The sequence below is a fragment of the Drosophila sulfurigaster genome, chromosome 2L (genome assembly GCF_023558435.1).
Source record: "Drosophila sulfurigaster albostrigata strain 15112-1811.04 chromosome 2L, ASM2355843v2, whole genome shotgun sequence".
Taxonomy (NCBI): domain Eukaryota; kingdom Metazoa; phylum Arthropoda; class Insecta; order Diptera; family Drosophilidae; genus Drosophila; species Drosophila sulfurigaster.
This window is the reverse complement of record NC_084881.1, coordinates 20,330,166-20,474,344: the sequence shown is the minus strand read 5'-3', so window position 1 is coordinate 20,474,344 and position 144,179 is coordinate 20,330,166. Positions and strand designations below refer to the sequence as shown.

Below are 144,179 nucleotides of genomic sequence, written 5' to 3'. Positions count from 1 at the left end.
GCAGCTCAAAGATGGTGCCGCCCAGATTGAAACTGAGCACGGGCAGCGTGTCAATTGTGGAGCAGTCAACGTAGTAATCACCATCGATCAGCTGGCCACCAATGAGCTGATTCAAGGTGCTGTAAGAGCTGCCCGGACAGGCCAAGAGTGAGGTGCCCGTATCGGCAATTGCCTGACAATTATAGCACACCACGTAGCCACCCATGACGGCGCTGATCATCTCGAATTGCCAATAGCCTGGCTGGGAGACTGGCACATAGGTTAGATTGCCGCTAAACAGTTGATAGTCGATGCCACCGAGCACCAATTGCCCGCCATCCAGTGAGGACGCATTGCGTGCCAAATAGAATCCAAATGTGGCCTCATCGATCAGGCCCTGTTCGTAGAGATTGTAGAAGGGGGGGACGACCTCATCGACAGCGATCGTTTGGTAGCCCATGCCCAGAATGCCATCGAATGGGACGCCGGTGAAGCTGCCATTTGGCTGTGAGATCGCCTCGCCGAATGTTTGATTCACAATGCTGAGGCCGTTGATTGTAACCGTGTCGGTGGATAGAAAACCGGTTAGGCTGCCGGTGCCATATTGTATGGAGAAGCTGCTGCCATTTGCCACATACGTGCTGGATGCACTCGCATTGTATTGATTGTGATTTTGGCAGGCGACATCGCTGGCCAGGCACATCACCGATGGCACCCATAGATTCGAGGAGCCCGTATCGAAGACCACATTGAAGTATTGCGGCGGTGTGCCAATCGCAATCACGCCATAGTAATCCATATTTTGATTATTGCTCAGTGATTCGGATGTGTAATCGTTGTCGCTCTCCTGGCTTCCGTTCGAGTTCTCCTCGCTGTCATTGCTGCCATAGTCGGGTGCAGCATAGTCGGGCACCACATAGTCTTCGAGTTGAGCACCCGATGAATGATATTTCTGATGCAGCCAGCGGGTTGCCGCCTTCATATGTTGACGCTTGTGCGTCTTCTGCTGATGCCTCCGTATGGGAATGCGATGCAGCTCGGCGCTGACCAAAGCCACAAGCACCACAACAACTATCAGCCACTTGAGCATTTCTATGTTTCTATTTTGTGTTAAGTTTGCCTGTGCTGCAGTCATATTTATAGCAGTCCCAAAAACCAAAATGTTAAAGCTCTGCTCAGAATTGATCACTTTGGCGATTATTAGTTTCAAATTTATCGCAATTGATAAACATTTTGATTGATTCGCATTTATTTTTGTTGTGCTTCATTTTATGTACATACACCGCAAGAAATGCTGAATTGCCAAGCTTAAAAACTAACTGAACAAATATCAAACATCATTGCACTTACCTAATTCTATTCGTTTCATTATCTGCAATGAAAAAATGTGCCACAATTGATTAGTTCATTAAATAATATAGCTTTTATTGATGTAAATATTTTTTAATTCATTTTTTGAATAACAGAATTTATGATTTTTAAATCGTTTAAGTTTTAAAGAACAAAATGCTTATCATATTTGTATAACATTAAACAATAACTAAGTTGAAATATTTCTATGTATTTCAAAAGAAATCTTTAAGGTACACAAATGCTTTCCAGTGTAGCCATGAACCAATGTCGTGCCATTAAAGAAGTATTGGTCTTATCTTCAAAACACAACAAATTGTTTATTAAGCTATTCAACAGAATGAAAGTACGCAGCAAATTTAAGAAACACAATTGGAAACTAAGCTTTAAGGCAAATACATAAACAAATGGACTTTCAATAATTGATTGTCGAGGTCTAAAGAGCGTTGTTATCTAGACATTATTAATATATCATTGTGTTAAAATTTCTCTTTATAAAGTATTCCAAACTTATGTGATAAAAATAAATTTACAAAATTGTGTCATTTGTTATTTATTGATGAATAATGTTTGCTAAATTTATTTGTTTGGTTTCAAATTTGGTAGTATTTTATGTTTTATCAGCAAATAAACATAAACAGTAAGAATCAAAGAAATCAATATTTTCAATACATGATGAAATCGTATTTAATTTCATGCCTCATTCATTTATCATATTGAGATTTTTCGGGGAAGCACATTTCTCAAACGCAATTTGCAGAAAAGAGCGACAAAAAAAATGTGAGTACATATTTTTGCTTGTTTTGTTTTGCTTTCCATTCATGGAAAATTTTCGCTGTCATCAGCAATATGTCTTTGTGTATACATACGATGCGATAGACGACTTTATGTATACAACAAAAAGCACAAAATCGATAAGTGCTGCTGATATTTGCGACACAATACACAATGATAAACTTTAAGCCTATTCACACTAAGTGCATCTGCTTCTATGATGCGATTTTATGATGCAAGTACTTACACCAAAACTGCATTACGCGAAAAAGAAATTAAAGGCAATAGACAAATCAAACGAGAATGATAATGTACAAAATTATTCGACACTGAGAACATTCAGAAATTATATGCTTATATACATTTTATTTTTTTAACATCAATCAACTTTACTTATTTCCGTTTTAAATTATAAAAAGCAACTCGTCAAATTGATCATCGATTTTCTTTAAAAATTTTCTTTTGCCTCTGTCTATTTACTTTAATTTTATCGACATATTTATTTAATATTTTTTTTTAAAGAATTTCTAATTTTTTATAATCAGAAAGCGCCAATATTTGCAAGGGGAATAATCAGTTGACTTCCATCGATATCTCTTGACAATTTTCTTTCAATACTTTCTTACACAATTTGAAATAACTTTAATGTATTAATATTTGCAAGTTATTCCACTTTAGCTGATTTCCATCAATATCGCACATTTTTCGATAATATTACTTTAATATTAGCTAAAATACGGTCACATTTCCAGTATCATTAGCCATCTCTATCTTACTCACAGTCGCTAATGGAATGATGCAGGGTTAGAAGCTACATAGCGGAAATTTTCAATGCTAGCGTATAAATAAAGAAAATGCTTTTTGTATTTCACATATCCAGAATCATTAGCCATCTCTCTCTTACAAACAATCGCATATTGAAATATGAGGATTTTATGCTACTTAACGGAAATTTTCAATGCTGACGCATCAATAAAGAAAATGATTTTGGTATTTAGATATTTTGTATTTTATTTATTATTGACATTTTTGTGTAAAGAAAGAAGGTAAATTAGCTATTGGAGAATTGTGCTATGCAATTGATCGATAATATCTTTTTTATATCTTGGGCGCAATGCCAATGCGTTTGTAGCCCAAATCGAACTCCAGGTAAAAGGGACCCATGAACACATCGCCCAATACCCAAAGCGTGCTGTAGTCGGTGCCACGATCGTCAGACAACTCGGTGCTGCCATCATCGAGGCTGGTGAAACCAGAGACACAGGTGCTCTTGTATTGGACCACATAGTCGGATGCCTTCAGGGTGAAATCGTTGCGTCCAATGTTGAGTGTTAGACTGGGCAAGCTGGGAATCCGAGCGCAGTCAATGGTATAGACACCATCACGTTTATCCGCCTCGGTGATGCCGAGCAAAGCATTGATTCGCTTCAACGCTGGCAACGGGGCCACAATCAATGAGGTGCCCACATCGAGAATAGTTTCGCAATTGCTGCAAAGCTTGTTGCTGCTGCTTTCGCCTAGCTGAATGCTGCCGGTGGTGAATTGCCAATAGCCGACCACAGAGAGTGGCACATAAGTGAGGCAGCCACTGTACAATGTGGGATCACTTGGACCCAGCAAGAGTTTGCCGCCACTGGGATCGATTGTGCCCGTATTATTGCGATTCAAGTATATCGAGAATGTTGGCTGTGTGATCAAGTCCTGTTCAACCAGTTTGTACATCGGTGGCGTCACATCATCGATGGAGATTTCTTGGAAGCCCAGGCCAAAGATGCCATCGAAGTTGGCACGACTAAACACACCCGATGGCAGTGCGGTAATCTCGGCAAATGTTTGTTTCTTAATGGCGAGGCCAGCGATTGTCACCGTGTCCGTGGAGAGAAATCCCTCGAGTATCGTTGGCTGATTGTTATGCGATGCATATTGTATCTCAAAGGCGGTGCCATTTGCCTGATAGCTGCTCGACAAACTCGAATTGTAGCGCTCCATGTTGGTGCAATTGTTGGTCGGACATTTCACCGATGGCACCCACAGATTCGATGAGGCCGTGTCGAAGAGCACCTTGAATGTCTGTTGACTGCCAATCTGTATCGTGCCAAAGTATTCCGTATTATACGCATTGCCCAGCGGCACTCGTGGGGTGCTCACGCCATTCACCGACGTCGTCGATTGGCTTTGGGAAACGGTCTCGTTTGATTTCAGTTTTAGTTTTGTGCGTAGTGCCAACATTTCAAACTGCAGATTGGACAGAGATTTCTCGTGGTGTTCGTGATTATGTCGCTCCAACTTCACATGGTGTGCCTTGTGTCTGCGGCGTTTTTGACTCTTTGCCGCTGCCACGGATTCGTCGAGTTGCAACAGCAACAACAGCAGCAACGCTGTCATCCATAACATCCAGTTCTGCCTCCAATTGCACTGCATGATTTCGCTGCTCTGGTTATTTGTGCACCTCGACCTCGAGCCCACGTATTTATACGAATATTAATTGAACTGCACAATGTTGTAATTGTTATCTTGCGACATTCTAGAGGATGAACGTGCAGCATTTGGCAAATTCTTCAGTTCTTGTTATTTACACAAATTTTACAACAGTATTTTTAGCCTACAAAATTATATAAACTTTTGGTAGTTTCACATTCCAATTACAATTGAAAATTGATAACAAGCAACGATGAAGTTAAATTTGGAAAGTCACTTTTATACCATCTTCCAGACTGTTACTGTTTAATAAACTTCTTTAATTTCACAACTGATTATATATTTTATATTCATTTCAATTTTAATAATTAGCACTGGAATTTGTAACAGTTTTAATATGCTGATAAATAGAACGCATTTTAACAAGATTCTTTTGATTTTATTAGTTTAACTGGCGCCATCTAGGGCTGATTGTGTTAGGTTGACTTGCATGCAGCAGTTAAGTGGCGCCATCTGTTAACTCGCCGTAGCATTAAGCAAGCGTTCATTAGCCAAGACAACCACCCGAGTTGGTTCTTTAGTTCGTACGTAGAGCACAAAATAAAAAATATTTTAAAAAAGTTTAAAAATAAATTATAAACTTTAATGACATGTTGCAATAAGAAATTTAGATTGCAATAAAATGAGACATAGTTTGAAATATTATTTAAGGCTATTTAAAGTACATATTTATATGTTAAGCAAGGTATAAATAAGAGTAAAATTTTTGCAATGCAGATAAAGAAGATGAGTTGACTATAATCAATTTTTGGGTAATTAAATTGTAGTTTTAATTAGTACATATTTATATTTTTTAGTACTTTAATTTCCTTAAATGTACGTTTCAATATATAAATTTTCGATTTATTTATGCTTCATTGAGTCAAGTTAGCTATTTTGGAGGGCAGCACTTTGACTTACAAGTTGAGGACGCCCAAGAAGCTAAGCTTAGCTATTTTGGCCAATACGAAATGGTAAAATGAAAGTGATTGCAAAAGTTTGACGCAGTCAGCCGACGTCGCCTCATTGACGCTTTAAATATGCCAAGTTTTATTTGCTAATTGCAACGAAATGGGGCAAGGGATTCGTCTCAAGCTGTCCGGGTGAGTAAACAGCCGCAAGTACTAAACTTGCAGTTCCAATGCTGGCCAAATGCCATCCAACCAGACAGAGAGAGAGAGAGAGAGTGAGAGTGAGAGAGGCAGCAGCCGGAGGGCTGTGACAACATTTACAGAAATCACACAAAAAAACCGCCGCCGGTGGGCAAAAGTTTTCCACAGAAGAAGCCAATGGCAACGGCAACGTTTTTCCGCAAATTTCTTAGCAAGTTTTTGCCAGTTTCTTTTTTTTTTCTCCAGCAGCAGCAGCTTAAGGGAACAGAGAGAGGGGGGAGAAGTCGGGGTTACCAATGTTGTAATTGAATTTGCGTCAAGTTCTATTAAGTGGCGTAAACTTTTGTGGCCCCCCGGAATTGAACTTGGCGCGCCGCATGTGCATTTTTCATATGTTTATCGGCAGTGTTCAATACATTACCCCAACTCCCCGCGATTCCCTCTGCATTCATACATACCCCTTGATTTGTGTGTACTTTGCTTTGCTTTGTCTGAGGCTGCTCTTGTTGTCGCTTTTGTTGGGCCGCTTTTTCTGACAGTCTGCGAAATGAAAGTGAGTTGCAGAGTGAGAAGTTTGGGCAGCCACTTGGCTGACTTGGCTGAGTTGGGAACTGTTCTTATCGCCCAATTGCCTGTCATTTGCCAGCGACATGTGCGGTGGTTATCAACCAAGCATTAAATTGTTTTGCCATTTTAGAGTTTGAGAGTGCAGCGTCTCAATCTTGTGTCGTCTTCTAAAAAAGTAGACAAATCACTTCATTGCGACTCAACTCGTGCGCACCAGACAGATTCATTATATTCATTTGCAAACTGACCAAAATCATATACTACTTGACCAACCTCATTTCCCATGCAAAGCATTGTAAAGGAAGTTTTCTTTTTTTTTTGCATTAGATTTGCTAATGCCGAACATTTGTTAGCTCTTTGCATTTCCTTTTTATTCTGATTTTTTTTTGAAGTCTAGTAGGTCACGAGGCTCAACAATAAAGCGTTAACATGACTGTGTCTCGTAAAAAATAAAGGAAAAAGAGAAAAACTGGTCACAGCTGCTACAAGTCTGCGACGTGTGACATCAAATATTAAGATTGAAAACGGCAGATGGTGACACATTTTCAGTTTGAGTTTTGTACGAGTATTTTCACTCCACCTTCACACTGCCATAAAAAAACGCCTAAAACGTGCGAGTGTTTCCCAGTTATTATGGCATCATATTTATGTTTATTCGATCTCTAGGAGTTGCTAGTTGTGAATATCCAAATACGTGTATTATAAAAGCTATCAAAATTGGAGTTTTCTCAAAGTAACGAGTGCCCAAAAGTGTGCAAATAAAACTAACGAGTATCTGTAAAAAATGACGAGTAGATGAAACTTTTAAACAGCGAGTACACATATATGGTGAATTGGTGAATAAAGATAATGAACGAGTTATGTAAAATATAGAAAAGAGATACAGGTTAAAGAAAGAATCAAACGACGAGAACAAGTGACGAGAGTTGATGAAAGTAACGAGTACAAGAAACAAGCGAGAGCTTAGAAATAATTGGCGAATTAACAGAAAATACTTTAAAGTAATTAAGTGTAAATACAATATATAAAAATATGCTTTAGTATAATGTGAGCAAATCAGAAAAAGTTCCTTATATCTAAATATAGTCGTAATCAAGAGCTATAAGAATAATCTTTACTTTTTCAGTTTATTTTTTTTTTTCACTTTACGGACCTTTGCCATTTGATGAAAGTGACGATTTTCATGACATGAAAATGAGTTGGAAATAACTGTGAAATGAATTTAAGTTCATGGAAAAGCTTATTGTTATTTATTATCGTGCCATTCTAAAATATTAACTTTACGTTTAGAAATACCAAAATAACATAAAATAACTTTTGCCAGTTTGGCAAAATCGATGTAGAATTGTTAACTGAAAATAATAACAATTATTTACGCATGTCGATAATAGAATTATGAATGCAATTTGTGGCATGTTGAGCATGTGTTTATGATCTGAGAGATAACTTGGCAATTCCTGACGCAACGAAAGTGTGGATGGAACTTCTCGCATTCACAACATTTCCCTACGAGGTTTTGCCTGCCTCTGATTTGGGGTAACAACAATAACAAGTGGGCAAGGCCAATTAATTTGTATTTATGGGAATGGACGCCTTAACACAATTTGTTTACACTCGCATAGTTGAGGACAAGCAACGATAACAACGACAACTAAAATAACAATAACAGCAACTTGAAGCAGGCAAATGGAAAGACTTTCAGCCTACGTGTGTGTGTGCGTGTGTTGTTTGTGTGTATATAGTTCATTAAATTTTGTGAAATGCAACAGCTGCTGGCTTAATAACAGTACAAAAACCACAAGTGAGAGCGAGAGGGAGAGAGAGAGGTGAACTCACAATGAATGCGATGGCAAAACTGTTAAACGCAATTTTCAATTGAAAGCAACATTTTTGCTTTTGCTGTGTGTGAATTGTGCAAAATTGTGCAAAATATTTATGAGGTTGGCTTAGGCACAAGCCAATGCTTCGATAAGGATTTGCCATGGCCCACTGATGACCAGGATGGCCAGGACAATTGACAGGATAAACAAGGACTACTACGAAACTCGAGTTACATGTTGTTCTATACGAATGTATATGCTGACAACTATTTCGGTTTGGTTCACCGATATCCATTCAAATTGTCTCTTCACCTTCTCCACCCAACAGCCAGACGACAGTTATTTGCTGTTATGTGTGTGTGTGTAGTACTGTCGAGGACATGCATACGTCAGTTGGTCGTACAGTTTAGCCAGTATATAAACTTCAACAACACACTGAGAGCATACATCGAAATGCCCCTCTACAACTATTTCCGCACACTGCAAACAAATCCAGCTAGCAAAACATCAACAGCAACAGCAAAAGCAATGGCAGCAGCAGCAGCAGTAACAGCTAGCACAATGGCCGGTCTATGGCGCGTATACGCAATATTGGCACTGGCATATTATTGAGTTGGCAGCTATCGCATCCATTGAAACGATTTGAGAACTGACACACACAAACACACACACAGTAGTTGTGTGTAATACATAACTATACAAAAGGCTAAACAGCAAATGTCCTTAACCCCGTCTCATTAAATATGTTGACATGTTGATAAATCGATGTAATAGTCCACTCTGACTCGATTACGAAGACATAAGACTGGCATTTCGATGTGGGGTCACCAAAATAAAGACAATCGCTCGAGTTTTCTTTTCTTTTTTTTTGTAGTTGTTCAGAATTGAGTATGTAAGAGACATTTAACTTGCTTCAAGTTGGGGAAATGCTTGAAAAAGTAACAGCAAATTTATGCATTAAAGTAAATTTGAATAGTATAAATTATAAATAGGAAATTTATGTAAAAAATTAACTAAATTAACTGCCCAGTAAATAAATAAATGAATTTTCTTATTGAAAAGCTTGAAATTTTCTTATAAAATGAAAACTCATAAATAGAATATTTAAATGAAAATTGAACTATATTGAATTAATGTTAGCAAATAATTATTTTAAATGTTGATGTGACTTGCAAATAAATAAATAAAAGAATTTACTTTTTGAATAGTCTGAAAGGTTCTTACAAAATTATAAATATGAAATTTAATTGAACGTTAAACTAAATAAAAATTATTTTAAATATTGATATGACAGACAAATAAAGAAATAAATAAATTTACTTTTTGAATAGTTTGAAATTTTCTTATAAAATTAATAATTTTAAATAGGAAACATAAGTTAACGTTAAACTAAATTAAAATTATTTTAATATACAAGTATTTGAAATATTGATGCGACTAAGGTAACAAATTAAAAATCATGTAAAATTAATATAAGTTAAAGCGAATTATTGAAATAAGTAAATAAATAAATTTACTTTAATAAAAAATAGTTCTGAGCATTAAGTTTGTGCTTCGAAATGTTATTCGAATGTTATTTGAATTTTCAAATACTTTATTAAAATCTATGAAAATTTCTAACATATAAGTACTTGCATTTTTTGCTTCTCGTTAAAATATGAATGAAAATAATTCATTAAAGCATCTCATAATTAAATTGTTTTAATTTAAATACATTAAAAAATCAATTACTTAAACCGCGCATAATTCAACGATCAATTATGTTTGTTATATACTTTCCAATTTAAATCACAGCTGCCACTCAAAATCTAAACACTTTGCTACACATTTAAATCAAAAAAACATTCATGCAAATCTCTTAAAATACGAAATGTTTTTTATTTATAATTTTCAGCTGTCTGGCGAAATTTTGCTGAGAAAAGCAAGTTTTTGAAGTTATTGTTAATAGGTCTTAAGCGATTTAAGCACGTTAATCCAGCAGTTGAATCTGTATTGTCTATTGGCTTCATTTAGGGGATTCATCCATTGTCTCTCTCTCTCTCTCTCTCTGGGGAGAAGAGGCCGTCATTTTTGATTTTTCATTTTGTATTTCGATTTGTGTTACGTTTTGTTTTTCTAACTTGTCTGTCTGTCTGTCTGTCTGTCTGTCTGTCTGTCTTTGGACCCTCATCAAAATTGTGACAGAGCAAAAAGTTTTTTTGCTTTAAAAATAAATCAAAACTTTTGCATTCTCGTGCATTATTTCCCCAGATAAATGTGCTGATAATTTGTATGTGTTTTTGCATATGTCAACTTTTGTCAATGGGCCAAGAGTTTTCACGAAAACTTTCTGCCTTGCAGACGTTTGCCAAGTTTATGCAGCCGTTTATGTCTACGTATTCTTATTGCTCCAATGGCTTGAGATTCAGAGTTCTAGGGAACAACAGATAGAAGGAGGCAGGAGGGAGGGATGGCTTATCTCTATGGACCACACATACGTAGATACGAATCGAGAAAACTGAATGAAATTTCATTTATTTAAACAATGCTAAAATTGCAAAAAGAAGATTACGATATGGAAATTCAATGAAGCTAATGAATGAGAGGAAATCTTTTACAAAGTTGTACTTTATTACTTGATTTTAATACTTTTTGAAATATTATTAAATTTAAAATAATATTTGACAAGTTGTAAAAAAAAAAAAAATTAAAATAATAAATAAAATAAAAATTATAATATTGTAAGATGAAATTAACTTAATACGAATTTCACACAATAAAAACATCATTAGTGACTTCCTTTTAATCGGAAAATAATTTAAAAACTCAAAATAATATTAAGCAGCAAATAAGTTTATTCATAAATTGATAAATTTAACATTTTCAACTGTTGATTTATCAATTTGTCAAGCTCTTCTGTTTTTTCCCCACTTTAACCCGTAAAAACTCAAAGTGTAACTAAAATGAAATCAATCAAAGTATTTTCTACCACATGAAAGTGGCATAAAAACTGATAAAGTATACGACACGTTAGCAGAGCCATAAAAAAGTTTGCCGCAAATAAAAAAATATACCAAAAAAAATACGAAAATACGAAACTTTGAACCCTTCGCAAGCATTATTTTGATGTAAACAATTCAATTGTATAAATATGCGCAACTTTTGTGAAAAGTTGAGCGCAGAGGAAGATGGGGAAAAGGGAAACTCACAACATTTACACACTTTATTTCATAGCCGGGTAATGTCGGGTAATGTGCAAGAAATAATTTAACAATTTTATTCAATCAAAGTGTCGACTCGAATGTCGCATAACAAAAGGCAACTTGAGCAAAGAAATGCAAACTTTGCTGCCACAATATTCTTGCCTCCTCCTCCTTCTCCTCTCCTCTCCCTTGAATATTGATGTTGAATGTTTTGTCACCTATGTCTGCCTACTTACTTCGTCTCGCTTTCCTCATTTCTATTCTCTTCTCTTCTCTTCTCTTCTTCCCGTGCCGCACAAAACTTCGGAAGTTATTTAAAACATTTCCGTTCGGATTTTCGGTTTTCGTTTTGCCAAAAAGAAAAATGCGTTTTTCATGCTAATGTCAAAAACCTTAATAGATTCGACACACTCCCCCGCACTTATTTTCCGCCCGCTTCGTTTCCCCCATCACTTTCCATCCTCCATTTCTTAACCTTATCCTTCTTCAACATGTGTTCTGAGATTTTCTATATATTTTTTTTTTTTGGTTTGGGCATTTAATTGAAGTGCGGCAACATTCGAATTTTGTGGGCGTTTGCAATCCTGAGTTATTTCACTCTTGAGAATTTCAATTCGAGAAAGTTTCCTTTTTTGCTTTCTCATTCTCTCTCGCTCTATTGGATTGTGGGGGCGTGGCTGGCTGATAGAGCTCCTAAGTGGCTGAAAATGCAGGTACTTTGCCAAAGTTAGCCAACGAGATTGCATAAGTGTACTTTAAACTGCAGATTGTTCAATATTTAAATGCTTATTTTGTTATCTTTGACTTTATAAAATATATTTTAATTTCCAATAAATAAGAAATGAATCAAATGTTAAATAGATAAAGATGGTATTCTTTCATATTCGTGCTAAAACAAGTAAGAAAGCTGCAGTCGAGTGTGATCGACTGTGAGATACTACTTTTATTACTTACTATTACTTTCGAAATTTACCAAATTAATATACCACAATAATTCTAAAATATACCAATGGCAGTATTTGGTATATTGATATTGTGTTACATTCAAAAGCTACACTCGAGTGCTCAACTGTGCGATACCCGGTACCCATGTTGAATAAAAGCAAAACAGTGCGGTATTTATTTTAAAATATACCAAATTAATATACCACAAACATATTAAAAATATACCAAAGGAGATATATTACATATTAATATTGTATAACATTGAAAATATACCATAGTAAGTAGGTCAATTCTTGGTAAGATTAGTAAAAAAATCAGATAAATATTTTATTTGCTTACCTTATTACATAGTTGACACAATTCATTAATTGCTTGTAATAAATCATATTGTATTTAAAAATTAATTTAAGTACTCGTATACATATTTAATAATAAGTGCTTTATAAATACTTCTCCGTTCCATTTACTTTTTATTATTAATATTACAAACTAATAGAACCAGAAATAAACAAACATATTTAATTTACGATTTTTTAGTTGCCATATTTCTTCAATTGAATTTAATAAATTATATTCGCAAATGAACTTTACATCTGTAATAATAAACCTTCCATAAATACTTTTTCAATATATATTTTAAGCTATTTTCTTATTACCTCATATAAATAGTAAATAAAAAGATTGTACAAAAATAAGAAATAAGAATGTAAAAAATAAGTAATTATAAATGCAGTTTCCACTTAAACAAACATACAAAATTCTGTGGGCAACAACTTTCCATTCTCATTCTTAGTTATAATTATTTCGTAATTATTCTTTTTCAGAACTCACCTCATAAGATAATTTCTCTATCAGATAAAGCAGTTCTCCTGCAGCTGCATTTAAGTCTCTACGCCTTTTGTGGCGGGGCCAAATTTAAGCACAATTTAATTTGCCATTTGTTAATGACAACCTGGCTATATGCTCGGCAACAGCAACAGCAACTGCATGCCACACACGCACACACACACACACAGGAAGTAGCACACACTCATAACTTGCGCTAAATGCAAACAAATGAGCATCTCGCTGCAGAAGAGCGAGAGGGGGAAGGGAGACGGTGTCATTTGAAGTGTTGCAGCTTCTATGTGCGGTGTCGCCTCGCTGACAGCAAAAATAAAAATTTTCTCGCTGCCCAGACACCAACGAAGGGGAGAAACACGTCGAGGGGCATGGACAATAAACATATGTTTCAGTTTGTAATGCACGGCACCATAAAGTTTAGCACTTCAGTTCAGTTCCCTTCCTCCCTCTTGGCGAAATCTTCAAATGGTGCAAAAAAACAAGAAAAAAAAAGAAACGACAGCAAAAAAGAAAATAATGAAAATAAAAGAAAAGTACAATATAAATGTGAGGGCAGCCGAAAAGTATCTGTGTTTTGTGTTCTTTGGGCTTCACATACACACACATTACACACATGTATTTGCTCTCTACGCTCGAGTGTTTCGAGCCTATTGACAGTGGGATTATGTTTGACAAAGGCAGAGGTTTAAACTAGAGATTGTATGCCCATTGAGGTGTTGGCGTCGACAATGGCATTTATCTATTGAAATGTTTAGTTAGCTCTGCAATTCTCAGGAATTTATAATGAAAACCACAGCTGTGAAAAAATAATGCTTGCATTCTTAATAAGGATTATTCGATGGTATATTTTGACACCAACAAATTAGGCATTGCAAGCGAGGTGGATTTAGCCTTAATGAATAGGTTTAACTTGCCATTCTTTTAATAAGTTCTTTTCTGACGAATCTATAAACTATTTCATTTTATTTTTTTTTTATTTTTTTAGACAAACAAATTATACATTTTCTTTAAATTTTTAAATTTTCTTTGTATTATACTTTACAAGTGAAATGAAGTTAGCTTAAATGTATAATAATTGTAAATAATATACCATTTATAATGTAGTAGTTGGTATATTTTTTGGAATAATTTTTAATTATAATTTGTAATGTATACTTTATATAACATACAATATGCCACATAATACACCATTTTTATGTTGTATATTACATGGTATAAGGTATATTATTTGGTATATTATATGACATATGACATATTATCTTTTAATTATTAAATTTTGTTGTAATGCATTATAACATAAGTAAGATGCAATTTGCCTTAATGATTAGTTTTAATTTGCAATATTTTAAAGGACTTTTTTGCAGAATAAATTGATAGTTCCTTAATAAACTAATAATAAATTTTCTACTAGGACTACCTTAGTATAAATATACCTTAATCTTTGAAATTATCATCTTCATTTTTAATAAGAAATTTTAAAGAATAGATTTAACCTTTTTTTCAGACTTTTTGTTATGTCATACAAAAAGTTTCTCCATGATATAATATATTATTTTACTTTTCATTAATTTACATTTCAAGTAGTTACTTCTTAGGCTGAAGCGCATTGATAATCTCCCATTGCCGATGCAACCTTTTTTTGCAATGCAGCCAACAGGCAGACTCGAGTTGTATCTTTGTCGCTGCGTTGTCTGGTTGTCTGTGGGCCATAAACTGTGCTGGCTAATTATGGCCACTAATGAGCTTGAAATGGCACTTATACGAGCCCAAGCAAAACAACAGAACAAGAGAGAGAGAGAGGCAGAGAGAGAGAGTGAAGAGAAGTGAACTCGCACACAACTCGTATTACATCGTATTTAGACATCGTAAAAGGGGCAACAAAAGGCAACATCGCACCAATAGCCAAAATACCATGAATAGCACTTAGCAGCTGCTGCAAGTATATTCTATATTCCAACTACAACTTCACTCAGATTTACACACAACAACACTCTGCTTATTTATGAGCTGTGGCAACTGTAAACTTAAACCGTGTCCAACTATGTGCTGGGCGGCGTCAGCTATTCAAAAATAAAGCACTCGCGATTTGAAATTGTCTGCGCAATGTCATCCAAATTAGCACATTTTATGGGCCGCAATAAAGGAGCCAGGAATTTCACAAATTTCGCATGTGAAAACTGCCAAGGGAGTGGATGATGTTTACCCTGTACATTTTTAAAGAGCTACTGAGAATGCTGCATACAAACTTATTTAGTAAGTAGCATCAATAAAGAAACATTGCTGAATTATTTTGAAATAATACTTCTTAAAATTGAATTGCAGAATTTTAAACTATCAATCATAATTGTAAATATTTTCTTCTTAACTAGAACTTCATTGAATTTCCAGGATATTTTCCAGTCGAAAACTCCTTTGCTCTCACTTTTTATTGTGCTGTGCAACTGGGAAGTTGCATTTTGCACTTTTTGCCTCTTAAAGTTTCATTGAGATGTCGCTCTGTCTGTGCATGGAAAAACAGAAAAAAAACCTCTTTTCATTTTTGTTGCAAGTTATTAAAACATTTTCAATGTGTACGTCGGAGCATTACGAAACCAGACCAGACTTTTTGGCCCAGCAGCCAGCCGTTGCCTGTTATTGTAAATTTTAATTATTTTCTACAAATGATGATTAAATTGGCCTCAGGCATCACAGATATTAAATCAATAAATGCATTTATCCCTTCCCCTCGTTTGTATGTTCGCTTTTTTTTTGTCGTTGGTTGTTGCCTGTTGACTGCATTTAAATGGCAATAAACTGGAATTGGGCGACAGTTTACCGGTTTGCAGTTCATTATGCCACAAAATGACTTTTTGTCCTGGCGAATACGAATACTCACAGTATTCACAGCGTACACAGTTTATATAAACAAATGCTATTTATGGCTTACTCAAGTTAAGCAAAGTTTATGTGGCTGCAATACTCTCAGTGTATTATTTGATTTGACAACAATTCTTTGCCTTTAGCTATTTTATTATATACAAATTTGTAATGCAGTATTTTAGCTTGTAAATGCAAAAAATTTTAATCAAATGTTATAAAATTTTGGTGTCATCAAAAATTTGAATGTTAAAAAGACATTAAAATATGGCAAATAATAAATGAATATACAGAATACCATATTTTCCAAATAACCTTGTCAATATACGCTACCCATAGCCTATATTTTATGGAATATTATATCAATATACCAAATATAACCTCTGGTATATTTTTGCATTATATGGTATATTTTGAATGTAGTATTATGTCAATATACCAAATATACCCTTTGGTATATTTTAGTATTTTACGGTATATGTTAAATATAGTATTATATTAATATACCAAAAATAGTCTTTGCTATATCTCAGTATTTTTGCGGTATATTAATTTGATATATTTTTGGTTTCAATAAAAATAGGTAGCGTGTATCTCACAGTCGAGAACACTCGACTGTAGCTTTCTTACTTTTGTTTGAATATACATTTTGCAACCTTAGTATTTATAATTTAGTTTTAAATATTTATAAGTTAAATTGAGTACTAAGTTTATTGAATTAGTGAACATCATACTTTTTTATACTTAAGTCCTTTGAATGAGTTACAAAGTTTACTTTTACGTAGTATTTGCTATATATCATCTCTTGTTTGACCCACTTCCTAACAAAACTTCTGCTGTTACATACGCCTCTAATAAGTGCACATAGCTCGAATACGCAACAACTTTGTGCTAAACTAAAGGGGAAAAAATTCAATTAAATGCGTATTTCTAGCCTTGAGCTTTGCATGCAATTTGAGAACGAGCGGAGCGATATACCGGAGCGATGGATAGAGGGGAGGTAAAGAAGTAGAGTGAAATGTAGAGCTTACAATATTAACAAGCCATCAGATCCATGAAATGCCCACAACAAGAACAAGAATAGCAATTACAACAACAAGTTCGTATCATGCAAATTCCGAGTGCACATTATTAAATCAAAAGCCAATGAATTGACATGGATGCACATGTGTACAAGCATGTGAGTGTGTGTGTGTGTGAGTGTGTGTGTATTAATTGGAAAACTCTTACAATTGATGAACTTTTCAAATATTTCAATGGATGTCCTCTGGTAGTAGTCGGTATGTCAAAAACACAAGCCACAGATGGTTTTGAGCTGAGCGAATGACCATTGTGGCCAGGTTACAAAACACTCGAACGAGTAAATGGCTCAAATTGATTGAATTTTGCACTTTGCTATTCATGAGGCCAACAAATTTGCCTGCTGTAAAATTTATGACCCATGACAACCCAATCGCAATGCCAAATGAAATCTCCCACAAAATCAAAACAATCAAAATTAATGGCATATAAGAAATGATTCGATTTGCAAAACAAGAATTTGCAGTTAAATATTTATTATAATCGAATTCTTTGCGATTTTTCATTTTTGTATACAATTTTTCTGCAAATCTTTATCAATAGTTTCGAAAAGCGTATTTCCGAGTTTGTTTTGCGATACTGAATTTCAATTGAATTCATTAAGAAAAGTTTACGCAGACCAAGAGATGTATATAAGTAGTAGAAAAAGTAATCGAAAGAGTTGGGAAATTACACTTAATGGATTTTAATTATGCATTGCTGGGAAAAGTCGAAAAGGCACCAAAGCAGAAGGCGGAAAGCAGGCAATGGATGCTCCATCTTCGACTGGCTTTTGAATATTTGATTGAGCTCAATGAGTTGGCCCCAAAGTGAAAGTTGTTGCATACTTTCTGGCGTTATGTCTCGCTTTCGTTTCTAATGCCTTTTTCTGTTTCTCTTCGCTCAACGAAGCACATCATATCAGTCAGTTGCGGGCAAATAGGGGACGACTCCAGTGGATTGGGTTCGTCCTTGTCCAATTCAATTTACCCGCATTTCAATTTCCTTTCATTTTACGCTCTCTTACGCATCAATGTCCCGAGGCTCGCATTGAACTCATCAAAGCTCAACCGCAAAAAAAGTACAAAAATCAACATCAACATATGCCAATCTATCGACGACTTTTACGCCGAAAATAAAATACAATAAAATAAACAATAAGCATAAATTCGCCTTCTTATCTAGTGCAATTTATTTGCCTTATTTGTGTGGCGAGAGTTCATTGCACGCTGCTTTGGCTTTCCGCTTTGAGCTTTGGGCTTTGGCAAATGAGCCAATCGCCCACGGAGCTGCTGCTTATAAATATGATAAATTATTGCCGACTGTTGAGCGAACGCCAAGTCATTGGCGACAAATATGCTTTTAGATTTATGCATCTGCATTTTATAGCTGCCCAAAGCTAAAATGCATAACTAACTGTGACGCCAAATCCAGATAGATGCGTCTGCTCTGAATTTTGCGTTAGCGACTCCTTAATCTTCTGCACTTCAAGGGGCAATTGCTGCACAAATATTCAGAGCGAGGTTAAATCTTCAGACTCTTCAGGAAATTTGAGCATCCTAACTAAAATTGACAACTTAAAAGTTTTGCGCTTACAAATAACATATAACAATAAAAGTATTATTTTTATGAAGAGTAATATTTATATCTTATCTTATCTTATTTGATCTTTTTTTCCATTTTATAAAAACAATCTGCAGGCAATCAACTAACAAAAAGGAAATAAAGCAAATAAAACCTTAATGTAGTTATCACTGTCTCACTGCTATTTCAAAGTTGTCTTAATAAACATTTATCGGAAATCACAACAAAAATAAAAAGTGGAAATCTATCTATAACAAAATAGTATATGTAATAATAAGAATAATAAGAATTAAAGTATTATAATTATATAGCTTAATTTTAATTTTGGCTAATTGAGTTTTCCCACAGACTTACAAGCCATACATCTCAATAATTTACAGCTTGGCTTAGCTGCATTTCTACTCCCTTTCACATTTCGTTCCTCTTTCGCGTGTTGCCTTAAACTGTAAGTTAGAATTTAACAAATTGCAGTTAAAATCCCAGTAATTAGACAAGTAATTAGTGAAGAGATTTGCCATAGCAACAAGGCAAACACAATGTGAAAATAAATTACTTGGCTGACTAGACGGAAATCAAGTGCGAGTTTACTTCGAACAATGACAGTCAAGATATGCAAAGTTATCTAAAAAATAAAATGTTGGTAACATGTGTTGCCACATTTGTGTATGTGTGTGTGTGTGTGAGTGCCATTAACATGTGCCTTTGAGCTGCGCCACCCAAAATGCAAAACTGACTTGGCGAAATGTGAACGAATATCTTCAGTCTGACTTGACTGTCTGGCCCATAATACCGTTACTTTCTGCACCTTTGTCAGGCACACACACACACACACACACACATAATGCTAAAATATTATACCGATATTATGCAAATTTTTATTGTTTTGCCACATTGGGGGGCCAGAGAACGGCTCGACTAAAAGGGATTTGGGTGCGTGATGAAATTAGGATAATTTAATAGATTACGCTTGGCGTTGATTTTTCACCCCAGACTCGGCAGCACACATCATGCATTATACATTACGCATTATACGTTATACATTATATATGTATATATAACACATAATTCTCGAGCTCGTAATACCTGTTATGTGCCGTCTATGCGTATTGATTGCATTTGTCCTCTTCGCTTTGCACCTTATGCCAGCCATTGTTGTCTGTCTGAGGATTTGGGGTTTTGCCCCAACGAGCCATACTTAAGGACTTCCTCTTCCCCCTAAACTTGTCGGTAAGGGATTTACTTGTTTTTTTTTGGCATCCATTTTACTTCATTTTTAGACCCTTGCCAGGCATATCACGTAGCTTCAGAACGCATTTCGTCACCTGAGCGGAGAATTCTGTCTCTCTCTCCATCTAAATTGTTCTTGGATTTTTTTTGGCATTCCATTGAACATTAGCGTGTTCTTCAGCTGCATCTAGAATTTAGATGTTTATAATGCGAGTAACTTTGCTAAATGCTTCGATTTCACATTTGTATTCTTTACTTGTTTCATAAACTGGTTGATAAAAGTAATCAACAAGATTTTCAAATCAGTTGAAAATTGCTTTTAAAAGCAATTCGGACTAATAGAAGTATTCAAAGTAATGTAATTGCGTAAAATCTTATTCTTCATAAAATGTGTTCAATAAATATTAAATATGCACATACTTTATATTTGCTAATTGCATATAAAATGCATTTGAATGGCTATTTTTAGAATTCTTTATTACTTTTTTATTTAAAGCTTAGCTTTTTCAACTGCCGTCGTTTAGACTTAAGCACAAGTCTTTTATTTATGTGAGCTCCTTTTGAGTTTCTATAATAAACGATAGCTTCACCCACAGTTGCTCCCTAGTTGTACATTTTGAGCCACTTATTTACCTTTAATTGCTGTTGGCTTTTGGCTCAATGTTAAGCAAAATATTGGCGGTTTCCAATGAACAGCGGACATTACGATTCGTCGAGCGCGAAATTCGCATTGAATGCAGACAGAGTATTAGGATTATGTCCTACCGCCAAGAAGATTATACATTAATTAATTTGCTATCGATTGCCGTATTAATGCTCACATTGTCTTGCCTCCATTTGGCTGTATCTAAGAGGATGAATGAATAGTAGAGGTAGCAGCAATATTTAAAATAGAATTGCATATTGAATAAAGGTGGAAAGTTAAGCACACAATTTTAAGGAATTTAACGAATAATTTGGGACACTTACATATGTATGTGTGTTTATTCATTTTCTGAAAGTTAATCCAAGACTCACAACAGAAAGCCGTTTTAACATTAATAGCCACTAAGTTTTGGGATAGCCAAGTTGAAATAAAATTTAATTATACGAGTATTCGCTTATGTAGAATCATTTAAATGTTTTTATCGAATACTTATTAAACTTATATCGGTATTTGTATAATAAAAATGCTGTCTAGTATAAATGCCATATTTAAATTATTTCACTAAATCTTTGAAACGAGTCGAATGATTTATACGTAAGTTATTATCTATGAAGGCGATAAAATAAAATAATATATGAATTAATTGTCGACTTTGAGAAACCATTGAGGCTCCATGATTAAAGTGAAAAAAGAAACACATGTGAAAATTCTAGTTGGAAAAGAACAAATGAATATATTACAACTTTTCAATATGTCATAATATGTAAGTTGAGATTTATAAAAATCAATATGGGCGAATCTTCATAATTGCGGAGGTTCCAGCCCCGTAATACCAGACAAGGTCATTGTATTGTCGGTTTAGATTACTAAAAGATGATTAAATTAAATTATTTAAATTATGTAACATTAAACTAAACTCACCTAGAACCACAATTTCCTGGATACCACCAGCCGCCCATGCCATTTGCAGCACAATTTAAATAAGAATTATTTTTATCATATGTTGAAAATTTGTGATTGACATTCGCACGTAAGCCATCAAAAAAGTTGCCCGTATAGTTTCCTATTGATTCCAATTTATAAAGAGATTCTGCATTTCCAACTCTGAAGTCATCATATTTTGCCCAATAGCTATCCCATGCAAATGTTACTGAGATATATAACTCATGTCTTGATGACTTGGTAAGAAGATGCAGATTTTCCAATCCAATAAAAAACTCCCCTCCAAATCCATCCACGTATTCCTTCCAGTTTCTGTTAAAAACTTGTTGTCCATTAATACGTTGCTGAATGATAATCCAACCATCTTTATCACATAGCGCATTAAATAAATTTCCATTAGAAAGTTGTATCTCTTGAAGGCCAGCGTTCAAGCCTACACAAGAAGTTGGAAGACTTCTTGAGGGAGGCGTTGATGGAGACTTGCATTCATTTAATTCAACTTCCTTAGAATTGAGATTCTTCATAATTGCATCTTTTAATGAAATACATTTAGACAACTCGTGTTGGGAATGAGTCAGATTCCTTTCTAGTGCGAATGATCTCCTGTAAAAGTGGTCATAGCTGTTTTTATATCTATCTATAATTGAGAAGAGTGTAGAACTTATCATGAATAAATTTGTGTTGTTTAATTCATATTTCTTAAATCGTTAAGAAAAATTTAATGATTGATTTATTCAAATTCATTATTTAATGCTGCATACTTAGCTCCTCTTGTAGTGAATTCCTCTCCTCTTCCGCCTTTTGATTATCTGCAGCTTTGTTTTGCCATTCTCGAATAGTTGAATCCTTCATAGAGCAAGTTTCTACATATTTTTTCAAGTCGTTGTGACATTTTTCTTAAAGGGACAAAATTTAAGTAAAGAATTGAATTTCCAAGTGATTTTCTCACCTAATAAACTTTGCTGGTCTTTTTGATATTTCGTGAAGTTTTCAGCAAAATTTTTATAATTCAATTGGCATTTCTCTAAAAGAAAATTAATTTCCCGGTAGGTTTACTAAAAATAATAATTCAATGCTGCATACCTAATTCTGATTTTACTGAATTTCTCTCCAGTTCCACCTTTTGATTAACATCAGCCTTTTTCTGCCATTCTCTAATAGTTGAATCCTTGTTAGAGCAATCCGCTTTTTGTATTTTCAAGTCATTTTGACATATATCTAAGACAAAAGGTTTTTTTTTTTATGGGTTCATTAATATTAATAATTTAGTGTGTCGTACTTAGCTGCTGTTGGATTGATTGCTTTTCTTGTTCCACAATGTCCGTGTTGTTCTTTTGGCATTGATCTAGCAAAGTTCATAGAACTAATAACACTTCTTTGAATTTAATATGCTTCAAATATAACCTACCCAACAATTTCTGATTATTTTCAGCTTTTAATATCAACTCTTGAATAGTCGTATTGTTTTTAATAGACTCATTTTTTAGTGATTCTAAATTCCCTTGGCACGATTCTTTAAAAGAAGATATAATATGGAATATGTCATCTAGAAATGATCTTCTTACCTAAACTTATTTGAGCGTTTTGATATTTTTTAAAGTTTTCGTCCCTTGAATTGGCTAAATTTGTGTTATTCGATAGGGATTTATCTGAAAATTAAGTGAAGTTAAGAAGCTCGTTCTAGGTTTTGTTGTACTGAACTTACTTAGTTTAATTTTAAGCTCTTTTATTTCGTTAGTTTGTTTATTCGCTTCTGATTTCAGCTGTGTGATTTCCTGCTGTGATTTGTTATTGTAAGACGGGCAAGTTATTCGTGATATTGGTGTTGTGGCTCTCGGATTAACTAGTTTGTAAAGTATTTTTATTATTGAATTGCATTAACTATAATACTCTAAGCTTACTCTTCTCCGACTTTAATTTTGATATTTCAGCATTATTCTTATTGATGGTAGAGTTGTAAGATTTTATAGTTGACTCCAACTTTAATATTTTAGCACTGTTTATAATATTAGTATTATTCTGAGATCCGATAATTGATTGCAAATTCGATATCTGAGCTTTGTTGTTATTGATGGTATTATTGTAAGCTGATAAAGCTTTTTTCAATTTCTCTATTTCGAGACCTTTTTCTTTTATTTGACCCTGGTAATCTTTCAGCAGCGACTTCTTATCTTCAATCTGAGCTTTAAGACTCTTGATAAGATCATTTTGTTTAAATTCATTTTTATTGGTATCAGTGTTCGACTTGATTTCTTGAATAGCACTTATGATGTGAGATAATTGAGACTCTGATTGATTTTTGTTCTGTTCTTCACATTGCTTTAATTTGTCTTCCAAAGACGAGATGTAAACTTTTGTCGAATTTATGGCTTCGCCAAAGTTCAGGTATTTTTCATTGTCGTCAATTTCAGCTTGCAATTTTTGTATCTTTTTCTCGTTCTCTTCAATAGCTTTCTGATTTGAATCGTTTAATTGTATGCTTACTGTCCATCGTGTCGTAAGAATACAAAAAAATTGTCACCCATTTCAAATAACTTTGCATATTTTCTATATTACAATTGAGGCTAAGAAACACATCCGTTTGCCTCTTGACACAAATTACTACTAAATTTCATATACAGAGCGCGCAGCTCTGCTGAGCTATATTTTTGTATGATTTTAATGTTATCACGACTTGGAATAATCAGCACAATGACGTCAAAGAAATTATTATATACATAATTGTAGTATTTATAGTAAAAGATTACAGTTTTTTTTGTGATTTGAAGAAAGCATAACCGAAATTCAACTATTTTTATACCCGCTACCCATAGGGTAGAAGGGTATTATAACTATATGCCCCCCAGAAAATGTATGTAACATGCAGAAGAAGGCATCTCTAATCCCATAATGTATATATATTATTGATTAGGGTCAACAGCCGAGACGATTTTTAGTACTCTGTGGCATGTCCAAATACCGAATATAGCCTTTGTTATATTTTAGTATTTATGCGGTATACTAATTTGGTATGATTTAAGAATAATACCGCATTGTTTTGCTTTTATTCAGATGCGAAAAATCAAAACTAATTCTTATCATAACTTCCGCACAGTAAAATATTTTTAGAATTTCATTACTAGTTTGATTTTAATGAACCAGATGTTGATGTGCACTAATTGCCCTAATTGAATTTATATCTATTTTCGCATTGCAAATGCATTTTAACTTTCAAGTGGAATCTTGATGCTGATTATGCTGTTCTTTGCATCCGCCTTTTGGACTCCATTCATATATACATATATAGCATATGAAAGATAAGGCTGATTCTTTACGATTTGTTTGCTTTAATAAATGTTTGACAAATTGTGCGTTTTATGCTGCAAATGAGGCAGCAGCCACAGCAACGTTTGATGTTTAATGAGCTGTACAGTTTTATATTCAAGATGAAGAAGTAAGGAAATGAACAAAATAGTGCATATTATCAGCTAACTTCCAAAACTATATAGAATATTAAGTGCATTTAAAGACTTTATGCTTCACATGATAAAGTGAACATAGAGTCGCTATATTCGACAATATGAATTTTCTTTTGCATGGGCTTTTTAAAGCCAAGTGCTTACTCAGCCGTGACTTAATTTCATTTTACATATCGTCACTCCCCCCTCCCTTGCCATCATCCAGTTCTCTCAGTTTAGATTAATCCTCTCTGATGTCTGGCATGATGTCTGCGAGCAAAACTCTCAACTCTGACGATGATAATGTGCTCTGACTTGTGAGAGCAGGCAAAGTCAAAGTTTTTGGCCAAAATACGCTGCTAAAAGTTTTATGACTAGACAGTTTGTTGGGCTCGTCAATATGCTAATAATGTAAACGCACGACCGGAAATTGTTTAGCTATAAACTTTGTTTGTGGTTTTTTCCACATACTACTCCCGATGGATGTTCTTGTCAAGTGAGTGACGAGCATATTCCAAATCTTTGGCTTACTTCAACTTTAACCTATTTTTGTGAAAGAAATGAACATTATTGCTCAGGCTAAACTCTTCACCTGTTTCGGTATGCAGTACAGAATTGTGCAAAGGATTTATCTCACATGTTCAATGGCCATTTATCTTGATTTGTAGAGCACCTAAACGATGTTTAAATGCTTGCTTCAATCGTTTTGTGTGCAGCATTCGTTTACCACTTTTTTTTCGTTCTTGTCTCGTCAGTTCACTTGTTCGCTGGGTGGGTCGGTCGTCATGTTTATGCTTGAATAATGTTGACAAAATCGCTGAAGCGACCTGGTCAGCGAAGGGTGCTAAGAGCCACAGTGGCTCACTGTGCAATGCGGCAAAAGATACAAGCCAGTTACACGGCCATGGACATGCAACATGGCTAAAGCACTCACTTTTAGCTCCAACTACAGCTCCAGTTTCCAGCTACTGTCGCGTCGACATTGCACAGTGGAAAAATGTGCATCGCTCAATGGACATAGAATAACACGCGTAATTTTGGAGCTAGAGTCCGGATTTTTGGTATATAGTATAACATACAATCACAGCTAATGTCGATATGATTCATGAATTTGGTTACAATCAACAGCTTTGGTAATAATATGGTATATTTTGAAATAGTACAATATTGATATACCAAATATAGCCTTAAGTATGTTTTGGCATTTTTTAGTATTTTCTTTTTGTGTATTTTTAGATTAATTAAGAATTTGTTTGATATTATTAAAAATGGTTGACAATCTGGTATATTTTGAATGTAATAATATATTGATATACCAAATATAACCTTTAGTATGTTTTAGTATTTTAATTTGTTATATCTTAAGAATAATTCTGCATTGCTTTACTCTTTTTAAAAATTGTTGCTACTTTGGCTGACAACATGGTATATTTTGTATGGTATATGGTATATTTTGTAGCCTTTAGTATATTTCATTATTTTTTATTATTATTTTATTTTGCATATTTTAAGAATAATACTGCACTGTTTTGCTTTTTTTTTTGGAGTCGAGCGCACCCGACTGTAGCTTTCTTAGTATGATCTTTAGTATTATCCTTATTAGAGTCACTTGAACTTGAGTTGTCATTCTATTTGAATGGTTCGATCTCTCTCTATTTACTTCATTAAATAATAATTAACAAATTGTATTTATTTGCGCAAACATATGAAATTTTAAGTTTATTAAAAAACTTTTGTAGCATTTATAAATTATAGAAAAACTGCATTTATACAAATAGTTTTTTTTGACTCTTTTGATTCTGCGTTGGTAATCGTTATTATATTTTATATTATTAAAAAAAATATTAGAGGAAAATTACTAAAATTTCCATTGTGCCGGCGCAACAACTTGCAGACAAATTGTCGCTGCCTGCGTCGCGCCGTTTGGGTGTGAAAATGTTGGCAAAGTGGCAATGACAATGGTTAGCTCTGCTGGATCGTTGGTGCTGCCTCACTCATACCTTCTTCTGTTGGCCTCCCGGGCATCGCATCGCATCGCATGGCTGTTGCAGTTTTGTATCTTGTATCTTTTTCGTTTAAGCAAACTGGCAACTGCGAACTCACCGCTGTTATGACAAGTGGCTGCACCACCGTCGCCATTCCAAACCATAAAGCAAATTGATGATGAAAAACTTGCCGCCGCCGTCGACGTCAACGTTTCTGTGGCGGTGGCGTTGGCAGTGGCTGTGGCAGTGGCTGTGGCAGTGGCTGTGGCAGTGGCTGTGGCTTGGGCATGCTTCATGTTCGTGTCATGGCCTGTTAAATGCTGGCCATAAAAGTGAAAACGCGTTGTCATATTGCGGTGCCGTTAGTTTGCCACTTGCCACACGGTTGCCAACGGAATCATCAGCCATAAAGTGTTGAGTCTCCTTCGAGTTCTTTCTCAGCTCTCTCAAAACACCTCAATCTTATCGCTCTCTAGTAGATGATTTCGTCTTAAATGCAGCTGTGACCAAAAATCTTCGCTTTGTCATAAATTGTATATTGACAAAATGCCGTTTTTTATTGTAACCATAAACAAAAACAACAATAAACGCATATGCGAGAAATGCAAATACAATTTATGCTGGCTAGTAAAACACTTAAAAGTTCACGAAAATTAAAAAAATTAAAGATGTGCATAAATAAGAGAAAAGTTGGTTTAAATCTTACCATTTTCTTTACATTGTTAAAGGTGTTTTTCCTTCTTTTAATTAGATTTTGCTTTAAAAATAATTTGGAGAAAATTATTTAATCATTAAATAACATTTTTAAAGACTTTTGGTCTTCAAATATGTAGTATATATTTGTATTATATTTCATTATACTTACCTATTCACCAATTATTGAACACTTTATTTATTAACCACTCAAAGACACTAAGTTTCCTTTACAAACTGTTGCTAAATTCACACTTTGAGCAACATTTCAGCATTTAATGATAAATTGCCACTATGCTGAGCTCTGGATAAGCCCAAAAGTTGTGGCTGTAAATAATCGAAATCAACCGCAGAAGCCACGCGTCGTTGTCGTTGTACATCGCTCAAACGAATCGAGCGCGTTGATTGAAAAAAGTTGTAAATTTTTTTAATGTCAAATTGAAATGCAACAACGAAGGAAAAAGCTACCAGAGTCACAACAACAACGATAACAGCGTTGACAGTTAAGGGTGCGTTGAGCAATTGATAAATTTAATGGCGTTACGCATGTCAAACTGGCGAAATAAAAAAATTAAAAAAGGAAATGCTTAAGAGTGTCAAATTGGCAGCAATGGCTCTTCGCCACAGCAGTCTGTCACACACCTTGTCCTAAATAAATACAACACAGGCAACACAAAAAAAAAGGAAGAAAAATGAGCAAAAAGTTGGCAACAACATCGAAAGCCAGGAGCTGGAGCTGGAGCACGAGCAAAAAAGAAGGTAATGAGAACAACAAATACGCGTTTCGAACTAATGGAGAGATATGCAAAGTGCCAAAGCGCCAATGCGGCAAGTGGCAAGTGGCAAGTAGCAAGTGCCAAAGTGGCAACTGGCAGGTGACGTAAATAAATTGTGAAAAATACTTAAGAGCTCTATGATAGATGTATATAGTATGGAATATAGCGCAGTAACAACAAGAATTATCGGACTTGCCCTCAAAGTAATCCAAAAGTTTCACAAAAATCTTAGGCTCACTTTGCCAAAAGTTTTTCTGCAACAATCATTAATTTTTGTCAACGAATGGAATTGTTGATAAAATTCTTTATACAACAAAGAAAAAATGTCGTAAATAATGAAATGAGAAAATAAATTAATAGATTGAATTGTATTGTGTTTATTTCCGGATTGAAGTAAAAAGTAAGCTGAAAATGTTTGTATTAAGTGAAGTTTGGTAAGAATCGCTTTAGGGAATTTTATAAGCTTTGTATAATACCATTACGATGACTCAGACTAAATAAGATTCAAATTTTATTATTATAAAAATATTGTAGAATAATTAAAAATAATATGTATTTATCTGACATATATAAATCAGCTTACAAAGATCTTTGTTCTACATTCTTTGCTAGTTTACTCATAATTCAATTTAATAAACTCAAAAATATTTTCAAATCCAATTCATAAACCATCATTTTACACGTTTTACAGTGAAGGTAATTTTCATGTCTTCATTTAACGATTAACTCGTACCTATCAATTTCATCATAACAGCCAAGTAGCGATAATTTCATCAACGAGACTTGAAGTAAATTGAAAATGAAATTGAAATTGATTTATGTTCCCCTTAAGATATGCGTATATTGAGTTGGGGAAATTACAATTGCTGTTCTTAACATCTGAGATATGCAAATTGATGATGATGTTGTCTGTCACAAATTGGCAACATTTGATTTGCCATTTCAAAGATATGTGAGTACCCGTCCCCATACTCATACTCATACTCATAGTCAGACTGAGACTCGCACTCGTCTTCCGCCAAGTGATATGCAAATGGTCTAGAGGAGGCGCTTCAAGAGTCGACGATGGCACTCACAATTGTCACTCGAGTTGGTTGCATTGAATGCAAATGAATATGAATATGTCCAGAAAAGCGATGAGAGCAAAACAACAATGCGATCAAGCGAAATGATGGACTAACAAATACCCTGTAGGCAGTAAGTAAAAGTTTATGAGATTGCTTGAAGCAAAAATGTAATTCGATTATGTAAAGTAAAATATTAAAGTTTCGAACACCAAGATACCCTGTAAACTGTAAACAAGTCTAAATATTTAGAGAATTGGTGAATTTTGTTAACAAAAAGTGAAAATTGCAAAGTGATAAACTTTAAGATACCCTGTAAATTGTAAAATTGTCTAAATATTAAATGAATTGTTAAAATTCATGCTTGTAACTTGCATAATTTGTTGGTAAAATATGAAAATTGCTACGTGATGAACTTAAAGATACCCTGTAAATGGCAAATAATTGGGAAAACTGACGCTTGCGACTCCTATAATTTGATGACAAAACATGAAAATTGTAAAATAGTGAACTTTAATATACCCTGTAAAATGCAAAAATATCGAAGTATTGAAAGTACTGAAAGTAAAATTAGGTGTATAAGAGTAAAAGAAGAAAGAGTTGTAAGTGAATAGCATATATGACTGCAAATACCCTGTGAATAGAATAATGTCAATATTTCTAGTCGAACATACCCTATATGTGAACTACACGTGTCGACTGATCTAAAGATACAAATTGTTTATGCAAGTACAGCAAAAATATGCCTTTGTCTTGGCCTGACAGCTTTAAGAACTGCATGCCAGGAGGCCTCAAAGTGGGAGTGTCGGAGGGGAAGAGAGAGAGAGAGCATGAGGCTGCTGCTCATAAAAATATGATTCATTGTAAACACTCGGATTTGAAGAGACTTCCGCTACGCTGCACAGTGCATGAAATATTTATAAATGCATTCAAGCATTCAAATTGCATGACGATAACAGAGACGGGGTTGGCAAGCAGCTGGCAAAGGGGAACACAGGGAAAACAGGAGCTGTTTGCACGCTGCATGTGATCACTCATCATCGACAACTTCAAACGAAAAATATGAAACGTGTTGCCACTTTAACTGCCATTTAAATACAATACATACAATTTGCCGTGGCAAAGAAAGACATGAAAGAAGCAACCAGCTGAGTTAAGTGGAATGGCAGTCGCTTGTGACATTTATTGGCCACATTATTTCAGCGCCGTCAGTCAACACTCGAGGGATCTACAACTGCAAGCCAAGTGTCGCCCATTGTTTTTTTCTTTTGCTTTTTATTTTTGCATAAAATCTGAGCCAGGTTAAAGCCAAACAACGACAACGACAACGAAGGCGATGACATCGCTGCTCCACGGCAATTTATCAATGCTGCCAGCAGCCTACAACATCTCACAAAGTTTTCACTCTCAACTCTCCTCCCGCGCCTTTCGACCATAAAAAGTTTTTCGACTGTCGCCGCGGGCGTCGGACAGCTGCAGTCTCATCTCTGCTGAGAGATGCAGAGCCAACCCAAAGCCAAATCCAAGTGCCACCTTTTGGGCCATGGAACACGATGCGGCGCTAACGAGGACAAGCGTTTATGTCAAAATCCAATACGTGATGCATTTAGTGAGCTGATTCTCTCTCTCTGTCTCTCTCTCTGTCTTTATCTCTATTTCTTTCTCCCTCTCAACTTCCACCTTGGGGCCATTGAGTGGGCTGAATGGCTGGTTGTGCATATTTTAAATGCATTTCTCGCTGCTGCAAGTCAACGACAGGATTTACACGTTACGCCATTCTTGCTCTAATTGGATGCCTGCCTTCAGCTCATCCATTCCATTGCATTGCATTGCATTGGCATGTTTGGGGCGCACCTTGGAGCTTAAGTGCTTGCCAATGCTTTCTTCCTCAAAGTTATCAAAGAACCCTTTAAGCGTAAACAGAATAACTTACTAAAGCAACACTGCTAAATGCTTCTCGTGTCCATTTGCATTAATTGAACGCAGTTCTAGCTAATGGCTAAAGCGAAATACTTATTTTCTTGAATAGTTAAAGACTTCATGTGACAAAGGTTATATCTGTTAATAAGATTATTTTTATATTCAACATATTCAATGATAAAGTATTTGATTTGTATTGGAAATTTAATTAAGATCAAAGCAAAATAGTTTTAAACTTTCTACGTGTTACAATTACATTGTGATTTGTATTGTAAATATTAAAATAATAAATTATTATTATTAATAATATATAACTAAAAGTGTATGCATATTAGCTACTAAATATAAATAAATAATTAACAATAGATAACTAAAAGTATATACATATTACCTACTAGATGTAAATGAATAGATTAATCTATTCATTTGTTGTATTTTGGATACTTAGGATTCAAGGATTTATTTTAAAAAGATAAGGTAAAGACAATAAAATGTATAAAACTTATGAACAAAGTCAATTTCTTTAATTCTGGATTCAAAGATTCATTTTAAAAAGAGATAAAAACATATAAGGTTGGAAGAATAAAAAGTGGACAAATTAGATGTATGTTATTTATTGGATTATTATGATGATTACCTTAATACAAATTTACATTCCGGGCAGAAGTATCTTTGACACCCAAATTTTATTTCCTTTAATTAACATTACAGATCATCATCATACTTTTTTTTTACAAAAGACAGTTAATTGTCTAGAACTGATATGTATATAAAGTAAGCATATATATATATTTCTATTCTCTTTGCCCTTGTGCTTGTGTCAGGCTGACAAAAGACTAACAAACAAGTCGCATTTATTAGCGCATAAATTTTCGCAGAGTTGCCCTCGCATTGTGTAAATAATATGCGTCGCGTATTGTTGCCAAATATCGCTTATCACATTTATCATGTGCACACGGCGCGGCGCCTTTATTCATTCCTCTACTTCTACTTCTTTTGCACGCTGTTGTTTCATATATACAATACAATATTTTTTTATGATATTGAAAAAGCCAAGAAAAGATGGGGCAGTAAAAAAAAAGTATTTACGATAGGGCAAATTTGCATAATGTGCAAATCATAATACGAACTTCCTGAGCCGAGTGTGGGGCATAAATATTGCAACATTTGTAACAGACATCGCCCCAGTCGTAGATAAGTTATCAGCGGGTGAAGTGCACACACGGGGCACACACACACACACACACCCACACTCACGGTTTTGGATTCGATGTGGCATGTGGCTTGGCAAAGTTTATGCAAAAAGCTCGACAACAGGGGAGAAGGTCGGAGTCGGGGCTTTTGTTCGTTGCACATAATAGCTGCAGCTTTAAATAGTCCCCGAGATCTACGACAAGCTAACAAATGTAACTGTGTAAATACCCTGTATGCTTGACAACACAACTGAAGGGGTATACCAAGCAGTATAACTACTCAAAAAAGCTTAGAAGCAATAAATTTTATTTATAATTTTACAGCATTTGTGAACTATTCACATTGTCATTTAATTCTTTATAGGGTATCTTGAAGTCCTCACACCAACTTCTTGTCTACAGCAATTGTTGAATTTCAATTCACAACTTTGGAGCATGTTACAAGTGCAGCAAGTTGTTGCATTGTTGAAGGTAGTTACATGTGTTCTACGTTCCCAAAATGTGGCTATGACAAATTTGCAAGAGGCGAAAAATCAGCGAGCAATTAAACTTACAAGCTAAAGTCGAAGAGGGAGTGCACTTTAAATTAAGAAATTAATTTTATAGAATTTAAAGAATTTTTTAAATTTTGTTATTATTGTTTATAATACATATATAAGAAGCTACAACCGCTTAGAATTTTAGGAAATAGGAAATTGATTTTAAAGAAATTACGAACGTTTTAAATTTTATTATTTATTTATAATATATATTTGTTACTCAAATTGATCGTCTTTGTTCACTTCGTTGTTAAAATATGTTCAGTATTAAAACACCTATTATATTAATACTCATACATTTGCAATTTTATTTAATCTGTCCTCGCTCTTTCATTCTTTAACAATGTAAGCAACCCAACCAAGCCAAGTGTATTGTGAATGCAAATCCGAACATCGTCTACACTTTTGCCGTGCCATTTGTCACATGTGTGGCAGACAAAGCTATAGAAAACATTTGTCTAAAGCTTTAAGTGAATTCTCTAAGCGTTTTCAGCTCAAAGTTCCGGTGTGAACTACCTCGTTGCAGTCACCGCATCAATTCAAAACCAATAACTCAAAAACAAGAATCCAAGCAGAAGCCAGCCAAAAACCCAACAACAAACAACAAACAGCAATCATGTGGCTGCATTTCAGCTAACAACATTTACTATTTCTCTCCTTTTTTACCCAATTTTTCGTTGCTTTTTGACTTTTGCAATTTCATTTTCCCAGAATTCCATTTACACTACGGCGCTTTGTTCCAAAATCCGATTCCATTCCGTATTCCCCAAGTCACTATCACAAAATAGTAGAGAAGAAGAGGGGTGACAGGGAGGCGGGGGGTCAGCGATGTCACGACAACGCTGCTCCCCGAATTGGCAGTGATAAATGTAGCGCCAAGCCAAGCCTCAGAGCTCCGAGCTCAGAGCTCCGAGCGTCAGCATTCAGCTGCAGCTTCAAATCCAAAAAGTGTTTGCTATTTATGCACAGGTATGGAAAATTTAGTGCTATGCAAATTGAAGTCTGCTGGACTAGGAGATACTTCGTAGAAGTCAAGCGATTTGCTTTCAATGAATTTCGAACTATTTTTGTTCAGGTTAAGCTAAAATCCAATTTCGAATTTCATTATCTAGGTTATTCAACACATTCTTTATATTCTTTAGAGTTTTAATTTTTGATGCAATTTATAGATAGAAGTTTAGAAATATCATTGCTACATCTTACTACATATAATTATAATATATATATAGATAGATAGATTGAAATATAGAAATATCATTACTACATTTTTCTACATATACCTATAAAATATTAAAATTATTGAAATGCAATAGATTCACTTAGATTTTGTTGAACATAATTCTGTAAAGAGAAGAGGAAATATTAAACATTAGTTGAAGTTATTAATACAAAGAGAACAAAATAAATTTAGTAAATTTAAATATATAAATATTACAGCTGTTCTTATTTAAAATGATTAATTCAGAGATTAATTAATGGACCACAAAGCAAATAAAGTCATTGCATTCAGTTGCTTGTTAAAAAGAGACTCTAACTTCAAAAAGGATTGTATCGAACTATGGATACATATTGACAGTGTGCGCAGATAAACACAAGTAGGTATGTCAGATGCATATCCAACATTGTTAAAAGATGATTTAACCAAGACGAAAAAAATGAAAACCATAAAAGTGATCATTTTATGTAAATATATAAAAAATATATTAAAAAGACATAAAATACTCGTAAACCTATATAAAATTGTAAAATTGCAATATAAATTATAATTTAAAAATAAAGTACGATATATATTTCTTATATTTTGAATTAAAATTTGAAAATATGATACGCTTAAACTTTTATAATATATATTTTTAATATTGTGTTGTATTTAAAAATGAAATACGCTTAAATCTATAATGTTGTAATGTTGTATTTTGTAATTTAAAAATAAAATAAGATTAAACCTATGTATAAATGTTTTGAATAATGTGAATTATTATTTAACAGTGAAATACGCTTAATATTATTATTTGTTATTTAAAAATGAAATACGCTTTCAATATTCAATTTCAAACACAGTCAGTAACCAAATTAAGATACTCTGCATATTTTTTTTTGCAGACAGGGTGCTGGCAAATAGGAATGAAGAAGTAAAGCGAACAGTTCCAGCTCGCTTGACAAACTACTCAACTTGACGCTGTTGCTGTGACTGCGGCTGTGGCTGTTGCTGTGATGACTGCTGCAGGCATGGTAATAATTTTTTTTCTTTTTCTTCTTTTTTTTTGTTTTTGTTGTATGTATGAAATGCCAAAGTGAATGCCACAGACTGAATGCTCTGACGACCGACGAGCGACGCCTGATGCATGGATGTCGTCTGGTTTCCACTGCAAGACAAGGCTGTGAATGAGTGGTGTACAAGTGTGAGTGTGTATTGGTTGTATGTGTGTGTGTGACAAGTTCAAGGCAACCCTCTCTCATGTGCTGTTAAAAGTCAGAGGAACTTAACACACTCCCAGAGAAGAGCCTGCGGGCATTTGAAAATGCGCGCTATTGAAATTCAGCTACAGCGTTGCTAATTTGTATTTTAAAATATGCGCAATTATAACAGCAACAACAACAGTGACTACAACAATGAACGCAGTGGTGTGTAGTCTCCATGTTTAATAGGCCGAAAAGGGTGCAGACCGGATGAGGGCGATGTCATAACAGCAATGTCTCTACCTCTACCCTTAAGTGCAGTCTGTGCGTGGAACGCGTGCCAGCTTCGACCCCAAACTTCCCCCGTTTTACATTTATGAAAAATCATTAAAATTATTACATTTGGCTTGCTGACACCTCGTGCGCGGTGGTCGAGACAATTCATGACATTTGTGCGGGGATTAGACCAACAACTGTCACATATTCTGGACTCGAATTACCATTATTAGCATTACGCTTACATTTTTCGGATTATGCCAGCAGTAATTCAGACTTAGGAGCAGCATTCAAGACACCTGCAGTGCGCCTCCTTCCTCCTTTCCCCTCCATTCTAATGGCGAAGTTCTTACAAATTCTTCGACATTATGCAAATATTTGCGCCTACTAATGACAGCCGCTTGGCAAATCTGTTTGCCTTCTTCCTCAGCGAAAGCGAAAGGTGTTTCTTTCACTCTGTCTTGATTAAAATAACAAGAACAAAGCAAGTGTAAGTAAAGGTTGAGAAAAAGCTGTTTGCGGTGCTTCAGCCTAGGCCAAGAGCAACGTCATTGAAATTGAGGCGAAGCCCCTGATGAACAGCAGCTGTTAATGGTTGCTCTGTTGTTGTCTTAGAGCTGATGCCCATTTGGTCTTGTCAAGATTGTTACAACCTATTCAGCTTATAATATGTTTTCTTTCGCAATTTTAATAAGCGGCTGCAGACATTGAAAAATGGTCGAGCATGGTTGTAATTACTTTTGGAAAATGGCAAGTAACAGGCAAGTAAGGGGAATCCTTTATCGTCTACGCACTAGAATATGCAAGTTCAATATATCGCTGTACTCAAACTTATTAAGTCGCCTTAATAAACTTATTAAAATAAATAAGAAAATATAAAAGTAACATTACAAATTCATGATAAATAAGTAAATATAAAAATAATATTACAAATGCCTGATTATTGAAGAAATATGAAGATATATCTTTTTCATATATACTTTTCTTTATAAATATCTTTTTTTAGGCTACGCTTCTGTAATATCAGATTAAACAAGTAACATAAGAAAGCTACAGTCGAGGGTGATCGAGTTCGAGATACTCGGTTGCCATTTTCAATACAACCGTATTATTACAAATATACCAAAAATATACCACAAATATACCCAAATATACCGAATTATAGATTTCAATATATTGGTGTAGTATTAGTATATTGATATAGTATTGGTTCATTGGTATATTGATATAGTACTACATTAAAAATATACCGTAGGTTAATAAATATACCAGATTGGCATATATCCTCTCGGCTACTGATCAGAAATAACTATACTTTGTGGGGTAAGAGAAGATTTCTTCTACAAAGTTGTATCTTCGAGTATAAAAAGTATTTTTTTTATTATTTTATCAAACTTTGTTTACCTTTAATAAATATTCATTATATTTAAATCAAATCAAAAATGTGTTAAATTAATTCAAATTATTCATACAAAGTCTAAATTGCACTAACTTTGCATTTTCACACATAATTTTAAAATTAAAAGAAAAGAAGAACTAAATATATAAATGTTTATTATTGCTGAAGAACATAGAACCCAAAATATATTTTTGTAATACAAATTATAATGATTACGATTCGATATATTCATACCATTCATTGTTTATTATTTAATTTTGAAAATTTATATTTTCTGCTTCAATAGTTCAATTTTAAAACCTTATCGAATTTATTTAATTTATTTCCATTTTAGATTTACAAACTCTGTGATATTTTCTAAACTATATTTCATTCTATTCTGTATTTATTAGCTCTGTTAAACCCTATAAAGTTTATTCAATTTTATTTTGCATTTATTTCCATCAAAGTTGATTTAATTTATGACAGTTTCCCTTTACTAGCGACTAGAGAGTTTAGCATAATTGCATTCCATAAAATCAAACTTGAGTTGTGACTTTGCTTTTGACATAAATCTTCAGCAAGTTGAAGCTATTAATTTGCATATGGTGTGGGTAAACATACAAAAATTCGAATCGCGTCGAGTCGAAGTAAAGCTATTCCCTAGGGATAAGATTGGGCCACTTGAAACGTCGTACGCTGGCCAATTAAGTAGGCAGCTAGACTAGAATCAAAGAGCGGCGTGGCTGACAAAGCAAACTGGGAAAATACCTCGAAAAACAAAAAAAAAAAATGGTTCGGCGCCAGCGTTGTGCTGTTTTGCCTTGTGATGTGGCATTGTTTATTGAAATGCTTGCGATGATCGCAAAAGGGATGCGAAGGAGGGAATTGCGAAGCTCTTTGAATGAAATTGCGCGGAAGCACTTGCAGGCACAGTTTATTGGCTTCATTGTGCAACCCTTTTGAGAATATTCTTTGCTTTTTTTTTTAACATTTTGTGATTAGCTCGGGGCGTGTCCAGAGAGCGAGAGAGAGAACCATTCAAGCGGCAATAATTTGTTCGCTTTGCATTGTTTAAATTTTACAAATTTATTGCGTTATGCATTCATTACTTGTATTCGGTTTCGATTCATTCGCAAAAATTACTTTAGCCCCTGGCAAATGTGCGTGTCTGGTGAGCATTAAATCCTCAATGTTTCCCAAAATTGGCCAGGCTCCAGCGCCACTCGCTGGCTGCTCATCAAGATCGTTTCGCTTTCGTTAACCCGATCTCTCTTCACTACGCCCCTCTCCTTATTTCCTGGTCTGTCACTGCGAGTGCGTCTGGGACTGTGTGTGAGCTTTAATGATCGTTGAGCTGATGATTTTTTCAGAAGAGATAAGCACGACCACCACCGAAATTGCCAGAGTTCGAGTAATATTCAAAAATACTTATATACTAACTATACCCAGTGAGGAATATTGACTTTAAAGCTAAAAGTTCTTTGTGATGAAGTATTTAAAAAGTTCAAATTTTTTTTAGATAGTTTAATAAATACGAAATCACTTGTTTAATGAACAAAAATCTTTAGGTGTCTATGAATATATTTATAAATTTTTCCAATAAGTATTATTGACTTCCAAAAATTTCAACTTGTTTCCTTTTAGTAATAATGTTAATAAATAATCAAGCCATAGAACTCTATTAATATATTTCTGAACTTTAACTATGCCAGTTTTTATACCCGCTACCCATAGGGTAGAAGGGTATTATAACTTTGTGCCGGCAGGAAATGTATGTAACAGGTTGAAGGAGGCATCTCCGACCCTATAAAGTATATATATTCTTGATCAGCGTCAACAGCCGAGACGATATAGCCATGTCCGTCTGTCCGTCTGTCCGTCTGTGTGTCTGTGTGTCTGTGTGTCTGTCTGTCCGTCCGTATGAAACACTGGATCTCAGAGACTATAAGAGATAGAGCTATAATTTTTTTTCGACAGCATTTGTTGTGTTTGCACGCAGATCAAGTTTGTTTAAAATTTTTGCCACGCCCACTTCCGCCCCCGCAAATCAAAAAAATCGAATAACAAGCGTAATTTTAAAGCTAGAGTTACGAATTTTGGTATAGACAATAATTACTATAGTAGTTATGATTCCTGAACATTTGGTTGCGATCAGATAAAAATTGTCGAAGTTATTAAAGAAATTCTTTTGTATGGGCAAAAACGCCTACTTACTGGGGGTCTTAGTTACTTTGTCTGACAATTTGGTATATTGTGCCGTCTATGGTATATTTTGAATGAGGTACTATATCGATATACCACATATACCATTTGGTATATTTTTTAGTATTTTAGTAGTATATTTGGTATATTTTGAGAAATATACCGCAAAATATATTGCTTTTATTCAAAATGGGTAGCGGGTATCTCACAGTCGAGTACACTCGACTGTAGCTTTCTTACTTGTTAATAGTATTTTAAATATATTTTAATAGCTACAAAAATTGTAGAGTATATATTTCAAGTATTCTTAAATACAAAACTCAATAAGGACTTATGATTTCAATAGTTGATAAAGTTTATTTAAAAAAAACAAACATTAAAAAAAACGTATTTTCATGGAATCATAAACATTTTTTCACTCTAAGAAAACTCTTAAACTAAATTTGTAGTTCGAAATTCTCATAACTCATAAAATATATATAGGGTATTTTTTAGTCTATATATCATTTTCGTTACCCTTTGGCGGACTTTGCTCTCTGGTGGAATAATGCCATAAATGTCATTTATTTTTGTACTCGTAGTTGATTAATTACTTGGACAATCTTAAAAGACACAGCGACTACCAAAGCGAGCTGTTTGTTGGCTAGTCGAAGAAATCAATCAATCAGCTACTACGTCACGCATATGAAAAGATCAAAGAGAGAAGCTGAGAGGCAGCACTTCAAGGGAATTGAGGGAAAATGGTCTAATTAAAGTGGTGCAAACAAAATCTTGACTTGAAGGACGATCAATGGCCGCACAATGTTGACTCAGGTTCAGGACACATTTTGTGGCAGCCAAAAGAAAAACATCAGCATAAAGAGAATGTGACAAAGAATCGAGAGAGACAAGGAGACAAGTCGACTAAGTGACAGCGTGAATAAATTTGTCATTAGTAAATGTCAAAGATAAAAGTGTGCACAGAGTGTTGCAGCTGCTCCAAACAGAGGCAAGAGATAGAGAGAGAGAGAGAGAGAGTGTCTGCTCCAAAGGAAAAGAAAACAAGAGCCCATTGGATACTCTCCATATGTTGCTTATTTGCAAACGAAAAGACAATTTGCATATGCCGCCAGCTTTGGGATGGCAATCAGTTTGGTGTGCTAATTATGAAACTTAATGTGGCATTCAAGGCGAAGCTGTCTTGCAACTCATGTGGCACTCTTGGACTCTCTCCGAGTGCCAAATGCCGCGTGCAACACAATTAACCATGAAATTGAAAATGCCGCCGTCGACGACGACGACGATGGCGATGGCGACGATTTAAAGTCGCCTTCATCTATGCAAAGCAGGCAGCAGCTGAGTCAGGTTTTCGTATAGCTACTCATCCTCATCCCCCAACCATTAGGCTGCATTCGGATGATTTCCATCCCAATTCTCACTCACGTCCTGCGCCCATTTGTTCCACTTCTGTGGCCAGGCAGGCGCAAGGAAGTGCCAGAGCGTGCGCGTGCCCCCCAAAAAAAACGAGAGAGAACTGTAGCTGACATTACCCCTAGGGGGCAAGCAGAAGGCAGCAGGCAGCAGGCAACACACCAACAAAATCGCTCTATTACTTCAGGCATTCACCAGGGTCTACTTCCTCCCTCCTTCTTCTTCCCCGTCGGAGACCGAGTTCAAACGTTACGCTCTTGCGCCCGAAACAAAAACCCCATGACATGGCATTAGCCATGCCACTTGGCGGTTCTTTAGTTTGTGACCACAGAAATACGACTACGCACTTCTATAGACGAGAATGGGAGTATTCCAAACTGAGGACTGGCTTCCCATAATGCAACCGCATATTTAACTTCCTCAAATTGACGAGTTCAATGTGCGCTTTGCAGCGCTAGTTAAACTGCACTTCCTGAAAATAACTTATTTGTACGTTGCTTAAGTTGTAATTTTTTTTTAGCAATGTTGCAACTATTAAGAAGGTTCTGTTCTGGTTTTTAGTGTAATTTAATTGATCAACAAAAATGTTGAATTTATTATATGTTTGCCTGGCAATTTAGTTCTATCGGTATTATAATTATTTATAATGTTCTTCCCTTAACTTTGCAAGACCAAGGACCTTATCGATAATGTTGTAAATAATTATCAATATTGCACGTATACAAATAAAAAGTTCCTAATTTATTCGAACAAAGTATCTAGTTTCCATAGTTTTATGCTTACGCTTTATAACTCGAATAAAATTATTCAAGCAAATTAAATTTCAACAATTTTTATTCGAATATTGTATATTATATTTAAATATAAATCTCTATTTCCATTGCTTTCACGTAAAAAAAAAATTTTATTTGTAAATTCTTAGTTCTTTAAATATTTTATATATTAAATGTTTAAAATATTCTACTACTAAACTAATTCATTTTGTGTGTTGTTTGTTTGCAAAGTTATAAATGTTCTAAAATTGCCTTCTATCATTTTTTTTATTGTTTTCATGGCTAAAACCAAGTAAATAATGAAATGCAAAAACTGTGACAAAATAAATGTTCATAGAATGTAATCAATTAAATTGCAATTTCTTTTCAATTGTTTGAGTTTATAACCCTTACAATACATTCAAAGCATGTGAAGAGCATAAAATATTCATAGTGAAAATTTGCTGGCATCTTGAAATTTTAATTTAACATGCTTGCATTGCCGGCGGTGATAACAAATGAAATCATTTCATATTTGTAGCTCTCCTTATTGTTGTAATACTTATGTCTCTTACGTTGTTGCCATAGCTTTCATTTTTATTGGTGTTGTTGTTGCTGTTGTTGTTGCAGCCTGTGTTGTCTGTGTTGCTGTGGCGCCTGTTGCTGTTGTTGCTTTTTCTGCTCCCCAAAGAGCGATTAAGTTGTGGCTTTGACTTTGGGACTATTCAAGGCCGCAGACATCTGCCAGACAACTGATATGTGCACATGAGTACATGCGAATACAGATGTGAATACTATGTGACTATGGATGCCACTGTGAATGCCAAAGCCAAAATCCATTCCATTCAGATACCGATTCGGCGCCACAAAGGATGCAACAGCAGCTCTATGGCAGCTCCCAGACAGACAGACAGACAGACAGACAACGAGGTCCAAGCTCGAAAATTATGCGGGGAGTGGGAAAGGGTCAGAGGGTGAAGGGAGGAGGGAAACTGATGAGGACTGAGAGATGACGAACTGACGAGCTGGCATATGAAATGACGCTTACACACACCAGCAAGCAAATTAAAGACGAGCAATCAATACTCAAAGGGGTCAAGATAAGCTGAAGAATTATTAAGAATTAAAAATTATTAAATAATTATACAAAATTTAGAACCTTTAATTAATTTAAAATAAAATTAAAGTGATTTATAAGATCAACCAAAAAATATTGCTCTTTCTTTGTAATTAATTTACATGATTAAAATAAAAATTCATTCTTCTATGCAATTCATAATTTATAATTAGTTCAAATGATTTACACATTCTATTTGAATTGTATTCAGCTCAAAAATATTGTTTCTGGTTTGCTATTAATAAAAATGATTTATAAAGTCAATTTAAATAAAATTTAGCCTACAAAGCATTGCTTTTTGTTTGTAATTTATAATTTGTAATAAATTTTAATGATTTACAAATCCTTTTAATATTATAATCGGTTCGAAAATAATATTTCTTGTATGCAACTATTTCAAATTTGATTTAAATTATGGGCAGTTGAACAATTTTGTTTCTTGCTTGTTATTAATATTTTGTAAGTAATTGAAGAGATATACAAAATTAAGATCCAAAATGTTGTTTAATTATTTATAAATTAGATTTAAATTTATGCAATTAAAAATATGTTCTTTCTTGTTGTCGAGTGTAATAAAGAGACATGAATTTTTGCATTGAATTCAATTATAAAACACATTAAAGACAAAGGCAGCGACTGTCTGGAAATCTGTGCATATCCTTTGTGCATTAAATTTGCTGAAAATTGGTTAGTCGTGTCGTCGGCTAGATAAACTTGCCCCTCTCAACACACACACACACACATACACACAAACACCCACTATGGAAAAATACTCAAGGGATAAGCTTTGAATGCAGGTACAAGCATTGAAGGGGGGTTTGTTCGGAGCTAACAAGTTGTCGTTTTGTTCTGACGCTGAGCACTTTGTGAAAGTGATTTCATCTTTTCTGTTTATACCCACTTTCCAAAGGGTAGATGGGTGCTATAACTTTGTGATTCCAGCGAAATTTGGTTGCGATCGGATAACTAATTGTAGAAAATATTTAAGAAATACTTTTGTATGGCAAAGAAACGCATACTGCATTCGGGTCTTAGTGGCTTTAGTTGACAATCTGGTATATTATGGTATATTTGGAATGGAATAATATATCAATGTACTAAATAAAGCATTCGGTATATTTCAGTATTTTCAGCAACATTAATTAGGTATATTTTAAAAAAGAATATCATACGGTTTTACTTTTACTTAAAATGAGTAGATCGACAATCTGGTATATTGTGGTATATTTTGATTCTAAAAGGTTACCAAACATAATATTTGGTATTTTTAAGTATTTTTTAGTATACAATAATTTTTTATATTTCTTTGCTTTTATAGGAAACGGGTAGCGCGACAATCTGGTATATTATGGCTTATTTTGAATGTTATATTATATACAGTATATATACTAAGTATATAAAACATAGCCTCCGGTATATTTCAGTATATTCTTATCATATTCATTTGTTATATTTAAAAAAAATAATGTCACATTGTTTTGCTTTTATAGATAAAAGATAGCAGGTATCTCACAGTCGAGCACACTCGACTGTAGTTCTCTTTCTCTTTTGTTTTTTTGGTTCTTGGTTTTTTGTGCTCTCTGGGATTTGGGGAATACATTTAGAGGACTCAAGACGCAGTCGCATTAACTCTTTACCTTTTGCCTCGCACTCAGCTCACCAAGCACAAACTGAACGCATTAAAACTTTGCACTAAACGCGCTGCAAGTCCAGCTTTGAGTCCTTTGCGGCTACTCCCAGTCGCATTCGCATTCGTATTCGTATTCGTGTTCGAATAGCCGCAGCACATTCCACGAATTTCGAGTGTTTGGAGTGTACGTGTTTCGCTTAGGAATTTCGTTGACATATTGCCCACAGAGGGGCGAGCATATTAATATGACCAAAGTCTCCAAGCGAAATGTTCTTGAGGAAATGTTAATCAAGCGGTCAGTGTGGAATACGGAACACAACAACAACAACAACATCGACAACAACAAAAACAACAATAACAACAACGACAACATCATCAACACTCGACTTTTAGTTGCCGCCAGTCAAAAACAAAATAAAAGGCGTGGGAGATTTTCTCTGTGTTCTTTTTTTTTTGCCCATTTTGTTTTTCCCCTGTCCTGATGTTTACACTCACGTCGCACGTATTCAGACTATTAATGCCATTCGCCTGTTGGTTTTTCTTCTTCTTAACTTCTCTGCCAACTTCATTTCCATCTGCTTGGCCTTAAAGCTGGCCTAAAAACGGAAGTTTTCCCGTCAACTTTTGTCGTTTGGTTTGTCAGGTAGGCAGCAGGCAGCAAAGGCAGTCAGGTAAAATGCGGTAATGAAGGAAATGAATTGCCTGCGGCTAACTTAACTCCCAAGTGTTTGGCTAGCTGCATATTTTAGAATGCTAATTGTCTTCATTAGCAAAGTGAACACAATTCTTATACAGCCACGAAGACACACTTAATTTAAAAGCACTCAGATAATGTGCTCACAACATAAGACAACATTTATTTGTTTACAAGTTTGTAAATACGATTTTAGTATGCAAAAATGGATGAATATGCAATTGCTTTGTAATATATCCGATGCTTAATATTAAGCAAGATTATCAATAAGTCATAGAAGAATATTGCAAACAAGAAATAAACAATTATTGGTATTAGAATTATTTTCCAATTACAGCCTTTAGTTTTTATAAACAGAAAATAACGTGCAAACATCAAGAAAATCAATCAAAAGTGAGCCAAGAAGGTTTACTCTTAAATAAATATCAAAATTCTACAAAAATTCTAGATTGTCCAATCTTGAAATTCAATATTATAACCTTGTTTCAAGAAAGGAAAAATCTCAAAATTGAAGAAAGAAGGAAACATCTTAAATCAAGATCAAACATCTTCAATTTATATTGCTCAAAATAAAATAAGGAAATTGATGTGTGTGTTTTTTATGTTATGGAATTATTTTGTAGACATTGCGTATTTTCAGAATTCAAAGAGTTGCAAAATTAACTTCAATGATTATAACAAATTTTTTCAAGAAATAAACCCAAAGGAAAAACACGAAGTCAAGCTTCCGGTTAATAAGTATGATATGCTTTATTATCAAAATAATAATAACTTATGCTTTTTATCCCTTGGGAATATATGTTGTGCCCCTATATAATATGTAAGTTCATTAAGATTAGCAAATTGGCTTGATATCAAGTTTGAATGTACGTCATTTGTTGGAAAAAAAGATAAGAAAATTATTTAAAATTCTGCAATATTTATGTATTTTTATGAAGTCCAAATATATTGAAAATAGTTCCATTCCATACAAGTTCACTAAAGATAAAAATCGTTTTGTATTTTTTATTTGTTATTTTGATTAAATGCTTGAAATAAATTTAATATTCAGCAACATCCGCAGTCATGAGGCAATTTCCGTTCTATTAACGCAAATTGGGTTCAATCCCGTTTATTTTATTTTATTTTATTTTTTGCATCTGCTGTTGGGTGAAAGTGAATGAAAGTGAATCTGGCTGTGAATCAAGTGGATGTCACTCGAGGTCGAGGCTAAAGGGGAAGCGGAGACGGGTGGCTGTTAAACCCTTTTAACGTCAATTAATCACAAATTAAACTGTCGTCCCCAAGCAAACACCAACACTCACACACACACACACACACACAGTTACACATGTGGACTGTCAACGGCATCATCATAAAAACAAGCCAGGCTATTAAGGCTAAATAGGTAATAAATTTGTCGTTGTCTGGCACAAGGATATTCTCGTATGCCAAAACATGACAGGTTTTTGCATGTCCGTCTAGACACGAGAGCTAAAAACCTGGGGTATAGGTCAAGCGAGGAGGGTGAGGAGGAAGAGGTGGAGAAGGAGGAGTGTCACCCGCATTGCGCTGACAAATCAAGTGGCAAATATGAAATGCTATAAACAATTAACGACATGGCCCAGCCATGACCCAGTTCCAGCTTCGCTCAGCAGCGGAAACGGAGCAGATTGCCTTTTATTCCCAAGACGGAACTCGAACCCCGTTTCTGCCACCCCGCTTGGCAGCAGCTGTGCCTAAGCTTGTTCCCCTCTCTCTCTGCGAGTGTAACGAGTGCTGGACTAAAATCTACGTAATGCAATAAGAAATGGCAAAAAAAAAGTGAGTACACAAAAAAAAAACTCTTGGAACGGAAATGCTGATTGAAATCGTTTCGGCGTGAAATCAATCATCGTACAACGATGTCGACAAATACACACACACACATGCACACTGACACACACATCATGCCCCATGCCCCAGGATGCAGTAACTTTCATTAAGAGTCCTTAATGCGATTTGCAGCGCTGACGTTGATGCTGATGTTGATGTCGATGCTGATGCCGATGCTGATGCTGATGTCTTTGGAGTCAACTTTTTACTGCACAACACTCGGAGCTGTCTAAATAAGACAAATGCCTCGGCGTTTCAACTTTCACAGAGAGAGAGAGAGAGAGAGAGAGAGATAGAAAGAGAGAAAGATGTAGATGCAGAGATAAATAGAGAGAAAGAATAGAGAGAAATAGAGCAAAAGCTAGAGAGAAATTAAGGTAAAGACCCTTAGAGACAAAGACAGATTACTAGAGTGCGAAAAAATGAGTCAAACTAATGAACACTAGTCGCAAACTGTGAGTTGAAATTACTGGTCTCTTTGATTTTGAAAAAATAATTTAAATTGTAGAAAAGATAACATTAGGCTTGAGAAAAAAATGTTAAGTGCAGAAAAGATAACTTTAGGTTTGAGAAAAAAAAAACGCGGAAGAAACAATGAAACAATGATTCAATGAAAAATAAACAAATTATATAAAAATATTTTCATTTAAATTAGCAACAGCGAAAAGTTCACTCTTTAATTCAAATGAAATGAGATCTCAGATCCTAATAAAGTTTTATGTATTCTCGACATGTTTTCTTAAAATAGTTTTTTGAAAAGTTGTTATATAATTAAATTAGTAAGTACACAAAAAAACTGATAATGTTTAAGCTTAAATTATAATCAAGAACAGCATAGCATTCTGATAAAATATGTTAGGCAATCAAATTTTGTGGCCTTTTTTGTATTTAATTTTTTTCTATTTTTGGATAAATGTTACTTTCATATTTACATAATCGTTTCTTTCACACTTTCCATACAATTTAATGAGTTAATTAAATTATAACATTTTTCAGAGCATGTTATATCAAAGCCCTTATATCAATCTTAAAAGAGCTGTCACTCCAAATCCAAAGAGATTTGTTTAATCCCCTTTCTTCAACCTTTTCTCTCTCTTCCACGCCTTTGATCACCCTTTGCGTCATTTAACTTCCTCTCACTCTCTTCGTATTTTACATATATTGAATTGAACATTCCTAATTTCAAATAACCATCGATGGCTCAATTTCAATCTCATTTTGCATTTTCATGTTGCCGTTGCATGTCTTTTCCCACTCTCTTCTATCCTCATGTCTTTCCATCAATTTTTCGCTGTTTCTGTATCGCAGTTGTTGTTTTGTTGCTGTTGCCATTTTCGAAATCGAATCGAATTAACGGTGCAGCCTTTTTGCTGTAGTCGTAAAACAACAGCCGGCAATAGAAATATTGTAAACACAGCTCTGAATCTGTGCTCTGGGTACGCAAAATGTTACCCTGCATGTTCCACATACTTTAACCCTCCGCTGGTCGTTGGGCTGTAAAGTGCACATATGGCTGCAGGCAACATTATGCTGGCTATATCAATCAAAGATCAAACTAAAATTGAATGCATACTTTGGTAGTCTAAATGATATGTAAGAATGGAAAATTCTTTTCCAGCTGTTGCCAATAATTTTGTTGGATTTCTTCTCATTTTTTAATTTTAATTTTGAGCTATTTAAAAAAGTTGATTTGTTTTAAAAACATTGTAAAAAGAATATAGATTTTTTTAAATTGTTATATCTTAATAGATATCTTAATAAATATGTTATTTTTTAAATTTTTATTTTTAATTATTTAAAAGTCGTTCTCCTTAACAATCTAAGTAAATAGAAAATAGATTTAATTTTTAGTTTGTATAAAGATATAAGCTTTGTAATTGTATAACAAATAAAATAAGAACATATTTAAAATAAATTTATTATTATTATTATATTTATAAAAATTATATTATTTTAAAATAAGAAACGTGGCAATACTCTGTACTAAAGTAAGTTTTAAAAGTAAATTAAATAATGAAAATATGTACAACAATAAAGTTATTATATATATCTTATAAATTTCTTCTATATTTAAAAAAATATATTAAATAATACAAAATAAAATATAAAATAATAATATTAAATTAAATTATTATAGTTATCAATTACATTTCTTCGAAATTCCTAAAAATATATTAAATAATAGAAAAAGGGAGAACAAGTTACATAATTAAGTTATCCATTACATTTTGTACAACATTTTAAAATAGTTTCAAATATTTTAAATAGTAAAATAATGAACAGCAGTATTAATATTTCTACAGCATTTGAATTTTTCAAAATGATCCTACCTATGGGTTAAATTGCAATTGCAAAGTCAACTGGCGCACAAGTTTCAAGTGATTGTAATCAAGCAAACGCACTGAAGGGGCGGCTCTGTTAGGCAGCAGGGGGTCGCCAGCCACGCCCCCGAAACAGCCCTTTCCGTTAACTATGCGTGTGCATTTTTGACTCAATGTGGGGTAACAACAACAAGTACCACCAAGATGAGGGGATGGCGGGGGGAGGCTTCACTCTTCGAAACTTGTGCTGACTGTCCGTCCGCATCCTTTCGAGCGTTTAATTGTGAAAAACCTTTTGAGCAGAGCGACGTCAGCTTTCTTATTGTTTTTGACATTAAGTACTACGATGTAGTTGGAAGTCGGCTTCTGGGCCAAGTATTCATTTCCGCTGCCAGCTTCTTGAGGAGCTGCTTAAAGCCATAGTTAGTGCTGGCTACGCTTCTCTCTCTCCAATTAGGCATTGCGCATTAACCGCGCAACCAAGTGATTGACTGAGAAGTGGGAAGGAGAGGAGTAGAGACGAGGGGGGAGGAGAGGAGAGCAGACGAACGGTGGCAGCCGCAGCCACATAGCGGACATGTACCGCAAATCTTTGATGGATTATGATTTATTGGCCCGTTGATGGCTGGTAACGCATAATTAAAAGCAAAGACCCTGGAATCGGTCTCAATGTATATTCGTCTCTCTCTCTCTCTCTCTCTCTCTTGGTATGCATTAATCAATTATCTAGACACTGCAGAAAATATAACCAATATGCTGAGCATGTGTGTGTGAGTGTGTGTATGTGGGCAGCTACAATTAAACAAAAGACACGCGCGTTCATGTAAATCACTTTCAACTGGCGTTGCCAAAGGTTTCAATTTTGTGAGTTTACCGCTGCCGTTGCGTCTCTGATTGATGGCCTTCTGCAGCCGCCTTTTGTCTCGACTCGCACTCTCAGTGTCTGTCTCTCTGCCCCACACACTCAGTGTGTTCATGGTTCGAGTTGCAACAATGCAACGGCAGGGCAAATGATAACAAAACCAAATGCAGACAACGACTCAAACTCAATTTTCATTAGTTAATTGGGACATCGAGTAACCCTAGAATTGTGTTAGACAAGTAGACAAACAATCGAAGCTGATTTTAATATAATTACAGGCAACAGGATGTCTATGTAAAGTTGGTTTTAAATTACTAAGACAGCTTATGATATTATGATATTTGCAACTTTTCAATAAGAATATCTTTAACTTTATAGTACACAAATAACAAAGCTTTATATATACAAATTTAACATTTTGCTTTCTAAAGTGAGCGGAGCTTGAAAGTCAAAATAGCACAAATTATTGACTAAAGATTTAGGTTCTACAAGTTAAAGAGCAGCAATATTAAACAAAATTTCTTGATATGTTAACAGAAAATTATATCGAAGATTAAAAATATAAATAAACAGTACATAGTTAAATAAGATTTGTCTTATTTTTTTTTTTTTGATAGTAAATTAAATCTTTTCTCAAATTGTCATTTTTATTGCGAAAAAATCACACTAATAATTGAAAATATTATTATTTTTAATTTTATTGTACAAAAATTAACCAAATAGGTAAAATCTTAAATAAAGATTGAAATGCCACAAAAAATAATAATACACAATCAGGTAATCACTTTTCTAAATAATATATATTAATATTATTTATCTCTATTTACGTATATGCGCTCTAAAAAGCAATTAACGAAATACTTTACACACACTCTTGCATACGAGCGTCATCGTTCATATGTATGTATGCTTATCAAAACTAACGTCTAAGAGAAAATGTTCTGATTAACCTCACTTATTAGCGGCGTAAGCTAAACTAAATGGCAGCACTGGCAGTCAAATGGCAGTACTGCACTTTGGTGCGAAACCCGATTTGCACGCAAAACGACCAAAATTGGAGGCATGTTCGGCGTTTTCGCTCACTGTGCAAGCTCTTAGCATATCGCTCGCTCGCTCACCTCACTCGCTCTATCTCGCTCTTTCAATTTCGATATTTCCATACAAATTTGCCTTCTTTTCTGTTGTTACGCTAATTGTCAAATGCTTTCTTAGTACAAAGCGCTGCTTTGAGAGAGCTTACATTTAAAAGCTTTCTCACGAGCTTTCTACTACTGATCCACTGTTACTGCATATTTGCGACAAATTCGTGATGGACAACAACAAACACGTAAGCCTGCATTTCGCATCGCACTTCTTGAGCTTGACTTGCATGCTGTCTGTTGATATTTACACGGCTGGTCTTAGGTTAGCGCGGGCTTACGTGCATTAAAGTTCGTGTAATATTTATTGTTTTAATGAGAATTAAAATGAAGTTGATATGCAAAAACATTTGGTATTAAATGATACTCTAAATATAATATTCAAATGATTATACAAATTTAACAAAATTGTTTGTTTGAAAACATTTTCTTCTACTCAAAATAAGGTGAATTTTTCTTAGTTTTTATTTATTAATTGTCAGCCAAAGCAACTAAGACCTCTAGTATATAGTAGTGTTTCCTTAATAATTTTGACAATTTTTATCTGATCGGAACCAAATCTTCAGGAATCAGGAACAAAGTGATAATACCCTACTACCTCTTCTAGAATACTAAGTATCAAATTGAATTAACTTTTCAAACACTAAATACGTCAAACTGAATTTCCAACACACAAGTTCAATGACCCATAACAAAATAAATATATATAAACTTAGGCATTCACAAAGTTAATCAAAATTCTGTCAGATTTCTTATCAACTCGCAAAAAAAAACCAAAATCCACAAATCCTGATGAGTTTATTTGCTATAGTAACTGCAGCTCGAATCCCTGCAGTTAATTGGCATCAAATAACCAAAATCGCAACTAAAGATCAAAAAGTTGCAGGCATCATCAGGGGCTTCCATTTGACTCTCGAGCATGTGTGAGAACAGAGACGTAATTAAGCTTTGGCCAATAAGATAAAAAAAAAATGGAACTGGCAACCCCTATATGACAAATCTGATTCTCAGATTGCTGGCTGCTGCTTTGCTTGTTGTTAATCTTTTCGTTAAATAAAACCAACAGTGAAACACGCAAGATTTTGTGTAAGCCGCTTAGCGAAAACCCTCGAAAACGTTGAGCGTTGCCTCTTCAATTCCCAATCACAGAACTACAATTCCCATTTTTATGACAATTGCTTTTTATGTGGAAGAACAAAATATATACTATAAAAAGACAACTTTGCAGTCGCTGAAAAATTTTTAATTATTATTCTCAGACGCAATTCGAGGCTGAAAGATTTCTTCGCGAGCAAAACATTCACATGTTAAGCCCACGAAGTTGTCGTATCTGCAATGTCATTGTCATTGGCGATTACAACAGCAAAACACACACACACACACAAAACAAACAGACAGATGGATAGACAGCCAGAGAGAGAGACTGTGTGACAGTTCAACGGATTACAACTGCGCTGTGTTCCCAGTCGCTTGACCAAACTCTACAGTTGTTTCAATCCTCGGCACATGTTTGTGTTTAGCTCTCCTCTACTTACATACAATCACTATGGGGAGGGGGAAGGAAAGGGGAAGCCTTAAGCAAATCTCATGCAAACTACTTTGCCTGTCATCAATCATCGTGTCCATACTATAAATGTTGTTCCAATGTGCGTTTCATTATTGTGTTTAGCTCAAAGACGGCAGCGTTTAGTTTACGAGTATTTCGTGGGGGTAATAAGTCTAATATAGATTGATGTAGAAACAATCTTAAGCTAAAAGATTATAGCCTAAAAGCCTTGTATAATATTGAGCTAATTTGCACAATCATAACGTTGTGCTGTGACTAAATATGCGGAAATTAAATGAGGTGAAGCCAAGTGAAGTTGCTGGGAAATAAATTTACTTCAATTTTGGACTGTTATAGCAAATTTAAATAAATGATGAATGAAATATTTGAGAACGTGATAAATTCACAGAAAAAATATAAAGTCAATGAGGTTTAATAATTGCTTAAGTCTAGTTAAACAACTTCTTAGAGCATTCAACATTAAAAAATCAATTAAAAATAAAAGAAAAGAAATCAAATCAAATAAATTTAAGCAGATGCACTTAAGAAAATGATGTCAAACAAAAAAAAAAAATTAAAAATATGATAACAATAAAATTAATATACCGAAATAATACTAAAAATATACCAAAGGTTACAAAACTACTTAAACCTAAGAAAATTACGTTTACTTAGTTGAAAATACACACAAATAAAATGATTATATTTAAAAATGTCTTACTCAGTTATAAGGACTCTGATTTAAATGTATGTATCAAGTAAGAAAAAATCTTGTCTACTCTTTATGCAATTCTAATTATAAGTGCACTTTATACCTTTAAGTTTGAAAACCATCTCAAGCTCATCTCATGTTCATTTTTTTTAACCATTCAACTTGTGTCCCCTGTGCAACTTTGGCGAAAAACTCTACTGGCAAATAGAAACCGCAGCACGTTTGACTGCGGTTTGTGTGTTGCATACTTTGTAGCGTCGTTTATTTCGAAATCTTTTCATCGAGAGAGCACCTCGACTCGATTTGACGATGATTTGGCTAATTTCGCAAAACGCTGAGAAGAGCAACAATTGAGGCAGCCAAAACAGAGAAAAAAAAGCTATCAAATGTCCGAAGAGATTTTACAAAATACAAGTGTAACTTAAGTCTGTCAATATGTCAATAAATAAGTGCTAATTCTTAGCAAATATTTCCTGTTTTCTAGCGAACAAACTACACATGAGTTCATTCTGTACTGTGTGTTGCCAAATCTAGTTGCCAGCATCTCTACGGTGTGTGTACCTGTAATACCTGCAAGACAAGACACACAGACGGTTCCTGTTTGCTTTTTATGTTGGTTTTTATGCTGTGGTCCTTGGGTCTTTCGTTCGCTCTCTTTATCAAGCAGCGCATATCAAATAAATGCGGGATTATGTGAATATTTCGCTTAATGAGAATTTTCAGACCACACTGCTGCATTTTTTGTTTCTCTCGTTCTGTGTTTTGTTTTTGGGATGCCGAAAAGACATTAAAACCGAAAACTGACCAAAAGCAGGAGCTGCGTGCCACCGGATTCTCACCGACATTGACCTGAACTAAGGCTGAGGCTGAGGTCTTTTGCCCTCTTGGCATTAAGCGATGCCTATCGGTGACACCTGAACGAGACGAAGAAGAAGGTGAAATGCGATCCGATATGATGCCGATCCATGGCACTCATCGTCGTCGGCGCACTTTGCTAAAAAAATAAAATTATTACTCTCCTCGTACTCACACACTCTCCCTTCTCGGTAGCCAAAGACCAACATTTCTTCATCTCATCTCGAACTTCGGCTATAGAGAAACAGCTGGTATTGAGTTTCGTGGCAGTTTTGTTAGCCGTTGATTTTTACCTGTGTTTTATTTAGTCGACATTTATCTTTTCTTTTATTGGACTTAGATTACCCGGTACCCATAGGATAGAAGGGTATTATAACTATATTTATAATGTAGTATCAATATACTAAATGGAGAATTTGGTATATTTGTAGTATATTTAGAATGTAGTACTATATCAATATACCAAATATATAACTCGGTATATTTCAGTATTTTTAGATTCTAGTAATATATTTAGAATGTAGCGCCTATCAATAAACCAAGCATATAATTAGGTATATTTTTAGTATTTTTAATTTGGTATATTTGGTATATTTTTCGAATTCATAAAATGCAGAATATAGGACTATATCAATATACTAAATTGAGAATTTTATATATTTGTAGTATTTTACAAATCTTGTAGTATATTTAGAATGTAGTACTATATCAATATACCTAATATAGAATTCTGTGTATTTTTAGAGTGTATTAATGCCAAATATATAACTCGGTATATTTTCACTATTTTTAGAATGTAGTAATATATTTAGAATGTGGCGTTTATCAATAAAACAAAAAAATTAATTTGGTATATTTTTAGAATTTCTAAAATGCAGTTCTATATTTAGAATGTATGACTATATCAGTATATCAAATATTTTTGGGTATATTTTTTAGTATTTTTAGAATGCAGTACTATATTTATAATTATTGAATTATTAGCGCACTCTTTTGCTTTTATTCTAAATGGGTACCGGGTATTTCATAGTCGAGCACACTCGACCGTACTTGCTTTTCTTTGAGAGTGAATGTGAGTGCCATTGTGAATGTGAGTGCGAGTGTGGGTCTGTTTCGGTGCTGTGTTGTCGGTATCTCAATCGCTCTATCTGGCTTATTTTGTTAACTTCCTTTTTCCGTTTCTCGTGTGGCGTTGTCTTCGTCTTTTGTTGCGCTGCTTTTTACGCTCTATATAGATTGTTTTGTCTTGATATAATGGCATTTATTTATGCTAACGTAATTTATGCTCGCTGACATTCAAATAAATTGAAATAAAATATGTCCCCGTCCTTCAGAGAATGCGATACGATACCATTTACCATGCAACTCGACGACCTCATTTCCATTCCGAGTCGTGAAAGTTCTTCACCTTCTTAACGTTATCGAATGTCACAAATATTGAATCTACAAAATGAGTTCACTAATTGACTTGGGACTGGACAAGTTCTATATTTTTGGGCATTGTATGTTAATGAGGAAGTGTAAAATAAATTACAAAATAATTGGGAATAAGGAACTTGCGAGTAATATGCACAATTTGTGTTTCAATTTCACATATGATGTATGGATATAATTAGGGAATCCCACCTCGAATTAAGTGCTAAACGTTTTCCATTAGTCACGCTTAATCAAGGTCGATTTATAACTATTTTTAGCTGCAATATTCCTTCAGTTTTCTCAGCAATTTCCCTAAACTAAAGTGAGAATTACTCAGCGCAATTATGCAGCTCATTGCCCTTGAGTTATATGATGGTTATTGAAGCATATGTGCTATGCATATAGACCAATGTTATAAGGTAACATTGCCACAACATTTATGGTGTGCATTGCACACACATGTGCCCCAAGCACGCACTCGTAACTCGCAACTCGAATGCTTGAACTAAATTCGAGGCTCTCAACTATTTATAAATGTCAATTTATTAGACGATTTTCGGGGTTCGTTTCCCTCCAGACACATGTGATCGGCATGTTTTTTTTCTGTTTCGATCTGTTTCTGTCTCAGTTACTTTAACTCTGACTCTGCTCTCTATTCTCTGGGCATGCGCAACCGGGCGACCCGCTCTTATTTCGGGAACTGCCAAACCCATATAAACTCGAACATACTCATATTTATTTCTAATGCGCTGCCACGTCAGGTAGCCCAGAAAATGAGGTGTGCATGCGATGCATGTGCCCAGATGTGGGCTGCACAGTGTCTATTCAAATACCCTGTACTTGGAGAAATGTGACAAAGAGGGTAGCTCAATTTAGTTTCTCAGACAGTGATAGGTAAATATAATTAGTTATTAAATAAAGTTGTAATAAGTTGATTCAATTCCAGTCTCAATTTACAACAAAGGAGAAAGACATTAGAACATTGAACATTGCTTATTGAAATTACTTTCTAAAGATTGATACAGTTTGATATAATTTCCCATTTAATTTACAACAAATTAATGAAAGTATAATCAAATGAGGAAACGCAAATAAGCACTGAACACTGCTTAATGAAATTACTTTAAAAGATTTGATTTAATGCCAGTCTCAACTTACAACCAAATAATGAAAGTATAACTTAATGAAGAAATTCGAATAAACATTAAACATTTTTTTAATGAAATTACTTTTTAAAGATTGATGCAACTCTTATTTTGGCTCGATAATTTTATTGTTAAGCTTTTTATCAAGAACATGAAAAAATAAATATATGATGATACTTATAAATTTCTTATGAGGGACCAAAGTCAATAAATGCAACCAGCCTTAATTAAAGTTTGATTACGTGAACCAATTGATGTTCTCTCAATGTTCACTTAAATTCCAAGTCATATTTTATTTACTTAAATCTAATGAATTCCATATAACATATACTATTTTAGGTTAATATCAAAATTATCATGAAATCCTCTTAAATAAGTTTCAGTTGTCTTTTCTAGGTGCTAAGAACTTCGTCGATGAATTTTCTTTCAATATTAGTCAAAATGTGTTCCATGAATCATATATTCTATATCTGATTTCACAGGCTACAGGGTATCTTTGTTTGGAGCACGACTTTCACATTCGAATTAGTTTTTTTTAATGGAATATGTCATCGAGACGTAGCACACGACTGAGCCAGGGACTGAGTCGGCAACCCGATCCATTGACTGACTATAGAAATCGACCATCATCACATGCACACATGTCTGTATGTAAGAATGTATGTTTGTATGTTTAGATATTGACGTCCACATCTAAATCCACATACATTAGCTTTGTCCACATGACTTGGCACACTTGGCAGAAAAGTGCCTCATCATGCTTCAATGTAAATTCATCGAATTGAAGTTCACACACCGCAAAAGGCAAAACCTAAACCCGATGACGATGATGATCACGATGTTGATGAAAATAGGTTGATCATTATGATGTTAAAGTTGGAGCAAGAATTGGGAATTGCTGCCACGGTCTGGGCATGTGTTTTAATTAGAATATCGTGTGTTGTTTGGCTTTGGCAATATAACAAACAATGCTTTTTAGATACGTAGTATGCAGTACGAAATGTGTGCCGTGGGTGGCATTCTCGATGAGTCGACATAAAAATGAATTCAAGTTATGGAGAGCCATAATTATTACTATCAGCAGTTGCCGTTGTCCTCTTAATGAAGTAATCAACAAATACAAAAACAAAACCAAGAGAAGTACGCGTCTACCAACATTAAGAACTTCTCCCATGGGGTGAGAGCTCCTCTGTGAAGTATTCATCAGATTGGTATTTAAACAGCTAACAAGTTGTTATTTCGGTGCCAAGATTTCTTCTTGACCTGCAGACAGAGAACTTGATATGTTTGCCTCATACTCGTACACGAGTCAAGGAGTTGGGAAAGCTGAAGTTCGCTAGAACGAAAACTTCCATAAAATAGAGATTGTTTTATAGTCTTTATCCATGTTTACTATATGCGGTATGAATCAGCTAAATGTAAATTTTATAGCTTCCTAATTATATTTATTTGCTTTTTTTTATGGCTTTTGATTAAAAGAATTGTTGAAATAACTTGGACAGCACAAAATTCATCAAGTATAATGTAGTAAAACAAAGAAGAACAATTTATAATAATAAAGAAATAATGAATAGAAGAAATCACAGAATTCCGAAAGCAGAAACCTAATCAAATATGGACAATTCTCATAAACACATTATAAATTATCAACTAAAGCAGCGGGTCCTCTGAAATAGAATTAGCAAAAATTGTTAGAATTTATCTTATACACTCTTGGTTATTAAACATTATTAAATACTATAAGATAATACTTGAAATGTTCAATCTAAATAAAATACATAATATATTTATGTGTAAATTTAAATAAAATGTTCATTATAAATAAAATAATATATTTATGTAAATGTAAAAAATATGAATTAAGCAAAAAAATTGATATTTTATAGAAATCTTGGGAGCCATGGTAGACAAATATTAAAGAATTTAAACAACTTTTAAGATTTCTGCATCATATTTTAACAAAATTCGGTAAAGAAACTTGTCGTTAAATAAATAAGACAATTTAGATTATACTTTCAGGAGTATTTAACATTATTAAATACTATATAAAATACTGCAACGTTTGCACCAACTAAAATACTGTGTTATAAAAATAATCGCTCAAACAAATAACATATATTTATATATTAAATATTTGTTAAATACGCAACTTTTTTCTCTACATAAAATACTAAGTTATAAATCGAAATTCAGACATAACACATAACAAAAGTCTTAACAGCTTCGTTTTAGCTCTGTGTTGTGTCTCGACTCATGTTGCTGATGACTCAAAACCTGTTGCCAGCTGGAAATGTTGCTAAGCATGCAACAGCACACGTGCTGCTATGAAACGTTTGGCAATGGAACACAGCTGTAAACGAAACGAGCTGAACTGAAACAAGTTCCACAAGTGCCGAAGGCACAACAAACGACGATGACGACGACGACTCTTCGTGAAACGAACTTCATTTACAGCCGGACAGCGAATGCGAAGCGTGGGAGGAGAAGACGGCAGCAGCAGCAGCAGCAGCGGTGGCGAGTCATGTTGATGTTGCACATGACCGTGGAAGTGAACTGAACTGTTGAGGACTGCCTGACAGAGTGGGAGGTGAAATGTGCCCAAAGGGAGGGAGGGAGGTAGGTAGGGAGCGTGAGTAACACCTCAGGTAGGACACAAACACACGAGCAGTTGACTTCATTAGAGGCGAAGGCTGGACACTTGAACGAGGTGACAAACAGCGAGCATAGTCGAGTGCAATGCGCCTAATGACACAGAGCTACAAGGCGACAGAGCGACAGACAAAGATAGAGAAACAGAGGAGGGACGAGGGAGGAGAAGGGGGGAGGCTTCAACTCTTTTTGGGGCTCAATGTTGTGTCATGTGCGTGCGTGATAATGATACGAGCTTAGGTCCTGCTGCTTGACACCAGCAGCACATCCTTTAAGCCCTTGCCACAGACTGTTGCACACAGCTGGATGACTCCCGATGACGGACGCTAGCCAAAGGCATCACGATGCACGATGAGCAGAAACAGTGGCCAACCATCCAGCGGACACCACAAAACAGAGAGAGAGAGAGTTAGGCGACGATATGGCGTGTCAAAAAGTTTCTGCTCACGTGCCTCACATGCAACTCCATTCGGTATGTTGCTCTTGCAAGTGGAACTGAGAATTGAACTTGGATTGAGTTTTTTTCTTTCTCCTTTGTGGGGGGAACAGAACATTGCGTGTTTGGGCTTATCGCCGATAGGGGCTTAAGGTAAAAGGCGTTAAAAATGCTAAATGCTCATTTGGTGCAATTTATTGGCAGAAAATGCCAAAGTCACTGTGTATTTATTTATAGCTGCCACACGTGTGGTGATTACTTCATTCCCATATCTCCCCTCCTTTCCTTACTCCAACTACCAATTCCCAATTGTGTGCTTGAATTTTAAAGCAAACCCACGTGCAAAAATACCTGAGCAAATAGTGAGATGGTCTAGTTGAATGTGGAAAGATAAAGATAGAGAGGGAAAAGGTGCAACTGCTGCTCTGCCTGCTCTGCTCAACAAAGTAACTCTTGCAGCAATGGGGCCAACGAGTTTTTATGCAAATGCAACAAAACATTAAAATAACATAAATATGCAGCATGAAAAATGTGCAACGGTTGCACATTGCACCATCCACCAAGTTGCCTCTGCCACAGGCTGCTTGCTGCTCGCTGCTTGCTTCAAACTGCCCACGTTACAGTTGATCCTTTTGGCCAACATCAAAAAACAAAAATAAAAAAAACAAACACAAATTTACTACAATTGCTAAGACAAGTAGGCGCGGTTTGGAATTTATTCAATATTATTCTATGATCTATGGCAAAAGTGGGCTGCAAAATTCGCGTGAAATTGTTTGAGAATTTATGCAAAAAGTGTCGTTGGCAAAATATATAAATCTTTAAGTTTCGAAGAGAAATTGTCTGAGATTGTAATGCATTTGCTTAAGATAAAAAAATGGATGAGCAACAAAGCCAATTATCTTTTAAATTTATTAAGAACAGTAGCAGTAAATAAGACTTTGACCAATTTTAAGTTTGATTGAAAGTGTTAAAGATGGAAATAAATACAAAAAATTAAAATAAACAATAAATTTATTGACTCTCTTCAAATTTTAAGTTTTAAAAATGAAATATGCATAAAAAATTTGGATTTGAATGAAATAAGATTGTAACTTTTATAAGAACTGCAACCAACTTTTTACGGTTTGTACAAATAAATCAAATACAAACTAATCAAGAGGAAAACTTTCAGACAAATGTTACATTAAAATTCTTATTCAACAAACATTAAATATTAATTTCTGTTTGAAGACTAATTGCTTAAACTTGAAGGGAAGTCACATTGTCATATGTGTATGAAATTCTTTAGATTAAAGATTAGGAGGCAGCCAGAGCGTCGCGTCTTCGAAGCTATAATTGGAGATTTTGCCGCCGGTCGACAACACTCTTACTCATCTTATTATTGCATTTTTGGATTGTTTAATAAAAAAACAAAATGTGCGACATTTTGAAAAGAATTCCATCGTAGGAAGTGACGAAATATGCCGTCGAGCAACGAAAAATGCAACAAATATAAAAAAGAGAATCTTGTGCTCCGCCCGGGATAATAAATTTCAAAAATTCAATCATAATTGGCAACAGACAGTGAAGAATGTTGTTGCTTTGCCCTTGAAGTGGCAACCTCCAGTTGCGCTACAAAGCGAGCCAATTAGATAGGAGAAGAGTGGAGAGAGAGAGAGCGAGGATGAGGAGAGAGAATGCTTCTACAAAAATATAAATGCCTCACTCAGCGTTTGGCTATCGAGGGTAATTAATAAGGCAATGGCATTGCAATTATTTCTTCAAGCTAATCGTGGCAAAACAAATTTGTGGCATGTGCGCGGCACACACGTTGCATGCAACTCGTACGATACAAGCATTCGATTACAAATTGCGAATTGCAAATGAACGCGAATCGATTAAGATGTTGTTGTTGTTGTCTCGACGCTGGCAAAGGAAAATATGAAATGAGCATGCAAATATGAGGGAAAAGTCTGTTAGGTAAATGTGCTTGCTGCACGTGCTGCAAGGCAAGCCAAGAAAAGACAAGACTTTGAAGCGTTTTTGTTCTAGTGTGGAGTGAAAGTTTGAAGGCAATTGTGTGGCATGCAACAGGAACAGCAACAGAGTTTAGCGAACAAAAGAACTGAAAAATGTTTATTTAAATGCGAATACAAAATGCGTTGCAGTCTCGAGACTCGCGACTCGAGAGTCAGAGTCAAAGTCTAGGCTTAGCTTATAGCTAACTAGCCAGCATGTTGGCATTCAAGCACTCTAAGGAGCGGGGGCAGAGGAGGCAGGCAAGCAGCCACTGATTGCCCAGGCCATTAAGTGCAGCAACCGTTGAGCATGCGCAGCACTCAGTTGCATGCCCCATTTGCAGAGGAGAGAGAGACAGAGAGAGGGGAGTTTGGCGCAGGTTCCTTGCCTGTTGCTGTTGCTGGCATCGTCATCGCCATCGCCATCGCCGTGTGTAAGCGCAGCATAATGAGCCGCGCAGTTACATTTATTTTAAATCTGATATACATATTTCTCGTTTCTCTTTCCTCGCTGCTGTTGTTGTTTTCTTCTGATTTCTGCTCGCATTGTTGTTATTGGGCCTTTGTTTTTGGGCAGGCTTCAACAAGAGTAGCAACAGCCAAGGCAACCGGCAACGGGCAACGGGCAACTCTCAACAGCGGCAACTGCGGCAACTCAATGGCCATTGTTGGCCGCCGTCGACGTTATTGCTGTTATTGTTGTTGTCGTTGCGCAGCCGCTGGCGACTTGCAACTTGCAACTTGCAGGCGAGACTCATGCAATTCTTTGCCTTTTGCTAGCTGCCTTTTTGATAGAGTTGCAGTGTATTTTAATTGGGCTTGTTAACAATCTTGTGAATTTGGTTTGGCTGAATGTATTGGGAGAAAATATACAAATATTATATTGCATACATTATTCTGGTAAAATATCTTATGAAACATGCAAACGCAACTTTATTTTAGTAATTCTAGATAAAAAAAAAGAAAGCTTCAGCATTTGGAAAAGAAAAATGATAAGGAGCTTAGCTGTCAACTAAAAAGGCTACAATCGATTGTAGGCGAAAATAAATATACCGAAATCTATATATGGTATATCGATAAATAATTGAATTTAAAACATACCATAGAGTACAAATTTGAATAATACGCTCACAATATACCTTAAGTACAAAATATTCCGAAGGCTATATTTGGTATATCGATATACTATTACGTTCAATTTATACCATTTATACTATTACACACAAAATATACCATGCAGTACAAATTACATATATCAAAGGGTGTCTATGGTATATTCATTTACTTTATTACTTTCAAAATATACCGTAGAGAACAAACTTTAATATTTCGCACAAAATATACCATATAACACAAAATATACTGATGGCTACAATAATTTTTTATAATGCTCAAAATATACCATAGAGTACAAATTATACTATTACGAACAGAATATACCATGAAGTAAAAAATATACTGAAGAAAATTGGTGTACTCTTACAGTATAAAATATATACTATTACGCACAGAATATACCATGAATTAAAAAATATACTAAAGACTATACATGGTAAATCGGTGTACTCTTACTTCATATAGGTATATATACCATACAGTTCCAAATATACCATATTGTCAACCAAAATTTCGCCAGCTATTCGATTTCTTCAATTTGCCAAGCGCACAGCCAGTCAGATGGATATGGCTATATAATAATATATATATATAACATACTTTATGTTGAATAAGCGTATTTGCAATTCGTTGTGCGCAATGCAATTTATTCGATCTTGTTTCGGCTTGAATGTACTTAGTTGTATTGTGTGGCCATTCAGAGGCTACGCATGGCTGGCTAAACGCAAATGTATGCAAAGCAAAGAGCCATTGAATTTGCAAAGAGCCAGAGCCAGAGCCACAGTTGAATGCATGTGGTAGGGGGCAGCAAGATGTTTTGGGGCTATGCGGATTGGTAGCGCATTTTGAGCCTAAAGAATGGTTGCAGATTCTTGCGTCTAGATTTTGTTTATTTTTATTTTTATTTTTTTTTGTGTGCGATGCAGCCGAACAATGCACATGAATAATGTGTGAATCGCGTATTGAAACCAACGAAAAAAAAATAAGGAAACCTGTGCAGATCTTGTGAATTGTGCAGAGTTTGGCATTAATCAAAGCTCAGTTCGCCGCCTCGTAATGGCCAAAAAGCAAAGCAAAGCAAAGTTAACCAAACTAGAGACGGAGGCGAAGGCGGAGATCTGGAGACGGGCTCTCTACAAAGAGCCACACTAAATGCAAAGGTAAATACCGCTGCCATTGGCATTTCACACTTTTATAGCTGAATGCTCGAGCTGGAGTCGAAGCTGGAGTTGGAGTCGGAGTTGGAGTTGGGAGTCCAAGTCAAAGTCGGCTGGTTATTGATTTAAACAATTTTTTTTTCGGTTTTGTTTTTGTTTTTTTGGAAAGCGTAAACTTTGTTTTTGAAATTACAATTTTTGAGCAAACTTCAACATCAACTCGGGGGAAACGAGACTCGCATTTGTATTTGCCTCCAGCAGCCAAATCAAACGCTGATGCTTAGAGCTGTTGTATGCCACTTCAAGGTGGTCGCTTGGCTCTCGAGATTTCGTTTTGGAAATGGAAAGGGGGGAACGAAGCAAACAAAAATTGAAAACCAAAATCAAAACCGTAGCCAAAGCCAAAGCCAATGCTGAGACGGAGTCGGATACGTAGTCAGAGATAGACAGACTGAAAAGCCTTCAGAGTGCATTTGTTTGGCCTGAGATTCAATAAACCCAACGAAATGCATTTGATGTGCGGACTCGACAGACCCTGTCGGGTTTTGTTTGCTTCTCTGCAAGTCAAAGTCGCAGTCACAGTCCAAGCAACAACAACAACGAGAGCCAACTGCCTGCAGTTCTAATATGTATCGATTTCACTCAACTTGCAACTGGCAACTTGTTGCAGTTTGCAGCTATTCGTTTACCGTTCGCCTTCATTATCATTTCCCATAGACTCTGGGCAACAACTGCATTTTAATGGTCTCAAATATTATCCGTTGTACTGTTTTTGGCCCCCTATCCTATCCATGGCCAAAATCCAAGGCGGTGTTAACATTGCCCCCAAAACTCGTGACCGTTGTTGCAGTTGCAGTTGCTGCTGCCGTTGCCGTTGCCAGCTTTGCAGCTTTCCAGTGGCGAGTGCCACATCGAAATCCACATCCACAGAGAAAGAGAGAAACATGCACATTAAATCAGCTGCCGTTGGAATCATCATAAAGAAATGCATAATAAATACAAATACAATTGTATATGCGATTAAATGCAGCTATGTGTACATTGTACAGTAGAACTTGCCTATGACCAAGCCCTCTTTTGTGCCACATTTTAAAGATTCTGTCATGATTTCTCATCGCTTAGAGCTTGCATAATAAATAAACACATCCCTAAATATACATATGTTAAATGTGTTGTCGAAGGAACTCAACTTACTTTATACTAACTTTCTAGTCATATATATAAATTTATAAATTCTAATCGAAAATTAAATCTCATAATTTACCTACAATCTTTATTTATCCGTAGATATAAAAGCAAATTAAATTTGCAAACGTTTTAAATTTAATTGATGGTGAAAAATATTTGAAAACATTATTCAAAAATAAACTTTTAATTAATATTATTTCTTTTAAGATTGGATTGAAATACTCGAAAAAATATTTTCTTCAAGAAGTTCAACGGCCTGACGATTATTATAATCTTAAATTGATCGTAAATTTAATTTAGGTTAAGAACTACTTTTAGACATTATTAAAATAAAATTAATATCACTTATATTATTTGTTGTCAAGATTTGTAATTAGAAATACTTGAAAACAAGAACAATATAAAAAAGGAATATATTATTGCATACTAAAATAAAAATTATTACATATATAATTTCTGCAAAGATTGGACGATTCGTCAAACTTAACAATCCGGAAGAATTGACTTCTTATTTGATGGTCTACAAATATATTCACAAACTTGTTATATTAGTATTTTTTTCTATTTCAATAAAACTATTTTTAATTTATTTTTTTTAAACGGGATTGAAAAATTGTGGCCTATTAAATATAAGGTAAAAAGCATATTTATTAAAATTAATTTTTGTTATGATATAATTTAATGTGATTTTTGTCTGCCATAAATTGCTATAAAAAATAACTAATATATAATTAGTATATTCTTGCAAAAATTAAATTAAATTCTCTCTTGGCTGGATGGATGTTAAGATATCTTTTATATAATATAATTTTGATATTAACAAAGTCTGTAAACAATCAACTTTACTTCACTCTTCATGCCATATTTAATGTGGATTTCAAATTGGCTCAGTGCGTAAAATTCTAAGATTAACTTTACTTATTTCTCATAACATACACTTGTCATTAAATTAGTCAGAGAACAAACTTAAATGCTCTATGCGAAAAATTGTAGCGCCCGCACTTGCCACTATTTTACGGTTGCCACAGCTGCTGTCGTTGCAGCGAGTGGTGCAAGAAGCTAAGAGTCAATAGTAACAACAACAACAACAACAATAAGGACAACAAAACCAACTGGCAACTGAAGAATGCAACAAGAAGCATTGATTTCAAATAAATTTCGCTGCCGGCCAAATTGTATGCCGGCTGCCAGTTGGAAATACAAAAAAAAAAAGAAAAGAAAAAAAATAGAAACCAAACCCCGAATCCGAATTCGAATCTGAATCCAAATCTGAATCCAAAGCGAAAAAAACCCAGCCCCAAAATGCAGACAGCGGCTTCAGATGCATTTTGCATCGTGCCACAAGGCAGCTGTGGGTGTGTGTTTATGTGTGTGTGTGAGTTTTGGGCGCGCACAGCGACAGTTGAAGGTGAAGCAAGAGAGAAAGGGGAGAGGGGGAGCAGTCAAAGGCGAGCTTATGGACACACGCCCCGATGAAGGCGCTCTGATATCGATACGGATGCATGTAAATGCAATCGTATCTTGCGGCTCTCTCGCTCTCCACTTTCTCGCCACAAGTTCAAGTTGCGCGACGCGATGCGATGCGATGCGGCGCGTTGCATTGTTTGTTCTTCATTGTGTTTTTTTTTTTCATTCGTGTTGTTGTTGCTGTTATTGTTGTTGTTAGTGTGCGGCGCTTTCTGCTCCTGTTATTCTACTAAGTTGATAACCATGTTCAAATAAATCACCTTTTGCGTGGCTGCAAGCGAAAGGCAAACGTTGTTGCAGCAGCAGCAGCCGCAGCAGCAGCGGCAGCAGCAACCGTGCCCCATGTACCACACACAGCAACAACAACTACTAGTAGTAGTAGTAGAGTACTATTATGCGGACAGGAGGCAGGGGGCAAGGTAGCGGTTGTCGGTTGCATTCGGCTTTTATCTTTTGTTTGCAATATTCAGATGCATCTTGCAGATAATTTTGTTTTGGTTTTTTTGTTGTCTACTATGTCCGATTATTTTAGCATAATAAAAATATATCAGCTTCAGCCGCAACGCTTGCGGCATCTCCTACACACACAAAAGTCGCAGTCTAAATTCGAGCCAGAGTTGGAGTTGGAGCTGGAGTCGGAGTCGGATTCAATGTAAAGTACCCCAAAGCTGCATAATGGTACAATAGTATATGGAATGCCACATGCCACATGCCTCATGCGGCACATTTGCTTGTTGCTCTGCAGCTGCTGTGCTGTGCTGTGGAGCTGTAGCTGGGGTTGGTCTGCACTTTTCGCCGACGGCTGTTGCTCTCATTAGCCGCCAACGAAACCGTACTGAGCGTGTGTGTGTGTGTGTGTGTGTGCTACAACTTGCGAGTCAAGTTTTTGCTACGTGACAAAGCCGCAACACTTGACAATGTCTCGCACACACACACACACACACACATATATATTCTTGGGGAAACAACAAATTAGCGAAAGACTCGTACTTGACCTTTTCTTTAGCCGCTGATTAAGCTGCTAGTCTTTGACTCCCTTCGTAATTGCTTCTTGTGGAATCAAAATACATTTATATGTACAGTGAAACTCTAATTGGAGAACTCTTTTAACCACACGACTCCTTAAGTCAGCTACACTTTATGCAACATTCGTTTTGGTTTGATGACCAGCCATGGAAAGTTCGCCAAATGGATATTTTACTGTATTTAAAGTACGAACAACAGATTATAATTTCGATATGCAACATTTAATATACTTTGTACTAAACGACTATTTGATTTTTATCATTGTCTATATGTTTTTATAATATTTAATACAATTTATTGTATTCGCACATTCTTTTACTCGAAAATATTCCTAATCAAATGAATTGGGAAGCTAGCTTTACTTTTTCCTTTTTCCGTTTATCTGACCTTTCATAAATCTCAAAAACTATATCACTTCAAAACAATGCAAAAACATATATAAAATAAATATTCTAAAAAATTCCTAAAATATAACATAAGTTATATTTGATATACGCATATACTTTTCCATTTAAAATATATCATATCATCATCGATTGGTGTAGTTAAGTAATTGTATTGTATTGCAAGTGAGAATTGCTAATTTACTTTAAGAATATATATTAATATCTCAAATGAATTAAGTACATTGCTATTTCGAGACTATAAATTATATTCTACCATAAAAGGTGTGGAAATTATAATTAATTTATCTTTCGTTTTTTTAGGACACACAACGAACTTGTTGTTGTATAGCTCAAGAATAGCTCCCGGAAATTCCAGTTTTTTTTTGTTTAGCAAAAAAATATGTTAAATATCGAGCGCTCCTCTAAAATGTTGATTATGTTGCTACTGATAGCATTAAGTTGCTCATTCTTATACTTATGTTATTCAACTTAGCTTCGACTTGGCTGCTCGCTATTCACAAAATCTAGTAGTCATTGGTCACAAGCGGCAAGCGGTTATAAAATTGTGGACTCTCTTTAAAAAAATGAAGATCCAATCGTATCCCAAACTATTCGCTGTTTTTCTAATAATTGTGCAGATATGGACAGTGAAATCACAATCAGAAATAAAACTTAATGCAACTACTAATTCCCCTAAACGAAGGCAAAATCAAGCCTGTGAATTTTAAGGATGTAATATCAAATTTGGAAGAGCAATTATCGCATTGTCGAGCTCAAAATGAAACTCAAACCGAATCTCCACTATCAACTATATTAAGTGGGATACAACAACTCAAGTTGAAGAACTGTGACAACGATTTGAAATTAAAGGAAAAAGATCAGATCATCGCATCTCAAAAATCTCAGATAGAAGACAAAGCAAAACTCCTGGATAATGAAATAAATGAAACTATTAAATCTAGACAGGAAGTTTTCGATTACATTGAGCAAATAAAGATATTGCAATCAATTATAGCATCTTTCAATACATCAATTAATCAACACAATGCGACAAAATCCAACTTGACATTGGAACACAAACGTGGTAAGCTTAACATCTTCGAGCTACTTCAATTATTGCAATTTAATAATTATGAAAACTCTATTGTAGTAAGTCATGTTCAATATAACGAAATAATTGAGCTGAGAAATGAAATAAGTAAGTTTAGTCATCTTATGATAAGCAAGTCGAATGTAACATAATTCATATTTTGTTTAGATCAAATTGAATTAAATCACACAAGTTGTATCAAACAGATTGATGATGACTTCAAGAAATGTGAGAGTGACAAAGAAGAATTGCAAGGTAAGAAGAATGCATCCAAATATCCAATGAGAATCATTAAATTATTATTCATGGCTAATTTTAAAATTGTTCAACTTTAGATGAAGTGCGAAGAAGCTTGTCAAATTTAAATGGTCGACGTGGGTCATACGAATATGAAATAGAGCGTGCAGAAGCTAGTATTAAAGAATGCAAAGCTTTGAATGCTGATATTACGAAAAAACTCAACTCCAAGGAAAATAAATTAAATGAATGCTTTATAAAGAAGAATCAGTTACCAACTGTGCCTCCGAAACTTTCAAGTTCTTGTTTAAATTTAACTGCTGGAGTTCATGAGATACAAATTGAAAATGGAAAACATTTCAATGTGGCTTGCGATGGTGATGGCTGGTTGATCATTCAGCAACGATCAAATGGAAGTCAAGACTTTAACAAGACCTGGAAGGAATACATGGATGGATTTGGCAATTTGCAAAACGAGTTTTTCATTGGATTGGAAAATCTTCATCTTATTACAAGCTTGAAACGATTCGAGTTACATATTGGTGTAACATTTGAGTGGGGTAAACGTTTTGCACATTATGATAACTTTAGGATTGGAGATGCAGAATCTCAGTACGAATTGGAAGAAATCGGCCACTACGAAGGCGATGAATTCAATGCTTTAGCTGAGATTCTTAAAACAAAATTTACAACATTTGATCTAAATAATATTGTACATTCCGTCGAAAATTGCGCTGAAGATGGCATGGGCGGCTGGTGGTATTCGAAATACTGTGGTAATAGGTGAGTTAAAATAAACAATAAATTAAAAGCAATAATTTAATACGATCTACTTTCAGTAATCTTAATGCGCGCTACGATGGCGAAATACGCTGGTATTTACCTAAAGTAAAGTCTACAATCATGAAGATTCGCCCCATCTCGAATGGAAATTAAATACTTTACTTGTTTAACGTGCCATTTTTATTCATTCTATATTACTTGCAATGTCTTTACCCAATACATATTCAAATATTAAAGTATGTATTATGCAATTGAACTGGTGTTATCTGTTTAAGAAAATAAAAGTTGAACAAAAAATGTAATGCCCTTAATCAGAGAGTATCTGAAGAAGTCCACACAAAAGAAAGGTTTTTTCAAGATTGAAAAATGTGAAAAATTGACTTAAAAACAGTTTCAATACTCCTAATAAGTATAACATTCTGCCGGCAGGAAATGTTCTTACAGCTGTGAACCTTGAAATAACAGTCATATATTCCTTATTATTGTTTAAATAAATCGATCTCGAGTCTTAATTTGTATGCATCAAAGGTAGCGTCCACTGACATAATTTGTATTTAATAGTTTTTTCGCGCACAATTTTGTGTTGTGCTCCTTAGCATTTTATACCCGTTACTTATAGAGAAGAAGGGTCGGCAGGAAATGTATCTAACAGGCAGAAGGAGGCTTCTCCGTCTTCATGGAGTATATACATACATATACATATACATATATTCTTAAACAGCTTCAACAACTGAGATCTATATACCAAAAATGTCCTCCGGTATATTTAAGTATTATTTCGGTATATATTTATTTGGAATACTTTTACAATAACTTCTCAATATTTTGCTAATATTGTAAATGAGTAATGGGTATCTTATAGTCCAGCTTTCTTACTTGTTTATTTTTAATACTTTGGACTAACAAATAAAATTTAAGATTTGCTCCCGGAAATTCCAGTTTTTTTTGTTAAGCAAAATTAAAAGTTGAATAATGTTGTCGCGCTCATTATGTTGATTGCTAAAAATGGATTATGTTGCCACTGATAGCATTAGGTTGTTCATTCTTATACTTATGTTATTCAACTTAGCTTCGACTTTGCTGCTCGCTATTCACAAAATCTAGTAGTCATTGGTCACAAGCGGCAAGCGGTTATGCAATTGTGGACTCTCTCGTAAAAAATGAAGATCCAAAAGTATAGCAAACTATTCGCTGTAGCTCTAACAATTGTGCAAATATGGACAGTGAAATCACAATCCATAAACGAAGACAAAATCAATTATGATGAGATGATATCAACTATGGAAAATCAATTATCGCAATGTCGAGCACAGAGTAAAACCCAGAAAAATTCCGAACTATGGACCATATTAAGTGATATTCAACAAATCAAGTCGAATATTTGCGATATCGATTCAAAGTTAAAGGGAAAAGATGAGATAATCGCATGTCAAGAAGTTCAGTTAGAGGATAAGACAAAACTTCTGAATTTTCAAATAAAAGAAACAAGTAAATTGAAACAGGAAGCATCTGATTACCAAGTCCAAATACAGAATTTACAATCAATTATAACATCTTACAATACTACCAACAATAAGAATAATGCTGAATTATCAAAGTTGACATTGGAATACAATCGCTGTAAGCTTAATATACAAAAGTTAGTACAATGTAATAATTATGTTAAATTTATTATAGTTAATCAGTATCGAGGTAACGAAATAATTGAGCTGAGGAATGAACTAAGTAAGTTCAGTTATGATTTGGATAAAGCACGCAGAATGTAACACTTATTTTTTTCAGAACAAAACAAATTGAATCACACAAGTTGTATGAAACTGTTGGATGACAACTTCAAAAAATGTGAGAGCGACAACAAAACTACAATAGGTAAGAAAATCAGATCTAAATGTCCATTGCGAATCATGAAATAATTTAATCATGGGAAATTCTTATATTTTTCAACTGAAGCTGAATTGAAGGAAAGATTCTTAAAGTTGCATGCTGAGGCTGACGCTGTCATGGAGAAACGGAATATTGCCGAATTTCAAGCTAATGAATGCAATTCATTGGGTGACGAATTAAGGAACAAAATAAACTCTAAAACAGATGAATTAAAAAAATGCATTATGAAGAATCAGTGGTTATCGACGCCCACTCTAAATCTTCCAAGCTCTTGCTTAAACCTTTCTGCTGGAGTTCACGAGATACAAATTGAAAATGGAAAACATTTTAATGTGGTTTGTGATGGTGATGGTTGGATAATCATTGTGAAACGATTTGATGGAAGACAAGACTTTAATAAGACCTGGAAGGAATACGTGGATGGATTCGGCGATTTGCAAAACGAGTTTTTCATTGGATTGGAAAAAATACATCTTATTACCACTTTGAGACGATACAAGTTACAAATTTTTGCAGAATATGAGGAGCTTACAGATTCCGCAGATTATGATAACTTTAGGATTGGAGATGCAGAATCTCAGTACGAATTGGAAGAAATCGGAAATCGCGAGAGTTATAGCTACTATCATGTCTTATATCACTATAAAAATCAGAAATTTACTACGTATGATAGAAATAATATTGGGAATTCAGATTTCAATTGCGCCGATGATGGCAGGGGCGGCTGGTGGTATACAAAAAATTGTCAATTTGAGTGGAAACTACATGGAGCAAAGTCCCAACTCATGAAGATTCGCCCGTACTTTAATTGAACGAACGAAGAAAATTGAAAAGAATAAATTTACTTCCTCAACAATATTGTACAAGAAGAAAAGTACACTCTTACTTCGAGGTTATTCATTTGAAATGGATTTAATATTTCTAACATATTACCTATTAAACACATTTCAATTTTGACAAACATTTTTATATTCATAAAATTCTTGTGTATATCGCAAACAATGAGCAAACAATGTTTATATCTAAGACAATCGAATAAATTAAATATGAAACAACTTATATAAGTACATATTGTGTCGTTGCCAAATTTATATTTGAATTACTTACTGAATAAAATTTTTCCGTTAACTATGCGTGTGAAATTTCTTGAATTCCATACTTAGTATACACTCAAGTAAAAGAATATTTAATCTATACAAACAAATTATATTTTCGACCACTGTTGACTTAATTATAGAGCTGCCTCTATGTAAATGGCAAGTTCATTGGACTATTTATTTATGTATATATGCTACAATCAAACATATACTAATATATCAACTAAAAAACGCATTTGGGTAACGTTTAATGAAGCTTAGATATGGGTATCAAAGTTAACTTATTTTTACAAACATTGGGAATCTAATTTTTTGTCGTTGTGAATTTCAGCATTTAAAGCAAGTTAAAAGATTGTATACCGGAACTTGTTCTACACATTTATTCATAATATGCTGATTGTTTAAATTTCGCCCCACATTTATATAATTTTTTTAGCTTCAACTAAGCTGCGAGCTATCCACAACATTTAGTAGTTGTTGGTCTCAAGTGGTAAACGGTCTTAAACTCCCTTTTAAGAATCCAATATGAAAAAGAGACTTCAATTATTTGCTATGTGCCTTTTATTTGTGCAAATATGGACAGTGAACTCAGAAGATAATGCAAGTTCGGGAAATATAATTGAATTTAAATTAAAGAAAAAAGATGCTATGATCGCATATCAAAAGGCTCAGTTAGAAAATAAATCAAAACTCTTGGATATTCAAATAGATAAAACCATTAAAGCTAAACAGGAAGCATCCGACTACAAATTACAAATTGAAAGCAAAGAACGCGAAATACAGAATCTGCAAACAACTCTCAATAATTATAATGCTGCAATATCAAAGTTGGAGTCAAAAAACGAAGAGAGTAAATGAATTAGAACAGTTTTGCAATTTTATATTTATGATAATTTTATTTTAGCTAACACGTTTAAAGATTTGTTAATATCTCGAGTTGAGACGCAATACGATGAAGTAAAAGAGCTGGAATGTGAAATATGTAAATATAGAATTAATTTAAATAAATAATTTAAAACATATACCATATTTCTTACTTTTAGATCAAATACAATTAAATCACTCTAGTTTGAGCGATGAAAGCTTCAAGAAATATCAACGCGAACAAAAAAGTTTATTAGGTAAGAAGTTCACTATGAAAATTCATTGTAAATTCAAGTGTGTTTTCTCTTCAAGAATATTGCCAAATGGATTTGGAATCACAGCACAATGAGAAAATTGATATTCTCTATAGCCAAAGTATGTAGAGTATTTGGCTTGTTAAACTGTTTATTCAATTTTTTTCTTTTCTTTAGTTGATTGTGAACGGAAATTTAGAGACAAGCAATATTTGAATACGGAGATATCGACTCTGAAAAAAGAACTAGGTATGCAACATTGAATGAATTTTTCCTAGTAAATTGTAAAACATTCTAATTTGTAGATGACTGTCAATATGCTAATGGAAAGATCAGATATAAGCAAAAGACCACTGACTTGACCTTAACGGAAGTAAGATCTGAGTGGGAAAAATGCGATTCTTCATTAGAAGAAATTACTAACACTCTCAAATGCTTGCAAGACACAAAAAAATACATAACAAATTAAACAGATTCAATTTACTTGCTCGATTTATCACAATATTTTATAAAAACAAAAGTAATACACATATTTACACGTATTTCGATTTTGACAAACCTTTTTCTATTTTCCTAAAAGTTGAGAATAGATTTTTATTAAAGGTGTATATCACAAACAATGAATTAAAGGCAATGTTTATTTAAGATAATTCAATAAATAAAATGTGCAGATTTAATATTATATTTCAAATACTTTATAATAAATAATGATCTTTAACTATGCTGCTATTTCTTTAATTCTTAACTATGTATAGATTCAAGTACAATTTATGTTATATTTACAAACACATTAAAAATAAACTTATGTCTCCGTTGATAACCGTCTTAATCATAGATCTGACTCTTTGTAACTGGAAAGTTCATTGGCCTGTGTATGTATAATACAATCAAACATATAAATTTTAAAGAAGGATTTAGTTAATAAATCTGAAGATTAGAATATGATATGGATATAAGAGCAAATTTATTACTACAAAAATTGGAAATCTAATTCTTTGTCTTTGAGAATTTCAGCATTTAAAGCACGTTATAAGATTATCAACAGGAACTTGTGCTGATTGTTCAAATTTCACCTCTTCAAGGCATAAGCTAAACTGATCGGTAATATTTTTAAACTATTATTAATATACTTAATATAGAAAAAATACTGAAATACACCAAAAACTATAATTGGTATATTCATATATTTCCCCATACAAAAAAAGTTCTTTAATAACTTTTACATTTTCTATCTGATCGCAATTAAGGGAATCATAAAGATTATAGATATTATTTTATGTACCCAAACTCGCAACTCTTGTTTCAAAATTACACTTGTTATTCGATTTTTGTCGATTACCCAAAGTTACCCTACCCTATAAGTTAATTATAGAGGGTATAATAAACTTATTTTATATTCTTGGCCGCAGTTGACTTTATCAGAGAGCTGCCACTATGTAAGCGGCGAGTTAATGTTATATAATATGAAGCTTAAAATGTGATAAATGTGATGAATAACAAAGTTAATTTATTTTTAGAAACATTGGGAATCAAATTTTTGTTGTTGTGAATTTCAGCATTTAAAGCATGTTAAGAGATTATTTACCGGAACTTGTTCTACGCATTTATTCATAATATGCTGATTGTTTAAATTTCGCCACTCATTTTATTTACTTGAGCTTCAAGTAGGCTGCAAGCTATCCATAACATTTAGTAGTTATTGGTCTTGAATGGTAAACGGTTGTGAATCGAAAATTCTCTTGTAAAAATCCAATATGCAAAAGAGACTTCATTTATTTGTTGTGTTCCTGTTATTTGTGCAAATATGGACAGAGAAGTTAGAAGTTAATGCAAGTTCGGGAAATTATGAGAGAGTGACATCAAATGTGGAAGTTCAGAAAACACCCGAAGTGATCCAAGAAAATAACGATTCTATCGAATTTAAATTAAAGCAAAAAGATGATACAATCGTAAATCAAGAGGCTCTCTTAAAACATAAATCAAAACTCTTGGATATTGAAATAAATGAAACCAGTAAAGCTAAGCAGGAAGCATCCGACTTCAAACTCCAAATTGAAGGCAAAGAACGCGAATTACAGAAGCTGCAAGCAACACTTAATAATTATAATTCTACAATATCAAAGTTGGAGTCAGAAAACAAACAGAGTAAATGAATTAGAACAGTTCGCGAATTTTGATAATTTTGATAATATTTTTATTCTAGTCAATCAGGAGAAAGATGAGTTAATATCACAATCTGATAGACTATTCAATGAAAGAAAAGAGTTGGAAAGTGAAATATGTAAATTAATGTAAATAATTTAAATAAAACAATCAAAACTAATACCACTTTTTCAGTTCAAACCCTTTTAAATCACTCGAGTTTAAGTGATGAAAACTTCAAGAAATATCAACGCGACCAAGAAAGTTTATTAGGTAAGAAGTTCACTTCCAAAAATAATATTAAATTAATTTGTATTTGATTTTAAAGAATCGTGTCAATTGGATTTGAAATCACAACAAAATGAGACAATTTATATTCGCCATAGACAGAGTATGTAGAGTACTTAGCTTGTTAAATTCTTTATATTCAATTATTTTACTTTTCTTTAGTTGAGTGTGAACAGAAACTTCAAAATAAACAATCTTTGAATACGGATATATCGACTCTGAAGAAGAAACTAGGTATGGCACATTGAATGGATTTTTCTGAGTAAAGTGTAAAGTGTTATAATTTGTAGATGACTGTCAAAATACTTACAAATCTATCAAAGAGCACGTAAGCGGAGATAGATTTTTACTAAGAGGCTACACAAGGTGGCTAAAGCGCTGCAATTCTTCAATAAATGAAATTACTAATAAAATCAATTGCTTGAAAGGCGAAAAATGTATTCCAGCAACTACAACATCTACTACTACTTTTATGCCAATAATAAAAAGTGAAGAGTTTAATTATGATTAGTATCCCTGACATTTCTACATAAAATTATATATCGAAATATTTTTTAAACATAAATAAATGTGCAAACAATATACATAAATTTAATAAATTGTATGAAAAATTATAATAATATTATTTTTGTTAAATGAGGATGTGTCTTTTAAGGATTAAACAAAGGTAGTGCTCGACGACATGACTCAAAAGTTGTCTAAGTATTTGAGATTTCAACCCACATCATTTGATTATAAATATTCTACAAACCTGCTTTAAAAATCAAATTTTTTTACCACACAAAAGTATTTCTTAAATAGCTTCGTCATTTTCTATCTGTTAGCATCCAAATTTTCAGGAATCTTAAAATAGTTGTTATTATATGTCCCAATCTCTAGCTTCAATGTTTGTTTTTTTTTCGAATTGCGTGAACGGAAGTGGGCGTGGCAAAAATATGAAACAAACTTGATCTGCAACTAACTTGATCGAAAAAATTATATCTCTATCTCTTATAGTCTCTGAGATCAAGAATATAAATATTTTATGAGGTCAAAAAAAGATTCCTTCTTTACATTATTACATACATTGTCTGCAGGCAAAACAGCATTCTACCCTAAAGGTAGAGGGTATATTAAACATTAAACGGTGAGTTCACTGGCCTATTTATGTATGTATATATACTACAAACAAGCATATAACTGCTAAAGAAGGAGTTTAGTTAATGTTATTTGAAGCTTAGGATGCGATATGGACATGAAAGTTAATTTATATTTAGAAACATTGGGAACTTAATTTTTGTCGTTGTGAATTTCAGCATTAAAAGCAAGTTAAAAGATTGGCTACCGGAACTTGATATATATATTTAAAAAGTGCTGATTGTTAAGCTTTCGCCACTCATTTATATTATTTACTTTAGCTTCATCTACGCTGCGAGCTATCCACATCATTTAGTAGTTATTGGTCTCGACTGGTGAACGGTTGCGAATCTTAAATTCAATATGAAAAAGAGACTTAAATTATTTGCTGTATTCCTTTTAATTGTGCAAATATGGACAGTAAACTCACAGCCAACAAATGGTGAATTTAGTTCAACTACTAATTTACCAAGCGAAGATACAACTAAGTTACCAAATGAAAAGGATGGTAATGCAAGTTCGGAGAATTATGAGAAAGTGACATCAAACAAGGAGCTTCAATCAACAACCGAAACGATCCAAACGAATAACGATAATATCGAATTTAAATCAAATTTAAAAGATGAGATAATCGAGTATCAAAAAGCTCAGCTAGAAAACAAATCAAAACTCCTGGATATTCAAATAAATGAAACCAGTAAAGCTAAGCAGGAAGCATCCGATTACAAGCACCAAACTGAACGTGAAATAAAGAATCTACAAACAACCATTAAAAACTATAATGCTACAATTTCAAAATTGAAGTCAGCAAACAAGCAGAGTAAACTACGATGATATACAAAAGTTTGCGCAATTTGATTTTAATAATATTTTTATTTTAGTTAACCTGGAAAATAATAAGTTAATATCTCAAGCTGCGACGCGATATGATAAAATAAAAGAGCTCGAAAGTGAACTATGTAAATTTATGAGAATAATTAGGATAAATCAAGCAAAACTAATACATCTTATTTTCAGATAAAACTCAATTGAATCACTCGAATTTGAGCGATGAAAACTTCAAGAAATATCAACGCGACCAAAAAAGTTTATTAGGTAAGAAGTTAACTTCCAAAAATGATATTGAAATTAAATTGTGTTTTCTGTTTAAGAATCGTGTCAAATGGATTTGAGTTTTCAATATCATGAGAGCATTGATGTTCGCCATAGCCATCGTATGTAGAGTATATGGATTGTTAAATTGTTAAGTTAATATTAATTTCTTTTAGATGAATGTGAAATCAAGCTTAAAAATAAAGATTCTTCGAATCCGGAGATATCGAATCTGAAGAAAGAATTAAGTATGGCACATAAGAAGGGATTTTCTTTGTAAATTATATAATTGTATTAAATTTGTAGATGACTGTCAATATTCGTATGGAGAGATCAGATATGAGCTTATGAGCAATGGATTTACCCTAAGGGACACAACAACTGAGCTGACAAAATGTAATTCTTCATTAAATGAAGTTACCAACAAACTCAATTGCTTGCAAGGAGACTCAAGCAAATGTCTTACAACAACTACGACAACTACGACTACAACAACTACTCCAAGCTCTCGAATTAAAGTACGTGAAAGGGAAGAAGATAAAGATGATTACTATGATTATAACATATAAATAAAAGTCTTCTGATTAAATCTAATAAGTGGATAAATTTGAAAATTAATATTGTTAGACAAATTTAACATTTACTTTAAAATTTAAATGTCTATTAAAATAAATGAAATAAATGTGTAAGCAATATATATATTATGTATTATTTTATAATTTAAATTTAATTTATTTTAATAATAATAAGGATATGTCTTTTAAGGATTAAAAAAAAGTGCTAAGGGATACGTTGCGTAAATACAAATTTTGATTTGATCAATGCCAAAAAAGTAGATATTCCTAGAGTAGTGTAAGAAAATAAATGAATTGAAGACAATTTTTAAAAATTTGGGCCAACTTTCATTTAAAGTAAGGAATTGAATAATTTGTTGACATTTGCTTGAATTGATTTGCAACTGCTTCAGAGTTTTTAAATTAAGCAATTTTAAACAACTTCAAATAATTTGCAATCAAAATTAAGAATTATTCATTTATAAATATACTTTAAATGAATATTAGGTGAAGTAGTTAAAGAGTTATCAAAGTTTATAATTACGTTAAGTGTCAATTAATTGCAATGCATAAAGCTCAACAGCATGACTAACAAATTGTCTAAATAGTTGATATTTCTACTCACACCAGTTGATTATGCATTTTGCACACAGCTGCAAGATTAATCTAATTTTTAATTGTTAGTTTCACCCAATGCCATTGTTAGTGCGCTTGTTTGACATTAACTAATTGCCAAGATGCGATGTCAAAGAACAGCAGATAGACAACAACAACGAAGACAACAACAATGACAACGACAAGTTGACAAATGTATGGCAAAAATGTCCTCCCCTTGGAAAAAGGCTTTCAGAGTGTCGTTAATGTGCGAATGTGTGTCAGACACCCACATGAGATGGAGATACGAGGGAGGAAAGCAACTCAGCTCTAATGACATTTGAAAGCAACTACAATAGCATTTGATGCTATTTATAAATTTACAATCGGCTTTACGTTTGCTAATCTCATAAGACCTGGTAACACTGTCAACCCCATTGTTATTGGGTGCCAGCTAAAGGCAACTTTTTATGCCATTTGATTTTGCTTCGACTCGGGCTCAGCTGCAAAGCTTCGACTCCAAACACACATCTCTATAACAGACAAGAAACGGACAAAGAAAGTTTTGCTTTCTAATAAAACTTTGCCAGAGCCAATTGCTGTGAGAATCACAAAGATACAGTTGTTCAGTGAGAAGAGCACCAGATGGGATTGTTCTGAGATTAAGGCAAAGAGTTGAAAGTCGAGTGCCAAAAGTGTTCTGGCAAGATAGTACATAGGCTGTATCCAAACAATAAAGTGTACAAATGATATTGATTTGAGGACTCAGCTGTGCGCCAAAGTTAAACAAATTAAAATGAAGCTGAAAAATTGAATTTTGTCCCAATTTGTCTAAGAAATACAGGAGAGCAATGAAATCATTTGTGATTTAGGAAATCATCAAACGTCAAACAACTAAAAAACTTTCGCCATGCCACAGAATTCCAGTTGGTTAAAATAGTTAAAATTTGTGATAATATTAGTTATTAATTTGTGATAATAAATGGTTTAAAAACGTCGATTAAAGTGCAATGCAATGAAACTTTAATAAAACAACATTTTAGTTAGCATAAAATCTTAAAATAAAACAGGTGTAAAATTCTCTCTTAACAAACAATCAGAGATTATTATTATTATTTCGACATCTTCAAATAACAACCATAATTAAATTAGTTTTGTAAAGATTTCACTTGATATTCTTACCTGAACAACATGATGAATCTGCAATATAAATAAAAATTAAAATAAATATTAATAACGTTGACAAACTCAGCCTAGCACTAATGTAAAATAATATGATTGTGCAATAATCTTTCAATTGAAATTTGAATGTTTTGACGTCATTTGGAAAGCAAATACATTGAAATAATAATATTTACAAATAATTAAACGCACTAGAAAAGTGGTCAAATACAATGATAATAATAGCAAAATGTCGTAACAATGATAAATCTAGCTTGCCACAATGCCACATGTTGCAACATTAATTAGCTTTGGGTACATTGAACAAGAGTCATATTTAACAGCGATTGCCATTGTAGCTACGACAAAACAGTAAATGCAAATGTGTGTGTGTTGCATGCAACAAACACATGCCTCAAACCTCAAAATCCCCTTCAAAACGAATGAACCTCTTCAAACTGAACCAAAATGCGAGTGCGTCGAGTTGGCAAAAGCAAAAGCTTTTGTAAACGTATTTAATTACATTTGGCAATTGTCTATGAATATGTTAGCAGCGTGTAAACACACACACACACAGTTGCCAACAAATACACATACGCAAATTAATAAATATGCATATGGCCAGGATACAACAGATCCTTCACTCTCTCTCTTTGGAAATGTGTTCTTGAAAACGGCGAAAGATAAACTTTGTATCTCTATCTGTGTATTTCTCTCTGTCTGTCTGTGTGTGCGGATTGTGTGTGGTTGTCTGTCTCTGTGTGTGTGTGTGTGAGTGCATAAATCTGCCTAAAGTGTTTGCTTTGAAATGCGTATACTGTTGATAAACCTGCCGCACATCCTGGACATCACAACATCCACACTCTCGCCGCTCTGATTGAATTTCCACCAAAACCGCCGAGCGAAGAGCCACATTGAGATTGTATCTAGAGCGCATGATTGCAGGGGAATGGGGGGAGTGGGAGTCACAAAGGGTTTCATTGTTACTCTAATGAAATTATGGCTGCAAATTAAATATCCTATTCCAGCCCAGTTCGGTTACTTTGCCATTTGTGGTGCTTCCATTTGCCAAGCGGATTTGGACCAGCCACAATTGGAATGATTCTCCGCACACGCTTTCCACTCGCATTGGCCATTTAGTGATGAATATAATGAGACAACTGTTTAGTAGGCGGCAGTTAGTATCCATTAAATAGGTCATTCAGTTTGAAAACAATACAAAATATACAATTAGAGTTCATTTAAAGAGCAAAAGAATACTGCATGTATTACAATTTACAATTTTTAAGTTTCTGAGAATAATAATAATAATGCAATATGCATATGAAGCATTTCAGACTCGTATTTTGTATTTAATTAATGTTGTAAAATATTTATTCACGTAAAAAAATTTTGATTAAAATAAATCTATTTTCTTTACCACAAAAAATGTTGCTTATATATATATTTTTGGAATATTGATAAATATATTATACATATACATATATATATATATAAATATATATCATATCACATCATCATCATATATCATATTATCGTCATACTATTATCATTTGGGAAGGTGGAAAAACCTTAAAGAACTTTCAACTTTCCCAAAGACTTAATATGGTATATTATATTATATCTAACTTAATAAAATAAATAAAATGTTATAATAGTATGATGGTAATATGAACTACTACTACATATATGTCAATATTCCAAAAATTTGAAGGCATTTATGAAATTAAATTAAATTAAAATTAATATAGTTAATAGTCTAAAACGAAGAACTGATAAAATGCTGGTAATATTTATTTTCAACTTTTGAAATTTGTATATCTTTTTTCTATTAGTTTCTTAATTTCTCAACTCAACTCAACTCATTTTCAATTTGGAACAAAAACTAATAATTTTTAACTTATGAAATTTGTATACATTTTTTTCTATTAGTTTCTGAATTTCTCAACTCAACTCAACTCATTTTTAATTTAGAACAAAATGTGCTATTATTTTCTTTTGGTTATACCAAGAAAAATGAAAAAGCTTAAGAAGAGAACACATCCCAAAATGGAGTAGGGAAAAACTATTAAATGCAAATTATGTCAGTGTGATTATTGTACACGCCTGGACGACAGACAACAAGACAACTGGAAGCTACTTTCGATGCATACAAATTAAGATTCGAGAACGATTCATTCAGCTTGGTACAAGCTGTATAATAATGATGGCCCAAAGCGTTTGGATTTTTTTCTTACGCTTACAGCTAATTAAATTGAATTCAATTGAAATTTAGAACGTTGCGCATGGCACGTGATTCCGCAAGAAGCACAGCGACTTCTTTGGCTCCATTGTTTGGATTTGGGATTCGAGTTTTGGGTTGTGGATTTGCTGCTTGTTTTTTGTTTTTTGTTTCTTGTGTTTTTTGTGTCTTTGGCCCTTTCTTGGCTTTAATATGAAACGTAATTAAACGCAGAGGCAACGGTAAATGCGTAATAATGAAAACTTTATGGCTTTTCGATAAACGTTTCAGATAATAAGGGGGGTATATAAGAGGTATACGACTTGACTATATCGAGAACAACGGAAACGTGTTCTGAAATTGAATGAAAAGTCGTGACGATTTTACCGACCAAAAGGTCCAAGTTTAAAGCACAAGAAATCTCATTGAATGTCCATTCCAGAGATTATATCGAATTTCGATTGATATGATTTCAATTCCATTCAGTGTAAACTACACACGCACAAACACACGCATGTTTTCCATTAAGTTGCATACGCAGTTGACTTTTCCCCACACAAATTGTTTACAATTGCCAACGAGTTTCGTTCCCATTCAGACTCGAACATATTTTTCGCTTTTTATTTTCGCTAGAACAACAAATAAAATTCCGAAAATACCAAAGAACTAAAAAAATGGAATATACCAAAAAACCAACGAGAAACCGAAATTCAAATTCAACCGGAAGCCAATGTAAATAAAGTGCAGGGCAATGTTTGTTTCTGTCAAAAAAAGAATGGGAATGGGAATGAGAAGAGGAGCAGCAGATGAAGAGTACAAAAAACTGAACACTTTGATCTATATACCCCCCGCCAGAATAGCCAAAGCATGTCCCTGTTACCCCTTTCATCAATCGGCTAAACAGTTGCCCAGCGCGCATCAGTCAAAGGCATTGAATGCAAAGGGTTTAATGTTACTTTTAGAACCGAAGAATTGTTTACACACACACACACACACACACACACACTCATACACATACTATTGCTGTGGCTGCAAGACACATTTGCGGGGGGTAGTTGCCACAGATAATTAGCGGATGCGCCACGCGTTCCTTGGTTTGCATTTCAAAGTGAAAACGAGAACGAAAATTCAAATTGAAAATGAAAACTGAAAACGAAAACGAAAAGGAAATTCGTAGTGCGGCTACTTTGAGACTTGTTTCTAAATTGATTTATTTATTTGATGTTTTTATTTGTTTGTTTTTGCCTAATTTTATGGCGCTTACGCTTAACCCCAACTGCGGGGGCTCCCCTCGAGTCTCTCGCTCAATCGTCACCTGGCGAATTTGAGATTGATTCAATGTCCAAATGTTTCTATAACAAATGAAGCTCCACCAACGCGCTGAAAGATGCGTTTGGGCCGCATCTAACTACAATCAACTATTTTCAGTTGGCCAGGTGAACAGGAATAACATAAAAAAACATGCAATAATGCTAAAGTTGATTCTGCTCGATTGTGAGCAGCGGTGAGATACCCGCTACTCATTTTAAATACGTACAGAACAGTGGGGTATTATTTTTAAAATATGTAAAATCAATATACCATATATATTTATATATACCATATATATACCAAAACATACTAAAAATATACCAAATACTATATTTGGTATATCAATAACTATTACATTTAACATATACTGTATGTCTAATTGTTATAAGTTATTATATAATACTATATTTCAAATATTCCATAGAGTACAAAATATATCATATTGTTAGAATCAATATATTAAGTATTACGTTGAAATCATATGTGAGATTGCTATAATACCCTTCTACTCTATAGGTAGCAGGTATAAACAGAGAAAAAACATAGAGAGTGGTGGCAGCTCATGGCAAACAAGTTAAGACGCCCACAACAACATCATGCTCCAGACACCTGGCACCTCAGTTTATCTTGTTCCCTTTGGCAAATCCTCAGCTTCCTACATGTCTCCACGACAACCCAACTAATGCCCTGACATGGCCCAAGACTTGGGCTCAAAAAGAAAATATGAAAAACTTGCCAGCAGAAATAGCTATGAGTAAACTATTAAATACCCTGTAAGGCGCTAGTAATTATTTTCATTAGTAATTATCCTTCATGTTTTAAGCAAAGATAGAACAGATATTTCAACATTATAACATGGCAAATAGAACTTGAAGTATTTAGCATTAATATTATAACAATAAGAACTACATATCGTCGACTAATACATGATGAATAGAACCAAAAAACCTAATGATATAATTGGAATAAAAGTACTTTTGTTAAACTACAAATATTTAGTAATCAAAACTTTAAAGCATGTCAAAATTAAGTATTAAATGGACGATTGTTAATCATATACAATTCTATATTATTTTTTAATAAAAACATCTTTTGTTTTTTAAAAACTATGTAATAAAATCTTTAAAGTTAAAGACTGTATACAAATTATTAATGAGTAATAAAAACTATTTAAAAATTCTCGAAGTATTCACTCAATATTAATTCACTGTATAAATGCATACAAATATATACAATAATAAGTTGCAACTGGCAAACTTTATGCATCCCACTTTCCTGTTTCTCCCTAGAGGGTATCAAATGTAGTAAATCCTCATCATCATTTTGAGCATCATTATTATTTACTCCCCCGCCAATGGAAGCTGAAAGGAAGCTGCTCACTTTGCAGCTGCTGCTGTGCATTTGATTTGAAGCGTTTCTCGTTCACGTTTAATTGAGTTTATTGATGCATATTTGAAGTCAACCAACAAGCGAATAAACGTGAGAAAGAGAGAGACAGGGGGAGAGCGGTTGAGAGTCATCTGCATCGATTGTAGGCAGGCAGCTTTTTTTTATAGGGGATTGGTTCGGCACTCGAAAGTGCAAAAATGCAATTAATTAAGCGCATTTATTTGCACACTCAATGGCCCGTGAGGGAATCGAACGCGTGCCATGCAATTGAAGAGTATCTCATGGATACATTTCATAGCTAAACTGAGTGCGCACTGAATTCTTTAAGCTCTAGCATATTTCTTGTAAATTTATGTCAGTTATTTATACAATTCTTAGCTCCAATTTAGCTTAATTCATCGTTAATCATTCGTTCGGCACATCTCAACTGTCATTGAATGGCCATAAAACAATTTCGAAACCAGTTTTGGTTTTTAAGTGTGGCTTAATCGACATCAATAAAATACTACACAACCCGTTTAATCAAAAGATGCGAACAACTCGTATTTTAGGCTTATAAATGAAGTCAAATGTCATAATTTTGACTTAATTACACGAATGAGAAGTGGACAGCATTTCGGTGCTATCTTTTGCAAAATACATATAAATAACTATTTAAGTTTTAATTACTGCGAAAGGAAATCGACAGAGTATTTAATGCTTTATCCATCAACTTTACAACTGATGCGAGTTGAGTGCTCAGTTAAGAAACTAGCTTTAAGAGCATAAATTCTTTGCTTTAATTGACTATTTTAATTAAAAGAGAAGTGTTTAGTTATTGCACAGCTATTGGCTTTATTATTAATGAAATCATGAGATATTCAAGAGAAATGATAGCACACAGAGAAAAAAATTTAGACGGAAAAGTGGAATTTTCCATTCTTGAATTTAGATTATAATCTTGAATTTTAAAATTGGGAAATTTAGAAATTTCTTATAATTTGTATCTAAATTTAAGAATAAACCTTCACGGTTCACATCATATTATATAATATTGATTCAAAATTTTAATTCTCTTCAGCTTTTCTACTATGTAATTTAAGCAGTCAATCAAATATAGTTCAAATTTGTTATTTTGCTTAGTAACTTTTACAAAATGTTCATATTTTTAAGCAGTTTTAATTTGATCAAAAAAAAAATTCTTGGGAATAAGATTGATTGCTTTTACTATTCGAATATACATATATTATAATCAATTATTTTGTTACTTTATAAATTAGTTGAATAAAATAAAATAAAATATTTTGATTGCAATTTTCTTTATATTTTAGGAACATTTTTTATTTGATTATAATAACTATTTAATTAAATTTGTAGTAGTAAATATTTAATCCCCTATCCTTTGCTCTTTTAATATAACATTTTTCACTCTGTTCACATTCATTTAACATTTTTAACAGCTTATGTTTTGGGTATTAAATACCCAAAGTTTAATTATGCATATGATGAACGGCTTCAGTGAATGACACCATGTAATCATTCAACTGACCTCATGACTGCTGTCGAGATGATGACCAACTGGTCAGCCTAAAAACTGTAAAAAAAAACGCAGAAGAAAAATCTCCGCCTACACACAGATATTGAATACGGCAAACACACACGCACACACTCACACACGCACAGAGACTGTTCTTATTGGATGCTGGCTGGGTCACAAAGAGTTCATTAAACGCAGCGCGTCTAATTAACGCGCAATCGAGTTAATTTCTCTTCTAACCGAAGCGGTTAATTAAGAGCGCAGACGGAGAGAATGTTGCTGAGTATGGGAATTTTGTGGGGAAGCTCTACACTTTGCTTGCTATGCTGGATTGGCAAATTATGCGCTAATGTGTCAGCAATTGGATGACTTTTCAAACTATTTTTCCACATGCAGCTCTTCTCATATTGGCATTCGATGGATGCCATCGAAGTCGTGGTCACGGCTGCATTCTCTGGTCAATGGTAATTCAATTAAGTGACGCCAGCGGTTGGTCCATTGTTTAGTTTGTTGAACCCATCGAAGCTGAGCTGAGCTGAGGTCGGCTTATCGCCGATTCATTTGTGAGAGCTGCAGTCGCGGCTGCAGCTATAAACTTGCCGATGACTGACTGACTGATCCGCTTTAATGCTAATGCCCAGTTCTCAGCAGTTAGTGTGAGAGTGAGCGAGACTGAGCATTGGTTAGAGCGAGAGCGAGTTGGAGAGCTTAACCCGCATCTGGAAGTGCAAATGGAGCGCCCGCAGTTTCATCGCGCCATAAACCAGGTGACTTTAGTAGCTCACTAGCGCAGCGGCAGCAGCAGCAACAACGGCAGGTGTGCGGCTGTTCGATTGGTTAGCGGCTCAGCGAGGGGAGCAACAAAAGTTACACAATGGGAAATAGTCAAGTTTTTAATACATTTATATTCGCATTGAATGAGGGTACAAATTTCAATTATTTCTATGTCAATAAAAGATTAAAAAGTTGTGGATAAGAATTCCATCAAATTTAAAAAATAAACTATGGGTAAGATTTAGGCGATAGTTAAGTAAGTCCACAATATTCTTTTTGAAAAAAAGGCATTTTTTTTAAAATATAATACGAACTATGAACTTCTGGCAAATAATATTAAATATATTCTAAAAAGAAGCACTAACTTAAAACTTTGAAAATAACAACTAAACCCAGAGTTAGTGTACTAATGTTACTTAAGTAAACGTATTTTAGGCAGTTTATGGATAAAGAATTTGAAAACTTTTCAATATATAAAAAATATTTGAAACAAAAGTGAATAAATATTTTTTTCTTTTGAAAAAAAGTATGATCAAATATAATTTAAATACTTTATCAATGTTTCAAGTGTATGAGATATATTGGCAAAAAGTAGACGCATTTGTATTTGGTAGGAAATAAATAAAGTATCAACATAGAGTTTAATAAGTTTACTAATTTAACTTTCTAACTAAATAGTTTTCAAATGACCCCCAAAAGCAACTTCACTGACAACCCTCGTTTACCACTCAGCCAGTGGCTTAATGTCAACGCCTTCCAGTGCGTCCTGCTTATCAATCGAGCACCATAAAAACGACAAATATGACCAAATGCATTTGCATGCAAAGCGAAAACACTTGAAAAACTTGAAATCAAACTCAAAAACCTCAAAGCACAACTCAAAGCAAAAGTGTGAAAATTATAATAGAATACAATAAAATTGTCGGACCTGTGGCTTTCCTTCTTGACTTGATGGCAGCCTCTTGAGTTGTGTGCATAAAGTAGCAAATCTAACGATTTCAATTAAAGCGTAAAATGTTGTGTGACTTAGACACATACCAATCGACTACGTGGTACGGCAATCATTCCGTTTCATGCAGCATTAAATTACGTTTTTATTTCGTTTGCCGTAAACCGGAAATTGCGACATACGCACGGAAGTCAAGTCAATAAATGGCCGCCGGCGCTCCACAACATCGCTTCACCCACCACCCACCACCGCCTCATCACTTCTCCTTACTTCCTGAAACTTACAGAAACTAGTTATACGAATCAACAGAGGAAAAAAGGGGAAAAGAAACATATATCTCAACACATTTATGGAACTTGAAATGTCCGAAAAAGCGCAAGGCAAGTCAAAATGAATTGCCTTTCCCGCTGCTCTGCTGCAATCCCCTCTTCCACACCATTCACCTGCAGAATAACCAAAAAAAAAAATTGAACAAGAAATTGCAAAAAATTGTTTTTCAATTAAAAAGTTTTTTGCTGCTGTTGCTGCTGTGTGCAGACAAATTTGCCATTCAATTTGCCCACAGGACAGTTCAGATTGTGTGTGCGTATGCGTGAGTGTGTGTGTATGTGAGTGAGTGCGTGTGTATATGACAGACGAAAAAGAATTTTGAAGCAACAGACAGCGATAACAATTTTGTAGCAGTATATTTTTGATAGAGTAGAAGGCTTCCCACTTTTTCATTTTTCGTTTTTTAAATGCAATTTGCAGTATTTGATTTTATTGCCATCGATAAATTAAAAAATATGGCAAACATGATTCTCATATACTCAATATTTTTTCTAAATAAATGATTATTACTTTTAGTAATGTCATATGTGATAACTTCATCTATTTTTTATTGGTATTAATTTGGAAATAATATAAGCTTCTTCATTATTACTGCACCCGCTAACCTAAAATATACCAAAGCTCATCTTTTGTATATCGTTATAGTACTACATTTTAAATATATCATAGAGTAAAAAATATATCAGATTGTCAGCCAAAGCAACTAAGGCCCTTACATAAGAAATTCTTTTATTAAAATAAATTATCTATTTATTCTAGTCAGCTTACACAATTTTCTTTCTTTCTTTATTTTGTTTATTTCCTCCAAGTTGATAATAATTCATTTAAAAAAAATACAATTGCAAAAGCATATAAAATAAAAATTATAAATACATATTATAAGATTTGTAAACGAAAGATATAATTTTAACAGAAAATATATTAATAGCATTGAAAAGACGAAAGTATGACAAAGGTAAAGGTTAATTGTAAACTATAAAATTAAAAAATATCAATACACATTTATTTTAATAATCTTATCTGTTTGCCATTATTCTCTAACGACCATAAAACGCAATGAAATGTCCCGTACCAATTGTGAGCTCATTCTTAAGAGCTCGTACACGATCAAAGTAAATCTCCGTTTACCGATTAGCTCGTACAGTTTTATCTACCCAATTCTTGTGTTGATGGCCACACGCAACGTTTTTTCAAGGTGTTAAATGCTCTATGCCCAAGAAAAGGAACCTACGATAAGGTTGTCTTGAAGTTTGTATAGCATTTAGCGCTATGCACAAACACACACACGCACACAGCTATAAATTAGGCATAGTGTGAGCATATTTGATGGCCAACAGCACCTGCGCCTGATACCCTCCCCCCACCCACACACGCACACTTCCTGGCCGGGGTCATTAGGCAGTCAAGGAGCATAGCAGCAGCAGAGGAAAACAAGAGTAGAAAATATTTCGGGCATGTCGCTAACCCGCATGCCACACACATTTTGTTGTCATGCCACTCACGTAGTTGCATGATACAAAAACCGCAACCCCAAAAAAAAAATAATAATAATAAGAAAGCTACAGTTTGCTCAACTTAGACATACCCGCTACTAATGAATTAAAGCAATACAATGTGGTGTTAAATATACTAAAATAATATACTGCAAAAATACCAAAATCTATATTTAGTATATTGATATAGATTATCCAAATATACCAGGTTATCACAAATAAAAGCAAAACAGTGTACCAAAAAATATACCGCAAAAATACTAACTTTTATATTTAGTATATTGATAGCTACCCATAAATAAAAGCAACACAGTGCGGTATTTAAACTATATTAAAATAATATACCGCAAAAATACTAAAATGCTTATGTAGTATATTGATATAATACTACATTCAAAATATACCAGCTACCCATTAATAAAAGAAAAACAGTACGGTATTAAAAGAATACCAAAATAATAAACCTCAAAAATACAAAAATGTATTAAAACCTATATTTAGTATATTGAAAAATATACCATAGAGCATTGCTCGGTAAAGCAGCTAAGACCCGATTGCAGTAGGCGTTTTTTTTTGTAATACGAAAGTGTTTCTTAAATTTAAATTTCCTCAAGTTTTATATACCCTTCTACTTTATGGGTAGTGGGTATGAAAAGACTCCAAACTTCGAACCCTTGCCAGGTCGATAAGCCGCTTTTGTGGCGGCGTTTTTGGCTATTGCTAATCTTAACACAACATTTAACTTCGATGGTTGGTGGTTTGGCTTGGCCAGTTTTGCTTTTTCGCCCCGGCTATCTTAGTGGAGCACCACCCACCACCACCCACCACCAAAAAAAAAGCACAACTCAGTGGGATAGTTGCAGGCCACGTGTGCAACATTAGATTCGTCTCATTGCAGCATCGTGTTGTTGCACGCGCCACTCGGAAAAAGGCAGCAAAAGTGTGGAGCGTCTTGCCAAAATGCAATTGACTTGAACTAATCCAAATATTATCGCAACCGTGCAACAACTACAGCAACAATTCGATGTCATGCGGCAACATCATTAAAAAATTGTGTGCTTTTGATTAATAACAAGAACTTGGCACGCGTTTGCCTTTTCTCCCTTCTCTCTGTTTCCCTTGCATTTTCTCTGGGGGCGGCTTTGGGCTTTTGATCAATTTTCCCCCTTTTTCTTCTTTTTGGTAAATATTTGCGAGAAGCGATAGGAAATTTACACTATCATCTTGCGAAGCGTAAAAAACAAAAAGGGATTTATCAAACCAAATGATATGACAATTTGTAATTGCAACAACTGTAAATTGAAGACAACACACACACACACACACACACGAGGGTTTCTTTTTCTTTTCTAGCGTTTACTCGCAAATTGGCGTGGGCAGGTGACAAAAGTGCTGAGGAATTGGGAAATGTTTATCTTGAAAGATAGGCCGGGGCGGAACAAACGAGCCACGAACTGCAACGGCAACAACAATATTCTAATGAACAGCTGAAAGTGGGACACGACGATAAGCAAATAGAATTGTTTATCCAAGCGCATAAATACACATCATCATCATTGTAGGTGCAGCACGGAAAAATTCTATTTCTTCTTTAAGGTTGTTGCTTAAGTTAAATTGAATTTTGTTATTTACTAATTTGCTTCTAACTATTGCTTATGAATCATTTACAATTTTGTTGACTGCATTTAAATTCATATTTAAATATTAATTTAAACTTCTTGGTACTATGATTTATTTAAATAAATCATTTACAAATTTCTTAATGGCAGTCAAATTTGTATTTAAACAGTAATTAGATTAATTAATTAGATTTTATGATATAAATTTAATTTCTCATTTTGAATTTGTAGACAAATTTGAAAGATTAAACTTTATTTTAATGTTTAATATAAATTATGATATATTCTTAAAGTGAAAAGCTCACAAACAATCGCTTCAATTAAATTATAAAAACTTATTATTTGTAAAATTTCATATGTTGGATTGAAGTTAGCTTGAATATTACCGATCTCGCAACATTAATAAATTAACTGTGCTTTCTAACAACTCTCATGTACATATGTAAGTTAAGCTATTATGTTAATATTCGCCATTCCGTTATGTAATCTTGAATTAAGACCAAAAATTTTGATTTTACTTATAATAATTTTATTCATAATTTATATAACAATTTTTTAAATGAATTGTTTATTAATATTTTTGATGATGAACAGAAACATTCTAAAATATTTAATTTTTTAAATTTTAATTTGAATCTTTAATAAAATTCAGGATATATTTTTATATTGATGTATATATACACATCTCAATGCAAATATCTTAAATTTAAATAAATATTAAAACTAAAATAAATTTATATATTTGTATAATTGCATACTATGTTTTTAAATTTACTGACTTTGTAATAATATTTGTTCTGTTAATTTTATTAAATTTCCATTTAAATGTAATTCATATTTTGTATTCATTAATTTTTTGTTTTCTTATTTCTTGTATGCATTACTCAAATCTTACTAGAATCATTTCTATTTCAAGCAGTTGAATTAGACAAATCTATTGTTAGATGTTGTAATGTCAATTTCCAGTTGATAAATTGTAGCTTTGGGTTTTGCATTAGAGCTACGCCTCATTGCACATTCCATTCCAATTATAATTTCATACCACGGCCAAAGTTTAGTAGAAGCTCTGTGTTTAGCTGCTTTTGGGCTGTGGCAATGAACGTTGTTGCCAACGCGTTGGCTCATTAGGTATAATTTATGAATGCGACGTCAATAAAATGCAGAATGCCTTGGTACTGTATTTATTGTCTGTTGTCTGTTCTCTCGATGACGACAACTTTCTAAATTTTTGTCACAAAAAAAATCGTAGCTACTTAGGCATGCGCACAATTTATAATGCAATAAATCAGATGCAAATGGCTTTTACACAAAAGACGAACAAAACGTCGCGAGCCAATTATTTTAATCGTTTTTCGTCAAGCCAAAAGAATGTGAATGGAACAGAGAAAGAAATAGATAAAGAGAGAGAGAGAAAGAGAGGGAATTGAGCAATTCGGTGTGAAGTGCTGTGGCTGGGATGCTCTTTAGAGCCAAAGAGCTTTCAACACCCAGTCAAGAAAGAAAAGAAAATGTTTGACAAGCAGCGCACTAAGAGGAATGCAGTCTTAATGGCATCTCTCTAGTTGCCTCTCTTTCTTTCTACTTCCTTCCCGCTCTCTCCTTTATACAGCACCGGCTTTACCTCTCACTCACTCTCCATAAAAATACCAAAAATTACTTTCACTCCACAAAGTGTGGCCCCAAACCATCAGCAACAAAAACAAAATCAAATTGAGTAGCGTGTTTCATTGAGGGGAAGATGGAGGAGAGGGAGAGAGGAGCTCGGGTGGAGGCGCCGCTCGTAACATTCGACCCAGCGATACAAACAAATTATAAAATCCATCTATTTAATGTACCACAACGCCAAACATACAACAGGTGAGCATATCGAGGCGCCGCTTAATCATCAAGTGTTAGATTGGGGCTCCCAAAAGAAATGAACCTTTATAGTTGTGCGATTGAAAGCTGGTTAGCAGAAGGTTAGGTTATACAAAAGGTTGAAATCTTTTTCTAGACATGTGAAAAACAACCGTTGAAATTGAAAAGATCGTCATGAAAAATAAAAATCCCAAACAAACTTGGCGCCAACAATAATCGAAGCATTGTTCAGTGCAAACTCTGATGGTGGGAGTAAAGTTAAAGAGACCTTTTAACGGGTCAACTGGGTGTTAATCATGGGCAGAAAGCGGTGAAATGTATGAATGAAAAGTCAACAGCTTTAATCAAGGTAAAGTCAATAAATTTATGTGGGAGTTCGTTCAATGCTGAATACTTACAAATTGAGATGTTTTGAAGAAACAACAATTAAGATAGATACGAATTATAGAAATTAATAAGTGTAGATTTATTTTAAATTAAAATAAATAAAATAAATGATGAAAATTGAAAGTAGTGAAAGTCAATGGTTAGTAAAAGCAAATCTAAATCTAAATTATGTAAATTATAATATTATAAGTCAATAAATTATTCGGAATGAATGTAATACCTTTAATACTAATAATAATAGTTTCATTTCAAAACTTGTTGAAATAAAGTAAACTAACATACATTACATTCAGATTATATGTAGTCGCGATTAAACAGTCAAAGCAGATAGACGTGTTTTATTTACTCTACCGTCAAGATCTTTCCTGACGAACCACTTTGTTCAATTCTAAAAATACTGATACTCATAAAATACAATACTAAAAGGAATTTCAAAACAACTTTACAACTGAACAAAAGAAATTTTAATGTACTTTAACACTCTATATGTTGAATCCATGAATAGAATGTTAAAGAGAAAGAATGTTAATGTTGAGCTTAATAAATAAAACAATTAAATTAACAAAAGAAATTTGAGTGGAAAAAATATGAAATTGTAGTATTATAACTGTGGTTACAGGAAACCAGTTTATGTTAAAGTTAACATAAATATATATTATTTTAATAAAGAATCTAATGCATAATTAAAAAATATTTTTGGACAATTTTCAAAACAAATTTGTGCGGAATATAAGTTAGACTGCTCTTAAAGAAATGTGATTTTAATCTAGAATTTTGAAAATGAATTCTTTATTGAATCACATTTATTTCAGAGCAGTTTCAGTTGTATTTGAGCATTTTAACATTTAACATTAAAGGTAAAGAAATATATTGAATAATTGTAATAAGAGTTGTAATCTAAATTTAACGAGTTCTTCTTCAAATACACTTCTCTCCCCCCTTCCATTTCCGTATTTCCCATCACTCTACTCCACATTCCAATGCTGTTAATCTTGCTAACTGCTGCCCTTGCTCTTGCTCTCATTATCAATTCATCTACATAGTCGGCTGCTTATCAGAGTGCACATGACAGAGCATCGTTAGATCATTTTGGGTTGAGAGACAAATTGTGAGTGCTCCGGCTTGAATTCTGGCTAAAAGGGCACAGCCTAAAACCCTTTGGCCAACTGTTGATGGCCATTTGAGGGTCGATGTTGTTGCTGTTGTTGTTGGATGGCGACAACAATAATTCAAATGAGCGCCACATTATTCAAAGTCTTGTGACAGTCAGGCGGCGTTAACGAATCGAGTCAGTCACACACAATTCTCTCGCTCTATCTCCCTTTCTCTCTCTCTCTCTACTCAGCTTCTGGTAAACTAAGTTTTGATTCATGGTGGGCACTCATTGAAGTAGTTTTGTGTTGTTACTGTTGCTGCTGATGTTGCTGCCTCTGATGATGGCTGTTGGTTGCCTAATCGCCAAGGCGACACCTATGCTCGCTCGTAGGCCCACGTTATCCACATCATCAAGCGGTGGCAAGGTAAAGCAAGGCGAGAGACTCGACTGTTGCCCACAGTTGCCAGACCGTAACTAAAATGAGATGCCAAACAAAATGCAATTACGTCTTTTGCCTGGTTCGTCGTCGTCGTCTACCCTTTTTGGAGAGTAGCTTGGACTTTGAGTCTTTGGGTCGTTGGAGGCTAGCGAATAAAATTCCTTATCGTGCCGATAGCGCGAGGAGGAGGGAACGCGAGGTGCGAGAAGAGTGCGAGCAGGGAGCGAGATAAGTGCCGGCAACAAAAGGCGCTGCTGCAATTAATCTTCGCTTCTCAGTTGCCTTCAAGGTGAATTGTGTGGCATGCGCCCTCGGGCCACAGCACACACACATACACACACTTGCACACATGCGTGTGTTTCGATGCGAATACGAATGTGTGCGTAAGCTACACTGAGAGAAAAATTACAGAGTATATGCTTTTGATACTAAATATAATTAAATTGTGCTGCACAAACTAAATATTGAATTATTATTACGGTCACTTTTATTATTTTTATTCGAAAAGTTACTTAATATTGTTACTATAGATAAAAAATATAATAATATTTTATACTAAATGCAATTAATATGATCACTTTTATTATTTATATTCTTAAGTTAACTTGTTTATTTATTTAATGAATACAATCGTTTTTATAAAGGCTTCCATCTTTACTTAATTTCATATTTTTAATAAGCAGTGTGCCCGACAGGGAGATACCCACTACCCATTTTAAGTAAAAGCAAGACAGTGCCGTATTATTCTTAAAATATACCAAAAATATACTACAAAATGCTAGAATATACCAAATTCTACACATGGTGTATTGATACATTCAAAATATACTATATTTGGTATATTGATATAGCAATACACTCAATATATACCATAGAGTACAAAATATAGGCGGCATTTTTTCTGATGAAATCCATCTAATCTAAATTAGACACTATATTTTTAGTTTAATATTTGTATTTGCGAAAATTTGCTTAAATAAATCGTTTTTCTGCAAGTGTAAGCTGTCTAAAACTCTGGCAATGTCGGATTGCATTCAACTTTAACTCATTGAATTATAAATTATTGTTGTTGTGGCTCCTTTTGGCAAGCGTGTGGTAAACGTGGCCAACAAACTTTGGCATTGGCCATTGACAGCTATTTTCTGGCTGCTAACCCCTCTCTGAATGAATGTGTGTTCGTGTGTGTGTGTGTGTGTGTGTGTGTGTGTGTGTGACCCCAATGTAATTTGCCTTATGATTTTTGCCAGCCTAACTGCTGGCAACGTGTGAAAAAATCAGTCAGGCGTAAGTGCGTCCAGAGTTGAGTTTTTGGGTAGAGGAAAGGTATGCGATGGAAGGAACGTATGTTCAGGATTTACCTTTTGTGCATATCAATTTTTTGGCCAACGAATGCTGTCGATCGGGTGCAGTCGAGTGTAAGACATGGACACCCAACTAATCACCTGGAAATAATTTCTATCTATGCGATTTATTGATTTCGTCTGACATTGAAAACATTGATAACTTTATTTTCTGCTACAGCTGTCGATTAGCTCTCCGATGAAGTTGTTTGCGCACAAGAAAAATATATGTACATACAATACATATTATTTTTTTTTTTTGAAGTGAAATGCAACTTGACCCACATTTTCGTTTGAATTTCATCTCTTGTGGTTTTTGGCTCCCCACTTTTATCTGAAGTGCACTCTGAAGCATTTTATTTATTGCACGACTTTTTTTCTAGCGCTCTCGCCTTGGTTCTGTTTTGGTTTTTTTCTTTGCTTTGTCGCCCCGAAAGTGTTTCATAACTCAGAGCTGAACTCCCAAGTCTCGGTGCCCGACCCAGCAGCCAATGGACCACACGTTGTCAGCGTCATTGTCAAATGTGGCCGCTTTTAGATATGATGGTACCATCTTCTTTCATCTCATCCACTGAGCAGTGGGCAGGCAGCGTGTGTGGCTTTTATTGTCTGGTTATAAAAAACAACAACATCAACAAAATAGACTAAAGAATGAAATGAATTTTTTCTGTCTGTTTGTTATATTTTGAGCGCTCTAATTGCATAGACTGTTGCCTCATCTAATGGCATTTGTTGACATCTCTTTGGAAGTAGTATATACTTAAAATCAGTGCTTGCGATAAGAACGCGACGGCCTTGAATTTGATTCTATTTTGTTCATTTGCAAAATATACCTGACAAAAACAAAATTTGGAAAAAACAAAATATTTATTATTGAATAAAAATGTTAAAAATCGAAGCTTTTGCTCGTATTAACATTTCAACAAAAATACAATGAAAACCTTTCTTAGAAATGGTAAAAGTGCCTGCCTTCAGAACCACTTTCAAAGAACGTGGCAAATTTTTGATGTTCAGTGTTGTAAGTAACTTTTGAAATTGTGTTAAATATTACAAGCCGTAGAACCTAACACAAATACCTCCCAAAGTCGACGTGATGATTTTAGAGCTTTTATTGGCACACATAAAAATAAAATGGTTATTTTGCTGACAACATTCGCCATAAAACAATTGAATGACCCATCGAAGAGATATTCTGATATTTATTCAAAATAAAAGATATTAATATCGAAATAAATGCTTTCACAGTCATTCAAAAATAAAGTTTAAAGCCCAAACCAATTGCAAACCTTTGTCGCAATATTTTGAACTTTCTTTGGTTCTTCCTTCGCTTCACATGAGCGATTGGTTTGCATTATCGGACGTATCATCATCTTCACAGACTTGAAGCCGACTGGCCAAGTGTTCCATTGACTAGAAATAGCATTTAGATTGCTAACAAAACAAAGTGAAAAAGTATACAATTAAAACTAGATTTCTTGCACTTTTTTAATTCGTTAACAGCTCACCTTCCTATGCCATTCAGACCTTCGTCAATCCACCAACCATTACTAGTTGTCTTTTCCTCTGTTCCCTTATTGGAATCGTAGGCTATGAAATTCTTGCCCAATGAATCTCTTAAGCCATCGCTAGTAGTTCCTTCATATTCACCCAAAGATAACAGCTTGAATCTGGCATTCTCATTGGCAATTTGAAAGTTATTGTATCTGGCATAACGCGTTTCGCCGCTTAAACTTTCGAGAGCTATGAATAGTTCGTGTTGCTGAATTGATAACAATGCATACAAGTTGCGAAGTCCAATGAAAAAACTGTTCTCCAAGTTGCCAAATCCATCTTTGTACTCATCCATAGATCGATCAAAATTGACATCATCGTTGATGCGTCGTTGGATTATAATCCAACCGGGTCTGGCAGTGTCTGCATCACAGATCACCTCAATAGTTTTGTCACTTAAATGAATGCTATGAGTTCCGGCAGATTTTCCATCCGGTAAACAATAAGTTGGGTAGGTTTTCAACATTTCGGGCCTTAAAGCGGCAATCACTGCTATCATTTCTTCAAATGATTTGGTTATGTTTATTTCCTTATCTGTTATAGCGATTTGGTGTTCCAACAATCGTATCTTTTCATTATTTGTCTCTATTTTACTTTTTAAACTGCCCTCGTCATTCGAGTTATTAGCATTAAGCTTCGTAGCACACGCCAGCAAAATAATCACAATCGTTGATAGTTGTGGCATTATAGCTATAACTTTTAATCGCACGATTATATAAATAATTTGATATGTTTACTTCGCCAATCATCAAAAGCAACTGTTAAGACAAGCTTGTGTGACTCAGTTTTTATGCCATGTGTAAGCATTAAACAATTCGAAAAATATAGATTAACACGACTGAATTATTCTCAGCTTGTGTGGAAAGTTAACAGTAGCAATCTTTCAACACAGGGCTCTTATTATATATGCACATATACATGTTTGTTTATTCCCAGAACTGTAAAGATTGTAAATATTCCACAAAGTTTCAAACAGAAAGATGCAATGAAAAAGCTAATAGATTTGTATACCCTAGACTTTTTGTTAAATATAACAAATCATCTCATCTCGGAATACAAGATTAAGTCATATTCAACTCGTATCAAATTAAACAGTTTGTTTTATTAAATTCTGCATTCACTTTCGATTGCAGGGTAGGCAGGCAGTTGAGCTACAGCTGTGATGAAACGAATAATAAACAACATATTATAAAATATGTATATAAATGTACGTCATTCCAAGTAAAGCATTTATTAATAATCAAATATAGTGGCAGTTTTTCTTAGAATCACTCATAAGTACAATTTATGAATTATTGATGCTGAGTGTTTTTAGGACGTATCATCATTACAACAGACTTCAATGAGTACTCATAGCCACGCCATTCGTCCCAAAAGATATCCTTTGCGTATTTTCCATTCAAATTGCTAGAATCGTAGAGAAGAAATGAGGTATAATATATGATTTATAGAGATGCACAATTGCATTTTAGGCACCTGAATCCACAATTAGAATACCACCAGCCGCCAGAAAGTAGTTCGGCACAGTTAATCTCGTCGGAGTCATTGTCACGATCATAGGTGCTAAACTGTTGCTCAATGTTATCCTGCAGACTGTTGCCAGCTGTGCCAGAGTAAGTGCCAATCGATTTCAAAACATAATTCTCATCGGCGCCGCCAATTTCAAATCGATCGTAGTGAGCACAGCTTTTCTCATTCGCATAATCTTCGAGCTGAATATAGAGCTCATGTGGCTCGGATTTTGTTATTTGATGCAATCTCTCTAGTCCCATAAAGAATTCCTCTTTCACGTTGCCGAAACCCATTTGATAATCCGTCCAATTCCGATTGAAATCCTCGTGTCCATCGATGCGTCGCTGAAACACTAACCAACCAGGTTCAGCAATAATGTCATTGCATGACACTTTCATCGGTTCAACGTCCGGAATTTTAATTATTTTTGCATTCGTGGAGTTGCCGAAAATTTGACAACTTTCTGTCTTGCAACAGGTGGAATAGAATGAGAGTTGATTTTCTTGATTGTGCGTTTTAGCCACAAGTTTAGCGTTGTATTCTTCCACAAACTCCTTTTGACTTTTCATAATTTTCAATTCGTCATACTTTTCCTTAATTTTTTGCTCTAAAACGATTTTTGCACGCTTTTCATTTTCTATTAATTGAGTCTTTTTTTCCTTAATGACATTTTTCATCTCATTCAGTTGGTTTCTTAAATCAGCACATTCGTTTTCTTTGGCCTTTAGCTCTTTATTTTTTTCGTACATTTTTGCTTGCCATTCAGTAATTGTATTTAATTCCCTATAATTTGAACTTTGTTGCTGCTTTTCAATGGCACTTAACTTATCAATCGAGACTTGCGACAGTTGAGAAAGTTTACTGAATTCTTGACTGATATTGTGGGGTTGCTTATCGAGTTTTTCGTCTAGTTTCATAAATTCTTTTTCAATTATTTTTGAAATATGAATATTAATTTTACACTGATGCAGTTCTAACTCGAGTTGTTTATTTTTTATTGAAGTTTTATCAAGCAACCTTTGTATTGGTCTAATTTTCTCCTCACAACTATCACAAAACCAATCAGCGCCCGATAACGAAATATAACTTATTAAAAATGTTATAGAAAATAACAAGAATATTGTATCACAATTCATTTTGCGATAGTATTGCTCATGCACAATCCCAAAGCTATACTGAAAGCATTTAAATACTTCATTTCGTTTTCAATTCAATCGATACTTTTCTGTTACACTCGACAACATGTATCAAGTTTCTTATAATCAAAAAGAGTAACTGATGTCTGATAAAATTATGTGAATGTATAATTTTATTTATATACATACATGCGATTAATATTATTGTTTTTTTTTCTCATATAATTCACGTTTTGATGAACAGTGTCTTCAATAATTGTGATAAGCAAAAGTATATACAAGTTACTACTACGTAGTTTGTTGTGATGCATGACGTCAGTTAGCTCAGAGTGCGATTAAATATTCAAAGAGTCAAGGGGAGTTGAAAGAAGACTTTATTCTTAGAATCTAGTACAACTATTTTCAATATGCCATTGCAATGGCAATGCATTGTCATAATTTATTAATCAAATTAAAAAGTTTATAACTTTATTGATAAATTGAATATTAAAAATCTCATTTTATTTATAATAATTTTGTAACCCTTTGCTCTTATTTCATGCTTTTAGTTGACCTTAAGTTTACACAATTACAAACAAATTTTAACAAGCTCAAAGTAATAAAATTGCAACTCTATCTCGCGTATGAAACTCATACACAAAATAAGTAAGGAAGCAACAGTCGAGAGTGCTCTACTGTGGAATACCCGCAGCCCATTTTCAATGAAAACAAAAAAATACGGTATTATTCTAATTGTATACCAAATTAATATACTGAAAAATACTTATTTGGTATATCGATATAAATATGCTCACTTTTACTGTTACTTTTTTCAATAAAAGTTAAACAATGCCGTATTATTCTTAAATTATACCAATAATATAATAAAAACATACAAAATATTACTAATTTTGTATAACAGTTTACTATTACATTCTGCTCCTTCTGCCTGTCACATACATTTCATGGAGCCACAAAGTTATAATACCCTTCTACCCTATTAGTAGCAGGTATAAAAATATTTCAAAACTTTGTTACTTTTGTGTGGCCCTTTTTTAATGGGCCACTTCAATTGAAATTTGAGTATAGATGTTGCCAGTTTCTCAGTCTCTTTCTCAAATCTCAAGTGACAAGATGCGCTCAATGTATTTTTTTTTATTTTTTATATTTTCGTTTTCAATACTATCTGCTTATCGGTTCTGGAAGCGTCATGTGTTGATAACCTTCACGGGTTTTTCATTTTTTTTTTTTGTTCTTAAAAATCGAAATTGAAATTACTTTTATTTAGTGCTGTAAGAAATCGAAGCTGGAATCTGTAGTTTTCAACCCTGAGTGACATTGTTCCCACAATTTGCAAAATGTGTTGAGAGTCTTTCAGATTAAAGAGGGATGAGTTCGAGCGAGGGAGGGAGAGAGGGTCGTATAGAAAGTACTACAATTGATTGATATTCGAGCTGGCCGCTTGGGCGCTTCTACTACTCGTATTTACCAAAGTGATAACGTGGCCCAGATTATGTTGTGATCCGATCACCGTTGCTTGTGCTGCTGCTGCTGCTGCTTCTCAATGATTGTGGGTTCAACGGCGTTGCATCATTTTTCACATCACGTGCCGCACGCGACCAAAACGCAAACGCCAGCAAATTGTGACATTTTGCAACATGCGTCGCGGCCTCTTAAATTTCAACAATTGTCGCATCGAGTGGCAATCTCCCCTTGTCCTTTCTGCCCTTTGTCAGCGGGAGTTTAGAGTCTAGACTCTCTCTCTATATAGAGGCAACTAATCGTAATATGTTCTCGCTCTTTGGCGGCGTTTCAAAGCAGCTGCCGCATTTGGCAGCCAACAGAAATACTTTTGTCCGCGTCTTGTCTGCGGCTGCCACACTCATAATTCTCCATCTCCAACTGCACCACAAACAAGCAACATACTAAAGAAGTATTCTTCGTTTCTCTCATTTCTTTTTTGGCAACTACTCTACGCTGTCTATGCGGCAATAAATGAAATTAAAATTTCAAATTAGCTTGTTGCAGTTGCAAATAGACAAAGAAAAGTGAGAGGAGAGCAAACAAATTATGAATACGACTATGAGATGCCCTAATATTAAGCAATTCAACTGCAGAATATAGATGAGGGTCTCTATATGCGTTAAAAGTTTTGATAAAGAGAAAGTTCTTCCTCTCTCTCTCTCTCTCTCTCTTTATTATCTCATATAAGAAGTAGTAAAGCTACATCTGTGTTAGCTCGACTCTTAAATGCCCACGAACTATTTTTAATGAAAGCAAAACAGTGCGGTATTATTCTTAAAATATAATATAACACATTAAATTACCGCAAAAATAATAATATATATGATATTATAATGTATAAAAACAAAGTGGTATTACTCTTATAATATACTACACTAACTTACCACAATCACACTAAATGTTGTATTTGGTATATTTACATAGTACTGCATTCAAAATATACCACAGGGTGCAAAATATTCCAGATTGTTAGCCAAATCAACGAAGTAGGCATTTTTTGCCATACAAAAGTATTTCTTAAATAACTTTGACAAGTTTTTCTGATTACATCCAAATCAGGAATCCTTCTGCTTGTAAGCACAAAGTTATAAAACCATTCTACATATGAAAAATATGTCAAAATTATGATGAATTTTAAGCAAATATTTGCTATTTATACATTAAGCAATTTGCATATGTGATTTAAGAATTTTCTAAATAATTGAAATTTTGCAAATTGTTGATAGCAGTTGAATCCGGTTGAGAACTTTTATTAATTTTAATGTACATACATTTCTTTGTTTATTATTTTTTTATAGCTCTATATTTTTATAACTTCAGGCTTTCTAGGTAAATTTAATAAATATATTCATACAATTGAAGCTGATGTATATAAAAATAAAAATGTGAATAATCCAACAACCCTGAAGTCCGCACACCGCAGCTCAACAACCCTCCCCCTCTTCCCACCCCTCTCTCTCTCACTCTCTGTGCAGTTGAACTAAATTTCTTGCGAGGCGGCAATCAGTGACCATTGAACGCGTTCCATTGCCGGATTTATGCGTCATTATTTTGTTTAATCTCTGGTAGCGTTGACCCATGTGAAATAGGGGCAACCCACACGCAATTCTTTTTTTGTTTTCCCGAATTTGAGAGTGCGTTCAAGTGCGACAACAACTTCAAAATTGCTAATGGAAAACTGCGAAAAACTCGAATAACTTCGAGTGGGGTGGAAAAGCAAGGTATGCAATGCGAATTGCTCACATTAGCCGGATGTTCGTTATGGTGGTGACCAGCTGCTCTTCTCAAAAATTTGCAAACAATTCGACTTGAATTTGTAAATCGTATTTCGAATTTTGAGTTGTGTATTCGACTATGCGATGAAGACATTGACAACTTGATTGGCAAACACATAAAGTAAAACATCACAGATACCATACATAGTTGTTGCGGCGACCACGCCCACATACGCACTAAACGCCCACCGAGAGTGTGTGTACAAATCACTCAACAAGTTGGCGGCAGCGGAGCATAAATGTCTCGCAGTGAAACTGCATTTTAATTGTCCAACAACAAAGCGAGGCGCTTCGGCAAATGATGCGTCGTTGCCAGCGGGCAAATAACACACTTAAAAGCGCAGTTAAAGGGGGTATAATAGACAAGCAGATACCTTGCATTTAAGCTTAAAGTTGAGTAGAAGTTTGAGCTTAACAAAGTGAAGCTCATAATCATAAATAGTAAAAATACAAAAATAATACAACAATTAAGAAATTTATTTTTCGATTTGTTATAATAAATACTGCAGCTAATAATTAGGAATTTCACAAATTACAAAAATAATACTAAATAATACGAAATATAATTTCAGTTGAAATGAAAATTATAAAATATTAATCACAGTGAGTTAGTTTTAGAGTTAACAAAATAAATTACTTACTTACCCAGTAACATCTCTCTCTAGTTGATCGACTAGACCTGCAACAAAAAATTAATATACTAATTAAATTATATATAAAATAAGAAATACTTTTAAGGAAATTACAAAACAATAATGGATTTAAAGTTTAATTATAATATTATTTATATAAATTGATAATATTCACGAATTTTGAGCAACTTAAATTTATTTATTTTGTATTATAATAACGAATATAATTTCTTAACGCAATGAAATGAGACACAGCGACTAAAGCCTTAAAGCTAAGAACTTTGTTTTAATAAAAATGATTACAAATTGAAAAATTTGAAATGAATTTTTATCTGTTTCATTATTTGTGGTCACAGTTATTAACACTTTAATTTTAAAAGAATTTAAGTTCTTATAAAAAAACGCTAGCAAATTATCATTCAAATAACTTTGATTGATTTGTGTAAGAAATTTAATATTTCTATTTATAACTAATAAGAATTAAATGCAATTTAAGTAAGAAATTTAAGAAATTTGTTATTTTAATTTACAACTAATAAGTATTAAATGTAATTTAAATGAGAAATTTAATATTTTAAGTTACAACTAATAAGAATTAAATGAAATTTAAATACCAAATGCGATTGCAAGTTTTTCTTTTCCATTCTAAACAATTAGAATGGGGCACCGAGAATTTCATATAATGAATGCTAGTGTAAGAAACTTTCCAACTTTTACTACTAAAAATATTTACAGGGTATGAAAGCGGGACTTGGTGCGGCAAGGTCGTAAAACAGCGGCATAGGCCAAAAAGGTTTAGGGTCTTTTCGAAAAATTATGAGGTAAACCAAACAAAAACTTGGAACTTGTCATAGAGTTCATTCGCATAGATCTCCAGCCGCTGCTGTCCAGCAGTTGCCCCCATGTGTTCCGGGAAGAGGAAGATGAAATGGCAACGGGAAATGAGTTTGGGTACGGGTAAGGCTTATGCTTATGGTTATGGGCTTGGGATCGAGAGTTGGATTGGGAATGGGAATGAGTATGAGTATGTGCCGCGTGCCGCATGCCGCGTATAACACGTGTGCCATAAATTTTATAGCATGTTGTAGCTTGTTGCATGTTCCTCTTTCCTGACTTTCTTCTGAAGACGTCCAGTGCGGTCAAAGGTCGTTGCATCATAAAGCCCGCTGACATTAACGACAGTCGCTGTTTAAGCAAAAGATTCAAACTATATTGAAGATGTTCTTGTATTCTCGTTTGTTTTTGTAGTCTTTGGATTATTTGTCGCCAACATACATATTTTGTGTCGCCCCCACAAACTTGCAATTACGTTGTTTATTCTAGATGACAAGAGCCAAATGGGAAATGCATACAAACATAGCACTAAGTACTCGCACTCCCATTCATATTTGTGCTGGCACAAAAACCAAGTCACCAGCCAAGTCTGGAATTCATACAACAAACAACATCATCGCAATCATCATCATCATCAGCATCATCATCATCATCATCATCATCAGCATCAGCATCAGCAGTAGCAAAACCTGATGATGATTTTGTCCTTTGTCAGCGCATGCAAACATGTAGACATGCTTGAAAAATGGTACGAATCAAACGGCAAATAATGCAGACAACGACAATGCCAAACAATAACACAAGTCCAATGTAAATACGTGTAGAAGCAGAAGCAGAAGCAGAAGCTATCAACTATTGCCGCATAACGTTCAATTGATACCCTCTCTCTCTCTTAGCAAATATTTACCCTTTATGATATGTTCGAACACATAATTAAGTGTGGTAATATAATCTTTGTGTAACTTACAAAAGTCAAACGAAAACTAACAAATATAAACAAAAATAAAAAAAGTGTAACTGAACTATGTGCGAATGAGGTAATTTATGATATAAAAAAATAGTGTCCAGTGAAAAAAAATACAAAATAAATTTAAAGATATATTTTTATTTGAAGAACATATCTTTTTTTTCCTTTCCTTTTGCTTTCTTATATTTCTTTTATTTCCTTTAATTTTATTTTCTTTTCATCTATTTTTTATTGTACTTTACTTTTATTTTTTAAAATATTGTTAGCAATGTCTTTCACAACATCTTCTGCTGTGAAAAACCACACGAAATGTAAAATAGTATACATAAAACGCAGAAAAATTTAAATCTATCTGAATAAAGTACTAACACGTGAGAACAGGTAGATTGAAAAATCTAAATTCACGATTTTTTCAATCGCAAAAAACTTAAGATAAGATTTTTAGAATAAAAAAAATCTTGAAACAAGATTTTTGTGCTGAATTTTTTTATATTTAATATTGAAAAGCATTTTAATTAAAATCTTAATTTAAGAACGGCTTACTCTAGATTGAAAAGTAGATTGCATTTCTTAAATTAAGATTTCTTCGATCTTAAATAAAATAATTTTATTCTTGTTATTTAAAATGTTGGAATTCCCTTCTCTTAATGTTAGAACCTAATTTCTTGTGTTGTTATAAATATTTTTTCACAAATAAAAAGTGTTGGGGTTTAATAACGTGCAATTTAATTGATCAATTCTTTTCCATAAGGAAATTTTTATAAAATGTATTTTAATATTTGAACAACCGAACGAACTTATTGCAATGACGTCAAAGCGTTTGCAGTCTCTTGTGCTAGTTTCTTGTCCTTTTTTTATGCTCTGTTAGTTGTAAAATGAAGAAATAATTTGAACACATACAGGGACACACAGACACACACACAAATAGACAAATTTTTGCAGTCGTGGTGTCAACACAATGGCCCCAAATTATTTAATACTTTTGCAAGTTGTGTCTACAATCTGTAGCTGTATCTTTGCATCTGTATCTGTAGCTGTCGCCGCTTTGACTGTGGTCCACATTCTTTTTTCTTTGCTTTCTATGTTAGCCATTGCAATTGCAAAAATTGTAAAATTTTCTGTCTGTCTGTCTGTCTGTTGTGTTGAATAAGTAGAGGATGGTAGTCCAAATACTTGTTATACTCAGTGTCGTAAGGATTGCTGTCTCCATCCCCAATTCCTGCTGGCTTTTGGGTTTATTTTTTTATTCTGTTGCGAGTGCAATCTGCAATTGCTTTTAGTTTGAATTTCATATTTAATGAAGCTGCATTTCTATTGTTGTGGTCCGAAAAATTTGACATCAAATTGATTGTGTGCGACTTGGTTTTTTGCCTATGCAACAAATGAGAAAGTTAAGCTTTTACAGAGAATCCGAATTTCAAATGCTCTTTCAATTGTTTCACAGTAAGTAGTTAAATTGTTTAAGTTCTTTTGTTAGAGCAGCAAATTGTCGCTTAGCACTTGCATTTGTGATCTTCTCCTTATTCATATTTTCCATCTCAATTATGAGCTCGTATTGCAAGCCTTTTTGAAATTGGAATATTTATCTCATTCAGCTGGGAAAGTGCATTTTAATTAGAGAAAATGACCGAAAATGCACACAATGCATCGTCACACTTGCATATTAAACTGAGACTAGAAAATTAAGCCTAAAGCTAGCAATTTGTGCATTCAAAATGAAGCCAGGACAACCAATCTGCATTGTAGTTGTGATTGAAGCTGCTTGCTGGCAAGTCAAACTACTCGATTTTCGACTTCCCCTTTGTGTCCAGTGCAGTGCAGTTCAGTCACTTTAGAGGCGATTGCAAGTCAGCACATTCCTGGATCATTAACTCAACGTGCAACGGGCTGCACAATTCGCCTTTAACAAGCAATTAAATCGAAACAAAAAAGACTCAAAGCACTTTCCGAGGGTTGAGATTGTGCAGTTGAACAATGGCAATGCAGTTTGGGAAAAGCGCCGTGACATTGATTTATTCAACAATTACAACAAAACAAACGTAAATTTTATAATTATTGCGCATGTAAACACGCATTGTTGTTGAGAGGGATGCAAGACAGAGACAGAGACAGACACAGAGAGAGAGAGAGCAGATAAAGAGTGAGCGAGTTAATGCCTGGCAAAATGTCAAAGTGAAGTGACAGCTGCAACAAAAGCAGCATCGAGTTATTGTGCCACAAAGATACAACAAAAAAAAAAACCCCTGGCGCCGCGTCGTCTTTTGCTTGAAATAATTACTTTTTGAGAGCACGCAAACCCCCCCTCTCTAAGCAACACCCCTTGGCAATAACTGACGCCCCTGCTCCTCCTCCTCCTCTTGCTACTCCTTCATCTCATTCCTTCTCACCCGCTCGCATATGTCGCCGTTGCGATTTTAATTTTGAAATTTATGCTAACAGCAGTTTGAGAAACTGCAAAGGAATAGCACAGCAGCAAAATGTCAGTTACATTCAATATACGACAAGCAGTTTGAGATGGCTCAAAAGCTAAATACCCTGGGTTACCAACAAAGCAAAAAAGTAATATTTTCATCGAGTTCAAAAGTAGGTAAACTAATAACAAAATATTTATAGTGTTTAAGATTTTCAATAGTTTGTAACACCTTAGTATTTAAGACAAACTTCTTCACAACTATACCAAAATATGAAAAATCACGCAACATAACATAACATAGATTAATTATACAAGCTTTATAATAAATGAGTTAAAGAAAAAGTACTAAGAAATAATTATTTTTTGTTATAATTTTGCTAGTTTCCTTAAACTCCTAAAATTTACTTCTATAAATATTGTAGTAACTTCTGTTACATTTTAAACAATCATGTTTATTGCTGGATAATTTTGAAAAGATACAAAAAATTATCATTATAAATTCATATCTATTCTTAAAGAGAAACTCACAATTTGTAGAAACTACTTACAAATTTTGAACAAGAATTTTTTTTCCTAAATAATTTTCCAAATAAAACAAAACAAATTAAAAACCATTTAATTCTATATTTCAAATGAAAATTAAATATCATAAAAATTTTATCTAAAAAATATCAAAATAAGAATCTTTTTTTTAAATATAAATTATGTACAATTTGTAGAAATTTCTATTGCATATGTGACAATAATGATTTAGGATACATAACTTTTAAATATAAAAAAAATGTTGAATAATCATAGATTTAAAATTCTCCAAGTAAAAACAAAAATGTTTATGCAAAACAAAGTCGCATTCTAAAACGTAAAAAGCCTAGGCTTGTATGATTTATTCGACTATTTGAGCATCTTGCACCAAACAAATACTCCTTTAGCTCAGTTGTTTGCTTAAAGGGTACAATAAAAAAAATGAAACTCAGAAAGAAATGCAGTCAGCAGGTTGCCAAGGGGTTGCCAACGGGCAGCTGCAGGTTGACTGCGAGATGTGAGAGATTTGCCATGTGTAAAATGTAGAGGGCGAGATGGCAAATAAGAAGATATGGGGAGGGGGAAGACGGGGCAGTTGGGGGTTAGTTGGCAAAGCAAATGAGGCAACCGTATGACATTATTTGTGCAGCACTTTTTGCGTTTTTACCCCCTTTGTGCCGAGTGGCTTCATCAATGGACACATTGCCACAAATGGCAACAACGACATCGGCAACGGCATCGTCATCGTCATCGTCATCGGCTGCGACTGCGGCGTCCTGTTCATCAGCCTCATCAACGCAAAGTAAATATTTGCATAATCTGCAGCTGTGTGTGTGCGTGTCTCTCTTTCACTCAATGTCTATCTGTGTCCGTGTGTAATTTGTGGGTGGCAATGGGCGACAGCAGCACTTGGCATGTTTACTTTACAAAATGCAATAACAGCAGCAGCAGTAGCAGCAATAGCGACAGCAACAGGAGACTAACAGCAACAGACCATAAAAGAGTGTCTGAGAGATTCGAGGAGGGAAGAAGGGGGGCGGAGAACGGAACTCTCTGAAAGATGCGAAACAAAACAATATTCGGGTTACCCACACAAATTAATTGAAAACTCATTCGAAAAACCATTGAACAACAGTCCAACAATACATTCAATAATTACTTATGAAACCAAGATTTTCAAATACAACACGAAAAACACAAAAAAAAAAAACAAATCCAAGACGAGGGAACAAACTCATCAAACTCGAACACTCATCGCATGGAACTTGAGGCTATGACAGCCTAATCCTTTGAGCACCTTTGCGTACAACAAAAGTACAAATAAACAATGATGAAATGTGCGTTGAGCGATGCGATGAATCATCTGCAGAAGTTACCTGGAAGTGAGTGAAGTGCAGACCCATAAAATTATATTTTAAATACCCTAACTTGCAGTTAAAATGAATTCATAAATGCGTAATATTAAAGAGAAAGTAAAAAAAGGAATGTTAAAAAAAAGAAATAGTGAAAAACCTAATTTAAATTTGAATTTAGTTGTATTGTATTTATAGCAAAATTATTTTATTAACCGCAAATGCTAAATAGCTTTAGTACAAAACTTTCTGCCAATGTCAATCTGTTTAATCAATTCGACAATCTCTCTTAGCAAGTGTAGCGAGTGAAACCCAAAGAGTTGTTGTTAACATCATCAGGCGCTTCCTGTGAGTCTTCAGTCTTTTGTATTTCAGATTTCGATTGAGAGTGTGCCTTCGTGTGCTCTTCAGTTATCGCTCAGTTCCATTGGCTTCGCATTTATCAAATGCAGTTCACAGCTGTCCCAAAAGAAACCCTTCAGGGATGGAGGAGTCACAACATCGTCAACAGATATGATAAACCATATCCATAGCTAAGTGTCTTTCACTGTCTCCAAGTATGTGCGTGTGCTTGCGTGTGGCCACGCCCAAAAATGAGAAAGAGAGGCGATGAGTAAGTGAAATTGAAACTCGAATTGTGGCACTTCAGATTCGTCACATGTCATTTGGACTTATGTAAATAGCATTTTTGCCGAAGGGTGTCCAAGTGAAATTGATAGTTTGTGAATGCCATCGACACGCTGCTGCTGCTGTTGCTGCTGCTAATTAAAACAGATGATCGATGGACTTATAGAGGCTATAAAAAAGAAGCATAAATAATAGTAACAAACAACCCTTGAGAACTAGAGGCAAGAGGGATGCAGCGGGCGTTGGGTTTGACTCGTGTTGCACTAAAGCCAGCTTAGCCACACTTCCATCTTTAAGCCAAGCTCAATCTCCAGAAACTGGTTCATAAAATACTAAAAAAAAAGAACAGAGAGAAAAACAAACGCAAATCTTTTGTGACAACATAAATAGAAACATGATTTAAGATCGATCCGCGGCATATTTACAGCTGGGATTACAACCCGTCGCACAGCACGATATACGTTTGAATCAAAACGAAACGAAACGAAGCGAAATGAAATGAGATGAGTGAGGAGGATGTGAAGAGTCCTCTCTCCGGGTGGTTCAGTTCATCAACGCAACTCTCGGGGTTCGAAATGTTGATTAGCCTTCTGCGCAACGGAAATGGGCTGGCATATCCCATTTGTACTTGGGTTTCTTTTTTTTTGTTCCTCCTTTTTTTGTGCATCTATTTTTTTTTAGTATGTTATGTGCTGCTGCCATAAATTATAGCTAAACTTGGTGAGGACCTTTTGTTGACTGCCATGTAATTTGGTTTGGCACGGCGGTGCCAAAAAGGTGCAAAAGGCGCGGGGATCGTTCAAATAATCAAAAAATAACAAACTGCGAAGGATAATTGCAACGCTGCGAGTTGTGTAAATTGTGTTTAGCTAAACAATAGAAATTGGAACACTTTCGAAAACGAAGGAACATTGTGTTTAGTATGAGTTTTGGTGACCTCTGCTATGCTTTGGTCGCATTATGAACTGAATTCGCTTTGGCTTCAAATATCGAAAAATTAAAAAGTATTAACAATCGAAATGAAGTTTATGAAATATGAAGTTAAACATGTAAGAAAGCTACAGCCGAGAGTGTTATGTGTGTGGTATTATTCCCAAAATACACCAAATAAATCTACCCCAAAATACTAAAATTATACCAAATACGATTTTTAGTATATTAATATATTACTACATTCACACTCTAAAATTTTATAAAAAATACTACATTCACACTCTAAAATTTTATAAAAAAATACCAGATTTCCAGACAAAGCTACTAAGACCCCCAAAAACTACTAAACCTTTCTTCCCATACAACAGCATTTCTTAAATTATTTATGCAAGTTTGTCTGATACAATTTTATTTGGCAAGATTTACTTAAAATTAATCATTAAATATTTTATTTAGGTAAGGAAGTATTCAATTTGGAAGCAAAGCCATTTTAGTCTTTTACTATTAAAAATTTTTAAATAACTTCATCTTCAAAATGGTATTTTCATTTGTAATTTTATTTTATAAATTTCCATATTATTTACCTTTTGAAATTAATATTAATATTATACTTTTAAATACATGCCTGCCTAAGTCGCATTAAAAATCTAAAATCTCGTAAATCTAATTTGGTAACAACATTGCCCCCAAAATGTAAAAGCTTTTGTTAGCAATTTTATTGTCATGTTCAATTGAAAACTAACACGAAAATCAAAGCAAAATGAGAAATCTACGACAAGTCTTGTTAAACTTAACCCGATGCCAAGCTTTTCGAGTAGTTTTAATGCTATTTTGTTTTCATTAACAATGTCAATGCGTGGCAACAATTTGGACGCGAAACTCGTAAATTTGAGTGCACAAACAGCTGGAAATGCAGTTGAAGTTGCATTTGGAGTTGCTGTTCGACTTTTCTATTCCCCCATTAACTGCAGAGGGTTGTGTCAAAGGAGCGTTACATTTTGGAGGGGAAGTTTACATCGAAGGCGACACAAATATGAATTATGTAAATACGGCAGAGAGAGAGGGAGAGTGGGACTATAAAATTAGCACGAAGTTCGCCCTAAACTAATTGCATTAATATGTCAACATGCTGCGCTGTCTCTCAGTAAATGTGAATGTAAATGTGAATATGAATATGAGTGCGCGAGTGTGCGTGTGAGTGCTGGTTGAGTGCATGGCGCACTACTTAAGATTACACAACGGCCAACAGCAATTTCGAAAAGTACTTAAAGTTTATTTATTTTGCGTCTGCTCGACACGCAAACATTAAAAGCAACAACAACGATGACGACGACGACGAAAAGAAGAAAGAAGAAAATTGATGAAACGCAGAAAGTTAGAGCCGGGGGAAGGGCGCTTAAAGAGGCCGCAAATTAATTCAGTTGCCACCCACTTGGCAAAATGTTGTCGAGTCCAAATATTTTCTTTTCGATTTCAAATTTCAAATTTTTGTATTTATACCCGCTACCCATAGGGTAGAAGGGTATTATAACTTTGTGCCGGCAGGAAATGTATGTAACAGGTAGAAGGAGGCATCTCCGACCCTATAAAGTATATATATTCTTGATCAGCGTCAACAGCCGAGACGATATAGCCATGTCCGTCTGTCCGTCTGTCCGTCCGTCCGTCTGTCCGTCTGTCCGTCTGTCCGTATGAACACCTAGATCTCAGAGACTATAAGAGATAGAGCTATAATTTTTTTTCGACAGCATTTGTTATGTTTGCACGCAGATCAAGTTTGTTTCAAATTTTTGCCACGCCCACTTCCGCCCCTGCAAATCAAAAAAATCGAATAACAAGCGTAATTTTAAAGCTAGAGTTACGAATTTTGGTATATACAGTAATAGCTATAGTAGTTATGATCCCTGAAAATTTGGTTTCAATCGGAAAAAAATTGTGGAAGTAATTAAAGAAATACTTTTGTATGGGCAAAAACGCCTACTTACTATGGGTCTGAGTTGCTTTGGCCGACAATCTGGTATATTGTGCCGTCTATGGTATATTTTGAATGCGGTACTATATCGATATACCACATATACCATTTGGTATATTTTTAGTATTTTTGCAGTATATTTGGTATATTTTGAGAATAATACCGCAAAATATATTGCTTTTATTCAAAATGGGTAGCGGGTATCTCACAGTCGAGTACACTCGACTGTAGCTTTCTTACTTGTTTTTTTTCCTTTTCGTGTTTGTTTTAAGTGTGCAGAGCGCGCCCCCTTTTGGTATTTATGATTTATGCTATGGGCGATCACCCAAATAGCAAGCACATTAGCAAACACACAGCAGCCTTTGAAGTGCCTTCCGTTGCGTTCGTCTCAAGATAAATGAAGTGATAATTTGGCAAAATATTAAAACAACAATTAAAAATGCATTCGAGTGTCAATTGCAAATGCCTTTTTTTAAGTCAGTCCAACTCTTGGCTTTTTTTTTTTGATACCCTGCAAATATGCTTGTGACTAAAGGGTGTAATAAACCAACATCTAATATTAATACTAAGAAAAAAATATCTTAAAATACTGAAAAAATACCAACCCTTCACATATATACTAGTTTGAGACTGGAAAATATACCAAAAAGTTTTTAAAAATAAAAACTTTTTTTTCTTTCTATGCTTAGCGTATTAAAAATTCAAATATTATATAAATATATATTTTAGAAATAATCGTGTGAATGCAAATCTATTAAAAAATGTTCACGAAATAAATTGTCTGTCTGAAAACAGGGTATCAGCACGTTTAGCAGTCTAAACTTTTTGATTATTTTATATTTTCGGCTGGTGTCTCTGACACATAAAACAACATAAGCATGAAAAATGAAATTTATGCGTTTTGTTGAAAGGGTTAATGGGGCGTATGCGTTACGCGTTTCGTTGCGCTGCATTTTTAGTTGCGCAATCGATCATGATTTTTATGTAATTCTAACTTCGGATGCATTTAATCGAGAACAATTATTTATCGACAAGTTTGAAAAACAAACGAGGACAGTTTGACGAGAAACGAATAGAAACTTTGTAATGAATTAACAACAACTTTAACTAATTGTTTATTTATCCAAATGTAACAAGTACTATGTTAAATAATTTATCTGCTGGGAATCTAGTACTTTTTTCTTGTTAATTTATAACACATTTCTTCACAAGATTCAAAAGAATTATTGCTGAACCAGGCTGCAGTTTGAACTTTAACACTCTATCTGGAAGTAAATTTGTAACTTAATAAATCAGATAAGTTTACAAATTCTGTCTGCAAATCGAAATGAAAATAAACGATCTTTAGCGGCTGCCCACAATGAGGAAACTGAGCAAACTGGGCGCTGAAAGTTAATAATACAAATTGTAGAGGGAGCAACAATAAGCAAAGTGCATAAATAGGCTGGCATCGAAAAATTTGCCTAATTAAAGTTAATATTGACAAATGATGCGTTTGGACAGTGTCAAGATGATGTCGCGTCGGGTTTCCGCGTATGTTACCCCAAAAAAAACTAAAACTGATGCTCAAACTGAAACTGAAACTGAAACTGAAATTCAGTGTTGACAGATCTGTGTGGAGATCCGTCTGCCGCATGTGTCGTTGTTGCCGCCTCCGCTGCCGCTGCCGCTGTTGTTGTAGCTGCCACAGCGTCTGTAAATGATGCATGTTTAATTGCCGTCGCATAAATTAAATTTCGGCTGAGCGTGCTGTATCTCGGTGTGTGTGTGTGTGTTCGTGTGTATGAGTGTGTGCTCATTTGCATGCACACATTGGGACCACACAGACATTGTTTTTGTTGTTGTCGCTGTTTTGATACCGATATGCCCAATAAGTCTGTCAATGCTAAAACCATCAATTGACTTGACAAGAACTTTGGCGTTTTTCGTTTGAAACAGTTTTTTTTTCTTTGGCTACAAAATCTGTTTTGAATTGAAAGTTTGTTGGTGGAAAAGTGTGAGATACAAAACGACAGATGAGCAGATACAATTTGATAAGCAAATAAACATTGGAAATAGTGTCAGATAAAATTTGATAGCTTCATAGAAAGTGGAACTTGTGTTTTCAATGAAGCAATCAATTCAATTCAGAGTATAGGGAAAATTGAAATTTATTAAAAAAATGCAGTGTAGCTAAAATGTAAAATTACAATTTTTAGTCCAAAGTCACAATAATAATATTGAATATCTAGAAAATACTTTGTATTGGGAAAATAAACTACATTCTTACTATGAGTCTTAGTTGCTTTGGCTGACAATCTGGTATATTTTGCACTCTACGGTATATTTCGAACGTACTACTATATCAATATATCAAATGTATCTTTCGGTATATTTTTACTATTTTTGTGGTATATTAATTTGGTTTTATTTAAAATAAATACCACACTGTTTTGTTTTTATTTATTGTAGTATTATATCAATATACCCAATATATCCTTTGGTGCATTTTTAGTATTTTTGATGTATATTATTTTGGTATATTCAAATTACTTTGACTGGACATGTTGTATATTTTACACTCTGTAGTATATTTTGAATGTATTACTTAACCGATATACCATATATAGTCATCGGTATACTTTAGTATTTTTGTGGTATATTAATTCGGTATATTTTAAGATACTTTGGCTGACCATCTGGTACATTCCGCACCCTGTGGTATATTTTGAATGTATTACATTTGAAATATTTTTAGTATTTTCACAGAATATTAATTTGGTATATTTAAACATTAATACCGCGCTGTTTTGCTTTTATTCACAATGTACAGCGTGTATCTTACACACGAGCCCACTTGACTGTAGCTTTCCTAATTGTTCGCAATAAATACATCGGTGTTTCTGGGCAAAGCTTTCTCTAAAAATATGTTTAATTAAAGCATTACAAGCAATAGAATGTCTCATTAGTCTGACAATGAGAATACCTTTAAGTCGACACAACTACATTCAAATTCATTTCAATCAGCGAATGCTAATAATAAAGAAATTTTGCAGCATCATGAGCGCAAACTTGAAGTCGGTATTCGTGTGAAATGCAGTTTACTTGTTGGACATGGTCAACCGATCGAAGCTCAGAAGTTTTGAGTGGGGGGAATGGAGACGATTGGGGTTTTTTTTGGGATTTGGCCAGAGCGAAAGCAAATCAGATGAGACAACTGGCGTGAACGGGAATGAGAGCATGCGAAAGCTCAAATGAATTGGTAATTTATTATGCGTTGTCATGGCGTGGGCTAATTAATGGGCCAACGGATCGGATCTGCGGTGCCATGTCAGCGCTTATCGGACGCGTCCGTTCATCGACAGCATTTCGCCAAATTAATGCAAATCATGCGACCAGCAAAAGATGCTACCGCTGACAATGATAATGACGATGATAGTGATGATGATGATGATGAAGTTGATGTTGATGCTGGCCATATCAATGCTTGCCTAATGAGTCAAGTAGCCGAAAAGGATTTTGTGGGTGCGTTGAGTCTCGAGTCTGGACACAAGTCTGGCTAATCCCAACATTCAGATAAATTGTACAAATAAAATTCTATACCACACGAAATGAATCACAGGCCAAACACGCAGACGGACGCCACAGCAACAGCAACAACAATAACATTGTTAATGTCGTCTTAGGCTTCAGACGGGGCGGCGATAAGACGAACGGCAGAGATGATTGTACATTTTGAAGCCATTTGCCATATGCTTTGCGGCTGCTCGTATCAATTATTCATGCAGTCATTCATTTATTCATACAAGGCGTGGCACATTCAAGGTGTCTGCTGCGCATTATTTGCTTAATTAATCATCCGACAATTGCGCTGATAGCCTAACCAAGATACAATTGTATTTACGACGAGTATGTGGCGATTAAAAGGAGATTTATCCAAAGGTTAATCACCAAGTATTGTCAGCGACTGCATTGTTGATATCAGTTTCAATATGATATGAAATTCAATATTTCTACATATTTTCACTGCCACTGAATGTGCACACAAAATTGCTCGACTGTGAGATACTCGTTACGGATTTTCAATATAAACATACTTTAAAAATATATTTGGTATATTATAATAACACTAAATTCCAAACATACCATAGATGATGATTTAGCAAATTGTCAATCAAAGCAACTAAGTCTGTATTTCTTAAAAAGTATTTATCTCTATTATAGTCTCTAAGATCTATGTGTTTAGACGGACGAACAGACTGATATGGTATCTACATCGTATCGCCTTCTACCCTATGAGTAAAGGGTATAAATATGTATTTAACTTATGTTGAACTACGCTGAATATTAATACAAATATTTCGACAAGTCACCAACTAACGCATATATATACAAAAATTAAATATAGACGGAAAGCGTATTATCATATTCTGGAAAACAAAAAAAAATTATATATATAAAAAAACCCAATCATACTATTTGGTTTACTAGACACTGATAACACTTGGTTGCTTACTTCACACAATTTTATTTCAACTCGACAACAAGCTATTCACAAAATTTAGTTGTTTTTGTTCTCAAGTGGCAAACGGATGTGCATTTTAGTTTCTTCTTAAAGAAAATGATTATAGAAAAGTATCTGAAGTTATTCGCTTTGTTTTTCATAATTGTGCCATGGACTGTGTGCTTACAATCAAATGATGGTGGAGATTTGTGGAAATTTATACAATCCACTAATTTCTCTGACAAGTATAAAAAAAAATTGATGAACGAAATGGAAGAGATTCCAAAATGGATTAAAACTGTTAGTGAAAACCCCAATTTGGAAGATCAATTAAAGCAATGTCGATCACAAATTGAATCATTTAAAGATAATGAACTTAGATTAAAACAAAATTATGAGATTATTACTATTCAAAGAGTTTCGATAGCAGATAAAACAAGTCTCCTGGAAATTCAAAAAAATGAAACCGTTAAAGCTTATCAACAAATAGACGATTACAGAGACCAACTAAGAGAAAAAGAACTTGAAATAAAGAAATTGCAAAGAGCTATATTATCTTACAATAATAATACCAATAACAACAACGTTCAAAGAAGTGATAAAGTATTAAAATTGGAGTCAACTATAACAATTTGCAAAGAAAGTGTCAATAATAAAGATGTTGAAATATCAAGGTTGAAGACAAGTATAGAATCTAAAATTTATACAATTAACAAGAATAATGCTGATATATCAAAGTTGGAATCAACCGTCAAAAATAATAATGAAATAATTGCAATGTTGGAGTCAACTATAAAATCTTACAACTCTACCATCAATAAGAATAATGCTGAAATATCAAAATTAAAGTCGGAGAAGAGTAAGCTTAGAGTATTATAGTTAATGCAATTCAAAAATAAAAGTACTTTACAAACTAGTTAATCCGAGAGCCACAACACCACAACCACGAATAACTTGCCCGTCTTACAATAACAAAAACAAATCACAGCAGGAAATCACACAGCTGAAATCAGAAGCGAATAAACAAACTAACGAAATTAAAGAGCTTAAAATTAAACTAAGTAAGATCAGTACAACAAAAACTAGAACGAGCTTCTTAACTTCACTTAATTTTCAGATAAATCCCTATCGAATAACACAAATTTAGCCAATTCAAGGGACGAAAACTTTAAAAAATATCAAAACGCTCAAAGAAGTATAGGTAAGAAGATCATTTCTAGATGACATTTTCCATATTATATCTTCTTTTAAAGAATCGTGTCAGGGGAATTTAGAATCACTAAAAAATGAGTCTATTAAAAACAATATGACAATTCAAGAGTTGATATTAAAAGCTGAAAATAATCAGAAATTGTTGGGTAGGTTATATTTGAAGCATATTAAATTCAAAGAAATGTTATTAGTTCTATGAACTTTGCTAGATCAATGCCAAAAGAACAATACGGACATTGTGGAACAAGAAAGGCAATCAATCCAACAGCAGCTAAGTACGACACACTAAATTATTAATATTAATGAACCCATAAAAAAAACCTTTTGTCTTAGATATATGTCAAAATGACTTGAAAATACAAAAAGCGGATTGCTCTAACAAGGATTCAACTATTAGGGAATGGCAGAAAAAGGCTGATGTTAATCAAAAGGTGGAACTGGAGAGAAATTCAGTAAAATCAGAGCTAGGTATGCAGCATTGAATTATTATTTTTAGTAAACCTGCCGGGAAATTCATTTTCTTTTAGAGAAATGCCAATTCAATTATACAAATTTTGCTGAAAACTTCACGAAATATCAAAAAGACCACCAAAGTTTATTAGGTGAGAAAATCACTTGGAAATTCAATTCTTTACTTAAATTCTGTCCCTTTAAGAAAAATGTCACAACGACTTGAAAAAATATATAGACTCTTGCTCTATGAAGGATTCAATTATTCGAGATTGGCAAAACAAAGCTGCAGATAATCAAAAGGCGGAAGAGGAGAGGAATTCACTACAAGAGGAGCTAAGTATGCAGCATTAAATAATGAATTTGAATAAATCAATCATAAAGGTTTTCTTAACGATTTAAGAAATATGAATTAAACAACACAAATTTATTCATGATAAGTTCTACACTCTTCTCAATTATAGATAGTTGTAACAGGAGATCAAACGCACTACAAACGAATCTGACTGATTCACAACACGAGTTGTCTAAATGTATTTCTTTAAAAGATGCAATTATGAAGAATCTCAATTCTAAGGAAGTCGAATTAAATGAATGTAAATCTCAATCAACGTCTTCCTCAAGAAGTCTTCCAACTTCTTGTAAAGGCTTGAACGCTGGCCTTCGAGAGATACAACTTTCAAATGGAAATCCTTTATATGTGCTATGCGATAATGATGGTTGGATTATCATACAGCGACGAATTAATGGACAACTAGATTTTAACAGAAGCTGGAACGAATACGTGAATGGATTTAAAGACACACAAGGGGAGCTTTTCATTGGATTGGAAAATCTGCATCTTCTTACCAAGTCATCAAGACATGAGTTATATATCTCAGTAACATTTGCATGGAATACCTTATGGGCAAAATATGATGACTTCAGAGTTGGAAATTCAGAATCTCTTTATAAATTGGAATCAATCGGAATCTATGAGGGCAACCTTTTTGATGGCTTACGTGCGAATGTCAATCACAAATTTTCAACATATGATAAAAATAATTCTTATTGTGCTGCAAATGGCATGGGCGGCTGGTGGTATCCAGCAAATTGTGGTTCTAGGTGAGTTTAATTTAACGTTACATTAATTTATATAATATAATCTAATCATCTTTTAGTAATCTAAACCAACGATACAATGACATAGTCTGGTATTACGGGTCTGGAACCTCTGCATTTATGAAGATTCGCCCATATTGATTTTTATAAATTTCAACTTACATAGTATTACACATTGAAAAGTTTAAATATATTCATTTGTTGTTTTCCAACTAGAATTTTCACACGTGTTCCAATTTGAGAAATATATTTTCGCTTACGCTAAATCAACCAATTTTTTTTTTTATTTTATAAAATACCTTATGTAACACGTAATTTATATCGCCTTCATAGATAATAACTTACGTATAAATCATTCAACTCATTTCAAAGATTTAGTGAAATAATTTAAATATGGCATTTCTATTAGACAGCATTTTTATTATACAGATACAAGATATAAGTTTAATAGGTATTCGATAAAAACATTTAAATGATTCTACATAAGCGAATACTCGTATAATTAAATGTTGCTTCAACTTGGCTATCCCAAAACTTAGTTGCTATTAATGTTAAAACGGCTTTCTGTTGTGAGTCTTGAATTAACTTTCAGAAAATTAATAAACACACATACATATGTAAGTGTCTCAAATTATTCGTTGAATTCCTTAAAATTGTGTGCTTAACTTTCCACCTTTATTCAATATGCAATTCTATTTTAAATATTGCTGCTACCTCTACTATTCATTCATCCTCTTAGATACAGCCAAATGGAGGCAAGACAATGTGAGCATTAATACGGCAATCGATAGCAAATTAATTAATGTATAATCTTCTTGGCGATGGGACATAATCCTAATACTCTCTCTGCATTCAATGCAAATTTCGCGCTCGATGAATCGTAATGTCCGCTGTTCATTGGAAACCGCCAATATTTTGCTTAACATTGAGCCAAAAGCCAACAGCAATTAGAGGCCAATAAGTGGCTCAAAATGTGCAACTAGGGAGTAAATGTAGGCGAAAATAGATATATAGAATAAACATGCAATATAGAGTAATATATTTACAACAGCCATTTGCAAAAGTTCAGAATTCTGTTGTTGGGTTCATGTAAGTAAAACAAAAGTAAAACTGAAATATATTACATAGATTTCCAAATTAATATCTTAAACACTTATTCCCAAGGCATTTATTAAGCAATCTCAGAAATTACCCATATACAAAAATTATTTATCAAAAAGTTTTAGGTTGATTCTTAGAAACATTTTTCAATTTATTCCTTCGATTTCATGTTGCTTATTGTCAAAGCGTTTGCTTTGAATTTTTGCTAAGCTTCGTCGCTGTAGAAATATCGCATTCTTTGCTTTCTAGATTCCTAACTAAAGAGCAGTTTTAGTTAATGTACGATATCAATTTTCAAGGTTTTTTTATTTTTAGAAACATTCGAAATTTTGTTTATTTTCTGAAGTTTAAATTTTAAAGTACGTTTAATGATTATCTGGAACTTGTGGATTCTTTTAGCTAAAAATACGTTATTCTTATTATAGCTGATTGTTAAAAGTTTCAAAAGTCGTTCTGATAACTAAAGGCAGCCTCTACATACATGGATTTAAATTAGCTTCAACTTGGCGGAAAAATATGCACAAAGTTTAGTAGTTATTAGGCACGACCGGCAGACGCTTGTCAACTTTGGATCATTATGGAAAATAGAATACAAATATTTCTTGTATTCCTTACAATTGTGGAGATATCAACAGTGTGCTCACAACCAACAGAAAACGAATTTAGTTCAACAACTAATGCACTTTCAGTGATATCAAATTTGGAATATCAATTAGCACAGTGTCGAGCAGAGAATAAAACTCAAACCCTTTCAACCATATTATATGGTATCCAAAAACTTCAAACGCATAGCGAAAATAATAACAATATCGAAATCAAACTGAAACAAAAAGATGAGATAATCGCATGCCAAGAAGCTCAGTTAGCAGATAAATCAAATCTTCTGGATATACAAGTATATAAAACCAGCAAAGCTAAGCAGGATATATTCGATTACCAGGCGCAAATCAAAAACTTGCAATCAACCATAATATCCCAGAATACTATTATCAACAAAACTGAAGTCGAAATAATAGAATGGAAGTCGAAAAATGAAAATAGTAAGTGCTAACTGCATTTAATGGAAGTCAATAATTGAAATTTATTTACAAACTAGAAAACGGAGATATTCAGAATGAAAAAAAGGAGACGGAACTAACTCAAGACGAGCTAAGAATGCAATATTGAGCAACGAATTAGAATTAAAATTAAATTTTTTTCCAACTACAGGTAACTGTGAAAAACGATGTATTTACAGGAGTAACCAGCTGAATGAATCACTGCAACAATGGAAGCATTGTATTAACTTAAAAGACACATTTAAGAAAGATCTTCAGACCAAGGAACTTGACTTAAAGGAATGCCAGAAGCAGACCATTTCTCTTCCCACCTCGTGTTTAAACATTACGAGACAGGGAATTTATGAGATAGAACTTCCAAATAGAGATCCTCTTAAAGTGAAATGCGATGGCATTGGTTGGATGGTCATTCAGCGACGATTCGAAGGGAAAGAAGACTTTAATAAGAACTGGGAGGAATACCGCAATTGATTTGGTGACTTGAGAGGGGAGTTTTTCATAGGATTGGAAAATCTTCATCTTATTACGAATTCAACAAAACACGAGCTGGATATTTATGTGTTTAACAGAGGCGTTTATTATGGAACATATGATAACTTTAGGATCGGAAATCAAGATTCCCTCTACGAGTTGGAATCAATAGGGAATTTCACCGGCATCGATCATAATAATTTAGAAGCTAACGTTAAGCAGAAATTTTCAACATACGATAGAAATAATATTCCAAATGCCTATCAACATTGTGCCGAGCATCCCATGGGCGGTTGGTGGTATCCAGCAAATTGTGGTGAGAGGTGAGTTTACTTTCACGACAAATTAATTCAAATAATAGAAGCTTGTTTGTCTTTCAGTAATCTAAACGCAGCATATAGATATGGCAAAGGCATCATTTGGCACTCGGGAGGTGCAACCTCCACGGAGATGAAGATTCGCCCACTTTAAAAACGTGGAAAGTCTTACCTAATTAAATTACTTTTTGAGTACTAATTTCTTCAATCATAAAAAAATGGATTTTCTTTTGTCAATAAATTCAAATCAAATAATTTTGTCATCTGTCAATGCAATCTGTGTTTTGCTTTTTGCATTACAATAACATATATAATTATTCAATTAAACATGGATAAATCTTTTGTTGTATTGTTGTATTGAATTGTTGATATTGCAGTTTAATGCTTAACAAAATGAAGTAACTATATTTTGGTTTTGCAAAAAAAAAAAACCCGTTTTTAAACTTTTAATTTTCGCAACACTTGCTTCTGTTTAAGGCTTTCAGAATTATGATAAAGTTTTAGGTATAAATTTAAAAATATATATTACTCGCATTACAAAATAAGTGAAATAAGAGTGATTTTATTAATTTTTTTTTTAGTATATACGAAAGTATGAGTGTCGTAAATATATTTTGAATAGCCACCAAAAGGGAGTGAATATTTCTGAGCAAAGTTAAACAATATTTGTCGTTTCATAAATTTATGTTTTGAACATTAATTCATATGGTTCATTTTGAACAAGGAAAAGTCTTCTGCAATTTAGCATTTCAATATTGTCATGGTACTTTGTATTAGAAAATTAGCTTCGTGAAAACTAAAAATTAAATATCGTTGAACCTATTTCGGCAATCAACTTTACGTTATTTTTTTGGGTCCTTACTGCTGAGAAATATTGATTCCCACCTAAAGAGCAGATTTAGTTAATTATTAATATTATTATTTTATTGAAATAACGATTTGCAATCATATGAGCTAGGGCCTTCAGACTTTTTAGTTCATTTACTTAATGAAGTTAGAAGCGTTCTAAATTTAATTTTGCAATTTTAAATCTCAGTTTAAGACTTCTAAATTTCAAAGCTCGTTTTAGGATAAGCCGCCTGAACTTGTTGGCGCTTTTTATCGAAAACTATGTTAATTTTGTTTTTTTTTTCAAAGTTGATTACTTCGCATACTTCTGATAGTATTATGTTGTTTAAATCCAAAAGTATAGCTTCAATTTGGCGGCGAGATATGTATAAAATTTAGTAGTTATTAGAGTCAAGTAGCAAACGGATGTGAATTCGGGATACCGAAAATGAAAATGCGATTTGAATTTTTTTTTATATTCCTTATAATTGTGGAAATATGGACAGTGTGCTCGCAACCAAGAGAAGGCGAATTTATTTCAACTACGAGCTTACCAAACGAGAAGCATAAAACTACAGTGAATTATGATGCAGTTATATTTAATTTGACAGATCAATTAGCACAGTGTCGAGCAGAGAATAAAACTCAAATAGATACTGATCTTTTGACCATATTACGTCGTATTCAACAACTTGAAACGAATAATAATTATAATAACGATAACGATATCGAATTCGAATTAAAATTAAAAGAAAAGGTTGAGATAATCGCTGCTCAAAAAACTCAGTTGAAGAATAAACTAAAACTTTTGGATGACGAAATAAATGAAACTATTAAAGCTAGGCAGGAAGCATCCGATTACATGGAGCAAATAAAGAAATTGCAATCAACTATAGCTTCTCAGAATGCTACCATCAATCAAAATAATGCTGAAATCGTAGAATTAAAATTGGAGCTCAATAAAAGTAAGTTTAAAGTTTTAAGTGAGTACTAACAACAGTTAATGGTAAGAAACAATTTTATTTATTCTCCAATTAGAAAACAATGATATTCAGAAAGAGAAAGAGGAAAGGAAATCAATTAAAAGTCAGCAATGTATGTAAAAAAATTTGAATGAACTACGAATTAAAAATAACACAAATTTAATTATGTTTCAATTCCACATATTAGTTTCGTGTGAGGGTCGCGAAATTAACCTGGCCACCAATCATCAAGGTACACAACATCAACTGATGCATTGCGAATTTGAAAAAAATAGTACTGAATATAATCTGCGGCGTAATGAACATAAATTAAACGAATGTCTTAAACTGGCTGCTACACTACCTAAACGCTTTCCCACCTCGTGTTTGAACTTGACGAGTGGTATCCATGAGATACAAATTCGAAAGGGAAATCCTTTTCAAGTGCTATGCGATGGTGATGGTTGGATGATCATTCAGCGACGATTTAATGGAAGTCAAGATTTCGATAAGAGCTGGGAGGAATACGTTAATGGATTTGGCGACTTGAATGGAGAGTTCTTCATGGGTTTGGAAAAACTGCATCTTGTAACCAGTTTAAAAAAACACGATATGCACTTTAAATTAACATCTATAAGGGGCGTATCTATGGGAAAATATGATAACTTTAGGATTGGAAATTCAGCATCTCTCTACACATTGCAATCAATAGGAAAATTGTATGCCATTCAGGAAGAAAATAATTTGGAAAGGCATGTCAATCAGAAATTTACAACATATGATAGAAATAATATTCCAAATGATTATAAAAATTGCGCTGCAAATGGAATGGGCGGTTGGTGGTATCCAGAATATTGTGGCGATAGGTGAGTGAAGGCATATGATGAATTATTTGAAATCATTTAACATAATCTGATCATCTTGCAGTAATCTAAATGCACCATTCGGAAAGGATAGTGGTATAGTTTGGTTCTGGAGAGGTGGAACGTCTTCAATCATGAAAATCCGACCACATGGATATTGAAAAGTCGTATCTTGTTTTCTTGCACTTTTGTTAATTTACAACGAATTAAATTGTTTTATGCTAAGCGCAGTTTAATAATTCCCCTTTTTCTATGGATTTGTTTGTTTTGTTTTATCATTGCAGCAAAATGTATATTATATTGATATCAACTTGAAATTGCGCAAATAAAAATTGTATGAAATTGTATTTTTGTACTATTGACTTTGTGGTATATTTTGAGTGTAGAGCAATATCATATGTCAAATATAACCATCGGTATATTTCAAGAATATGGTTTTATTGAAAATGGGAAGCGATTATGAATGTATTACATTAACACATACCAAATGTAGAAATTGATATATTTTAGAATTTTTGTGGTATTTTTTTGGTATATTAAAAAAAAAAATTGGAAAAAAAACCAAACATACCCTTTGGTATATTATAGTATTTTTGTGGTATAATTTTGGTATATTTAAAAAATATTTATTGAAAATGGATAGCGAGTATGAATGTAATATAATATCATATATCAATTATTACATTCAGTATATTTGTCTGGTAATTTTGTGGTATATTTTTGGTATATTTCAATAATATGGTCTTATTGCAAATAGATAGTGGCTATATCTCAGTCGAGCAAAACTCGACTATAGTTTTGTTACTTGTTTTTTATTAAATTACTTGCCAAAATGTAAATTTCTTCGCAGGTAAACGCCAACGCCTTATATTTTATATTCATAAATTAAAAGCAAAATATATTTTTGAAGATCTCTTCTTCGTTTTTCCAACAGTACAGAAAAATCTTAATTTTAATTGTATCTTTGATCTTAATATGTGAACTTCCTTAAACGGAGTTAGTTATACCTGAACACGTATCTTTAGGTGACACTGCCAGAGATCATTGTACCGATCGTCGAGTTGCAGATTCACTGGGCGAACTCTCCTTTACCTTTTGTAAGATTGCACATAAATCAATAAGGTAAAATAACAGTTAAGTTAAAAAAGAAAAAGGGATGCACAAGGCAATAAACTGGCGAGTCAACTGAAATGCAACAGCCAAAAGCGTGATAAGAGAACTGCAGGCTAGACAGAACTGCAGATAGATAAAAAGATACTTTCGATTCGCTCAGGGTCTTTAGGCAATGAGATGTTTTGTTGTGCAACGAATTGTCAATGTTAACGATGGATGGATGGACACAGGTACCAGAAACTCATTCATGAAATGCTGACACTGCGATTGCAAAAGAAAGAGACAGCGAGAGAGAATAAGGGAGAGAGGAGGCGAGACAAAGGAAGAGCACGTAGCTGTCTCTCCTGTGAAAGTGTGAAACGTGTCCGAGGAATGCCAATGAATTTCTTGCTTTCGTTCGCTTTGGTGAAATGCTCTGACACTTGACGTTGCCAAACATGAGACCAACTCGAACGATGGAGTCACCAGAGAAGAAAGAGGAGGAGTTGAGTTACGCGCATGCAATGTCCATAAATAAATGCGAAATGCATTAAACGCAGCGAAGCAACAACAACAACAAGAACAACAGCAACGCACGTCGACGTAATTAATTAAAGCATTAAGTGCTAATTTTACGACAACTCGATTTGTGCATCCCAATGACTCTGCACCACCTGCCGCCGTCTGAGCGAGAATCTTTCAATCTTTTACACTCGTGGTCGCTCTGTGGCAATGCAATTTGCATCGCCATCGGAATTTGGCAGTCAGTCGTAGAGTAGGAAGCGAAACGTCTCGACGGCTGTCAGCGGCGACAGGCGACAGTCAGACCCCAAAAACAAAAAAACAAAAAACTGAAACAAGTTGCCTCCCGTTTCTCTTCCCTCCAAGAACATTTGTTCAACTTTTCAACTGTCGCCAAGATTTCCATCTGAGTTCTGTTCTGTTCTGTTGGGTACATCGTCGCAGTTTGCACTTCATATTTTTCAGTGGCCCTTTGTTTGCTTTGATGTTATTTTTGGGGTCGGTCCTAAAGCCTTAAAGAATGCTCGTTTGTTGTTGCTGCTGCTGCTGCTGTCACACTTAGAACTCAACCAGCAATTAATCATATGCATTGCTTTCTTCGCCTGTCCAGACAAACGACACTCTTGACTTCTCTTGTCTTTCTAGTATTTCGTGCATATTGATGGGCAAATCGGTTGACAACAAAGAAATTACAAATAAAATATACAAAAAAATACCAAATATTGTGGTGGAAAAAATTACAATTATTTTGTAAGTGAATGAAATGATTGATATTTGTTTCAAGAATGTTTTTCTAAGAATCACATTCAAATGTTTTCGATAGTTGTATAGATATGTGAAAAATTCAATGTTTGAAAAACCTATTTAAAAGATTTTATTTTCATGAAAAATAATTTAATTTCTTCAGAACTTTGCATTGTTTTCCTAAGAATCGCAATCAAATATCCTCTTGTGGAGATATATCACATATGCTGTAGCTTACAAAATAATACGATATTTTTAAGCACTTTCTTCAGAACTTTGCACTGGCGCCTATATGCGACTTCATCAAACAGAATCCTTTAATTGGGCCAAACACTAATTATATTATTTAAATGACTCATGAATTTTACGTCTTTTCTCAGCATTTTATTTCTCTTTCTCATCGTCGCATTCCCCATTCAAATGTCAGCTCAACAGCCCGCACATTCTTGCCTATAAAAATTGTTTGCGCTTTTCTAGCCACATTGACATTTTCTGCAACTGCAACAATAACAACAAATACAACAACATCAACAATGGGCCAAAACGAAAAGAAATGATTGGAAATTTATCAGTTGCATTGTTTGATTTTATGCCTTTTGGACGCCTATTAAAGGATTATAAATGGATGGGACCATCGCTTTTAAAGAGATTCCCCCCATTGAGCTGAAGCTTAAGGAATTTTATTATGATTGTTCCCTCGACACATTGCGTTGGAATTTATGGTAGGGATTTGTGCTTTAAAGCACACAGACTGACTGCAGACATTTATATCATATACATACGTATTTTGTGCTGTTATTGCGAAATTCTGATAGATGACCACAAAATGGAAATATATTTCCATTATATTCGTAGCATTTTTGTTGTGTGCATATTTCAGCAATTAAAATGAGAGAGATTTCGCTGGCTCAGGTAGAGAGAACCATTAAATTGTTCGTAACACAATAGTTGCGAAAATGTCTATAATTACATGAAATGTGAGGGGTTGTCTTCTTCGTACATTGCATTCGACTGCATTTCCGATTTTCACATTTTCCGATTGTGCAGGATGTCGATGATGATGACGACGACGAGTGTTGGTAAATAATTGGTTATGGGTCTGCAAATCCCATGGCTGATGAGCAAGATACTGCCGCAGAGGGGGGTGAAAATCAAACACACATTGAAATTGCCACTCGACTTTTCCCACCGTTTTTCGCCTGCCTGCCTGACTGTCTGTCTGTCTGTCTGTCTGTCTGTCTCTCTCTGTTTTGTCTGTGATTTCTACGTGTTTATGCACGCATTTCGAGTTTTGACGTCGTGTCAGTTGCAGCTACAGATTTTATGTCGCCTCTATGCGTGTGTCACTTTTATTTCATTATTGCTGTAAATTCGTTCGGCAATAACATAAATTTCCCACTGACACACATAACAAATTTCTTGCTGGCCGCCGTTTATTTAAGATGTGCCAAAGAAAAACAGTTTTTCCTCAAAAGAAAAACCACATACATTCCTCAGAGCTGTAGACTTGAAAGTATTTTTGTAGAAGGCGTGCCGCAAAGGCTATAAACAGCTAAAGTCTTTTTTTATTTTTAAGAACTATGCTAATAACAATTTGTACAGTTTATCAAATTAAAATTCAATTTGCTGGATACTTTTATTGCAGAAAGATTTATGAAAGTTGGAAGTACTTTTTCGTCTATAAATTTCACTCTGGTATATTTTGTACTTTATGGTATATTATAAATGAAGGAGTATGTCGATATACCAAATGAAGTTTCTGGTATGTTTTGTATTTTATGGTACATTTAAAATGTAGCAGTATATCAATATACCAAATAAATCTTTTTGGTATATTTTGTACTTTATGGTATATTTTGATTGTAGTACTATATCAATATTCTATATGTATATGTACTTTGTACACAATAGTATATTTTATATATATACTATATATAGTATGTATATCGATATACCAAATAAATAATTTTTGTATATTTTAGTATATTAATTTGACATATTTAAATAACTACTAAAAACCTTTGGTTTATTTTGTACTTAATAGTATATTTTAAATGTAGTATATATCGATACACCAAATAAATAATTTCGGTATATTTACAGACTATTACCAAACCGGGTTTGAAAATACATATGTGTACGGGTAATCTAACATTTGTTTTAATATGCAAAAAGTAAAAAAATCCCAAAATTCTTACATATTTCAAGCAGCTGTTTCAAATTGATTTCAGCACTTATTTGAAATATTCTTTTGAACATTTTCATCCTGTTTGCCTCTTCAACCCACACAAATGATGACTTCCTTTTGCAAAACATGCAACATAATATCGGCAACATGCATTTATATTCATTCCATGTACTCGGAAATTGAATGTTTGCGGAACATTCTGTGACATACGTATGGCGACTTTAATGATCCTCCTCAGTTGTATTCCTTTGGGTATGATCTTGTAGAGTGGATTAAGTGCAATACAATAAACGAGCACGCAAAGTAGCTGCCACTTAAGCTGTTGTGTTTGTGCAACACCCGCAACACAAGCACAGCAACAACAAGTGAGAAATGAGGAATGTTAATGCGCCACAGCCCCCGAAAAGCTACAAAACGTCGCCGAGTCATTAAGTGCCGAGGGGAAGGTGAAGTAAATGAGTAAGAGGAAGGCGGCAGCATATTTGAGGCTGGGGCTAAAGGCAGGGGGGCAGGGGCAGACTCGTGTCTCGCTCTCTGTCACTGCGGAAGGTGGCAGAAGGTGCGCATCAATTTTGAAACATTTTTGAAACATTTTCAGCCTCCAAAAACTCAATGGCACGCCCCCGCGCATTAGCTGTTCAGCTCCCCTTCCACCCGGATGATTGTAGAGGGGGGAAAGTCTGAAAACATGGACAGATTTTAGCTGTGGCCACACAATTATCTGCGGCAGATCCTCGCTATAGACAGCTGAAAGATGCGAGTGAAAAAAAGTGTTAAGTAATGAGTTAATCTGCGGAGCCTTCGCATGATTAAGTGCTTCAAGCAGCGGTTGCTGTTGCTGCTGATGATGATGATGATGATGTGGCCTCTAAATAGAATCATTTCGCCTATGTTGGCTTGTCTCGCTGCCTGATGAATTATGATGGAAGCTGCCTGAAAATGTCTGCACATTTGTTTTGACTTTATCTCTCGTTCCCCATGTCTGCAGTAGTATTTATCGCATAGATTAACTTGAATGTGGCCAAGATTAAAAGCAGCGGCGCAACTTAAAGTGCAGCAAAAGAGCAAAAGAGCAGCTGGAATTGCTGCAACTATTTTGGAACTGCAACTGAAACTGGAATCGTTTCTTATCTGGAAATGAAGTAAAAGCAACGAAGAGACCGGTAGCTAGTCAAGGCTGTAGGCGGGGCATAAGTAAATCAAAAGCCGCTTTGACATCACAACATTTACCTTATCAATATGATAAATTACGATACAGATATCAATGTGCCGGCGGTTGCAACTCTTGCTCCATCTCCCCATTAGACGCCTAGTATCTAAGTAGGTGAAAGTGAAAACGGTAGCCATTGGCTCTGATTGACATAATTGGGCTTAACGCAAAAGCCGCAAACATATGTCGAAAACAATTACGAATGCCTTGGCTTCGAGTACGAGACTCAACGATACTCTATAGAATAGTTTGTTAAAGAAAGAATACATTTCTAGAAAAATGAATTGCCCTAAATTTAGTTTTTACCATTATTTATTTATATGGTTTTTGTTTTATTGTATTCAGTGAAATATTAGTAAGTATTTATTGAATTTATGTAATTCTTAATATTGCAACAAAATATTTGATACAGATACATTAAAATCTTTCTAAATAAAATCGTTTTCCTTCACAAAAATCTGCATACCCAATTCTTCTCCCAAAAAAAATTCTACAGGGTATGCACATGAAAGATATCGCACTCATTTATAGTTTATGATCATACAGACAATGATCAATGACAATGAGCAATCTGTATCATAAATATTGTCAGTTTGACATTATGAACAACAGCGACATCCACTCACAAAGTGATGCGTATTATTTTTTGCCTTGTTCCTGACCAAAAACCCCAATTAAAATTGTGATTATAAAGCACAAACACAAACACAAAAAAAAAGAGATCAAGAGAATACTACACACATTTGATATGAAGTCCATCTATGTATAAAGCAAAGTCGTACTTGTGTTGTGTTTTCTTTTTGAGGTAGGTGAACACACAACGAGCCATAAATTATAATTATCGACGAGATTAACTCTTTGCCGTGGCACTTAACGTCGATGACACATGCGGCGAGAGTGCTATGCATGTCCAGAAACTCCACAACAACCCCTTTCCCCTGCTACAATTCGACTCCAAAATGTACCCAAAAACCCAAAAAACCAAAAAAAAAAAAAAAAAAAAAAAAAGAGTCCAAGTGAAGAGTTGCCGTTTGTTGCTGGTGAAAGAAAGCAAACCGCAGATAAGCAGCAAAGACGACACTAAATCGTATGCGATAGCAGCGACATCAGCAACAACAACATCAGCAGAATCAAGAAAATTAAAATCAAAAGACAAATGCTACAGACAACCAAATGATGTGCTTAGAGATACCCTGTACGCAGAACTTATTGGTATGAAATAAAGAGGAAAATGTGACACTTACCAACTAAAGCTAGCTCTGCAAGTATTATCTGAAAGTGAAGCAACAAATTGTTAGTTTTATGAAATAAATATATACAAAACAAATTAGTTTTATGAAATAAATATTGAATAAAAGGAAGATTACTTTTAAATTAAACTAAAATAATATTAATTATTATAAAAAACAAATGATTTGATTTATGAAATAAATAAATAAAAGACAGAATTCATTTAATATTATAATATTTATAATCTCTTAATATCTCTTTCTAACTACTTCTATGTTTGCCATTGTTTAATCAACATTCTAAAATAGTCTACAATCTCCCCTAAGAACTGCATTCCTTTGATTTACCCTGCAAAACAATTTCCTGATAATTTCATATGGCATAAAAACATGACACATGCTCGCTTAACAAAAAAAAGAGAGAAAAAATTTTAAAAGAAATCAGAGAGAAAAAACAAACTAAGTAAATAATGCATTCAAAATGTTGCAGGGCCTGAAACAAGGCACAAAAAAGCTGTCTCATACATTGCATGTTTTTGTTGTTGTTGTTGTTGTTGTTATTATTGTTGTGCCAGTTGTTGCTGTAGTCGTTTTTTATTTTTGGTGATAACTTAAGGGGAGACAATGTGGCAAGACGTTGCGACGTTGTCGGCTTTTCATTGATATCTCTCGGTGGCAAACAAAACGCAAGAAGCTCAAGAATTTATGACCCCCTGTGGCTTTATCGACGCCTCTGACAGCGACAACCCTTGGCTGGGTTGTCGCTAACTGTGTGTCTCTCGCTGGCTGCGATTGAAAAGCGGTTGAAAGATTTCAGAAGCGAACTGAACCGAACAGAACAGAACAGAAATGCTGAATGTTGTCACAGGAAGAGAGCAAAGTCAAGGGTTTCTGTTTTTTTTTTTTTCGATATTCCATTCCCATACCGAATTGCTATATAGTGTATAAGTAAGTCTCATACATTGTTTGTAGTAATACACACTGTACCCACTTCATTCAGCAGTTGGATTTCATTCATCGAATCTGTTGTCTGTGATTTGAGACGCCTTCGCTTCGTTGTCTCCGTTCGTCGCATTTGGTAATTTTCAATTTTTTTTATTGTCGCCAAGGGTCGTCGACGCTCTTGACCCCCGACCGAAGACCGAAGCCGGAGCTCGCAGTATCTGTGCATCGCTTTGGCTTATCAGGCACAGCAAATGTGTGATTTGTGCTAAGTTTTTGGTTTCGCCTGAAGGCACAACAACCGTTAAGTCACTTGCGATTTATGAAGCGTCAGATTTGCCTCTTTTCCCTCGAGTCTAATGCTTAATTATTGCAAATTGCATATTGACAGAGAGAGAGAGAGAGATAGTCGGAGGGAGGCCTCAACTCTCAATAAAAAATTAACACGAATTTCGTTGAATGCATTTCTGCTTAATATTTTAATTAGTGCAGCGGTCATAAAACTCTCTCGTGTTACGTGTAAAAATAAACCGAAAGATGTGGCAACTTAACGACCTGCCAGTAGCAGGTCTCTCTCTCTCTCTCTTTCTCTCTCTGTCTATATGATATTTGCCTCTCATTCCATCTTTCTCTCTTGTGCTTAAGTACCTCAATCTGGCCATAGAGCAGCAAGCCTGACTGAAAATAAAATGTTTAAATGCGCGTAAAAAATCGTCTTTAAAAATGCGCATTAACTTTGAGAAACATAAAAAACAATCGTGTGGGCTAAGACTGTTAAGCATTTCTTTGCTTTACTTGCAACGCTGCCCCCAAACTCTTCACATTTATGTTCTCAAAGCACCAAATGACACTAGTTGAATGCCAGATTTGTTCTAGCGATTATTCCATCTAAGTTAATGACTAACTTAGCTATCAAAGTTCAGTTGGAATTTAGAAAATTCTAGCTCTCTATGAAAATGAAAGTTAAGTAAAAACTTTAAAATAAAAATGCTAATTAAAATGTAATTCGTATTTAACTAAGAAATTTCCTATTAAAGAAATAAGAGTTTGACTGACAATCTGGTATACATATTTTGAATGTAGTATTATATCAATACGCATAAAGTAGCCTTTGGTATATTTTTAGTATTTTTGCAGTAAAATGAATACCGCACACATCTCACAGTCGAGCACACTCGATTGTAGTCGAGTCTCATTTCTTTTATTTGGATGTTACCTAAAACTTTTTCCTTTCTATTATATTTTATTAATCTTATTTGTATTTTTTTCATCATTATAATTAACGTTAACGTTATTATCATTATTATTTTTCTTTTATTTACTTTCTAACTTAAATTTACTTATATTTTTGTGTTTAAAAGTAAAGTGTTTGAATTTGAGTATATTCATCATTTTAAATTGAAGTGTTTAAATTTGAGGTAAAAGTAATTTGATTTTATTATCATTATTTTTATTGTTATTTAATTTGTTTATTTTGCATTTTAAATTATTGATTTTCATTAAACTATAATAGATATTAATGATTATAAAAAAAATGTTGTGTAAAATTGCCCGCAACACTTTTCAGCCAATATCATTGCGCAATCCTACACAAATCACCTTCAATCCTGAAACATTAGAAGCGCCTTTATGGCACAATACTCGGGCTTCTTGGAAGTCGCAATAGTTTGACTGACTGACTGCAGAACTGAGACTTTTGTGCTCTTCTGTTCACTTCGCTAAGTCTCACCCATCGTCATCATCATCATCATCATCATCATCATCATCATCATCATTACTAACATCAGCGCTTCCTGTCTGCCAATCGACTCGATTGACTTCGATCGGTGGCTTGTCTTCGTCTGAATGTCTGTTTGTCTGTCTGTCTGTCCGTCTTCTAGTCCCCTAATATAATGCCATGTCTGCGTTTTAAATTTATAAATTCTCAAATTATCAGTTTATGGCTGCTTTTAGTTTTATGAACCGATCACGTACCGACCATCAACCAATGCCGATCCTGATCTTTTCTTGCTTGCTGCGTGCGAATCTTTTTCGCCAGTTCATTTTCTCTTTCTGTTTGCTCTTTCTTTCATAGTTGTTTTTTTCGTTATACTTTATTGTTTCTTTTGTTTCGTTTCGCTTCGGTTCGACTCACTTCAGTTTCAGCGCATTTTTTATCGACTGCACAACTAATTAAAAAACGCTTCAGACTCAACAACACTCACACTTGGCAAACCGATAACCAACCATTCTTTTGCTATTCACTGCGTTCGTGGATCAAGGCCTGGAGGGTCGCTCGCTTTTTTTTTTGTGGCGCTTTTAGTTTTTTGAAAATTTAACAAATTATTTAATGATAGATGGTTGTTAAATTGTTCGCTACGCTTCCACCACGACAGCAGCAACAACAACTTTGGCCATCATTAGAGATCTCTACACGGGGGTATTAAGTGATTATTATAGGACTTTGCCAGATCATCATCATCGCAACTGCATTTAATGTAATGAATTGAGTTCAAGCGGGCTTGCCTCTGGCATATCAGTAGCCGGTTTCAACTTTTCCCATCATTTAATATAAAAAAGTATATATATTTTTTGTAGAAAAAGGAACGCCAACTGCAATCGTTTCTTAGTTACTTTGACTGGCAATCTAGTATATTTTGTACTCTATGGTAAATGCTGAAAGTGGTACTTTATCGATATTTGTTCGTATATTAATTTGGTATATTTTTAGAATATAGTAATTACTTAACTAAGTGGTATATTTTGTATGTACTACTTTATCGATATACCAAATATGCCCTTCAATACATTTTAGTAATTTCTTGGTATATTAATTTGGTATATTTTTAGAATATGCATTTAGTGACATTTTGTATATTTTTGTATTTCGTTGGTATAATTATTTGGTATATTTTTAGAATATTGTATGTATTTTATTTCATATCTACTTTATCGATATACCAAATATAATCTTATGTATACATTTGGTATATTTTTAGTAGTGTTTTATTAAGATTTGGAAGCCAGTATGTTCTGGGTTTAATTTAGTATTTTTTGGTATATTAAATATATATATTTTTAAAGTACGGTTTTATTAAGATTGGATCGCGGATATACCAAATACCGCCTTCGGTATAATGAAGTATTTTCTTAGTATATTTTTTAGAATATGATTTTATTAAGACTAGATATCTCACAGTCGAATACTCTCGACTGTAGCTTTCTTAATTGTTTTTATTAAATTTAATAGCAAAGTTCTCGCAGCGTGTGGTTAATCTATATGCGAAAGTTTTATCATTCTTTCTGGTTCTGACTAATTCCCAATAGCCTATAAACATTGAAATGAGCCATAAAAATAAATCCAATATGCAATTCAACTAATTAACATACTCACAGGGCAAATAAAAATAATGAAATTAAAAGTCAACTAAATGTTCGTGAGAGCTCAGCATTTCAATAAGGCATTTAGTTTATTTATAACTCGCATTATGTTGCATAATTAAACATTAATATTTACATGGGATCAAAATGCAAATAGAAAAACCGATTGGGTGTGAGAATACAACTAAAAATACCCTGTAAAAAGATTTGGTTGAGAAATTTCTTTTAAGCTTAAACAAAATATTTTGTATAATTGATACATATGTATTTTAAAATATGTCTTTAACCACTTTATCATACCCATTTACAGCAGATTTCTCAGTTTGCAGGGTATACTCGGCATTAGTGGAAAATAGGCCATAAATTATTTGAATGGCTTGTAACAATTTCGTGAGCTTTAAATTCAATACAAATGTTGATAACTATTTATCAATGCGTATTTGGCGTTTTATGGCTTTTAATTAATATTTTCGGTAGTCAACCGACCACCGGCGGCGTTTGATAACATGGCGCATTCATTCATTTATTCAATGCATCGCGTGGGCGACTGTCTCATTTAAATACGCATATACTCAAATACAAAAAAAAACAACAACAACAAATGTTTCGAAATCTAGATAATCATAGAGTGTGGATTCATTAAAAACGAAATATGAGCAACCGCAGCAACAACAAAACAAAAGACCGCCAACTTTTTATGGAGCTTTCAGCTGCTGGCGGTCCAGCCCAGTTTTCCCCCCCTCACCATGCAACACAGCGCCTGCCTCATCCACGCTTCTGTGTGGCAAATAGTTTTGTAGATTCCTATCGAAGCGAAGCTTGGCGAGCTGAAAAAAAAAACACACACACCAAACAGCAGGCGGGCAAAATGAAGCCAATATCTAGATATACGACTCTAGTCTCTGTTTGTATATTGTAAATTGTATTTTTCAGTATAATTAATTACATATTTCAATTGTGTGACATTTGGATTACAAAATTCACATTTTTCCCTTCTATGTCTCGTTAGTTTTTTTTTTACATATTTATTTATTTACGCTTTGTTTGTTGTCACTTTTTGTGGGCAACATTGCGTATTGCGCAGCGGGTCGAATTATGTCGTGTATTGGATTTCAGTTCACACAATTCAATTTGAAATCAACTTTTTTCTTGTATATAATTAACAAAATACATAGAGCATTGCATTGTTTATTGTATAATTTTGTATGGAATGTAAAGCAAAGAATGACGGAATGTAAACTTAGAAATATTTTCATTTATTTTGTGTTAAGTTATAAAAAAACATTAAGAAAGCTACTGTCTAGTGTGTCCGCTACCCATTTTGTAAAAAAGCAAAAAAGGGCTTTATTAATTTTTAAATTTACCAAAATAATATACGACAAAATACTAAAATACTTAATACAGTATTACATTCGAGTTGTAATCTTATACACTTATATCTATAAGTTATAATACCCTATGGGTAGCAACTATTTGTGCTCTTAAACGTTGTCTTCTTTTTCAATTGACTTAAAACACAAACACAACTTTCGTATTCGAAGATTTAAGATTCTTCTTTTAAAAAGCAAGAAGACAATTCTTAAAATTTGAGAGCTCTTCGATATTAAAAGTAGATTTTTTAATCTCAAAACGATGATTTAAACCTTGCTTTAAGATTTTTGCAAACTAAATATCTTGATTCCTTTATTTTAAGGTTTGTAAACATCGACTTTTCTCCCTGTGTATATTTTATTTTTGACATATTTCATTATATAGTATTATGAACATTTGTTGCCAAGAAGCTTCTGTTTACTTTTATTTTAACATGCATACAAAATACGTTTCTATTTCAATAAGCAGTAAATAATAAATTAATTATTTTATAAGTAAAATGCTTATTAAATCAACTAAAAATTTCTCTCTCAATTTAGTCAAATTATGAATATTTTTTTATTTAAATACAAATTGATTAAAATTCCTTTTGCACAGCTTAAGTGTCATACCGTGCTTAATCTCAATTTATTTGCCTTGTTAACTCTTTTTTTTCTTGTGTTGTGTTGTGTTGTGCTGATTGAGTTATGTTCTTTGGCTGTCTTGTGGTTTTTGACTTCGACAAGTAACTAGCCATTGTCTTTCTCAATCGAAACACGATTTGTTGTGTCATATATCAATGGAGTACATAATTTACGCATAATTCATTTTCCCAACAACAGCAACACGCACACAACACACACCAAATTTTAATTATAGCCATCACTCAGTAACTAGCAAGGGGCCCAAAAGGAGCGATAGAGAAGAACACTCCTGTACATAAATTTCACACTCAACTCATTTCCTGCTCATTATCATATGTATCCCTACACACACACATTATACAATCGGTGTTGTTGGAGTTAGATGAGCATGCGCTCCATACGCATATCCCCCAAAAAACACAGAGATTGTTGCCTCTACTCCATTCTCCTCTTTCTCCTTCTCTTCGACGGAAAAAAGAAACCCACTCACTTTGGGTTTGGCTCTGTCTCGTCGAGTGGGCGGCGAGAGTCTCAAAGTCTCTCTGTTCCTGTCTCAGTCTCGATGTTTGGAGATCTGCGTGTCTTGCAGATTTGTGGTGCGAGGATCGCAGAAGGCAATCAGCCTGTCACAGCCGCTAATTTCAATTATCTCGAGTGTATGCGTACAAGTAATTTGTTTACTTTTGCCAACCACAAAGCCACAAAGCTCCAAAATCTCTCCTCTCTTTCTCTACACACAAATTTAACCAATAGCCACAGCGATTTAGAGTTGGGTCTCTCTATATCAACTGGAACTAAATGCGGAAACACTTTTGCAAGAGCCTCTTGAGCCAGTTTTTTTTTGGTTTTTGTGTATCTTTTTCGTTGATCGGCGTCGGCTTGCGGCTTTTGCAGATTCTTGGATTCCGATTAACAAAAAACTGGAGAAGCGAAAGGTTTGGCGTTGTATTTATTTTTCGGGGCGAATGAGATAAACGAGCAGATGCTCTTAAAATATGCAAAATATATTTTAAAGAGGATGACATATTAAATAGTTTAACTAGCGTAATGTTATATAAAATATTAAATCTTTATACATTTTTAAATGTAATTTGAAATATGTATAAACTGTTTACACAAAATATTATTATTTATTTTGGTTATTATGATAAAAGTTCAATTATAAAAATGTCTTACTATTTTCATTACTTTCCATTCATCTTAATAATTTAAATCATTAAAAAAAAAACAAAATTAATTCAAATATTCATAAAAAAGATATTATGAATATGAAGCATAATTACATTACTATTCAAAAAACTCTAATAATCTAATAAATACATTACTTAAATTTAAACACATTAAAGCACTCAAATTTATTTTAATTATGCCTTAAATGCGTAGCTTAAATATCTCGCCCTGCAATAAACTACTTGACCCAGCTAATATACCTTGGCATTGAGTGCATTTCTCGACCGCCCGCAGCTGCTATTAACGCCTTTTCAGTGTTTTTGATTGGCAAATTAGCCGTCACCATAAATTAATAACGAAAGTAAGAGCCGAATTAAAGCCAACATCTTTGAATATGAACGCATAACAAATACACATAAATACAAATTCGAGTCGACTGAACTTTTGGGGCTGGCAATCAAAATGTCATTTCATTTTGTGAAGTAAAGTGGAGCTGGTAAATCCGCAATTGAGACGGCAACTTACATGTCATTAACATGGGCTTAGACCCCGCCACAAGCAGACATGACATGACAGACAGTCAGAGGGCAAGACAGAGACAGATAACCGAGTGGAAAAGAGAGAGAGAGAGACAAAGACCGACAATGTCAAGTTAGGGCTAACAAAAACATTTAAATGTGCCCAATGCCAAGCACTAAGCCATGTCAATATTTTGGTCTGCGCTGTTGCCGAACTTCAGTGCTGAGCGGCAACAGCGCAGCGGAGGAGTCTCTATAAATTGGCCAATTATCAGCATTTGAAATATGCTTTACCTGAGAGCCTGAGCATACACAATTGTTACCTGTGCCGAATGTGGTACTAAAATGAAATACGAAATAAAGGCATGTATGTACGTGCATTGTATGCACTTTGACCTTTTGGGCCAGACAATGCATATTGTTGAGGATCGCAGCACGCAGGTGGTGCATCGACTCGAACACAACACGCACAATTTTCATTTCTTGTATAAAAAATATATATATACACACCTTTATTTTACACTTGGCATAGTAAATGTATCTCGTGAACTGCATTAATGAACCGACTTCACACTCCAGATATAAGAACCTCTCTCTCTCTCTATCTATCTACCTGAGTAGGCGATTGAGTGGGAGCAAAAGTAGAAGAGTGAGAACAAAGTTATTGATTA

General features: G+C 34.1%; 11 protein-coding genes across 11 annotated transcripts in view; 7 read left to right on the top strand and 4 right to left on the bottom strand.

Annotated features, from left to right (window-relative positions):
- LOC133844756 (lysosomal aspartic protease-like) overlaps window positions 1-1,097 on the bottom strand; it is a 2,755-nt gene extending 1,658 nt beyond the window's left edge. The window contains exon 1 of the mRNA XM_062278954.1: window positions 1-1,097. This exon is cut by the window's left edge and continues 1,658 nt beyond it. Within this exon, the coding sequence (XP_062134938.1) occupies window positions 1-1,069 (1,069 nt within the window). The 5' untranslated portion in view covers window positions 1,070-1,097.
- A 1,991-nt stretch (window positions 1,098-3,088) lies between these two features.
- Window positions 3,089-4,662, bottom strand: LOC133850513 (lysosomal aspartic protease). The gene has a single exon (XM_062286641.1). The coding sequence runs from the start codon at window positions 4,522-4,524 to the stop codon at window positions 3,202-3,204; it is 1,323 nt and encodes a 440-aa protein (XP_062142625.1). The 5' UTR covers window positions 4,525-4,662; the 3' UTR covers window positions 3,089-3,201.
- Window positions 4,663-68,637: 63,975 nt separating this feature from the next.
- On the top strand, window positions 68,638-70,442 carry LOC133850109 (angiopoietin-related protein 3-like). Its single transcript, XM_062286094.1, has 5 exons — window positions 68,638-69,171; window positions 69,238-69,285; window positions 69,346-69,432; window positions 69,513-70,197; window positions 70,254-70,442. The coding sequence occupies exons 1-5, from the start codon at window positions 68,763-68,765 to the stop codon at window positions 70,348-70,350; spliced, it is 1,326 nt and encodes a 441-aa protein (XP_062142078.1). The 5' UTR covers window positions 68,638-68,762; the 3' UTR covers window positions 70,351-70,442.
- Window positions 70,443-71,320: 878 nt separating this feature from the next.
- LOC133849853 (angiopoietin-related protein 3-like) lies at window positions 71,321-73,102 on the top strand. The gene is made up of 4 exons (XM_062285905.1): window positions 71,321-71,817; window positions 71,875-71,922; window positions 71,980-72,066; window positions 72,148-73,102. The coding sequence occupies exons 1-4, from the start codon at window positions 71,358-71,360 to the stop codon at window positions 72,891-72,893; spliced, it is 1,341 nt and encodes a 446-aa protein (XP_062141889.1). The 5' UTR covers window positions 71,321-71,357; the 3' UTR covers window positions 72,894-73,102.
- A 2,904-nt stretch (window positions 73,103-76,006) lies between these two features.
- LOC133850911 (golgin subfamily A member 4-like) lies at window positions 76,007-77,294 on the top strand. The gene is made up of 6 exons (XM_062287166.1): window positions 76,007-76,441; window positions 76,500-76,577; window positions 76,634-76,711; window positions 76,767-76,829; window positions 76,889-76,960; window positions 77,017-77,294. Exons 1-6 carry the CDS (start codon window positions 76,051-76,053, stop codon window positions 77,235-77,237), a joined length of 903 nt encoding a protein of 300 aa, XP_062143150.1. The 5' UTR covers window positions 76,007-76,050; the 3' UTR covers window positions 77,238-77,294.
- Window positions 77,295-78,174: 880 nt separating this feature from the next.
- Window positions 78,175-79,503, top strand: LOC133848081 (DNA ligase 1-like). The gene is made up of 6 exons (XM_062283465.1): window positions 78,175-78,662; window positions 78,724-78,801; window positions 78,860-78,937; window positions 78,994-79,056; window positions 79,111-79,182; window positions 79,241-79,503. The coding sequence occupies exons 1-6, from the start codon at window positions 78,206-78,208 to the stop codon at window positions 79,501-79,503; spliced, it is 1,011 nt and encodes a 336-aa protein (XP_062139449.1). The 5' UTR covers window positions 78,175-78,205.
- Window positions 79,504-99,143: 19,640 nt separating this feature from the next.
- On the bottom strand, window positions 99,144-100,273 carry LOC133841071 (fibroleukin-like). The gene is made up of 2 exons (XM_062273343.1): window positions 99,470-100,273; window positions 99,144-99,395 (listed from the first exon to the last, which is right to left on the bottom strand). Exons 1-2 carry the CDS (start codon window positions 100,198-100,200, stop codon window positions 99,227-99,229), a joined length of 900 nt encoding a protein of 299 aa, XP_062129327.1. The 5' UTR covers window positions 100,201-100,273; the 3' UTR covers window positions 99,144-99,226.
- Window positions 100,274-100,702: 429 nt separating this feature from the next.
- On the bottom strand, window positions 100,703-102,191 carry LOC133841385 (fibrinogen-like protein 1). Its single transcript, XM_062273815.1, has 2 exons — window positions 100,992-102,191; window positions 100,703-100,922 (listed from the first exon to the last, which is right to left on the bottom strand). The coding sequence occupies exons 1-2, from the start codon at window positions 102,161-102,163 to the stop codon at window positions 100,808-100,810; spliced, it is 1,287 nt and encodes a 428-aa protein (XP_062129799.1). The 5' UTR covers window positions 102,164-102,191; the 3' UTR covers window positions 100,703-100,807.
- Window positions 102,192-119,990: 17,799 nt separating this feature from the next.
- LOC133850289 (myb-like protein D) lies at window positions 119,991-121,553 on the top strand. The gene is made up of 3 exons (XM_062286339.1): window positions 119,991-121,035; window positions 121,094-121,237; window positions 121,294-121,553. The coding sequence occupies exons 1-3, from the start codon at window positions 120,294-120,296 to the stop codon at window positions 121,398-121,400; spliced, it is 993 nt and encodes a 330-aa protein (XP_062142323.1). The 5' UTR covers window positions 119,991-120,293; the 3' UTR covers window positions 121,401-121,553.
- On the top strand, window positions 121,483-122,207 carry LOC133848072 (uncharacterized). Its single transcript, XM_062283453.1, has 5 exons — window positions 121,483-121,534; window positions 121,598-121,663; window positions 121,722-121,856; window positions 121,916-121,990; window positions 122,044-122,207. Exons 1-5 carry the CDS (start codon window positions 121,483-121,485, stop codon window positions 122,190-122,192), a joined length of 477 nt encoding a protein of 158 aa, XP_062139437.1. The 3' UTR covers window positions 122,193-122,207.
- Window positions 122,208-127,115: 4,908 nt separating this feature from the next.
- On the top strand, window positions 127,116-128,828 carry LOC133850088 (angiopoietin-related protein 3-like). Its single transcript, XM_062286064.1, has 4 exons — window positions 127,116-127,679; window positions 127,753-127,809; window positions 127,885-128,542; window positions 128,604-128,828. The coding sequence occupies exons 1-4, from the start codon at window positions 127,163-127,165 to the stop codon at window positions 128,698-128,700; spliced, it is 1,329 nt and encodes a 442-aa protein (XP_062142048.1). The 5' UTR covers window positions 127,116-127,162; the 3' UTR covers window positions 128,701-128,828.
- The last annotated feature ends 15,351 nt before the right edge of the window (window positions 128,829-144,179 follow it).

What these genes read in the sequence shown, in the direction of transcription:
- LOC133850513 (XM_062286641.1), bottom strand. Translation starts at nt 4,524, where the DNA reads ATGCAGTGCAATTGGAGGCAGAACTGGATGTTATGGATGACAGCGTTG.
- LOC133850109 (XM_062286094.1), top strand. Translation starts at nt 68,763, where the DNA reads ATGCAACTACTAATTCCCCTAAACGAAGGCAAAATCAAGCCTGTGAAT. An exon ending in TGAGCTGAGAAATGAAATAA is followed by an intron (nt 69,286 to 69,345) that starts GTAAGTTTAGTC and finishes TATTTTGTTTAG; the next exon opens with ATCAAATTGAATTAAATCAC. An exon ending in TCGAAATACTGTGGTAATAG is followed by an intron (nt 70,198 to 70,253) that starts GTGAGTTAAAAT and finishes ATCTACTTTCAG; the next exon opens with TAATCTTAATGCGCGCTACG.
- LOC133849853 (XM_062285905.1), top strand. Translation starts at nt 71,358, where the DNA reads ATGAAGATCCAAAAGTATAGCAAACTATTCGCTGTAGCTCTAACAATT. An exon ending in TGAGCTGAGGAATGAACTAA is followed by an intron (nt 71,923 to 71,979) that starts GTAAGTTCAGTT and finishes TATTTTTTTCAG; the next exon opens with AACAAAACAAATTGAATCAC. An exon ending in CGACAACAAAACTACAATAG is followed by an intron (nt 72,067 to 72,147) that starts GTAAGAAAATCA and finishes TTTCAACTGAAG; the next exon opens with CTGAATTGAAGGAAAGATTC.
- LOC133850911 (XM_062287166.1), top strand. Translation starts at nt 76,051, where the DNA reads ATGCAAAAGAGACTTCATTTATTTGTTGTGTTCCTGTTATTTGTGCAA. An exon ending in GGAGTCAGAAAACAAACAGA is followed by an intron (nt 76,442 to 76,499) that starts GTAAATGAATTA and finishes TTTTTATTCTAG; the next exon opens with TCAATCAGGAGAAAGATGAG. An exon ending in TTATATTCGCCATAGACAGA is followed by an intron (nt 76,830 to 76,888) that starts GTATGTAGAGTA and finishes ACTTTTCTTTAG; the next exon opens with TTGAGTGTGAACAGAAACTT.
- LOC133848081 (XM_062283465.1), top strand. Translation starts at nt 78,206, where the DNA reads ATGAAAAAGAGACTTAAATTATTTGCTGTATTCCTTTTAATTGTGCAA. An exon ending in GAAGTCAGCAAACAAGCAGA is followed by an intron (nt 78,663 to 78,723) that starts GTAAACTACGAT and finishes TTTTTATTTTAG; the next exon opens with TTAACCTGGAAAATAATAAG. An exon ending in TGATGTTCGCCATAGCCATC is followed by an intron (nt 79,057 to 79,110) that starts GTATGTAGAGTA and finishes AATTTCTTTTAG; the next exon opens with ATGAATGTGAAATCAAGCTT.
- LOC133841071 (XM_062273343.1), bottom strand. Translation starts at nt 100,200, where the DNA reads ATGCCACAACTATCAACGATTGTGATTATTTTGCTGGCGTGTGCTACG. An exon ending in GGTCTGAATGGCATAGGAAG is followed by an intron (nt 99,396 to 99,469) that starts GTGAGCTGTTAA and finishes TTGTTTTGTTAG; the next exon opens with CAATCTAAATGCTATTTCTA.
- LOC133841385 (XM_062273815.1), bottom strand. Translation starts at nt 102,163, where the DNA reads ATGAATTGTGATACAATATTCTTGTTATTTTCTATAACATTTTTAATA. An exon ending in TATTCTAATTGTGGATTCAG is followed by an intron (nt 100,923 to 100,991) that starts GTGCCTAAAATG and finishes CTACGATTCTAG; the next exon opens with CAATTTGAATGGAAAATACG.
- LOC133850289 (XM_062286339.1), top strand. Translation starts at nt 120,294, where the DNA reads ATGATTATAGAAAAGTATCTGAAGTTATTCGCTTTGTTTTTCATAATT. An exon ending in AAAATTAAAGTCGGAGAAGA is followed by an intron (nt 121,036 to 121,093) that starts GTAAGCTTAGAG and finishes TTTACAAACTAG; the next exon opens with TTAATCCGAGAGCCACAACA. An exon ending in AGAGCTTAAAATTAAACTAA is followed by an intron (nt 121,238 to 121,293) that starts GTAAGATCAGTA and finishes CTTAATTTTCAG; the next exon opens with ATAAATCCCTATCGAATAAC.
- LOC133848072 (XM_062283453.1), top strand. Translation starts at nt 121,483, where the DNA reads ATGACAATTCAAGAGTTGATATTAAAAGCTGAAAATAATCAGAAATTG. An exon ending in AAATAATCAGAAATTGTTGG is followed by an intron (nt 121,535 to 121,597) that starts GTAGGTTATATT and finishes GAACTTTGCTAG; the next exon opens with ATCAATGCCAAAAGAACAAT. An exon ending in ATCAATCCAACAGCAGCTAA is followed by an intron (nt 121,664 to 121,721) that starts GTACGACACACT and finishes CTTTTGTCTTAG; the next exon opens with ATATATGTCAAAATGACTTG.
- LOC133850088 (XM_062286064.1), top strand. Translation starts at nt 127,163, where the DNA reads ATGAAAATGCGATTTGAATTTTTTTTTATATTCCTTATAATTGTGGAA. An exon ending in AAAATTGGAGCTCAATAAAA is followed by an intron (nt 127,680 to 127,752) that starts GTAAGTTTAAAG and finishes TTCTCCAATTAG; the next exon opens with AAAACAATGATATTCAGAAA. An exon ending in ATCAATTAAAAGTCAGCAAT is followed by an intron (nt 127,810 to 127,884) that starts GTATGTAAAAAA and finishes TCCACATATTAG; the next exon opens with TTTCGTGTGAGGGTCGCGAA.